Source organism: Esox lucius, chromosome 11, assembly GCF_011004845.1.
Source record: "Esox lucius isolate fEsoLuc1 chromosome 11, fEsoLuc1.pri, whole genome shotgun sequence".
NCBI classification, from domain to species: domain Eukaryota; kingdom Metazoa; phylum Chordata; class Actinopteri; order Esociformes; family Esocidae; genus Esox; species Esox lucius.
In genome coordinates, this window is record NC_047579.1 from 27,059,098 (window position 1) to 27,178,064 (window position 118,967).

The 118,967-nt window shown below is 42.6% G+C and overlaps 1 protein-coding gene across 1 annotated transcript; it reads left to right on the top strand.

Moving 5' to 3' along the window:
• The first annotated feature begins 30,685 nt into the window (after positions 1 to 30,685).
• Positions 30,686 to 107,326, top strand: cacng2a (calcium channel, voltage-dependent, gamma subunit 2a). Its single transcript, XM_013135879.3, has 4 exons — positions 30,686 to 32,679; positions 84,084 to 84,167; positions 104,239 to 104,379; positions 106,186 to 107,326. The coding sequence occupies exons 1-4, from the start codon at positions 32,454 to 32,456 to the stop codon at positions 106,716 to 106,718; spliced, it is 984 nt and encodes a 327-aa protein (XP_012991333.2). The 5' UTR covers positions 30,686 to 32,453; the 3' UTR covers positions 106,719 to 107,326.
• The last annotated feature ends 11,641 nt before the right edge of the window (positions 107,327 to 118,967 follow it).

A 118,967-nucleotide genomic window follows, 5' to 3' on the forward strand; every position in this document is an offset into this window, starting at 1 on the left:
GGAAGCAGTTTTGAATGAGAAAGTACAGAAAGGGAGGAAAATGTGTCTTGTGAAGTGGCTTGGTTGGCCAATTCAACAGCTGGATACCATCGGAACAAGTGGTTGACCTAGAAACTGGATAAAACTCCAGGGTTTACAGGATCACGTCATTTACATTGACTGCGATCAGCATGGGTGACGGTGGCTTCTACATAACGCTGCCCAGTAACTCATCGAGACATGTCTATCCAAGCAACACAAGTTTGTGCTATACCACTAAATTTGCCAAAGGTATAGATTTGAAAGGCGATTGGGAAGTATCTTTGATAGAGTTCCAATACCCGCATACGTGGAATACTTTTACACGGGGCGAAAACGCATTTGAACTACATGACTTGAAAAACGACAAAACTTGGAAATATGCACTCGACACCGGTTATTACAGGTTTAACACCCTATACATCTACACAGATATAATTGATTATCAATGTGTTGGTGACAGTCTTGTCCCACTGCTGCGAACTGTACATATTACAGGGAGAAAGAATGAAGTTGTCACAGTGACGTACGACAAGCCACACTACGTACCTCTTAGTAAGAGACAATTTGATGAGATCTGTATTGAAGTAAAATCTGATTGTAAAAAAAACCCAGCTGGTTTCATTTGTAGTGGGGAAGGTGATTGCAAAATTACACTTCAGACCCGTCAAACAATCTTTTAGAGTTTAAGATGCAGCCGCAGAAGCTCTATGATGATCCTCAAAGGTATGTTGAATACTACACAACACAGGCCGGTAACGGTTTACCAGGGTATCATGGTAGCTCAGCAATGTGTGGGGCCGGTCTAGGGGGCCTTTTCCGAGGGCTTTTCCGGATGGCAATACCTTTGTTGAAGCGCGGGTTCTCCATAGCAAAACCACATCTGAAGAGTGCGGCTAGGAATATAGTCGGTGATGTTGTCAAAAGTGTTATGTCACGACAAACAAAACAGCAGGACGGTTCTGGATTAATGGTTATGTCTCGAGGTGTTAGAAAGAGACCACCTGGTAGGCGGAGCCTACCCAAGAGTAAAAAACGCAAGAATGAGACAAAAACAAGAGCCAAGGTTAAAAGAGGACATACACCCCGGAGGACACTCAAAGGGAACACGACAAATCTGATTAAGAATATATTTTAGAGAGATGGCACTCCTACACCGTATGTCTGGCGAATGTATGAAGACAGAGTTGGATTTATTCACAGTTCCATTCACACAGACATCTATCGAGAAAAATACATACATTGAAATACCGACCCTATCAGCAATATCTGACGCAGCCCCTCTGGAGTTCTTTATTGCCAGGAATGGCGAAGACTACGTTGATCTAAACAATACTTTGCTGTACCTATGTGTAAAAGTCACTAAACCGGACGGAACCAATATTGATGCCGGAGCCCGTGTTGGGGTTATCAACTATCCGATAGCCACCCTATTTTCACAAGTGGATGTCTCCTTGGGTGATCGTTTAATTAGCCAGAGTAGCAACACATACCCCTACAGAGCCGTTATAGAGAGCATTCTGAATTATGGATGTGATACATTAAAGACACAGTTTTCAGCTGGGTTGTTTTACAAGGATGCCGCAGGTCACATGGATGTTACGGACCCTGCAGGCGAGAACGATGGACTTACGAAAAGGGCAGCCTATTCGGCGGATAGCACAACATTTGAAATGATCGGCCCTGTTCATAGCGATATCTTCTTTCAAGAGAAACTTATGTTAAACGGCATTGACATAAAGGTTAGGATGGTGCGCGGTAAAGATGAGTTCTTCCTTATGGGGGTCGGGGATGTGCGTTATCGTTTGCATATACTATCAGCATCACTATTTGTCAAGAAAGTGTCTGTTTCGCCAGCCGTGAAACTTGGACACGCTCAAGCGCTACTCTCAACCAATGCCAAGTACCCAATTGAAAGAGTGTGTATGAAGACATTTAGTTTACCGGCTGGGGGTCATGTTTGTAACCAGGAAAACCTATTTTTAGGACCTCTGCCAAAATGTATTGTAATCGGATTGGTGGACAATGACAGTTTTACCGGAAGTTACACAAAGAATCCATTTAATTTCAAACATAATAATTTGGAGTTTATGGCTATGTATGTAGATGGTCAGCAATTTCCTAGCAAACCATTCCAACCAAATTACACAACAGGGTCAGCAGTGCGTGAATTTTACCAATTGGCCTTAGCTTCAGGAAAACACCTAAAGCAGTGGTTCCCAACCTTTTTTCTTGGGGCCCCCCCTATGTACATATTCAACAATCCTTGGACCCCCCCCCCCCACAGCTATATATATATATATATATATAATTTTTTATTTTATTTTTAATGCTATGCACATAAAACACACACACACACTGTATATTTTATAAGTTTGTTTTAATGACATTTTACATGAATACAGAGGAAATGTTTCTTCAATTTCAAATGTTTCCCTTTAGCCTAATATTTTAATTTTTACACAAAGTAAAACACAGTTGTTTCTTTTTTTTCCAATATTTTGTGTATAAACATGGAATACTGAATGTTATGAACGTAATGTTAAATATGAACGGTAGAATGCTGTACTTACATTCATGCATGCACAGATCCTTTTTTTACAAGGCTAATCATAACGTCAGCTCAAATACATAACGCTAATATCCACCTTGTGCTTGCATGCCTTTGACTAGTGATGGAATGTCAGATGTAATGCCAGTGATGGCCAGTCTAAAATCGCTGTGGACTTCCAGTCTGTTGCGTGACTTTGTTTTTATAGCCACAAGGGCTTTTTGACAGAGCCATCTCTTTTTTTCTCACTAGGAATTCCTTATCTTTGCCGATTGTCTCTGGATGCTTCGTTTCCTGATGTCTTTTCATTTTGCTTGGTTTCATGCTGTCGTTTGCGAGTTTTTCACCACAGAAGACACATTCTGGTCGTGACTTGTCTTGGCCTTCAATAAAACCAAAATTTATATAGGTTTCGTCATAGTGTCTAAACTTTTTCTTTGCCTCTGATGAAGAATCACCGCATTTACGTTTCTCTGCCATTTTTCTTCAGTTTTTGCCGTTACGATGACAAGCACATTGAGCAAGTGACGGTGTGTGTGTAAAATTTTAATAATTATTTTTTATTTGAGATACTTTTTTAACTGCCTTTTCTTGGCAATGTAAACATATGATTTTTTAAAAACTTTGAAAAATATTTTTTATATAAAATTATTAGTGGGACATTTTATGCATATTTATTCACCTCAAAGCAGATACGCTCCCGCGCACCCCTGTGAACTCTGGCGCCCCCCCGAGGGGGGCGCGGACCCCAGGTTGGGAACCAGTGACCTAAAGGACCAAGCCTTGGCTATTGACAGGTCGGACTTCTTACACGGCTATGCCCTTTATGCATTCAACTGCGCGCCAGACGAGGAATGTGGTCAGCACATATCCTTGATCAAGTCAGGGAATGTACGACTTGAGATGAGGTTCAGACAACCACTACCCCACACAATTAATTTAGTTGTTTATTCAATCTTTGACTCCATTATCGAAGTGTCAAACCGGCGACAAGTCATGGTTGACTACTATTAGGAGAACTGTGTGGAAATGAATACCGCAGAGTTGACCAGTGTGGTGAACCAATTTTCATCTAGGACCCATTTCTATGGTGTGCTGGCAAGTGACCAACTACCTAGGGTGCCTGTCTGAGATGTTGCATCAATGATGATTGTTAATACACACCCAAACAATCAACCTGGGGAGCACTGGCTGGCTATTTACATAACGGATGATGGCATTGGAAGGTTTTATGACAGTTTTGGAAACCCCCCGGATTTTACATATTTTCCCAAGTCAATCAAGGCCTTTCTGAAAACCTGTGAGAATGTGGAATACAGTTCAAAACAAGTACAGGACCTGGTTTCAACCACGTGTGGACAGCATTGTTTTTTCTTTCTCTTTCTAATGACAAAAGGTCTGAGTTATAAAGATTTTATGTCTTTTTATGCTGATGATTTACGAGAAAATGATGCCCTAGTCTCAAAGTTTGTAGCTAAGATGTACCAGAGTAAGCGTGATAAGCAAATGTTTAATTGCATACAACATGCTCAATCTTGTGAAACGTTTAATTTGTGCCATGGTTGTTGAAGAAATAGAAAAGCCAATCACGTGTATGTCAAATTTATTATAAAAAAATAAAAAACAAAAATAAAAACCACATCAATGTTTACATATTATTTTTCATACAACATTTATTCAAGATAAAACAAACATACAATGTATCACAAATAAAATGAAAACACATTAAAATGGAAGCCATTTTGCGGGGTCCGTGGTATGAGGTTCAAAGAAAGCTTCGGTTGTTTGAAAACCAGTTGCTGGTGGTGTGGCTAAATCATCCATTGTGTCACCAGACTTTTGTTTATACAAATTGATTTTACGTCTTACATGCACATTTGGAATAGTTGTAAAAGGCATGTTGAGACATGCCATGGCCTCTAAAAACACACCCCACCCCAACGGTCTTCTATCGTCAGCAATTTTATTGGTAGCTGTCACACTTTTAACAAGATCCAATAGGTGCGAGCCCTTGATTATCTCTCCTTTGAAAACAAATTCACCATTTGAATTCCATGAAGTCAAATCTTTAGACCTGTGCATTCTATTAAGAATATATTCAACATTCTTTCTACGCTTCACAGGAACATTATCCAAAATTTCATCAACAAGGTCAACATTTCGGTCAACAGTTTGCTTATTCTCAGTCACGTTTACTACAGCAGACCCGGTCTCAGACCCGGGTAGACTTAAAGTCAGGGTGTTTGTATCAAGCTCACCCTGGCGCACAACAGTCAAAAATCTTTGTAAAATGGCAGAGTATCTTTTAGCTTTCTCATGTAAATCCATATCAGGCTTCAACAGTATATTGCGAATCGATGAGTCCAAATCATTCTCAACAGATTGTCTTACATCGGTGCTAGTCGTTTTGGATTCTCGCAGTTTTTCCAACTGATGTTGTGGCACCAGAAAAATTTTCTGAGCATGCTCCATGTTGTTTAACCCTGTCTCGATGCAATTAGACTGGTTAAGAATGGAACTGCAACGCTTAGTAACGGCAGTAGAAAACCTCCAGATTGGTTGATGGTTTTTCTTTTCCGTGCAACTGAAGTGTTCTTTCTAGACATGTATATAATTTTGGCTTTTTGTCTCTTTACTTTTCGGAGCTGCGACTCGGTTAAGGGTATATTACCGCGCCTTAGATTAAGCGCTATTTCACAGAGTGATAGAATGAGGTCGGTGGATGCTGATTCTAAAATAACTTTTCGTTGACTTGCCGGTGCCTTAAATATCATTTTCAAAAGTGGTAAATTTCTACGAATGCGTTTAGACATGATCAAACTTTCTTAGGAACGTACACGACAGGCCAATCCCCTGAAAATAACCCTGTTCTCAGACGGTAGTCTTCTGGTGTTGTAGCTTTAAAGTCAATAAGTAAATAACCAAAAGGCGGATGTGTTGCATCTTTAAAACTCTCCATGAAGAATCGAGAAAGACCGGGGTATATCTGTCTGCCTAAAATACTAATCTGCTGATTGTCGCGGGGGTTTTTAAACAAGATGAGGTAGTTTGTGTTCAAGTTAATAGTTCTACTAGATTTGCCTTTAACAAACATGTTTTGGACGAGGTAAATTGCACTCAGGTTACGGTGGTGTGAATATTGTGTGAAAACTCGCTCCATCTCCAAACTCTCTGATGCACTTTTCATTAAATCGTCAATAATTAAAAGGTTGTTTTTCTGAATCGGTAGCAGATTGTCATCACACAGCGATGTTGGTAGACCTTCTATAAAAGTAATCTCCCTTACTTTCAACAGTTCGTCATACAGCGGTTGCCAACATGAATAAACCCAGACGATATTTTGAATTTCTTTGGAGAATACAACCTCTGCATTATCCAACAACATCTTCACAAAATATGTTTTACCAGAGTTACTGGGGCCACTAATGACACAGCTGAACGGGTGTTGTAGTCGCGGGTCAAAACCGCTATCCATCCTAGACTGTGGTTTAGTACCCATAAGGCCTTGTGCTGTAATCAGGGAGCAGTACACGCTTGTTGTACACAACTCTGAAACGCTTAGACACTACTCGATTTTTCAACGTGAATGTTCTTTTATCTCTAGCAATTGTGTCTGCATTAGCAAGGACATGATCATCATCACCGCCCTCACCCCGTACAAAGTTGTCAACCAGTCGTGTCAGCGTCTCCAAATTAACAATGGTTGTGTTGTAGCTGTTGAGCGTAATGCCTTTTGCTTTGAGACAGGTCAGACCTTTAACGGTTTTGTAACCATATGTCTTTGGCCCACCACTAACAAATTGAGCTATGCTGTCACCATCCGGTAACTCATCGGTCAAGTCACCCAAGAACGGGCCCAGTGGGGGGACCCAATCCCCATGGCGTGTGACAAAGATCACGGAATCAGTGTCTGTGTAGAGTACACGTCTATCCAACTTTTCCAAGAGTGAATACAACTCGAGTATAGCATAAGCTGTTGTGAACGCGGCAATAAATATGTTGCCGTTACGTGGTTTGATTGGTGTCTGTTTTGTGTAACGCCACTGTACCATCGCAACAGTGTCTGAGATGAACGAGAAATAACCAACATCTATTTCACTGGAAAAAAGGTATTGGCTAAACTCCTCCGGATCTGTAATTAACATTGTGTTCATAAGGTTAGTCCGCTCACCCATCTTACCCCAAAGACTATTCATTGTCAATTTAGCTAAAGATCGCCTAGCACTGTTTACAACAATGTTTTCCTTGTCAAGCTGCACACCCTCCTTTTCATGATATTCACGGATATACCGGTCTTTAGCCTCATCGTCAACCACAGATGGTGGGAAGCCACTAGCTTCCTGCTTGTGCTTCAGGAATGTTCTCATGTAATCAGCAAAAAGATCATCTGATGTCCTGGTGAAATCCCAGATTTCAAATATTTCCACAATGCGATAACCTTTCTCAACAGCTTTAACCAGCTCAATAGAAACCCAGGTACCGGTTAAAGATCTTTCTGAATCAGTATGTGAACAATCAGTTACCTGGTTTTCAGACTCTGCACATAATCTACACAATGGAAAGAACAGCTTACCGCCAACCCTGTGTGGTAAAACGGGGTGATAAAGGCCTTTCGGTGGACATACTGTAGCCTTAACAATACCAAAGTGTCTAGGGGTTTGAAATCTCGAAAGATTATGTCTGGATGCCCAATCGGATAAGTCTTTGTCTTGTTGCAGAATGGGTAAAGACTACAGACATCGTTATACTGAATAGTCTCCCCTTCTCGAGCCGTAAACTTCAGATGAATCGCATTAGTACGACCACCAAAAAGAGCATCCCGAGGGTCAAGGCGCTCTGGAGAACCAAAGGTCTTCAAGAAAGCTTTGACATCTGCGGATGTGTTTTTAAGCCGGTTCCACTCACACTCCCATATGTATTGAACATGTACGTTGTGTTGTTCTTTCAAAGCCTCTAGCTTTGTCAACCATTGCTGGTGCATCAACCCATACTGAATCTTTGTCATTGGATTGATGCTGGTTGAACAATGACACTTTGGGTGACCGTGCCAGAAACAACCTAGAAATTCATAGACCGTGCTAAAACCATCACATTCAGCATAACCATCAACGTAGTAGGGACCGATTTTCACTTCACCCCTGTTCAGGGCGTGCTGTATTGATATATTCTTATCGGAGGCCACATATTCAAGCCACTGTATTGAGCTGTTTGAGAATGTCTTCTGACAACGGTTGTAGTTGTCTGAGGGGACCAATGCAATGGTGTCCTTGGTGAGGAATCTGTTGCAAAAGACTTTCATGCAAGCCGAAGCAATCGTAATTGACCGGAATGGGTCAACACCACCACACTCCAGGAACTCGAGTCTGTAGCGCATACAACCCTCTCTCAAGATGACCACATCATTCACGCAGTAAGCCTTTATTTCATCCTGCATGACAAAGGGGTCTGCGGAAACAGTTGCATACCAATGCAAAAACTCATCTTTTTCTTTAGCCATCATGGTATTCACGCCATAGTAATGCGGTTCCGGATGGGGGCCGACATAGTTCTCATTCTCCTTGATGTTAAATTTGTAAGGAAAGTAGCCTTTTTTCGAATCCTTAAAACCCATAGCACGTGGCAAGGCTGACAGCTTCATAGGTAGAAAGCAATGACTATCAATGTATCTCTGATTGAATGTGCTGTCTGTAAAAATCATGAGCTTGCTACCATTTGCAATAAGTGTTGTGCCAATACCATTGTTAGCAAGGTACTGCATCAAGATGTAACCATCGAAACCTTTAGAGTTGTGTGCTATAAATGTGTAGTCATTATATTTCGGTTGCCTAAACTTTTGAAAAAAAGCAGTGACACAACCATCTCCGGCTGAACACCACGTCTTGTTATCAAAGCTTATTGCACACACAAAATTTGCAGTGTGTACACCATTCATCGGATTGGCAATAGTCTCAAAATCATAAAATATGTAGCGCTCACTGGGGTCCTCAGGCTTGGAGGGTTTTATAAAACACTGATGATTCATTTCAAAAGCCAGATCCACATTACAATTGGGGCACATGTTAGCAATGCACCGGTGTGCTTTATAGTTGGTAATACTGACATTGTAATAGCGACCACAATCGACACAGTATTTCTTCTGGTCACACCTGCTAACCCAACGATCCACACTTTTATGGTGCTTCAAACGTTTATGCTGGCTATAACAAAAATCTGAATAACATATCCTTTTACAGTCAGGGCACTGCTTTGTGTTACGGGGTTGGGTATGACAATCTTCATGAAGACAGACACTACAGCTATGTTTACAACCATGATCACCACGTGTGTAGAAACCGGTATAGCACCAGTCACAAACATAAGACACACCCAGAAAACCCTTCAGATTCATGATACCGTAGAAATGGTTATCGTGTAAGTACATAAAGACAGTTCTAGGGTGGGTTTCCTTGCTGTTTTGAAACTTGGTAAAGTGACCATCCCGTGTTCGGTGAAAGACAACAATTTTACACCCTGTCATTTCTTCAAACCGAACAATATCTGTGAATGACACACATTCATCTAACGCTAAACCAGCCCCCTTATGTAGCTCACGACCACTAACCAGGGCCTCGGGATATGTGTACTGCGGGTTCAACATACCCATCAAACAAACAGAAAAACACGTAGAATCATTATTCACAGCCACATATAAATGCCTTCTTTTTTTATTGATAACCTGATCTATCAACAATGTTTGAGCTTTACGTCGTGGGGCACCACCCTCACGTTTTTGACAATTTGTACCACCAGTTCTAGTGATTCATCAATCATAAGCTCCGTATTACTCTGCATAACACTTTCAAGTAAATTACCAAACGTGCGTTCATTATATTCATCCGCTCTCATGGTCACATGTACGGGATCTATCAGAGATTCACCAATCAACTCAATCTGCAGACGATCCCCGGGCCCTTGTACAAAGTCTGAGGCTCTAACAATCAAAGTATCCAAGCCTGCCATAATACTTGTGTAGAATGTGCCAAAATCACCAACTTCACCAGTATTTTGTAAATTTATAAACTGTCGTAATTCAACATTGTCAAACGCATTACGCTGTATAACTCTAACATCGCCATCACTGCACTGAGTTTGCATCAGAGAGCTCGAAGGAGTGTCAACTAGATCGTGTGAAAAATGGGGGCTACTAAGCTCGGTTAACAAGCCTTGTATCTGAGGATTATTGTGCGCATCGCTGTGTAACAAAGTAACGGTTGGTTCATTTGTATTTTGGGGTATGGACGATTGATTATTTGTAAAGGTTGTTGGCTGTTCCGTGTCTGGACTGTCGTTAGCATTATCTTTCGCCATTTCTCTGGTTTAACGTGTAAATAACAATCCACTTTTCAGATTTAAATATTCTAACTCAAACATACATTTACATACAGCGCAGTTTTGAAGAGTTGGCTGTATTACCTTCAGCTTTCAAGCCTGAAAGAAGCCTGAAAAATCCCCTCACGCTGTGCAGCCACAAGGAAGGGTGTCCGTAACTGACCCCATTGTGGTAATGTACTTTGTATCATCACCCGGCTGTCCTCAATCTGTTGGAATATAGAATGTTGTACCAAGGGTCAGTATGCATAGTCATAATTGTTAACACTTTAGAACAAGACTAAAAATGTCTGTAAATAATTAAACTTACACAAAGTATCTGCTCAGGTTGTGTAAGATCACAGTCTGACCACCCAGTCCAACTGACGCAGATACCGGTCACTTGAACTAAATACAAATAGGATTAACAAGCGTATACAGGTAATTAAAGCTGATTAACAATAATGTCAAAAGTCTACTTACCAAGATTTGGAGGTCCAAAAATGTGTTTACCAAACACGGTCGGTGTTCAAATCCGCTCAACCTAAACCGGAGATTTAAACAGGCAATATGAAAGACAGCTAAAATGAATGGATTGCGCAATCGTAAAATTGATTTACAAATTCTTAAAAAGTTGCATCACAATTCAAATAAATTACTTCAAATTAAATAACTTGTACTTACAACAGAAACGATATACTCCACGCTTGAAACACCAGCTGTCTTTTGCGGATGCTGCGGGGTTTAATTACTGTCTTCACATCGCAGCCGGGGCTCCTCCAGCAAGTCACGCCTCTTAAATTTGTCATTGGTTACATGTCATCGTTCTTCACGTTAGATTCAAATTGTGTTAGAACTATACATGATGCAATGATACAAATTCAGGATAAAACTTAACTATTTAGTTCTGATTTTTGTAGCTTCTTGGCAACCAAATATATTGCTATATCACGTCTGGTAGAACAGCCGTTCTCGTTAATTTTCGCGGCTCAGCCGTGACACACGTCATATAATTGTATATATTAACGATAAACTCATCTGCTTACATATAAACGCTTGCTATTGTCACCATATCGATATTATTCAGTTCAACATTTAACAAACACAGGACCATAATGCAGCAATACAAAATCAGATTTCACGAGTTGTTCATTAAGAGAATGCAGCACATCTTCACCCGGAAGTGACAGCATAACCCCATACTAACACAAATACTATAGTATTTATTTTTAACCAACGTTTGCCTATTATTAAACATTTCTACCAATGTGTAGAAAACAATCTTGCGTTGATCTCTGTTGTACAATTTCAAAAGACGCCTTTACGAATGTTTAAATTACCTGAAATAACCTATCCTTACCTGTCAACGATTCCCCGTTGTTCATGCAAATTTATATGCGACCTTGCTGGTAACTTTGTAACGTTTTGCCATATAATGCAACTTAGAAGTTAATGCTGACTTAACAATTTTTATTACAAAACTCAACATTGCTCATACATACATTTGTTTTTATTTATAACAATATTTTAAAACCCCCAACCGCGACACAATCCACCTTTGCGAAATGTGTGGTTAGCCCTGGGCCATGGAAGCTCCTTCTAAATAATAGCATTGCTCATGCGATGTTAGTTTGCTGTAATGCTGTGTTGGACTACAAACCGTGAGACACGGGATGGTGTCTAACCTGCATATATTACAGTTTGTATTAGTGGTTGTTTAAGGACCATTACTACTGGGCAGATATAACCTTGAAGCCCATCTCTTGTTAAAATGAATGTTGGGCTGAAAACTATCCAAACTTAGAAGTCCCGTCCCATCCCCTTCTTCATATCTTACAGAAAAACATGTCTCTCACGTGTAACTCCGTGTTTGTGGATAAACACCATGTTACAACCACATTGCAAAAACATGGAAGTTTACATCTGTACCACAAGGCATTGGAACCCTGGCCCCCTTTTGTTTAACACCAAACACCATACCGCTGACACAACACTTATTTACTGCCTGGGAATTTAACATTCCGGAACCCTAAACCCCATTTGTTAATCATCAAACATAGCCCACCTGTTATAACACTAGTCTGGTTTGCTCATCAGGCGTTGTAAAACATCAAACACTGACACATCAATGTAATCATAAATCACAAAGTCACCGGACATGCATACGTCACTCCTGAAGTCCCACCCTAACATACGTCATACCGGAAGTCCCACCCTAACCTACGTCATACAGGAAGTCCCACCCTAACATACGTCATACCGAAAGTCCCACCCATGCAAACCGGATGTCCCGCCCACCTGTCACATCAATATGGAAGTCCCGCCCCCTGGGGCCATAAATCACCATTCTGACACAATATACCCTGCACTAACTACTGAAATATAAAAATACAATAGAATAAAAACAAATACTAAGATAAAAACAATAAATAACTATAAAACATAATAATAATAACATAGAATAAGTAAATAGGAGTTGATACATACCTTAGCAGATTCCCTGAGAAAGCTATAAAAGCTGTAAGGATCACAGTGTGGTTAAGTTTAAGCGCTCAGTCATAAGCATGTGAAAAGAAAAGTGTTTTAACCTGGATTTAAAAATGTATATGTTTGGGGCATGTCTAAGATATTCTGGTAGTTTATTCCAGTTGTGTGCAGAATTACTGCTAACCGCAGGTTTGCCATGTTTAGTTTGGACTCTGGGCTCTACTAGCTGTCCTGAGTTCATGGATCTAAGGGCCCTGCTCGGTTTATACTTTTCAAACATATCAGAAATGTATTTGGGGCCTAAACCATTCAGTGATTTATAGACTAAAAGCACCACTTTAAAATCTATTCTGTAACTGACTGGAGGGACAGAGGGACACCAACCGACCAGAACCACCCTGAAAGACGGCAGAGTTTCGCCCACAGCGCTCACTCCCATTTCATGAGGACAGCAACAGACAACATCATATAAGAAAATAAAATACGTACATACCTACAGTGGGGAGAAAAAGTACTTGATACACTGCCGATTTTGCAGGTTTACCCACTTACTTAATTTTTATCATAGGTACTCTTCAACTGTGAGTGACGGAATCTAAAACAAAAATCCAGAAAATGACTTTGTATGTGTTTTAAGTACTTAATTGGCATTTTATTGCATGACATAAGTATTTGATGCATCCGAAAAGCAGAACTTAATATTTGGTACAGAAACATTTATTTGCAATTACAGAGATTATACGTTTCCTGTAGTTCTTGACCAGGTTTGCACACACTGCAGCAGGGATTATGGCCCACTCCTCCATACAGACCTTCTCCAGATCCTTCAGGTTTCGGGGCTGTCGCTGGGCAATACGGACTTTCAGCTCCCTCCAAAGATTTTCTATTGGGTTCAGGTCTGGAGACTGGCTAGGCCACTCCAGGACCTTGAGATGCTTCTTACAGAGCCACTCCTTAGTTGCCCTGTCTGTGTGTTTCGGGTCGTTGTCATGCTGGAAGACCCAGCCACGACCCATCTTCAATGCTCTTACTGAGGGAAGGAGGTTGTTGGCCAAGATCTCACGATACATGGCCCTATCCATCCGTCCTGTCCCCTTTGCAGAAAAGCATCCCCAAAGAATGATGTTTCCACCTCCATGCTTCACGGTTGGGATGGTGTTCATGGGGTTGTACTCATCCTTCTTCTTCCGAGTGGAGTGGAGTTTAGACCAAAAAGCTAAATTTTTGTCTCATCAGACCACATGACTTTCTCCCATTCCTTCTCTAGATTATCCAGATGGTTATTGACAAACTTCAGACAGGCCTGGACATGCGCTGGCTTGAGCAGGGGGACCTTGCGTGCACTGCAGGATTTTAATCCATGACGGCGTAGTGTGTTACTAATGGTTTTCTTAGAGACTGTGGTCCCAGCTCTCTTCAGCTCATTGACCAGGTCCTGCTGTGTAGTTCTGGTCTGATCCCTCACCTTCCTCATGATCGTTGATGCCCCACGAGGTGAGATCTTGCATGGAGCACCAGACCGAGGGAGATTGACCTTCATATTGATCTTCTTGCATTTTCTAATAATTGCGCCAACAGTTGTTGCCTTATCACCAAGCTGCTTGCCTATTGTCATGTAGCCCATCCCAGCCTTATGCAGGTCTACAATTTTATCCCTTGTGCATGTCTACAATTTTATCCCTGATGTCCTTACACAGCTCTATGGTCTTGGCCATTGTGGAGAAGTTGTAGTCTTTTTATTTGAGTTTTTGGACAGGTGTCTTTTATACAGGTAACGAGTGCAAACAGGTGCAGTTTATACAGGTAATGAGTGGAGAACAGGAGGGCTTCTTAAAGAAAAACAAACAGGTCTGTGAGAGCCGGAATTCTTATTGGTTGGTAGGTGATCAAATACTTATGTCATACAAGAAAATGATACAATTTGATTTTCTAGATTTTTGTTTTAGATTCCGTCTCTCACAGTTGAAGAGTACCTATGATAAAAATGACAGACCTCTACATGCTTTGTAATTAGGAAAACCTGCAATATCAGCAGTGTATCAAATACTTGTTCTCCCCACTGTATGTTTTTAGTCTTGTGTATGTCAGTACCTACAGTATGCACCCCTGTTTTAAAAAGGACTGTAATTCATACAGGGTTCTGGGTTTATAGATGTAAATACCCTGAAATCAAAGCTGACAGATTGCACTTTAATCATGTTTTTGTTCTTCACTGAAGTCCCTAATAGACCTTGGCCCCAGCAGATATCCACACAACAAGCCATTAAAGAACCCACCAGACACACTAGGGAGAGATTGGGAGGGTGTGTACATCATCGGAGGCCTCCATCCACAGCTTTTACCTGTAAGTGAACATTTACTATTAAATATAAGAAAACATTAAGTAAATATTTTACTGTTTAGAATGTAATGGTATATCCAATGTGGGGCTCAAATTCTTATTTCAATAATATAAAAATGTATAAACATTTTGCTAATAACAATTCTTTTCTCAGATGAACAGATATTAGGTGAGCTGTATAGAGCTTTAACACTCAGGAAATGATTTATTTTGTTTGCCCTGTCTGCCATTGTTCATGGGCTTGATGGTGGACAGGAAGGGTGCAGCTTTTCCATTTGACAAAAGAAGCCAATGCATAAGCATTCTGTAGACAAATAGTCTGATTTTTAGGGTGTACTTATGTGCTCAGCTAATCATTTCTGTTGAATACATTATATAAACTTAACGTGTTCATGTCTTGGTACGAGCTGGTGGGGAGTTGGGGAGGATCTGTTAGACTGAAAATTCGTAATATATGTACTATTCGTAAAGAAAGCATGAGTAAGCAGGCAAAACACGTCTTATACACTCACCTAAAGGATTATTAGGAACACCATACTAATACTGTGTTTGACCCCCTTTCGCCTTCAGAACTGCCTTAATTCTACGTGGCATTGATTCAACAAGGTGCTGAAAGCATTTTTAGAAATGTTGCCCCATATTGATAGGATAGCATCTTGCAGTTGATGGAGATTTGTGGGATGCACATCCAGGGCACGAAGCTCCCGTTCCACCACATCCCAAAGATGCTCTATTGGGTTGAGATCTGGTGACTGAGGGGCCCATTTCACTACAAAGAACTCATTGTCATGTTCAAGAAACCAATTTGAAATGATTCGAGCTTTGTGACATTGTGCATTATCCTGCTGGAAGTAGCCATCAGAAGATGGGTACAATGGTGGTCATAAAGGGATGGAAATGGTCAGAAACAATGCTCAGGTAGGCCGTGGCATTTAAACGATGCCCAATTGGCACTAAGGGGCCTAAAGTGTGCCAAGAAAACATCCCCCACACCATTACACCACCACCACCAGCCTGCACAGTGGTAACAAGGCATGATGGATCCATGTTCTCATTCTGTTTACGCCAAATACTGACTCTACCATCTGAATGTCTCAACAGAAATCGAGACTCATCAGACCAGGCAACATTCTTCCAGTCTTCTATTGTCCAATTTTGGTGAGCTTGTGTAAATTGTAGCCTCTTTTTCCTATTTGTAGTGGAGATGAGTGGTACCCGGTGGGGTTTTCTGCTGTTGTAACCCATCCGCCTCAAGGTTGTGCGTGTTGTGGCTTCACAAATGCTTTGCTGCATACTTCGGTTGTAACGAGTGGTTATTTCAGTCAAAGTTGCTCTTTTATCAGCTTGAATCAGTCGGCCCATTCTCCTCTGACCTCTAGCATCAACAAGGCATTTTCGCCCACAGGACTGCCGCATACTGGATGTTTTTCCCTTTTCACAAAATTCTTTGTAAACCCTAGAATTGGTTGTGCGTGAAAATCCCAGTAACTGAGCAGATTGTGAAATACTCAGACCAACAACTTAAAACTGGCATCAAAATTGCTTAAATCACCTTTCTTTCCCATTCTGACATTCAGTTTGGAGTTCAGGAGATTGTCTTGACCAGGACCACACCCCTAAATGTATTGAAGCAACTTCCATGTGATTGGTTGATTAGATAATTGCATTAATGAGAAATTGAACAGGTGTTCCTAATAATCCTTTAGGTGATTGTATATTAAGATAACGGAAAAATATCTGAAATGACAGATACAAATGATATGTTGGAAAGAAATGTTCAAGGTCTTATCATTTGTCAGATTCTGTTTTACTTATTGACTTTATCTGCAACAGCTCATGTCTTGTGTATTAATACCGCTGTAACAATAGTATTTTAATTAGGTTGCTAGTTTATTTTAGCCCCAATTAAGGTTGGTGTGGCAGTCTGCATATGGCCCACTTCTGGACTGGGGACCTAGATGGGAACTCAGCCATACCTTTGTCCAGTATGTGGGCCAGACCGGGGCCAGGACCTTAACAGTGCAGTATGTGCTCCAGAATTGGGCCGGTGACCTAGGCGTATAGTGGGCCAGCAAAACAGGAAGTATGTGGCCCACTTACAGGCCAGAATATGTTTGCTACCTGGGGTTAGGTCTTCAAACAATTACAATGAGGACATGAAGTTATAAACACTGATTGAGCTAAATGTGATTAAATAAAAGCGCGGTCTGACCAGTTAGTGTTACGTCACTCGTACCTAGACATTCTAATGGTGCGTTCTAAACAATACGTTCTAATCACACCAGTGTGACCGTACGCTTCAGGGACCACTCTAGCCTGATCACACCAGTGTGACCGTACGCTTCAGGGACCACTCTAGCCTGATCACACCAGTGTAATCATACGCTTCAGGGACCACTCTAGTCTGATCACACCAGTGTGACTGTACGCTTCAGGGACCGCTCTAGTCTGATCACACCAGTGTGACCGTACGCTTCAGGGACCACTCTAGTCTGATCACACCAGTGTGACCGTACGCTTCAGGGACCACTCTAGCCTGATCACACCTGTGTAATCATACGCTTCAGGGACCACTCTAGCCTGATCACACCAGTGTAATCATACGCTTCAGGGACCACTCTAGCCTGATCACACCAGTGTAATCATACGCTTCAGGGACCACTCTAGCCTGATCACACCAGTGTAATCATACGCTTCAGGGACCACTCTAGCCTGATCACACCAGTGTAATCATACGCTTCAGGGACCACTCTAGTCTGATCACACCAGTGTAATCATACGCTTCAGGGACCACTCTAGTCTGATCACACCAGTGTGACCGTACGCTTCAGGGACCACTCTAGCCTGATCACACCAGTGTAATCGTACGCTTCAGGGACCACTCTAGTCTGATCACACTGGTGTCTGTGTTTTGGTTTTCACAAGTTAATCCATCCCAAATGGAGATAAAAATCCCAATGTCTTAAAACAAAGTAAAGTTTGTGACACCTTTTAGGCTCCGTTACATATTCCACTGACCCAGGTATCGATTGAACCGTTTGATTGCAGAAACATTTGTTGCATACATTGGTTTTATTTTGCCATAAAGACGCAAATCCACATTTTAAATATGCTGCTGTCTTTGTTTTGTTGCTCTCAGGGGCCCATATAACAAAATAGGGCTCCCAGGGATGTATGCCGGCAGGCCCGTCTGAGTGAATACAGCGTATTACGCAGATAGACAATGGGCAAAAAGGGCAGTTGAGTCTGAAGGGCAAGCACCCCCTGGGCTCTATATGTGTGTCTGATCTTAATACAGTTGTTTTTAGACACTTTAGTTCTATTCAGACAAGTAGGTGGCAATATTTCAACACTCTCAGTACCAAAACACAACAGATCGTCAAAAAATTCCTATTTTAATAACTGTTAGTACATCTGACATTGACTGAGTACAGAAAAGCATCGGAAAAGGCAAATTTCACATTGAAATACGTTGTTCATACAAAGAACAGGTATCAGTTTTGATAATATATTCATCACTATTATTATAACACCTTTGACTATCACCATGCTCATTGTTACTAATTGATCATCGCTCAACTATTTGGTGAATATGCTGTATGTATTTTACATTGTATATCTTACTAAGTAAAGATTTAAAAGTACAGAATCCCCACCCTAAGGCCATAGATGTATATGTGGCCTCTGTGGGATTCAAACCCATAACCGTAGTGCTGGTAGTGTGAGCCACAAAAGACCACTACATTGCCTATTTACAATACAGTACTGTCATAAACAGGACATGAATACCATCATTAGTAGTAACCACAACTGGTAAGCGTACAACCATATTAACCATGTGAACACTGGCAATGTCTTTCAACATGGAGCAGGATAGAGAGCAAGGCAGAAGAATAAATAAACTACATACTCAACTGATGTGAACCATCACCCATATGGAAAAGTAATATATGGCAATATATGTATGGAACTTATGTCTTATATGGCCATATTTGTTGTAAACATATACAGCTCCGGAATAATTAAGAAACCACTGCACTCTTTTCTTTCCTTTCCAAAAAAGTTGAAAAGGAAGGTTTTGAGTGAGGAACAGAAGGGTTAAAATTAAGAGACCACTATATGTATATATGTATATGTATTTATGTCAATATATATGCATGTTTTTTTAAATATACATTGTCTTTTAATGTATATGGCCATATAATAGATTTCCGTATGGGCACAAGTACATCTCTGTTCATAAAGCAGGCTTCTACAGGGCCAAAACTTGACAGTGTCAGTGCAATATCACTGGCTAATGAGCAACTGTCCATGTGCCCGGACAACTTGGGGGAAACGTTCCACCATATCCGAAGATGGGGTGGTAGGACATAAGCCACTTCTTGGGTCTTACCATGCTGTGTCTGCACACCTCAGTGAGGTCCTCTGTGAGGTTGTGTGTGTGATAATGTTGGGTTCCACCATTCAGATTCAGGACTGGTTTTGCGCCAATCCCTGTTTCCTGACCCTAGACCTGCCCCATAATGTCCTTTTCATTATGGAGGTGGAAGGTCTATGAACGCCATCCCCATGAGCATGTCACTCTCCTTTTGCCAATGGATAAACCGTGTCATGAAATCACTGGTGACCAATGTGCGGTTTGAATTCTTCATGCAAAAGTTTCCCACAATACATGAAAAATGAAGATTTCCATTGTGATGTGGACAAGATATTATGGCCAAATGCCAAAGACCGAATTGATGCACATTAGTGTAGTGTGACCTGAACATTGACATATTTATAATTTCTTTGTTATAATAGTTCTTTCAATAAATTGGACAACAAACCCACATGTTGCAGAAAATTTGACTTTTTTGCATCGATGATTGTAGAAGATCTCTTCATTGATCAAACGTGATTATGTGATAGAAATTATGGAAATTGTCTTCAGCTGGTTCTTAGGGTAAGTCTACATTAAGAGTTGTTCCTAATGTGAAAACAGTGAAATTCACTGTAACAGATCACCTTTAGCACTTCAAAGAGACATTTTGAAACATGCCTTACATTGTTTGGAATTAATGGTTACCGCAGTTTCTTCTTCCTGCCACATGAGGGGGCATGACACCGACTCACCTACATAAACAGCTGATCTATTCATTTACATTAATTATTTTATATGTGTGTGAATACGTAAGCGGTATGTTTTGGGCATTTTTATACCTTCAACCGTATTGCCAAGCAGTGTTGACGATTTTCTCTAAATATTACATATGTAAGTATGTTTATACTTGCTGGGTTTCTTCATCTTACCTTAACCTAAATTGTCCAGCAGTTGGTCAAAGATTTTCAGATTTCATTGTTTCTGTGCGTTGAGCCCACCACTATCATAATGGCATTATTGGCCCTGTTTCTGTCCTTCAGTTAGTCAAGGTTAGGGCTGAAGTGAGGAGGCAGGCGGTGCACTTCTAGCATACAGAGTAGTGCCGAGAAAGAGAGAGAGAGAGAGAAAGAGAGAGAATGAGATGAGGTGATTTAGCACTATAGCTCACAAGGAGCTCAGGTGTGCTAGGCTAGACAGAATGACTTAAGCAGAAAAGAGCATACATCGTTCCCACAATGTCTGATTGTAAAATAAAGGGCATGATGAGAGCATATTGGGGACAAGTGTTGGTTAACTCAGGTGTGTGAGCATTGTAGTGGAAGATAGAGGTTCACTAATACCATGTTAATTCACCACATTTCCTTAAATTAAGCATGTCTCTGTTCTTTTTTTTTCCTCCAGAAGGCACTGGGTTCAGGGAGATGAAATATGGACAGTGCTCTCACATTGGGATTCCCCAGCATGTTCGCACCACGCTGCTTTGGTGGTGACACATTGCTAAGCTAATTGGATTGGATTGAAAAAGTGCTGTGGATGGGAAGGTCAAGTCTTCCAATACCACTGAAGCAAGCACAATCTGATTCAGCTCGCATGCTTTAACCTGAGGCTAGGATCTGCTGGCTGGCAGACCCCTCCCCACAACCTAGCACAAGACTACCCACAGTACAGTAAAACCTCGGGGCTCCAATGTGCCCAAATCAAGATATACAGTGCCCCACAGAATTACTGCCCCCCCCCCTTTTTTAGAGATGAGCAAAAAAGGATATAAAAAATAAAATGTTTAGCTGTTTATCTGCTTGATCTTGCTCTCAAATATATGTAACAAAACTCATCTTTAATTAAAGGAAACATTTTTGAGTAATAAACACATTCTTAATCAAGAATCATTTTTCTTTAAAACGTGTAATGACTATTGGCACACCTAGAAATTATTGTGAAATTCTAATGAACCAAATGTGTTCCAAAGAATCAACTTGTCCACTAACTATGAATCCCCTGACTAGTTGATTTAGGTGAGCATGTTGGGGTCCCAAGGAGAGAAATGAAATCTAAGCTGAATGTAGTCTTCAGAACTACAATTAGACATCACATCTAACCCAAAAATGATTTGGACATTTTGCCAGAAAAAAACCTTTGCTCTTATCAAGACACAAACATTAGTTTGCTAAAAATCGTTAAAACTTTGATTCTAACCAAATTCTATGGTCAGATGAGACGAAAAGCTGGACTATGATCCAAAGCATTCCTCCAGAGCCACACTATAATGACTAACCAACCACCGAATCAAACCAAAACCCCATTGAAAACCTGTGGGCTGAAGGGAGTCCACAAGCAAGGATGAAGGACTAAAGGATTGTAGGGATTCTGCATGTATGAATGATCTTGATTACAGCTGGGATGATAAACCTCAAATTATCCACACAAAAGTACATTAATGGAAGCCAATAATTGAAAATTTGACCTCAATTAAAGATTTGTTCTATCTCATGCTTGAGTTTAATGTAAAGCTGATAGACAACAAAGACATTTTTTCATAGCCTTTTTTGCTCATTTTTGCTCTGAGAAAGGTAGTGGGAGAGAGTCTATGTTTGATGTGTGCATGTGTACCCATTCAGACGCAGTCATGTACAGAATTGTACACACACCCTCACCCATGTGCGCTGATCTCTGTTCAGACGGACACAACACACACAATATACACCCACTGCACACGAATACGTTGAAACTGGGGGCACTGCTGTAACTATTACCCTTTATGGGTTCCATTTGCTGAGTCTATCAGTGTGTCCTTGTGTTTTTCTTTTCCTGCAGGGTTGCTCATCTGCCGTGGCGCTCTCCAAAGCAATCTGTCAGTCTGTCACATGCATAAACCAGCTGAAACATACATAAAACATAAAAAGCCTATGGAATCTGCTACATGTACACACCCAGGAATTCCCAGACATGCTTTATGACATCAGTGGACAAATCTTAGCCAGACTGTAACCTAGTGTGTGCCAACTGACGAAGGGGCTAAGGGTAGAGGGCAGGCTCTGTGGTGTTTCCATGGAAACAGAGCAGTCAGCACATCTGTATTTTTGCTTCTGTCACAGCTGGGCCTGCCGGGGTCTCCTGCTGCTTCCTCACCACTGTTCTCGGAACACTCTGGGCTGACATCACAACACGCACACGTGGTCTGGCTCTGGTACAAACAGGTCTCAGATCAGATTATGGGACTTTAATAAGCAATGGTGGCAGAGCCTCATTGATTTTAATGAGTAGAGGCGGTTGCCACGTAATGGTTTAACATGAGAAGTGCCAGAACACTCACAGATTTATAATTTTGAACCAAAATCCAACTAAGAACTTTAAAACCCTCTCTGTGGTCTGCCTGTCTTTCTGTCCGCCAGTCTTTGTCCCCTCTTTCACTGTCTGTGCCTGGGAGTTAGGGAGGCCATATTCTCTAATTAGAATGCAAGGGAGCGAGTCGCTGCTGTAAATTGAAAACATATTGATTCCCTGTGCTCTGCTCTCCGCTGCCTGTGTACCTAGCATAGGGAGAGAGTGAGGTAGAGAGACAGTGGTGGACCACAGGTGCATGGGGATATTAAGGTAACTTATATAGTGGTGTCATGAGTCTTCCGATGTGTTTGCATTAGGTCCCGTCACTCCATTGAAAAGGATCGAGGAATTTATAAAATAGGAGCCGAATAATGTTAAATAGAGCAGTGGAGTGGGAAGCCGATGGAACGGAGACACAAAGAGGATGGTCACACATTCACTTCAGCCACATCCCCATTCAAGAGAGACAAACCACGCCCCTTTACCTGTATCACACACTTCTAATAGATTATGGGAGCAGGGTGAGAGGTGGAGGAATGAAAAGAGTAGTGTCTGTGTGTGTGTGCACGTGTGTGTGTGTGTGTGTGTGCGTGCATGCGTGCGTGCATGTTTTGTGAGGATACGATCAGCCCCTTGCTGATCCTGCATGTGAGTCTGTTAGAAGCAGAACATGAGCAGAAATTAAATGGGAAAAGACAGATGGTAAGTTAGAAGTGAGTAGCTGTCAGTTTGAGTCACACCCATACCTGTGTGTCAGCCCCGGGCCCTACAATAGCATCCTCACTCAGTACAATGTCTCACCACAGCACAGCTGTAACAATAAGAGCCGTAAACAGAACCAGCCACTGAACGCACAGAGCTCCCCTGCTGAGCAATTGAGTGGCATGTAAACAGTTCAAACCACAAAACCCTAGACAGCCCATAACCACGTAACCATGTTTACGCAAATGTGCATGCATGTGCACAATATGCAAGGCTCAAGCACATTGAGAGTTCAGGGGGTTGGGTGGGGGTGTCCAGTTCATTTAGAGAACATTGGGTGAACATTACAAGACGATCACTCCATGTGGATCCTGGGTGCAGAACACCAGGCATGTGGGCCGAGCTAGAGTCTGGGTGAGTTAGATGCTGGGTGAATTAGAGTCTGAGTGAGCTAGATGCTGGGTGAGTTAGAGTCTGGGTGAGCTTGAAGCTGGGTGAGTTAGAGTCTGGGTGAGCTAGATGCTGGGTGTGTTAGAGTAGGGGTGAGCTAGATGCTGGGTGAGTTAGAGTCTGGGTGAGCTAGATGCTGGGTGAGTTAGAGTCTGGGTGAGCTCGAGGCTGGTTGAGTTAGAGTCTGGGTGAGTTAGAGTCTGGGTGAGTTAGAGGCTGGGTGAGCTAGAGGCTGGGTTCTGGTACTCTGCTGCAGAGCAAGAGAGCCGTGTCAGAACGCTCACTCAGCTCCATTCAGCTCAGAGTAGTCACCCGGGGATCAGAGAGGATACACTGCTGACAGGGCAGTGTTCTCAACACGCAACATAGCCGCAGAACACTGGAGATCAAAGCAGAATACTGCCACAAAACACTGAAGACACACCAGAACAAAGCCACAGAACAATGGCGAACACAGAAAATACCCAGCCACAGAGCACTGGAGAACCCAGCAGAACCTGGCCACAGAACACTGGAGAACACTGCCACAGAACACTGAAGAGCACGCAGAACACAGCCACAGAAACCTTGAAAACAGCAGAGAACAGTCCTAGAACACTGGAGTGTACAGAAGACCACAGCGACAGACACATGGAGATCAAGTCAGAACACATCCATTGAACCATGGAGAGCTGTGTTCTTCAAACAATCAAGAATAACACCGACCAAAGCTGCAGAACACAACAGAACACAACAGACATGAATACAGAGGGAGGGGCAGGGTAAATGGACAGGGCACGGAGGATTGTTTCTCCCTGGTTCAAATCACAGATCACCCAGGGGAGAAAGGGAAGGAAGGCTGGTGTGGTGGGTGGAGAGGGTCTGTGGTACGTTGTCATTTGACTCTGAATGTAGTTGGGCGGAACTGGAATGTAATCAGTATAGTGGCACAGGGACATATTCGCAACAGCCGACTAGTTTATTGGCTATTGTCAAGCTGAGAATGGGACTGCTGTTGAAACTGTAGCCTGTCAGCTGATAACAATGACAATCGATGAGTAGCTCCATGCCCCACCTCCACCGGTGAAGAGAAGGCTAGCACCACCTGGTGAGTGAGCTGGTTTGGCAGGGCAACCAGCTGCTAGTTTCTCAAGCAAGAGTATTTCAATACTGAGCTGTTCAAGGTCTGGCTACGCAATACTAGCTAGCTGACAGGCTTCTCAGCTTCCTGGGAAGTAAATGTCATTGGTCCGAATTGAAGCATTGTGTTTTTTTTGTTTTTTTTTACATTGTCCAGGGAAATGGACTGGAAAAGGAAATGAAGGGATGGCATTTGAATGGGGTCAGCAATGGAATACGTTTTTGTACATCCATGCAGTTTGTCATACACTGACTGTCACGGTGGTGGTGAGGCAGGACACGTGGAGCACAGCTAAGAACATTAAAGGGATCAAGGGCATCCCTTTAATGTTCTTCCTTTCAAACTCACAGGAACAATAAAAGAAAGAGAGACACCAACCAAGAATGTATGTTAAAACTCTAGGATCCCCAGTTAGAGGCAACGCAATGCAGCTGCCTCTAATTGGGGACAAACAAAACCAAAACATAGAGATGCCTAGAAGCATCCCTGCCATCAGGCCCTGACTATCCCCCCTAAACCAACATAGAGATGGATAGGGACATCCCTATAGATAGGACCTGACACTGACCATAACCATTGTATATATTCTTATCCAGAGTGGAGAGTCATAGAATGCACAGTACTGTAATTTCAAAAGGTCTCTGGGATCCCTCTGTCCCTGCTTTAAAGCCCTACACAGACAAGAGTTGAAACTAGAGTGATCCGCCCCAGAGACCTAAAGACTCCTGGGCCCAATTCCACCCTGAGACATGCACTAATCAACTTTAATTAACGGGTACTGAGACGACTGTTCAAAGGGCTACTGCTTCCCTTTAAGTGGGCAAAGACTTTTCATCCTTCTCTCCTTCTCTCTTTTACTCCAGAGTATAATTTACTTAAAGCATTCCTTAAGCCAATGCTCCAGGGGTGTTTTAACAAGTCTCAGATTAGGGCGGATCTGCAGCGCGCCGTGCTAATGTCAGTTTGATGCAAAGAGACCGTTTGTGATTCATGTGGGTGTGGACCCGCTCTCATACTCTCTCCCTCTGACTGCTACAGGCTCGCCCGTCAGGGGTAATTGTTTAATGAAGGCGAGGGTGTCCCAAATCCTGGCGGAGATAGCGTATAATAGAGGTCTTCCATCAGAGCTCAATGCCCTGCTCCCAGAGGACTCTGGGTGGTAGTAGCGAGTAGGGAAGCTGATTCACTGGAAATGAAAGACCAAATGTAATGAAGACCACAGAAGTGGACACAACCGATACGCACAGGAAAATAGTCTGAAAGACAAAGAGAGGAGGAGAGAAAGCAAAAAGTAGAGAGTGTTCACTGTAACGGAAAACATCTAATATCCTTGAATACGCTGTAATGTCTGAATTCTATGCAGCTAACCACCAAACATACGTAATAAAATCTACTTAACTTCATTAACTTTATTAATTTATCCATAATTATTTCTAATTACAGTTACATTATCTTACTTTATGGTAAAATACTCTTCACATCATTATACATTATATATTCTTTGATACTGTATAAATATTACAACAGGTAAACAACTATAATAATACTTGAGTGGTATAAGTTGGGCCTAAGACAATCTAAGACAATGCCTTCATTACACATGTACCTCTGCATCATGAGTTTGAATCCAGCCCTTTGCTCTATCAGTAAAACAACGTACACTGCCGTTCAAAAGTCTGAGGTCACTTAGACATGTCCTTGTTTTCGAAAAGAGAAGCACATGTTTTGTCTAATAAATTAAACATAATTCATCAGAAATGCAGTGTAGACATTGTTAATGTTGGAAATGACTTATTGTGGATGGAAACGGCTGATTTTTAATGGAATATCTTAATAGGCATACTGAGGCCCATTATCACCACTGTGTTCCAATGGCCCGTTGTGTTTGTTAATCCAGGTTTATCATTTTAAAAGGCCGATTGATCATTAGAAAACCCTTTTGCAATTATGGTAGCACAGTTGAAAAGTTTTTGCGCTGATTAAAGAAGCAATAAAACTGGCCATCTTTAGGCTATTTGAGTGTCTGGAGCATCAGCAATTGTGGGTTTGATTACAGGCTCAAAATTGCCAGAAACTTTCTTCTGAAACTCATCAGTCTATTCTTGTTCTGAGACAATAAGGCTATTCCATGCTAGAAATTGACAAGAAAATGAAGATCTCGTACAATGCTGTGTGCTACTCCCATGACAGAACATTGCAAACTGTCTCTAACCAGAATAGAAAGAGGAGTGGGTGGCCCTGGTGAAAACCTTAGCAAGAGAACAAAATTCATTAGAGTCTCTAGTTGAAGAAACAGACGCCTCACAAGTCCTTAGCTGGCAGCTTCATTAAATAGTACCTGTAAAACACCAGTCTCAACATCAACAGTGAAGAGGTGACTCTGGGATGCTGGCCTTCTAAGCAGAGTTGTCAATAATACAAAAGATTAAGATGTGCTAAAGGACACAGACACTGGAAAAATAAGTTTGGATAAAAGTGTTATGGACAGACAAATCTAAGTTTGAGGTGTTCAAATCACAAAGAAGAACATTTGCTAGACACATACCAAATGAAAAGATCCCGGAGGAGTGCTTGACGCCATCTGTCAAGCATGGTGGAAGCAATATGATGGTCTGGGGGTGCTTTGGTAGTGGTAAAGTGGAAGATTTGTACAGAGTCAAAGGAATCTTGAAGAAGGAAGGCATTCACTCCATTTTACAATGCCATGAAATACCCTGCGGACGGCACTTGATTGGAGCCAATGTACTCCTACAACAGGACAATGACCTAAACTACAGCTCCAAACTATGCAAGAAATATTTAGGGAAGAAGCATTCAGCTTGTATTCTGTCTATAATGGAGTGGACAGCACAATCACCAGATCTCTATTGAACTGTTGTGGGAGCATCTTAAACGTATGGTATGTAAGAAGTGCCCATCAAACCAATTCAACTGGTGGGAGGTGCTTCAGGAAGCTTGGGGCAAACGGAAGATTCTTTGACGAAAACAAAGTTTGAAGGACACAATTTATATTTCAATTAAAAATTATTATTTCTAACCCTTTCAATTACTATATTTCCTATTAATTTTGCTATATTTCCTATTCAAACTAATTTAATGGAAAACAAGGACATTTCTAAGCAACCTCATTCTTTTGAACAGTAGTGTATACCTCCTCTATCTTTCCCCACTTGTGGCCTAGATGAGTTTATGATTCGTTCAAATTCAGTTTTGCAGAAGTATAGGGAGTAGATTAAATAACAGATACACCTAACATTATAAGAACTTCATGGACATAATAAACAGTAGGGCCACCCTCTGCCTTCAGAACAGCTCCAATACATCTTGAATTGCTTTCATGCAAGTCCTGAACTGTGTGTAGTGGGATATTGCACAATTCTTTCAAGAAGAAAAGCCTCCAGTTCTTTGAGGGATGAAGAAGAAAGAAATCTACTTCGCACTCTGTGCTCCAGAACTTCCCATAAAGTTTCAATGGTATTCAGATCTGGTGATTGGGGAGGCCGTGGAAGGCATTTGACGTGTTGGAAGGCGTCTGAATGTACGGCCATGGGAGGCGTTTGAAGGTACTCCTGGTATTCATAATCCACAGTTGAATTCATTTAGCAGTGTGTAGTGGGACATTATCATCTTGAACTAGTGGAACATCATGAAAGAACAATGTTTGCTGCATAGAGTATCCCTGGTGCAGTAAAATGGCCTTATATTCCCTGGCCGTTATATGACCATGCAGAGCAATCATCCAACCCAATGACTCTTAAAAGATGGCTGTTCTTTACATCAAGTTATACGTTTTTGGGCTTTGACCTTGGATACAAGCGGTTTCTGAATGGCAGCCCTGCCATAAATTATAGGTTTGCAAAGCTCACAGCGGTTTTTGTTGAGACTGGGTCAAAGAGGTGCTCATTCAATTTTGTAGTAATTTTCTAGGTCATGCTTTTGGGACATTGAGGAACTATCCTGTTAGGTGTCCTTCTATCCCTGTCAGTCTGCTTCAACTTGTCACAACTATTCCCTCTTTGACGATGCAATTAGTCCATGTTCGGCATATGCTGTCATCATTTTTGAGACTGGTCCCCTTTACACATTCATTTTTCTGTTTTTTGTGGCAGATGTACCTGCAATTTGGGCATCAACTATTTGGCCTCTTTGTACCTTTGTTAGTTGTCTCATCATTTTGGAAAAACTCCAATATCAAACTGTTAATTGTCAGACAACTATGTACTTCTAATTGGCAAGTAGCCTAATGTGACCTCTATTAATGCGTTTGTAATTGTGTTTCAATTACTTCAAATTACCTGTCCTTTGTAAATGTGTTTCCATTATTTTTCCCACCCCATATAACATTTGAGGTTCCCATTTACGGGATATGTAAATGGTTACATGTAGAAGAGAGCTATGATTATTTTCCTTTAAAAAAACTCACAGACAGATTCAACCGGCACAGGTCAGATGAGAGAGCCAGAGAGTGATGTTTGTGCATGGGCAACGTATCTGTTCTGCTTATTATCTCAAGTGTTTAATTTACTTCCAAAAGATGGGCTGTGCAGACCAAAGCCTGGCCCCAGGGGTGTTGTACAGTACATCAGACTTAGAGGCCAGTGGACATTAACAATTGCCACTACAGTTACTAGCCCCGTTCAAATGGCCAATAAAACATTGTAACTATGACTGATGTCTATTACCGGGAAGACTCGCTGATCATGTCCTATAATGAAAAAAATCCTAGCACTATAAGTTGTACCAAAAGCTTGTCCCAGAGTATTCGCACATCATGTCGATGTTGTATTGAAATGTCATTTTGCCTTTTGTAACGGAGGCGCACTGCTCCCCCTCCCAATTCATTGTCCGTGCATTGGGTTTATTTTCACCACTGGTTTGTTGAGACAACAATGTCCCTGGCCAAAAGCTGCTTGTTTGCTAATTACTCTGTAAAGCCACTGTGACAAGTGCTAATGGGCACCAGATCTGTGTACATGGCTGGGTTGAGTAAACAGTAGAAATGAGTGATGAAAACGAAAGTGGTTGATGAACTAAAGAATCATGAATGTCAAATAATTGACATTTCGAGGAGGAAGAGTCAATGGGACGAATGGAATGTCAGATATTCATAGCCAAACTATAAAGTTCCACCGAATTAGTCATCTGCATAGATAGATATGGTTGGCTTAGCTTTCCACCGCCGCCGGGACCTAATACTCAGTTGCAGGTGCGGTGTATTAAAGCAAGGGGGAGACAAGCTCCGGACTGCCGCTTACAGAGCGCGGAGGGAGCTGTCCTTTCAGCACCACAAGAGCAGTCCATACGTTCAAGAGCGGTGGCGGATGGACAAGCCCTGCGCGTTTCTCTGGCTTCCTACAGCTTATTCTGTATGCATTAAGTCATTACATTTATAGGACCCTGAAAATATGTCAGTAGCAGTGGCAGGAGCTATGAATTAGATGTATTTGCAATAATTATATTGTGATTGTTTGGATCAAATCCGCCAAGTCCAAAACCAGACAAAAAGTCATTACTGGGCTTTCCTTCGTCAAAATATATAAAAGTAATATTCCAGTCTCACAAATTATAATGAAGGTAGAAAAACTACAACTTCACTAAAAATGTAGAGTGGGAAATTAGAGAAAGTGGAAACAAAAGTTAAAACCGAGCAAGCACAAAAAGGAATCTCGCAAAATAGATTCAATCCATTTAGGCCGACATCATCTTGAGGAATTATTTTAGAAACGTTAGGGGCGCCACAAATAGACTACCATAAAAACATATTGTGTCTATAAACACGCCAGTGGTTATCATGCTAATGCATAAATATATAAAATTAATGTCTCTCTAATCCTTCAGCCAGTTCTAACTAAAACCCACCCCCTCTGTTCACACACATACACTGGCTACACGCACAGAACCGCGCTCACACACAAAAACCACCCCCACACCATCTCTTCACCCCTCCCTTCACTTCAGAAATTGAATTAAAATATGTAATATCTTTTCAGCAACGAACATTCGGTGTACGAGCACTGTAGGCTACTAAAACCTGAGCACAGCATCAGCCAGTGAGGGAAGAAATTATACTCATCATAATCTATAGTATTACAATCGGCATCTAAACACTGGCATAAACCATCGTTCGGGAGAAAGAAACCGAAATTAATTGCACAGCGCTGACATCCAGATATACGGACTCCAATCTGCGCCCCAGTCAACCGCTCTGTGGATCTGTGCTTTTGGGTTGGCGTGGCGTGGCGTGCCGTCCGTCTTATCCTCGGGTTGTGTAATATTTTTCTCAACCAGCTACACACTCCTATCCACCCTCAGAAAAACATACAAAGGAAGAAACAAGAATCTAAACAGTTTTTGCTTTTATTAGCCATTGAGTTTTCTATTAGAATATTTTCCATTTACATGGCGCAGGGGCTTTGCAAGTGGGACGGTTCATGTTCCGGTTCTGGGTGTGATAAAACCGTGAATTTGGATACCCAAGTAGCATCAACTGTGGTTCTAGAAGGGATCAGTTCCGGCGGCATCCCCACCTCCTCTTATTCCTCTCCCTGCCTGTATGTCGAGTAATGGTCGGCTTGCCTTGTTGGATGCACACCGCTCTCTCTGGATCGTCGACGGCACCTCTTCCAACAGCAGATCCCCATTTTCGGCGGAAACCTTCAAAGCGCTAAGGGCTACATATGGAAACTGGGGATCAGAATTTTAAGAAAAAGAAAATCTAGCGGTTGTTTGTTTTCTACTTGATTCATCTGTTTCTTTGCCAATTCATTAATTTATTAATTTGGCTTGATTTCTTCATTCCATTGTTGGTTTATTTACTAAATTACAATAGCATTTTACTTTATTCTATTAAATAGGCCTAGACCTCAACGATTGTTTTTCATTAGTTTTTACTGGACCTTTATTTACACGTTTGACTTATTATGATAGATTTTCCCTGTCCTTCATTTCCCGTCCCCGTTCCTCTCCCTGCTTTTCCCTCTTGACTAGAATAGCCCTTGCGTAGGGTTATTCAAACATAATAATACCTAGAAATTCAGTATATGTCTACAATAACTGTAATTCAGTTTCCATCTAACAGAGATAGGCTATTGACTTGACAGGCAGAATTGTTGTAAGCCTACCATTACTCTTAACACCACCCCCAACCTACTCGCTCCGTCAATTTGAGCTCATAGTAATTTACTGATATCCATAGAATAGTGCTCATCTAACATTACACATCAAGAAACAGGTTGCTAGTAATCTTCATGTTAAATGGTACATTCTATGTACAATAGAAGGCAAAAGAAAGTCTAAAATCCAAACAGGATACTGGATTTTGATTTAAACTGTTCCTTTCTCCATTTAAATAAAATCCTTTCGGTATCTCACTTATTGTGATTGTATAGTATAAATATTATTGGTAGATAAATGCTTTAACTCCAGTGTAAGCCAGTTGGTATAGTGTAAGCAGCTCAAACTATAATCCGTATTTGCAATTAGGCTACCTTCATCATTATTCTTATATTTGGGGGTAACATTTATTAATCTATCTGGAGGAAAGCGACATCGCGTCCTCCTCCAGAAACGACCTTAAAAGGAACCCCAATTTCTCTTAGTCAGTCCTCACCCAAACGCAACCATAAGGTTCCTACCGCATCCACCTCCTTCCCCCTCCTTTCGCTCAAATATATCCCATTTTTTTAGTTTGGTTTGGTCCCGTAAATTTTCAAATATTTATTTCCTATATATCAAGAGGAAAGGGGGTCCCCCTTTCATGGAATGCGGAAATATGGGTCTGTTTGACCGCGGAGTTCAGATGCTATTGACCACGGTGGGCGCATTTGCCGCCTTTAGTCTCATGACCATCGCGGTTGGCACGGACTACTGGCTATACTCGCGCGGCACGTGCAAGTCCAAGTCGGTCAGCGATAACGAGACCAGCAAGAAGAACGAAGAAGTAATGACCCATTCGGGCTTATGGAGGACGTGTTGCTTAGAAGGTATGTGAGCCTTATACATGTTTATTTTTTCCCATACTGGTATCCCATAGTGATGACATTTCACTATACTTGCACCTGCCTACTTGCAGGCTACAGCATGACTTATTCAACAAATTGATGTTTTCAACATTATTTACTTTTTTACTGCCATCTACTATGTGGTAAAAGGTTAAGCTTGTGTTCGACAAGGTAACTCCCTGTCATGTCCCACCTCTTGAATACACTTCTAGGCTACTGTTCAGAAAATGTTTCTGAATGATATGCCAAGAGACCAGTTTGTCACCCCATGTTCAAAACAAAACCATCCTTTAAACCTTTTCTCATGGAAAAATAAGTTCTTCATTTCTGTAAAAGGTCTATTTCTACACCAGTATGATGGGGTGCCTTAACAGTGCTTGTAATGTACCCCTTGACCTGGCTGCGCACAGTATTTTCCAACATGTCAAACACAGTCACCTTTCAAGAGCAGGATCAAGACCACCTCCCACGTCTTGACACACAGAGAGTCGTCTTGTTTCCCTGTCATGCTCTGGCAGAGGCTTTGGTAGCTGACATTTAGCCCAGTGGTGTAACCTTGTGAGGTCACAGAGTGTTACAAATCTGCTCATCTTCTTAGCAGAGACATTCACATATAGGCCTCCTTTCTCCCCAAACCTTCCTGTCTTGTGATAAGCAGTTACCAGCCGGTCCAAGGTCAGACATATGCTATAGCAGCTTGAAGTGAACTCAGGACCTGGAAGTTGTTTCTGTAAAATGTAGGGAAAACATCCATGGAAAATGAAGTCAACTGTAAAAATCTGATGATTTACAGTTTTCAAAAAAGTTAAGGTCTATGATTTTGGTATGGATTTTGTACACATCCAAAATAGGCAAAAATAATACAGAAAAGGGAAATGACAATGATGAGGCTTCAGTCTGAGTGTGTACTAGACAACGAAAGAACACTGTCCTATGTACATTCCTTCCTCACCATTAACCAGGGATTTTGACCGAGGTAGGATGGCTGACTTTGGCCACATCTGTGAGTTCAACTTTGGCATTGGCATAAGGTTTTTTCAAGGTCTGTCTGACACCCTGCTGCTATGCCTTCCAGGGGCTCTCTGCATCTGTTCTCTGTGCTCGGCAGAACATACACGGGCCAATTAAGGTGACCTGTCACAAGTTAACTACAGATGTGGAGACATCAAATACTTTTATTTGAAGCTAACTTCTAAACCTTTGTTGAAAATGTACCCCTTTTCTGTGAAGGTGGACAAAATCAGGGGAGTGATGATATGACTGGCCTGGGTCATGTTCAGAGTCCATCAGAGTCCATCCAGATCTTATCAACATCTCCTATCCTTGGGCCAAGGTTAATGGAAATTACAAAGCTATTATTGTACAGCTTCTCTATTGTTGCAAGATAAAAGACGTCCTCATTTGAATAAGTGATCAAAATGGCAGGAAATCAAGTCTGATTTGTAATTTGCAATTCATGCACAGTCCCTGGCCTTGATAAGGTGGGACTGTGGGAATGGTACCACCGCATTTACACGTCGTGGCCAAATGAAAATGAATCCAAATTCAAACAACTTCCTGCTGTGGAAATTGGACTTTAAAAAACTGCTAATGGGTACATTTATTTATGGCCAATTAGCACAATGTATATCTAAATGTAGGATACTGAAACAGGAAGTATACTGCGGAGCCAGAAACAGTTTTAGTGAAAATAGATGATCAGCTCTGCAACAAAAAACTCTTGCCATCCCATGTGTACTGGATGGGTACTGCAGCTAACGCATGTAGAGGCTCCTGTATTCCACCCCTTTCTCAGGGACCACCATCCTTTCCATGTATTTGACCTATTCCAGAGATAGCACACCTGATTAGACTTGTCAGCCAATCATCATGCCTTTCATTGGTGAATCAGTCGTACCTGTTCAGGGCTACAACAAAATTGTGAGACACCTAAAGGGTTCCTGGGTGAGAAGATTGAATACCTCTGCTTGTAGGTGTACTGTAGCCTCACAGCATGTAGACTTAATATGGATTTTAAATATACAGTAGCTGTAGCTACAGTTTACTGGCTGATGTTGTACTGTGGATGAACTGTTCGTCCTAAACAGTGTGCCATGCACAGGTAGCTACCGGATTACAATTGATAATGCATCCTGTATATATCACAAGTGACACTGAAGACAGAGTTTGCTTTTAGCCCGGTTCTGGCCCGTTCATTTAGTGGGCCCTGGTGGGCGTGGGGTTGTGTTTGTTCAATCAGCTCCTGGAGATGAGAATCCCTGTCATACAACTGCTTACTCAAAGAGAAGGTAACCATTTCATTTTTATTTTTGTTTGTGTATAAGTAGAGACACTCCTCTCAGATCTCTCACTTCTTGTGAACATTCAGGTACTTTTCCAGCACTCAAATGAGAGGGGAGCTGTTTGATGGTTCCGTAAAATATGTCTGCTATTGATTTGGTAGATTTACACTTGTCTACACTAGATGCTGTGTTATAAGTCATACTGAAAATGCAAAAGCATATGCTATCGCCAAAGCATGGGATCATTTTGTCAAATGTTTTACTTGCCCTTGGAGTTGGTTCATATCTATGAATACTAATTCCCTTGGTGTTTTATTTAATTAAATGTTCCTGATATGAGTGAAAACATAACATTTATGTTAACAGGCCCAGCCAGAAGAGGACTGGTCACCCCTCTGAGCCTCGTTCCTCTTTAGGTTTCTTCCTAAATTTCAGACACTTTTAGGAAGTTTTTCATAGCCACTGTGCTTCAACACTGTTGTTGCTTGCTCCGTGGGGTTTCAGGCTGGGCGTTTTGTAAAAGCACTTTGTGACCACTGCTGATGTAAAAAGGGATTTATAAATTAATTGGATTGATTGAACAGTAAAGAACCCACCACAAGATTTGTTAACAATGGGCACACAATTTGGACAAAGTCCCTTGTGAAAGTTATGATATTAAGGAGGTGAAGGGGAGATAAAAGTTTAGCACCCAACAAAGTGAATTATATGCTCTCTTGAGAAACCATGGTTTGCTCATTCACATGAACGCTGTTTCCTACAATTGAGAAATACATATTGAAGACAACATTTGAACCCCACATAGGGCTCTTTCAGTTTAACCGATCACTGTTTGGGAAGCCTACGGACTAGTCTGTGTGTTACTACCATACAGAAGAGGAGGCCAGTCTTGGGGCATGTGGAGTGTGTGTACGTGTGTGTGTTGAACAGTGATTGCTCAGGCCATGGAGGAAGTAGGGGAGGGCAGGCTGCTCCACCCTGTCTGGTCTGGATGTCTGCCTGCCCATCGGGGCAGCCTCTCACCTTTCCTCACAGCTAGGTGTAGTATGCTGTGCTCCACGCTAACCCGGCCCATTCATCTTCATTACAGCGCCCCCCTCAGCTTCTGCCTAGGCTGTAAGAGAAGAGATGGAGGAGGCAGGAGGCAGTAGGTGCAAAAGAGGCCATACCTATTGTATGGATTGTGTTCAACACCAAGACCCATAATTCCATGTTCTGCCTCAGTGTTCTTCAGCTATTTCCCAGACCATGTAGGACTATCAATAGCCTAATGGATGTACATGTGCCAGGGTTCATTTCGTCAACAAATAGTGACGAAAATAGGTGTTAAATAACTATTTTTCAAAATGCAGTCGATGAGATGATGACTAAAAAGATCCAGAAAAAACAGTAACTAAATGAAAAATATTTTTCATTTTGGTAGACAAAAACAAGACGTGACTAAATTATCTTTGTCAGGAAAGTCTTCTATATAACTGGCATAATTAGATAGGAGGATTTTGGAAAGAGTACTTTTAAGTGTTTTTATTTTGTTTTGTCCAATCAAAGGCATGCATGGGCATTAGCAGAATGGTTTGCCTTTCTCGTTCCAATGTTGCAAAGCAATTATTGGTGGAAAAGAAATGTCATGCCCAGGTCATTCCAGAATCGCCTAAGATTCTTCTCTAATTTGGCGGAAACGGATTGACTGGGTTCATTAAGGCTATTCCCCCGGTACAAATTACTGGTAGAAAAAAGGTCAGACATTTGGAGGCACTTTAAATATCACGTACTGTAGACTCAAACAAGACGGAATGCAACGTTTCCACTGGCGAACACAGCGTTTGCAACCACAAATTGACGAAAACATCAAAACAAATCTGAAAGTGCATCAACCCAATATACATACTACTCATGGGTAAAATTAGTGGTGTGTTGCCTGGAGAAGTGGGTATAGCCTAACTTGTCAACTATCAAACGTTTTAGAATCTTCTGTACCCTTTGTTCTTACATTTTCCAACTGATATTTCCTTCTATGCCAATTAAACTACTCGAACGATAACGCGTGTACAGTATATGCTACGCATTTCGTACGGGCTAATTAGCTACATTTAGCAAATTCCCCGTGTATCCATACTGTGCTTAACGCTGCGCTTAAAATGTTAATAATATAAGGCTATATCAACATTGTAAACCAAACATTCTGATATGTTCCATCACCTTTATTTGACATTGTGTATAGCAGCTATAAACTATTTTGACAGGTATCAGTATCAGGTATCAGGTATAATTTTTTCCCCTTCTGATTACCAGTCAACGCTGTTGCAGTTGGACAGATTACTGCTGATTTCATTGGACAAATAAATGTTCGTGTTTTAGAGTTACTTGTTTGTGTTTTAAAATGTCACTTAACACAAATCAGTGATTGTGTTTGCATTAATTCTTGCCTTTTATCTGCTGCAGATTAATGTGTTGTTCCACCAATTTGAGAATAGAATCATCCAATAATGTTTATGCAGAAACATTTGTTTGGTAGAACAAGACTACAGGTTTGTATGCTTGTGTACATGGAAGTCTGTGATATGTTTACTATAGGTTAATGAGGCAATACTTTTGATTTGACTAAATTGTGACTAAAACATATGTCTCACTGTTTTTGTCTTTTTGTGCCAAAATTAACACTGACATGTGCTTTGTTTGGCGCCTCCATTAGTCGGACACTTTGTGATGCCATATGAATGAAAAATGAGGGCCTGCTTTCCCCACTAAACACAATGAACACCACCGACTTGGTGCCCATTCATGGTTTGTCAGCTCTGGAATCGTGTTGAAGACAATGCATGTGGGAAACCTTGTGTTTTTATGCATGAGTATGTGAACATTGCAATCAGTGGGTACATGACTGCATGTATTTGGGATCACATAATGTGGAGTAAACTTGTACTGGTGTAATTTTCATGCATATGTTTTTATGGCTGTGTGAGTTTGAGCCTATGCCCTTGGTGTGTGTGTGTGTGTGTGTGTGTGTGTGTGTGTGTGTGTGTGTGTGTGTGTGTGTGTGTGTGTGAGTGAGGGAGAGTGAGAGAGAGAGATTGCTCCAGAGATTGTGGGCCAGGTCAGTAGGATTAGTCTCATCGTCCAGTAGGATTACCCCGGGTGGCCCACCCAGGCTAATGACCCGACCCTAAAGTGGCATTAGGCTGTTATGCCCTCATCTGCATGGGTGGGATTACATGCTGCGTTATCGCAATCGACAAGCCCAGGCAAACTTGGTACGGTTGACCTGGAGAAGGAGTGGTACGGCTGTGGTCCTCCGGAGCGCTCCGTTCTTCACCGCACGCTGAGATCTGGAGCCACAGGGGTTCATGTCCGCTCCTGCCCGTGGCATTTCAGTCAACTTGCAACCCATGCTCAGGGGGTTGCAGGATCACATCTGTCCCAGTCATGTCCCTCTCAGCTGGGCAAAAGTGACTGATTCGCATTGCCTTGCACTGTCACCTCTCCCGAGGCCCGGCAACGTATGAGCGATATGAATCGCTCTGTCCTGTCAGCCAGTTGGGAGGGCTGGGCTGTTGTGTGCTCCGCCCAGCTGGGACTGTAGACCGACACTCCTGGTCGGGGCTGTTTCAATTGGTCTGTAGCTCTATTGCCCATTAAGGCCTTATTATTACAGTACAGGCAATACTAGGTGAGTCTGTGAGAGACTCAATCACCTTCATCACTCCAGTACAGTGTCTGTCGTCTTAGTCCGTCTGTCGTTCTCGCAGTGTGAAGATGAGCATGTGCTGTAATTCCATGGCTCCAGTTGTATTGTCTGTTGTCTTTTCCTCTTACTAGACCAAGTAAAAAGACAGGTCTAATACAGACATGTATGGTCTAGAGTGTAGATGCGGCAGTGCTGCATTTTTTCATCTGTAGGTCTGTCACTGAAACTATATATTCAGTCATTATAACATGCAGTGTAGGTTAACCTTTTCTATTTGATTTGCACTTGTTTTTCTAGGCAGCTCAAAATTGGAGGCATGCTGTTCCTTGACACACACACACACCAGCCAGAGAGGGCCCCTCCTGGCTTGGCACCATAATATGGAACTATAGATTATATGAGGTATAAGTTTTGTTTTGGTGGAATTTGCAAAAAAGTCAATAGTTGGAAGTGTTGCTGCTAAATGAAATACATGATTTAAATTAACAGAATGAAATCTGTTTACCATTATTTAAAATGTTTCTATATAAATAGTAAAACCTTTAAAATGATATATTTATACCTTTAAAAGCACCTGTACAGAATTGTAAATGTTATTTAAATCATAGATTGCAATTACATAGGATGTTGAAAATGCTACAGTCCAGCATATAAACACTTTTCACTTCTCCTTTCATTGTGTACCAGACCAGATTTCACCATTGGCCTGGATGTTGTGTGGTTGATGTACATTTAAAACTTGCATTAGCTCCACCAGAGGTGTGTTTAGTTTGCTTAAAGGGGTTCAGATGTTTTGGAATCACTTACACTAAACATTATTTCCAGAAAACATTCCTGATGGGTGTGTGTGGAGAGGTGTAGCTACAAACCGTGAGTGATGTGTTGTATTAAAAGGACGTTTTTCCCCCAACCTCAACCCAACAACTACCTGAACTGAATGCACACCGTTATGTTCTTCCCGAATCTGGCACCCCACCAAAATGTTCCAGTGCCTCATCTCAGGTGTACTTACTCCCGTTTGCTGGGTGTGGTGAGGTGTGCCAGTGACTGACCTATGTATGGAAGCGGCCATGCTGACAGCATTTTTAACTGGTCGTTCAGTACAAAACTGACTCTTTTCTAAGAAACATTTCAGGACATCAAAACAAACTGGATGCATTTCATTTCTGCAAATACATACACAGCCTTTAAATACACTCCACAATATTGCCAGCCCCAATGACAACGGATATTGAATCACTGCTGCCTTCACTCTCTTGAGGATTTCAACAATTCTGTGTTGAACTCAAAACATAATAATATACAATAATAAACTTCCTCGTCATCTGTGTGTGTGGCCCTAGGCTTTATTTAAACATTATTTGTAGCTGCCGTTGGTTGTGTTAACCTACACGACCAGGTCAATAGCACACATGAGTTGGGCAGCTCGGCCCGTCATACCATGGGCCAGTCAAACTGGCCAGTCTGTGTGACCCTTCTGATTGGATATTGGGGAGTGGGAGGGCTGGAGGCAGCATGAGACACTGAACTCTGTTTAGGAATAGATGCTGGTGTACCAACTACAGTATGGAGCTTTTTCAGCACACAAACTAGTGATGCACTGACACCACAGACGATTGGATGACACTGATATACTGTATATCATAGCAGCTATTACATGGTTACAGTCAACATGGAAAAGGTGTAATTGCAATGAAAGTGCAAACTTTAAGCTGCTCTTAACTCACAACACAGCGTTATTACCTCAGTTCCACATTGCTGTCTGTCTCAGAGGCCCCATAGTAAATAATAATTAACTACAGATACAATCCATTCATTTTGAAGAGATGTGATCCACTCCTTGTTTCTGCGATAGTGTGGAGAAACTACAGCAATCTGCCTTCTAATTCATTGGTGGTGTCCACGGTGCAGTTCATTGGCAATATATTACAATGTATTTACTTTGTGTCGGCACAGAGCCTGAACACCCTGCATCATCCCAGCGGGAGCGTTTGGGGGTGGGGGGGTTCCTCTGTCCCCACCTCAACACCTGGATGGGCTTGGGTCCTTAGCCCAGCCTGCGGCTGCACCTGGATCGAGTATGGCCCGAGGCCCCAGTCCTTCACGAGGTTACAAGTCGGCCCCAGCCCAGCTGGCTCACAGCATTGCTGGGGCGCGGGGACTGAGATGTTCCCACCTATGCAGAGCCCTCTTAGCACCTAGTGGGAAAGGTGCTGACAGCTCCGCTCCCTGCCAGGTCCAGAAGGCTGAGGAAGGGAGCCCAGACCATGGCAGAGCCAGAGCTGAACACTGACCTGGGCAGAGAGGGGCGGGAACGGGGGTGGCCAGGTCGGCCTCGGCAGTGGCAGAGAAGGGGCGCAAGAACCATGCTGGAAACCACGTCACATCAAGCGAGGATGACATGAGGATATACTTGCTGCGCAGATTTCCATGGTGGAGCTGGGATGTCCAGCTGAATGATGTCACAAAGCTGAATTGATGATGGCACACCCATGACCGTTTATCTGGGTACGGTGGTGGGCTATAGACCATGCCATCAGCCAGTCAGATCTGGGTATATAAATATCTTCAAATTAGTTTTCTTAAAGCAGATACAATCAGACTGAACATTTCGAGGGCTGAAAGGAACAGCATATAAATAATATAGAAGTTACATAAAAAAACTAAACACACACAGGGATTTGTTATACATGTGACTACTTAAAAGAGAAATTAAAATGCATGGGGACTTCAGTGTGAAATATGAGAGTGGCTGTTGGATTTCCTGCTCTGCTCCGCTAAAGTCCTGACTGACAATCATACAAGGGATAAAGTATTGGTTTTGTTATACTCACCTGTGCCTCGCTCTTTTCTTTCCATAGTCATTTGACCCCGGACAGAGAGAGCCTCAGCAGAACCCTGTGCAATGTTATACGATTACTCTGAGGCATAAGATGAGGTTGCAAACGAAAAAGATTTGTCTTGGCACATTGATGGAAGGCATGCAGTCTTCAGTGGCCTAATGGCTTACCTGCTTGTATGGGATCTGTGTGGCCATGTTTGTATGGGAGCCTGCAGGGGCCAAATGGTGCCCTGGCTTTCTGTCAGTCTCCAGAGACCAAAGTGCTCACTGTCTGTGCATGCATGCATATGTGTGTGCATTCGTGCATGCTCATGTGTGTGCGTGGCGCCGCTCAGATGGCCATGTTTACTACACTCCAGAGTGAGTATTTACTGCAGTCGGCAGAGCTGGCAGACCCCACTGTCACAGCAAATGGTGCTGTTGGGAAAACAAACACTTGTAATGAGACTATCTGTCAAATGAGACCATTGGAAACTGCTGCAAGCCCCTAAACACCCCCCCCCCCACCAGAAGTTGCTGATGTCACTGGGCTGGGGTAATGATGTTGACAGGGTCAAAGGTTGATTGGTGAACATTTGATAACATGAAGAATTGCCGTATTTATGTATATATTCTTTATTGCAAATAAATCTTCTGTGAAAAACATTAATAAAGTCACACATTTTGACATAAATTTTACCTACACAGACGCAACAAATTACACTGTGTTGATTCAGCATGAATCTGTCACCTTTTATCTTACCTGTGAATAATAGCTTTAGCAGTGATGGAGTGGCTCATGGGATTCATCCGAAGGCTGATGATGTAATACGTTCTCTACAGGAAATGATGTAAACCTGGTGTCCAGGTATGGCGGACATTCAATTATTCATGTCTTTGGAGGGATAATGTATTCATGTCTTTGAAGTGATAATGTATTAATGTCTTTAGAGATATAATGTATTCATGTCTTTGGAGGGATAATGTATGTGCTCTGACTCAGCCACAACCTTAGCGAAAAATTTTGACAACACAGCAGATTTTTCAGAAGATAAAAAGACAATGCTATGGTAATCTGTAAATCAAGGGGAATCAAGGAATTTGTTTTAAAATGAAGGCACAACTGTTATCATCAGCATAAATTTATGTAGCAAGGTCTAAGGCCCAGTTAATATCATCTCTATATATATTGATGTAGCAGGAGAGAAAGCCGCATTAATATTATCTCTATATATTTATGTAGCGAGGTCTAAGGCCCTGGTAATATCCTCTCTATATATTGATGTAGCAGGAGAGAAAGTCCCGTTAATATTATCTCTATATATTTATGTAGCGAGGTCTAAGGCCCTGGTAATATCCTCTCTATATATTGATGTAGCAGGAGAGAAAGCCCCATTAATATTATCTCTATATATTTATGTAGCGAGGTCTAAGGCCCTGGTAATATCCTCTCTATATATTGATGTAGCAGGAGAGAAAGTCCCGTTAATATTATCTCTATATATTTATGTAGCGAGGTCTAAGGCCCTGGTAATATCCTCTCTATATATTGATGTAGCAGGAGAGAAAGCCCCGTTAATATTATCTCTATATATTTCCGTTGCGAGGTCTAAGGCCCCTGTAAATATCATCTCTAGATATTGATGTAGCAGGGGATTAGTAGGAGTGCATATTTGAATGGGATAACCTATTTAGACTACACCAATGATTGTGTCAACAAATTCATTTAAAGAACATTTTCAAAATGTGTAAATATTGCAGGAACGGAATGTTTCTACTCGTTCTGTTTATACATGAAGAAGAATGTCTTCAGAACCCAACTTTTTATGTCACTGCTCATTCCACTCCAATACACAATGAGGGAGACATTGTCTTTAGACCTTATTAAAGCCAGGAAGTATCTGGGGGGAAAGTGTCTCACCATTGCCTCAGAAGGCGATTGAGATTTTTGACCCGTTTACACCCTAAATAATTTATATTGAAAGCAAATCTGACAGCAAGTCTTATTTATCTAAACAAAACTATTGTTGTAGAATTTTTGAGGGGACGGTGTGGGATTTCTTTAGTTGCATCACATCAATATCTCTGACACAAATCTGGCCACCAGTCTTGTTCATACAGATAAAACTTATGTTGTGCAAAAGTTCAGGGAATAAGAAATGTATGATACATTTAAGGTGGTTTCTTAGCGCACATCCTCCCAAGTCAGTCCCTGTTTGTGTCCTGATTTTGGTGATTGTTCATGGTCCCAGAAGAGTATGTTCCAACACGGGAGATCATTCATGTTAATATCATTTCTATATATTAACATAGCAGGGGATATGTCCCTGTTAATATCATTTCTATATATTAACATAGCAGGGGATATGTCCCTGTTAATATCATTCTGCTCAGCATCATATCCAGAGGTTGTCTTTGGGAAATAGACGTATGAGTGCTGCCAGAATTGCTGCAGAGGTTGAAGGGGTGGGGGGTCAGCCTGTCAGTGCTCAGACCATATGCCGCACACTGCCTCAAATTGGTCTGCATGGTTGTCCTCCCAGAAGGAAGCTTCTTCTAAAGATGATGCACAAGAAGGCCCGCAAACAGTTTGCTGAAGACAAGAAGACTAAGGACATGGAATACTGGAACCATGTCCTGTGGTCTGATGAGACCAAGATAAACCTATTTGGTTCAGAGGGTGTCAAGCGTGTGGCGGCAACCAGGTGAGGAGTACAAAGACAAGTGTGTCTTGCCTACAGTCAAGCATGGTGGTGGGAGTGTCATGGTCTGGGGCTGCATGAGTGCCGCCAGCACTGGGGAGCTACAGTTAATTGAGAGAACCATGAATGCCAACATGTACTGTGACATACTGAAGCAGATCCCCTTCCATCGGAGACTGGGCCACAGGGCAGTATTCCAACATGATAACGACCCCAAACACACCTCCAAGACGACCACTGCCTTGCTAAAGTAGCTGAGGGTAAAGCTGATGGACTGGCAAAGCATGTCTCTAGATCTAAACCCTATTGAGCATCTGTGGGGCATCCTCAAACGGAAGGTGGAGGAGCACAAGGTCTCTAACATCCACCAGCTCCGTGATGTCGTCATGGAGTAGTGGAAGAGGACTCCAGTGGCAACCTGTAAAGCTCTGGTGAACTCCATGACCAAGAGGATTAAGGCAGTGCTGGAAAATAATGGTGGCCACACAAAATATTGAAACTTTGGGCCCAATATGGACATTTTCACTTAGGGGTGTATGCTCTTTTGTTGCCAGCGGTTTAGACATTAATGGCTGTGTGTTGAATTGAATGAGCAAATTTACACTGTTATACAAGCTGTACACTCACTACTTTGCATTGTAGCAAAGTGTCATTGCTTCAGTGTTGTCACATGAAAAGATATAATCAAATATTTGCAAAAATGTGAGGGTTGTACTCACTTTTGTGAGATACAGTATATATATATAAGAAGAATCTCACTATATTAATGTAGTGGGGGGAAAGGCCCTGGTAAAATTATCTCTATATATTAATGTAGCAGGGTATAAAGCCCTTTTAAAATTATCTCTATATGTCGATGTAGCGGGAGATAAGGCCCTGTTAAAATTATCTCTATATATTTATGTAGTGGGGGGAAAGGCCCTGTTAAAATTATCTCTATATATTAATGTAGCGGGGGATAAGGCCCTTTGAAGAATAATCTCTCTAAATTAAGGTAGTGGGAGATAAGGCCCTGTTAAAATTATCTCTATATATTATTGTGGCAGGGGATATGGCCCTGTTAAAATAAACTCTCTATATTAATGTAGCGGGGGGAAAGTCCCTGTTAAAATTATCTCTATATATTATTGTGGCAGGGGATATGGCCATGTTAAAATAAACTCTCTATATTAATGTAGCGGGGGGAAAGTCCTTGTTAAAATTATCTCTATATATTGATGTTGCAGAGAACAAGGCCTTGCTAATATCATGTCTATACATCGATCAGCCATAACATTATGACCACTGACAGGTGAAGTGAAGAACACTGATAATCTTGTTATCCTCAAATTTGATGTGTTATAAGCAGGAAAAATGGGCAAGTGTAAGGATCTGAGCGACATTGACAAGGGCCAAATTCTGATGGCTAGACAACTGGGTCAGAACATCTTCCAAACTGCAGCCCTTGTGGGGTGTTCCCGGTCAGTCCCTATCAAAAGTGGTCCATTGGCTTCTTTCAGCAGGATAATGTGCCCTGCCACAAAGCAAAAATGGTTCCGGCATGGGGAACACAACAACGAGTTCCAAGTGTTGGCTTGACAAAATTCTCCAGATCTCAATCCAATCAAGCATCTGTGGGATGTGCTGGACAAACAGGACCGATCCATGGAGGCCTCACCTTGCACCTTACAGGATTTAAAGGATCTGCTGCTAACGTCTTGGTGCCAGATACCACAACACACCTTCACAGGTCCAGTGGAGTCCATGCCTTGACAGGTCAAGTCTGTTTTTGCGGCAAAAGGAGGACCCCCACAATATTAGTCAGGTGGTCATAATGTTATGGCTGATCGGTGAATATCGATGTAGCGAGGGATAAGCCCCTGTTAAAATAATCTCTCTTTATAAAAGAAGCATGGAATAAGGTCTTGTTAATATCATCTCTACATATTAATGTAACGGGGTATACGGCCCTGTTACGTCACAAAGGAAGATGTTGCTGCTACATTTTCTGTCCATTGCAGTTCTGTCCTCTTCTTTTCTCCACTACTTTTGTATGTACAGTGGGGAGAACAAGTATATATACACTGCCGATTTTGCAAGTTTTCCCACTTACAAAGCATGTAGAAGTCTGTCATTTTTATCATAGGTACTCTTCAACTGTGAGTGACGGAATCTAAAACAAAAATTCAGAAAATCACATTGTATGATTTTTAAGTAATTAATCTGCATTTTATTGCATGACATAAGTATTTGATACATCAGAAAAGCAGAACTTAATATTTGGTACAGAAACCTTTGTTTGCAATTACAGAGATCATGTTTCCTGTAGTTCTTGACCAGGTTTGCACACACTGCAGCAGGGATTTTGGCCCACTCCTCCATACAGACCTTCTCCAGATCCTTCAGCTTTCGGGGCTGTTGCTGGGCAATACAGATTTTCAGCTCCCTCCAAAGATTTTCTATTGGGTTCAGGTCTGGAAATGCTTCTTACGGAGCCACTCCTTAGTTGCCCTGGCTGTGTGTTTCGGGTCGTTGTCATGCTGGAAGACCCAGCCACGACCCATCTTCAATACTCTTACTGAGGGAAGGAGGTTGTTAGCCAAGATCTCGCAATACATGGCCCCATCCATCCTCCCCTCAAAATGGTGCAGTCGTCCTGACCCCTTTGCAGAAAAGCAACCCCAAAGAATGATGTTTCCACCTTCATGCTTCACGGTTGGGATGGTGTTCTTTGGGTTATACTCATCCTTCTTCTTCCTCCAAACACAGCGAGTGGATTTTAGAACAAAAAGCTCTATTTTTGTCTCATCAGACCACATGACCTTCTCCCATTCCTCCTCTTGATCATCCAGATGGTCATTGGCAAACTTCAGATGGGCCTGGACATGCGCTTGCTTGAGCAGGGGGACCTTGCATGCGCTGCAGGATTTTAATCCATGAAGACAGTGTGTTACTAATGGTTTTCTTTGAGACTGTTGTCCCAGCTCTTTTCAAGTCATTGACCAGGTCCTGCCATGTAGTTCTGGGCTGATCCCTCACCTTCCTCATGATCATTGATGCCCCACAAGGTGAGATCTTGCATGGAGCCCCAGACAGAGGAAGATTGACCATCATCTTGAACTTCATTTTCTGATAATTGCGCCAACAGTTGTTGCCTTCTCACCAAGCTGCTTGCCTACTGTCCTGCAGCCCATCCCAGCCTTGTGCAGGTCTACAATTTTATCCCTGATGTCCTTACACGGCTCTCTGGTCTTGGCCATTGTGGAGAGGTTGGAGTCTGTTTGATTGAATGTGTGGACAGGTGTCTTTTATACTGGTAACGAGTTCAAACAGGTGCAGTTGATACAGGTAATGAGTGGAGAACAGGAGGGCTTCTTAAAGAAAACTAACAGGTGTGTGAGAGCTGTAATTCTTACTGGTTGGTAGGTGATCAAATACTTATGTCATGCAATAAAATGCAAATTAATTATTTAAAAATCATACAATGTGATCTTCTAGATTTTTGTTTGAGATTCCGTCTCTCACTGTTGAAGTGTACCTATAATAAAAATGACAACCTCTACATGCTTTGTAAGTGGGAAAACCTGCAAAATCGGCAGTGTATCAAATACTTGTTCTCCCCACTGTATGTGTGATTATGGCCCATGTAGGCCCATGTAGCACAGTCGGTAAAGCATGGTGCTTGCAATGCCAGAAGTTGTGGGTCGATTCCCACCAGGGACTAGGTCAGGGATGTATGCAGTCACTACCGTAAGTTGCTCTGGATAAGGGCGCCAGCTAAATGACTAAAATGTAAATGTAAAGATGTGTGCGCGTGTGTGCCTGCTTACTGGCAGTGTGTTTCTGAGTGCAGTTAGGAACTGTATGAATTTTTAATGGGGAGCAGTGTGGCTTCCCTTTGCTCTCTCAGATCGCTTTCCAGGACAGGGAGTCTCTCATGATCACAACAGCTCGCACAGGGACTGCTCCTGTGCCACAACACACACACATTCACAACTAGGCTAAAGAAGGAATTTCTCACTATCAGAGCCAGTGTATGGCCCTACTCTTACTGACAAATATACCTGGCACAGACATGGGAGGATTAAAACAGACTACTGAAACCAGCCTGTCGGCAGTGTACCCCAGACGTACATGTCACTAATCAAAAACTAACAGATTGTAGCACAATGACGCTAAGATCCCATAATGCCACGGTCTTTTTGAAGACAGCAACACAACTTGTGAAGATTTATGTGTTTTTTTACATCTCACACCACCTGGTAGATGGCACAGCAGCTGGCAAACAAAGGGTCAGAATGCAACACAGCTATGGAGCTCTCTGTCACTGCTGTGTGGATCAGCTGACTGACTAACTCTCTATGGAGGAGCCCATCTTATGGCAGTCCTAGCAGAGGTAAGCATTGTCATGTCTCTCAAGAGGGAGTTTGTCTGCACCAGGTCTAGTGCAGTGCTACCTTAGCTCTCATTGGTTTTATTAATAAACATCCATTTGAGAGAGCATCTCAACAGCCTTAGGCGACACCAGCATGATAGGACCATGGAGTGTTGATAACCGCAGAGAGACAGACTACCTACCAGGTTTATGCCAATTATGTCAAGTGCCAGCCACTGTCACGTTGAAGAAAAAGCTATAGTTCACGTAGATGTACACTTATAGATGCACCGCCAGGTCCAAAAAGATTGATACCCTTGACGGTAATGAGCTATAAATGGCATGTTCAAAAAAACTGGGAGCTCTGATATTTTCTTAATGTTTTTATTTAACCTTTATTTAACCAGGTTAGAAACATTGTGATCACCAATCTCTTTTTCAAGAGGGACCTGGCCAAGAATAACAGCACACAGAAGTTACAGTACATAAAATCACAACGTAAAACATAAATTACCATCATTCCAATTAAGATCAAGATTCAAAACATTTACAGCAACCCATTTCAATATCTAACATTTGATTTTAGACATAAAGTCAATCATATTGAAAGTCTCTAACCTCTGATTTCAGCGTTTTTAAGCAAGGCTTGCTTTAAGCTTGTTTCTGTGTCTGTTTTGGACTGTTTTGTTTCTGAACCTATTTGCCAGGAACCTGTACATTCTATTCATGAAAAGAGAAATGTTTATTAGAACAGCATTCTCATAAAAGTCTACCAGTTTTCTCATTGTTTTTCCTATCCCCCTACAAATGTAATGATAACATTTTGAGTATTTCCCCTGGGGCCAGCCCTGGTTGATGGTTTTGTAACATGGTAGACTTGAGTCCAACGAGTGGCTGATGCTGAGAGTGAGATGCAGGCATCTATCACTCACAGAATATCTGTTTATTCCCTTATAGAAACATAACCACTGAAGGGGGTTGGAGGTTCTAATGTATTAAATGCATTTACCTAAGTTACTGTATTAGACCTATAACAGAATGACACAATGCTCCATTTGGAAGTATTCAGGCAATAACATCAGAGATGACTTGGCCTCTATTTTTTACTCACATGACCAATAGCTTTATTTACATAGTCTGGATGTGAATTGTTTGAAGCCCTAACTCATGGGATTGCTTAGTACTGTTGGCAAGGCGCTGTAAATCTGTCAGTTAACAAAATTCACTGGGTAATTTGAAATGTTTCAATAATTATTGCAGGAAAACAGTTTAGAAATCAAATTCCTCCTGCTTAGGAGAAGACTCTAATTTTTATATAGGCAACCAAAATATTTCATAGGCCCATCCAAATATGTACACTACCGTTCAAAGGTTTGGGGTCACATAGAAATGTCTGTTTTTGAAAGAAAGACACATTTTTGTCCATTAAGATAAAAGGAAATCAATCAGAAATACAGACATTGTAAATGTTGGAAATGACTATTGTAGACAGAAAGGGCAGATTTTTCATGGAATATCTACTTAGGAGCAGAGGTGTAAAAAGTACAAAGTAAAAGTACTCAACTGGGTTCGGCTATGTTCACCACTTTTGGGAAGTATCTAATTAAGATCTAAATAACCAGATAAAGGGAGTTCAAAACTAACTAGTGATCAATTAAATAAAAAGGAAGAGTGTAAATTATCAATTAAGGACACTGATGAGTTATGAACTCTGTTTACATGGTCATTTAACCCTTCTTTAGGAACTTCCCAAAAGTGGTGAACACAGCCGAACCCAGTTGAGTACTTTTACTTTGTACTTTTCACACCTCTGCTTAGGAGTACCAAGGCCCATTATCAGCAACCATCAGTCCTGTCTTCCAATGGTACCTTGTTTGCTGATCCAGGTTTATAATTTTAAAAGGCTAATTGATCATTAGAAACCCCTTTTGCAATTATGTTAGAACAGCTGAAACTGTTATGCTGATTAAAGAAGCAATAAAACTGGTCTTCTTTAGAGTAGTTGAGTATCTGGAGCATTAGCAATTGTGGGTTTGATTACAGGCACAAAATAGCCAAAAACAAAGAACTTTCTTCTGAAACTCATCAACCTATTCTTGTTCTGAAAATTAAGGCTATTCCATGCGAGTAATTGCCAAGAAACTGAAGATCTTGTCCAAATGAAAGATATCGTCCAAAGCTGTGTACTACACCCTTCACAGAACTGTCTATAGAATAGAAAGAGGTGTGGGAGGCCCCGGTGCACAACTGAGCAAGAGGACAACATTTATTTAAGTGTCTAGTTTGAGAAACAGACGCCTCACAGGTGTCTGTTTCTGGGGTTTTGCTGGCCTTCTAGGCAGAGTTGCAAAGAAAAAGATACATCCAAAACTGGCAATGAAATGAAAAGATTAAGACGGGCAAAAGAACACAGACGTGTTATGGGCAGACAAATCTAAGTTTGAGGTGTTCGGATCACAAAAAACATTCATGAGACGCAGACCAAATGAAAATATGCTGCAGGAGTGCTTGACGCCATCAGTCAAGCATGGTAAAGACAATGTGAAGGTCTGTGGGGTGCTTTGGTGGTGGTAAAGTGGAAGAGTTGTACAGGGTAAAAGGGATCTTGAAGAAGGATGACTATCACACCATTTTGTGGTGCCATGTCATACCCTGTGGACAGTGCATGCTTGGAACCAATATTCTCTTAAAACAGGAAAACTATGCAAGAACTATTTAGGGAAGAAGCAGTCTGGATGGTATTCTGTCTATAATTGAATGAACAGCACAGTCACCGGATCTCAACCCTGTTGAGCTTTTGTGGGAGAAGCTTGACCATATGGTGTGTAAGAATCCAGTCCACCTTGTGGGATTTACTTCAGGAAGAATGGGGTAATATCTCAACAGATCAACAAATTGACAGCTAGAATGCCAAAGGCCTTCAAAAGCTCTAACTGCTGCAAAGTTTGGGACACAATTGTTTTTCTATTAAATATTTAAATTTTTTAGCTTGTCAATGACTGTATTTCCTATTTATTCTGGTATATTTCCTATTCAAACTCATTTCATGTTTTCATGGAAAACAAGGAAACCAGGAGACAAAGGAAAAATGAGTGACCCCGGTAGTGTATATTGAGTCTTCAACAGTCCCTAACCAGTAGTTTAGTGCCTATTTATTCAAACAGGAGTTATCTTGACAACAATTACATTTGAATATTTAAAAAACTTGGCGATTTACCATTCAATTCACATTTGCAAAGGAAATGTATGACAGTAACAGAGCTTGGACATATACGGTATACATGGGTGTTCAGTGCTTCACCTTGTCAAAACATGATTTGACGATAGCTTGGCTTGGTTTCGCCCAGTAATGGGCTAGCCATCTTTCCCTATGTCTGTTGGTCAATGTTGGTACTACTGTTTGATCTCGGTTAAAATGTAATGTGGAGAGACGCTAGAGACGCTAGAGCTGGAGTCAGAAGTTGAGCCCATCATGCTATAAGTCCGGCTTCATTGTAGCCATCTTTGTTCAAAATACAGTACATTTTGTTGGATGTCAGTGCTGCACTGCTCCACTATCTGGACAGCTACAGGCTAACAAGCGCATACAGTATAATCTCTCCTATCAGTTTTTCTTTCCTTTGCATTTTGAGGGGAATTTTGTCATAGCAAAGAATACAGCCTGGGCAGGTCGTAAGACGTATGTGTCCCTCATTTGGATGAGAAGGCCATGTCATAGGTTCACTGCAACACTGTCAGGACAAAAAGAGGAACACCGGTACCAACAGGACCACTGAATCTCTATTGATAATTGCGATGTAAAAGATTCATAGAGACTTTTAGGGGATCTGTGAAAGGGCGAGAAACAGCAAGAAAGAAAGAGACAGAGGTCAATACAGTTTTTAACTATGTCTAAGAAGCTGCTTCTCTTCAATATGTTTTGGGGACTCAAACACAGAGAGATGCTGAGTGCAAACACAGATCCAGCGACATTTACATAGATGTAATAAAACAGGGAAATGGATGAATACTCTCCTCCACCCACCCAGCCATCTTGCCCCCCTTTCCCCTCCCTCCCCCTTTCACCTCCCCCCTCTTCCCCTCCCTCCCCCTCTTCCCCTCCCTCCCCCTCTTCCCCTCCCTCCCCTCTTCCCGTCCCTCCCCTCTTCCCGTCCCTCGCTTTCCCCTCCGCTGCAGCAGGCCAGAAGATGACATGTGGACACTCAGTGAATTGCCAATCGCCAGAGAGAGGGGAAATGAGCGAGAGAGAGAGTGGGAGAGAGAGAGTGGGAGAGAGAGAGTGGGAGAGAGAGAGGCAGAGAGGAGGTGGTTTGACGCATCCAGACTGCAACCATTGGCTTTTTTTTTTTCCTACATTAAGGATCAGAAAAAAAAGAACTGCAGAGAAGCACTACACTGAATACTGGATGTATTCCTCCCTCTCTCTCTCCCTCTCTCTCCCTCTCTCGCTTTCTCTCCCTCTCTTTTTATCTCAAACACACACCTCCTTCTCTCCCTCGCTCTCTTATACACACTCACATGGATGCTTTTCTCTCACTCTCTCACACACTCTAACACTTGCTCTCACTCTCCCCTCTCTCACTCCATCTCACTCTCTCTCTCACATACTTTCAGCTCAGGAAGAGAAATCAATAGCCACAAATTAATCATTCTGCCTTAGGCGGTCTGGGAGAGAGGGGGGAGGGGATGTGCCAGGGAGAGAGTGTGTTTCGTTTAGAGAGATAGAGACAGGCATTAGGAGCTACATCTTTAGACATTCAGAATTCAGGGATTTTTGGACCACACTCATGCTACGTGCACGCGTTCTCACGCGTTCTCACGCATACTTACATATTTGATCATCAAGGACCAGACTTGTCAGGGATCTGCTTGACACTTCAGCATGAGGCTTAAAATGAAAGTATCTCAATTAAACATTAGAGGTAGCGCAAAGTATGTGTATGTGAATTCAAATGAGCTATTGCACTGAATATAGTCTTGCTTATTATTGAAACCTGGTTAATATCATCCTTCATATAGAGAGACCAAAATAATGCCGCTGCAAAGACTTTGTTGTCTAAGCTGAGCAAAGGTATCTTTTAAATTGTGTAAGTGTTGCTGAGGTTTGGAATTATGCAACAAATTATTGAAATTCTATGAGACTTTGATTTAAATCTTTCTTTTGTGATGCAATAGCATTGTGTAAATCAATACAAAAAGGTTTTGCCTGCATGCTCTAAGCAGTTTTAAACATATGAACATGTAAACATTTACACACAAACAAACAAACACACACACACACACACACACACACACACACACTTATCAACATAGATGACTAGGAAAGATCTAAACAGTGATTAATTTCACTTTGTGCAATACCTTGTGCTACATACAATCTTCAGTGCTTGGATGGGAGTAACCTAAAACTAGTATTCAAAATCATTTATTTTTCTATCTTCTTCTCAGTTTTCATTAAAAAAAGTACACCTTGATGTGGCTGTTCTGGGAAATTTCGGAACAATAACTGCCTCACAGTTACAATAGTTTCAGTGATGACACATACTGAGCCCTTAAATGCCCCAGAATCCAGAAGATGCTGTTATCTAACCTGGATATAGTTAACTCTGTGTGCAGGATTATATGAAGTGTACGATTCATTGTCTGTTCATCTGCAGTTGGAATTCCTCTACATGGTATACTCTAGTAAGTTATCTGATACTAGTTGGTTTACAGCGCTCATTTGTTGGCCTGTGGAGCTGATACTGCCTTTACCAGCATGGTGTGATGAAGAGACGGGGGGTCTCATTCACAGAGAATGCCTCTCAAGACTTAAGCCTCAAGAAATCGTCACCAAATTTCCCAAGCTAGACCTTAAGCCTGCGCTCAAAACACCAGTGTGTTCCCCATCTGCCAGTTCCCACTCCACTCAAAACGACAAGTACTTCTATTGCCTGGGGAAACGCTTCGCTTCTCTTCTCCTTCTCTGGTGGTGGGAGTGATCTTTTACCAGACACTCCTGAGAGCGGAGAGAGATGGGAGAAGTAGTGAGGTTCTGTGAGAGAGGGGGGAAAGGATTTAAGATTCAAAAGGGGAAAGATTTCCATCATATCATTGCAGTGAATGAGAGAAAGCAAGGAAGACAGAAAGAGGGAGAGAGGAGATGAGTAAGGAAGACCAACATATGTATAATGCCTGAGGCTTGTAACAAGTATCTATGTGAATATGTGTTTTATTGAGGTTTATATCTGACGTATGATTTAGACGAGGTAGTATGAGTATACCAGATCATTCATTAAGCTCTGTGCTGTACTGAAAACAATAGCATACAGGCATGCATTTGTGGTAAGGAAGTCATTGCTCATGTTGAAAGTATGGCATAGAGGCCTTTATCATACTCCTAACAGTTCGCTTTCACACTCAGAAGCTGTTGGCAGCCATTCATGTTGTTATGAGATCTCTTTTATAGGATGTGATGTAATTGAACCGTTCTCAGTTGATGATTACTTATTTCTTCTTAGGACTGAATACCCAACTTCACATCACTTCGCACATACAGTACATGAGGGATTCACTTTCTAGTTGGCCTACAACATCAATTATGTTACATAACACCTGCACATATCGGCATATGGTTCTGCTTTACAGAAAACATGTATAATAGGAACAGATTTAGATTGAAATGCTCTGCATTACTTTCCTCCTCATTCCCAATGAAATAACAAGGCATACGCTCTCATTTCTAAAGCGCATCACTCTAAATGTGAGTTCAGACCTATTTTTAATACAGTACTGTACAATGGCCTACATAGCACATGAAGTGCTCCCCCAGCTGTGTGGGTCTTCAAGTGTAGCCCAATGAGATTTCTGGCACCTGACCCAAAGAGGTCTACACTAACAACATCAACAGCTACAACAAATCAACAAAGTGTTCAGCACCAATAGCTACATCAGCTGAATGGTTTGGCTCTGTGTGCAGTGTGGGGATAACCGGATGTGTCACCGGTGCTGTTTCTGGCAAATGCCTGACAGAGGAGACGAGGCAAGTGGGAGAATGAAGGCTTCCTGGAGTATTCTGGCAGACAAGACTAGTAGGCTCTGTGACTTTGATGAGGGAGCGTGATCTCAGATCTCCACCACATTCAGCTGCCGGGACGTTTTGTGTGAACAGTGAAAAGAGTTGTGTTATTTTGTTTAGGTGTGTATGTCGATTATGTTTTTTTGATGATGTGTGTAGAGGAAAACAAGGATGTTCACTCTTTCTACTAATTACTTTCTACTGCATTGGTCAGCTACTTTATTGTACTATATTGTCCTAAACTCTATTGTACTGTACTGTTCTAAACTGTATTCTATGGTACTAAACTCTACTGTACTCAACTATACTAAACTCTTCTATGCTGTACTATACTAAACTCTAATGTACTGTACGCTATGGTACTAAATGCTGCTGTACTATACTTAACTCCACTGTACTGTACTAAACTCTACTCATTAGTCCTATACTGTACTTTGCTGTACACTTCTATACTGTTGTTTTCTGTAGTCTACTGTATTATACTCTACTGTGCTGTACTATTTGTGGGTCTCAAGTAATGCCACACAGCTTTGTGGAGCCATCATTAGAATCATTAAGTCCATTGCGTAACACTGAAAATTTACAACTAGCGAAGGTATTCAGCACAAGTGATAAATATTTAAGATGCTAATCATTTCACTAAATCTAGCATGGTTTGCTAAGCATGCTAACGTTAGCTAAGCTAGCAATAACTAGTAATAACTCAGCCAGTCATAACTACTTCATATAAAATTGTAGTTTGTGATTGTGCAACCTATAAAAAGTGATATACATTCGACCAAAGCTACATTACTGGCTAACATTATTATTAATTTGCAAGAAGCCAGTCTTCTGCCTGTGTTGTTGCCATAACATGTTGATATAATGATTTCTGAAGTTAAGTTAAGTTAGCTTACTAGTCCAGCCTTGTACCTAGCCTAGCTCACTAATTAGTTGTCTATAATTACATTAATAGTTAGAACAAGCTTCCTAGAGAGGGACTGTTTGCTGATTTGTGTTGCATTAAAAGTTGGCTAGGAGGAAAAACGTTCAAGGTCAAATATTTCAATCTTGTCAGTATTTAATTGTTTATCACAAGCAGATCTTGGCATTGTTGGGTGACCATTGTTAAGCCCTTTAGCTAAATCGCTGGGCAAGAACACTAAGTCCTGAAGATGGAAGATGCAACAATTTTAAACAAAACTGAAGACAAATGTGCTGTAGCTGTTCCCTTTGAATACTTTGTTGTTCTCTACTCTACTTAACTGTGCTGTTCTCTATTGTACACTGCTGAAACTTCAAATACTTCACTGTGTTTTACTCTCCTGTCCAAACACTTGAATCCTACATGTCAGTCTAGGATTTGGTCCAGATAGGACAAACAGAATTCGGACTTGACCTTTAGTACTGTATTGTAATAAGCATCCCCAAAATACAGATAAAACATCTTCCCACAGCCCATGGCCATATTATGTCCCCCTCTTAGTGGTGGTAGTCAGTGTGATTCTAATGATGTCATCCTTAATTCAGTAATTAGGCGAATTCAGGGGGCTCGGAGTCTGTTTGGAGGACAGCAGAAAACAGACAGTTGTATCACACCTGACAGCACACTTCCTGCTTGCCTTCCTTTGTGCCTGTCTGCCTCCTCCATCTCCCTCTTATCTCTCTCCTCCATCTCTCTATATCTCCCTCTTATCTCTCTCCTCCATCTCTCTATATCTCCCTCTTATCTCTCTCCTCCATCTCTCTATATCTCCCTCTTATCTCTCTCCTCCATCTCTCTATATCTCCCCCCAATCTCTCTCTTCCATCTCTCTATATCTCCCTCTCATCTCTCTCCTCCATCTCTCTATATCTCCCCCCAATCTCTCTCTTCCATCTCTCTATATCTCCCCCCACTCTCTCTCCTATCTTTCTATCCATCTTTCTATCTATTTATCTCTCTCACACACACACACTCTCTCTCTCTCTCTCTCTCTCTGGGTCACTGCTCATACAGTAATCTTTATAATCTAGTGAAACAGCTGCATCGACCACCTTTGATTTGTGATCTTTATAGTCTCTAGTAAAAGTAACCCCCAGATCTATCCTGAAGTGTTCACACTCTTATTAATGGTGGTTGGAAATCCAATTGATTTAAATAAGGGTAGGACATGTCCTGAGATCAACGGCCAGCTGTTTTAAGGGAGAATTTATGATGCTCAGCCGCTGTCTGACTGTGCTCACTGTGCAGATTTTGCGCTGATAGCATGGGCTTACTTCCACAGCCATAATGTAAATCATAGCAAAGGGTGGCAGAGGGGTCAAATCGCTTAGGTTTTCATCAGAGTATATAATCCCTGGCCAGAAGTTTATCACCGCTGTAGCACAGTGAACAATCTGACTTATAGATTGTGTTCTCCTAGTGGCTATTTATTAAATTAAGTGTCTTTGTATGTAAATGTTACTTAGCAACTGTATGTGTTAACATAACTTAGCTGTTTTTCTCAATTGTTAAGACACTTTTAATGAAACTGGAGTCCAGTTTCTGTCGGGCACATCTCTATGTGCCCAACGGTATTTTTTTACCCCAAGAGTTTTTACAGTATGTTTTTATCACAACGATGATGCACATTTTCCCAAAACAGTAAACACAACTCTATACAAAATTTACAAAACTCAGTTAAATAAATGATGTCAAACAATAGTAAAACATTTGGTTTTAAAACTGATATAAACTACTCCCTTGAATGTGAACCTCTTCTGCAAGTGTAACAAACTTATTTGCACAATCAGTCCTTAATCATGCATAAAAGTGGTCATCTCTGCGTTGTTATTTGCATGAATGGACCAAGCAAGGGAAAGAAAGTAGCTCAGATGAAATGTTTGCCCCAATTATAAACCAAGTTGTCAGTCATGGCCTTTTAATAAGAGAGGCTGGGCAGCCGTTCCAGTCCAATGTCAGTAAATCAATAGTAGGAATATTCAAGAAGTTAAGTTAAGTTAATACCACAATGTATGGAGTACCATATAAAAGTAATATACATTCTTGAAATTGTTTTGTTTTTGCAGTAATTTGTTTTAGGTATTTTATTTTTATTATGTGTATATATAGCTTTGATAAAGGAAAAAATTTAAGAAAGTGAAATGCTGTAAAGCTTTTGCTTTCTGGGTATTCATTGATATTCTGCATTGGTCATCTATAGTAAAATTATATTGGGAAAATCATTATATGTTACATCATGTGTTTTTTTTGCCCTTTAAGGTACATACAGTACTAAAACTATAATATCAACAAATGGCACTTAAGAGGGTTAAGCATGCTAGGTGGTTGAGTTTGTGAGATGTGATGACTGAATGCATGTTTTGTAAAAGCAATTAAAAATGATTCACACTTTAGTCCAAACTGACTGGGCTAACTGTGGTCACACACAGTTCTGAAACTTGAACTTGGAATGGAGAAATGTGTGTAACAGATTATTAAAAAAACTGTGATATACCACTTACAATCAGTAAAATTAGAACATTTGTGAGGGATGTGAAGGCACTGTATGTGTAAAAAAAAAACGTGATTGCTGTGTTTTCCACTGAGGTATGTTTGCTATGTTAAATTTTTTATTTCTGTATATAGAGCATCATTTTACTTATAACGGATGAAATAGAAAAAGTTAAATAAACTTACTTGTTTCAGGATATTGATGCTCTTCAGCGACATTCTTTCTGCATTCATTGGATATAAAAAGTCTGCACACCCCTGTTAAAATTCCAGGTTCTTGTGCTATAAAAGAATGAGACAAAGATTAGTCAAGTCAGGACTTTTTCCACCTTTAATGTATAATATTCCACATTTAACCTATAGCGTTAACGATTCAATTGAACAATTGGGTAGAATGTTTGTTTTTGCAAACTTCAGCCGGGCTTGGATGTTTTTCTTTGTAAGAAAAGGTTTCTGTCTTGCCACCCTACCCCAAAGTCCATTCATATGAAGAATACGGGAGATTGTTGTCACATGTAGCACACAGCCAGTACCTGCCAGAAATACCTACAGTTCCTTTAATGTTGCTGTTGGCCTCTTGGAAGCCTCCCTGACCAGTTTTCTTTTCGTCAATTTTGGAGGGACGTCCAGTTCTTGGTAATGTCTCTGTTGTGCCATATTTTCTCCACTTGATGATGACGGTCTTCACTGTGTTCCATGGTATATCTAATGCTTTGGAAATTCTGTTGTATCCTTCTCCTGACTGATATGTTTCAACAATGAAATCCCTCTGATGCTTTGGAAGCTCTCTGCGGACCATGGCTTTTGCTCTGAGATGCAACTAAGAAAATGTAAGGAAAATCCTGCTAGAACAGCTGAACTTTATTTGTGATTAATCAGAGTCACTTTAAATGATGTTCACGTGTACAGGTAAATGATGACTTCTATTTAACATGAGTTTGAATGTGGTTGGTGTGCACACTTATGCAACCAGGTTATTGCAAGGTTTTTATTTGTCATTTTTCCCACTCGAAGATTTCAGCTTGTTTTTCAATTGAATTGTTCACATTATAGGTCACATTAAAAGTGGAAAAAGTTCTGAGATGATTTATCTTTTACATCACAAGAACCTGGCATTTTAACAGGGGTGTGTCCACTGTAGTTTATGATTCTCCTTAATTTTATTCAGTGACATGTGAATGTTGTATGACCCAAGTAGAAGTCTATGTTCTACCACCTCATTTTCAGATGTATTTTTGAAAGTATTTGGACAGTGACAAATATTTTTGTCACACAGAACGTGTTAACATGACTTAATTATTGGTTGCCGTTACATAATCTGTGTAAACATGACTGTGTAAAGATGTGTGTTATTATAACATAGCTGCGCATTAACATGACTTAATTGTGTGTTAACATGACTTAGCATTTTTTTTAACATAAGTCAGCTATGTCTTACAGCTTTTTTAGTCACTTTGGTGCAATTATCTATAGTATGTTGTGTTTTTTTTAAACTCTTACTACAAAACTCTGAACTGATCACACTTGTAACCCATTAAATTTTGCATTAAAAAAAAAGATTTTGCATTCATTTTAAATGGCTGAAAATCATTTCCATGATTTAAATATCAATAGTGTAAACAATTAAGATTTATCTTCAACAATTCTTAATGCCATAAAAATGTACTGTCACTGCAACATGGGTTTTTGTCTAATCAACTGTAAAAACGACTATACAAAAGAAATGAAAGAAATGTCAATGTTCCTTCACACCAAACCAATTTGCATTAATTCTGTCTTCAACATTTGACCATGATATCTAGTCCACATAACAATGAGTATCCAACATTTCCATGCACTGCGGGAAAAATCATTTTGGCAAGGTGAATCCAAAACTAACATTGGTTGCCAGTGATGTCATGGCATATTTGGTTTTAAGCCAAATGAAAGACTTGTCAGATTTGCAAAAAAAAAGCAGGAACACCACAAATCTGAAGAACCATCTCTGGATAGACCTTGTGTATTTTACTGTATTCAAGCTCACACTATAATATATTATGGCATAAAATGTACAGTATAGAGTAGACAATGGAATCATGAATTGCAATTATTTGAGTGACAATCATCAACTAAAAGTCCTATCCATGGACTGAAGGAAATTATTGGAAATTAATGGAAATATTTTCTGTCAGTTATGATGGGTAGTGTACAGAAATAGTTTTGCCTAATGTAAAAAGATTTAAATAAACTGTAAGACATCACCTTTAGCTCATTAAAGACCCATTTTGAAACAGATGTCTTACGTTGTTTGGTCTTACACTGTCACAAAAATACATGACTAGTCTACCTTAGCATCCTGTTGAGGAGCCCAGATAGGCTATATTTTCTGTCTCTGTAAATTGAAAAGTGCCATTGTCTTGAATTATTGTTCTAAAATCTTTTTTGGACAAAAATGTTAAATTCTACAACCCCCATCTCCAAAGAAGTTGGGACGCTGAGTAAAATGCAAATAAAACAGAATGCAATTATGTGGAAATTATTTATCCATGTGTTTAACTGAAAATAGTACAAAGACTACATACCAAGTGTTTAAACTGAGACATTTTTAATTTGATGCCATCAAAAAAATAAAAAATGTTGGGGCGGTGGCATATTTACCACTGCGTTGCATCACCTTTTTTGACAATACTCCGTAAGAGTTTGGGAACTGAGGTGACCAATTGCTGTAGTTTTGAAAATGGAAGGTAGTCCCATTCTTGCTTGATATAGGATTGCAGCTGCTCAACAGTTCGGGGTCTCCATTGCTGGGGTCACATTTGTCATTTCATAATGTGCCAAATGTTTTCAATAGGGTTCACAGACATGCAAGTCACCCATGCCATGTGAACTAATGCACTCCCATACCATCACGGATGCTGGCTTTTGCACTGAGTGCAGATAACAAACAGGAAAGGCCCTCTCCTTTTTAACGCGGGAGGATGTGGCATCATGATTCCTGAAAATAATCTCAAATTTGGATTTGTCAGACCACTGGACAGTTTTCTACTTCGCCTCAGTCCATCTAAAATGAGCTCAAGCCCAGAGAATGCACCAGCTTTTCTGGATGTTGATTATGTATGGTTTCTTCTTTGCATGGTAGAGTTTTAGTTTTAACTTGCATTTGTGGATGCTGCGACATACAGTGCTTTGTTCACAGACAATGGTTTTCGGAAGTGTTCCTGAGCCCATGCAGTGATGTCCACTACAGAATCGTGTCTGTTCTTAATGCAGTGCCGCCTGAGGGTCCGAAGACCACAGCCATCCAATATTGGTTTTCACCCTTGTCCCTTACGTACAGAGGTTACTCCAGATTCTCTGAATTTGTTTATGATATTGTGTACCGTAGACGAGATCCTCCAACTCTTTGCAATTTTAAATTGTGATAGGTTATTCTTGAATTGTGGCCGTGCAATCTTTCATAGAGTGGTGAACACCTACCCATCCTAACCTCTGACAGGCCCATCCTTTCTGGAATTATCCTTTAATACCCAATCATGTTACTGACCTCTTGCAAATTGACATAATTAGCAGTGTGATATTTCACAAGGTTTAGTTTTTTTTTTTGCCTTACACAATGTTTCCATTCTTTTGGTGTTTTCTGTCCTTTTTCTGAAATATGATGCTGGCATCAAATTCAAAGTGAGCATGTATTTTCCAAGAAACAATAACTTTTCTTAGTTTCAACATTTGTTATGTTGTCTTGGTAGGCTACAGCAATGGCAACTACTGTAGCTAGCAAGCTCCATTTGAACATAATTTGATAAATAAACCTTGACAATATAAGGGGTAAATTGTAGATAAGATTATCACATTTATTATAAAACGTTTGGTTAGGTGGACAGTACACAGTAAACAAAAATTGTGAGTTGTTGCATGCACTCTGCCTTTCACATTCCTTGTCTCACGCATTTCACATCGAGGTTTACTACTTACCTGCAATGATTGGGACTGGCTGCAAGAAAACTAAGCAAAAAATGGGCGGTCAAATTCTTTATTTTATGGGTTGTCTTTTCCCCTCCTCCAACTTAGTGCCGGAACGCCGTTCCAGTCCATTTCGCCCCAATTTAACCCCTGGTCTTGGTACTATTTTCTATTGAATATAGATTTGCACATCATTGCATTCTGTTTTCCTTTATATTTTACACAGTGTGACAGCTTTTTTGGAAACAGGGTTGTATAAAATGAATAGAAAGTGTATGTCTACCATATATACTTAGATACATTTTACAGAATATGAACCAAATATCTGGTTCATGTATTTTTTTTGTGCTGTCATGTTTGTGCTAATGCATACTGGTTCTGAGTACAGAAACCAGGTTAATCAGCACAGTAGTCAGACACGTTTACAGTAAGTTACCTAGTTTAATTTCTGAGTCCAAACAACTGATTCAACAGTGAAACACCTCAGGTTTTGGCTGTACTCTCAGCCCAGCTTTCCTCGTTGTCACATCATGTACAAATACATGGTCAAGTACTGTGTCACAAATCTCATTAGAGGTCATTGTTCTTCTTCCTCTCCCTTTTCCACTTCCTCTCATTCTTCCTCTACCTCACTGATGTTGTCATCTGCTGTTCCAAAACACAGATGAGCTTACCTATGGACCCTGTTATTCATGCCAACATCCAGATTTTTTTTCCAAGACTATGTTGTGGATACCTGAGTTCCCAGATTATGCTCAAAACGGTCCAGATGTTCACTTTGATAATATGAGATAAGATACAGTGACAACATTTTCATAATTTTGTCTCTGTACACCACCACAATGGATTTGAAATGAAACGCCCGAGAAGCAATTTAAATGCAGACTTTAATTCAAGAGGTTGAACAAAAATATCATATGAAACCTTAAGGAATTGCAACCATTTTCATACACAGTCCCCTTATTTCAGGGGCTCAAATATAATTGGATAAATTAACATCATACTTTGTCGAGAGTCCTTGCTTGAAGTCTGGAACGCATGGACATCACCAAAAGCTATGTCTCTTTTGTGATGCTTTGCCAGGCCTTTACTGCAGCTGTCTTCAGTTGTTGTTTGTTTGTGGGTCTTTCTGCCTTAAGTTTTGTCTTAAGGCAGAAGTGAAATTCATGCTTGATCGGGTTGAGATCAGGTGATTGACTCAGCCATTGCAGAATATTCCACATCTTTGTCTTAAAAAACTCCTGGGTTGCTTTTGCAGTATGTTTTGGGTCATTGTCCATCTGTAAAGTGAAGCGCCGTACAATCAACTTCGCTAAATGTGGCTGAATCTGAGCAGACAAAATATCCCTATATACTTCAGAGTTCATCCGGCGACTTCTGTCTTCTTTTACATCATCAATAAACACTAGTGACCCAGTGCCATTGGAAACCATGCATGCCCATGCCATCACACTGCCTCCACCGTGTTTTACAGATGATGTGGTATGCTTCAGATCATGAGCCGTCCCAAGCCTTCTCCATACTTTTTTCTTCCCATCATTCTGGTACAGGTTGATCTTAGTTTCATCTGTCTAAAAATGCTGTTCCAGAACTGAGCAGTGTTTTTTAGGCTGTTTTTTGGCAAAGTCTAATCTGTCCTTTCTATTCTTGAGGCTTATGAGTGGTTTGCACCTTGTGGTGAATTCTCTTCAAATGCACTTCTCAGGTCTGTATTGTGAATGTTTTATTCTAATATTTTGAGAGATTGGATTTTTTATTTCCATAAGTCTTAATAATCAAAATTAAAACAAAAAAGGTTTGAAATATTACACTTTATGTGTAATGAATCTAGAATACAAATGGGTGTCACTTTTTGATTTGAATTACAAGATTTATTTTCCGAAAAACAATTGTTTGAGATGCACCTGTAGGTGTTTATCTTTGCATTCTGTGTATATCAGATGAGGGAGCTGAGTGAATCCCTGGTGCCCCACTCACTTCCGCACCATTAACTAAGGGATTAGTCTATGTGAGTATGGTTTAGCTTGGCTCCTTGCTCCAGGCTTAGGCTCACTCATGCAAAGGAGAGTGTTTGGGTCCTGCTGTGGAGCAAGGAGGAAGGCCTTACCGCGTAGCCCAAACCAGACTCAGAAATCCATCGTCTGCCTGCTGAGACAGATAGAGCAGGGCTTGAGCCTGGGTAAGGACCTGAGACAGAGGGGGAACTGGAAACCATGGCCCCATGCTTCTCCTTCTCCTTTCTCTAACAAATGTTTTTTTCTTAAAGTTCCTCTTGCCTGTGTGCTCCTTTTCCTCTCCTACTTGGAGTGTCCTTTCTCCTTCCCTCCACCCCTCCCTCTAACTCTCTCTCTCTCCCTCCCTTCCTTCTTCCCTTCCTTTCTCTCTCTCTTCCACTTTGTCTCTCTATAACTCCACTTCCCTCTCAACTGTGTGCTCTTGTGTTGAAGGTGAAAAATGAATCTGGGGTGACCCAAAAAAGTTTCCTTTCTAACTGGGATACGAGTAGTTGTTGGATTTAAAATGTGTCTGTCTACAGAACACTGTGAACAAGGAGTCTGCCTTAAAACTAAGCTAGTTAAAACCAAAGAAAAAAATGATATTACTTGACCCATTTCGTCTGCACATTAGTCTCTCTGCCTAATAGCACAGCAGATCTCGACTGGCAGTCTCTGATCGCATTCATTGAGTTGGCACTGAGATAGGAAACAGACACAATTATCCCTGGCAGACTAAATGAAATGGTTGTGACTGGCATGGGCGAGGTATTGCTGTGTTCTCTGATCATAGTCCTGAGTACGTCTCTCGGTTTTCTAGCCAATGCTCAGGAGCACTTCTTCTGAGAAGGGGATGTGTCTCTGGCTCTGGCTTTGTCTGACCAGAAGGCAGTGACGCTCCCCACTTAGACACCCGCCATGTGACTCGCTGTTCCTGGATCAGGGAAATTTCATCCCTCACTCTTTCAGCTCCCTTCATGACCTCACTTCCCCCCAAGTGTCCAGACCCTCAGCCGAGCTCAGTAACTATGAAGTCTCACTCCACTCTCCCCTTTCTTCTCTCTCTCCTTGCACTCCTTTCTTCTTTTCTTTCATGTCTCTGTATTCCTTGTGATTTCTGTCTTTTGTTACATTGTCTCTGAGGGTAAAGTGTGACTCTAAAACCTGGCTCGTGCTTCTCGTCAGTTGGCACTCTACTGTGTGGTTAAACAGTATGTGGAAATACATGCTGTCATGTTTCATGTTTATGTTAAAATACTTGAGTAGTAGTGGGTGTATGAGTGACTCGACAGGAGAGGAAGTAAAGCTTCACTCGTTTACTTATTAGTTTGCTTGTATAGTTTATTTTAACCCCATGTAGGCCAGGGTATATTCCATCACCCTTTCTCCAGAAAGAAAACTGTGACTAATGTTCTGGATCCACTGGATTATCAGGGTTTGCACAACATTTGACATCGGCCCAAAACAAGTCTTGACGTCTGGGCGGAGGTTTAACAATTCTACCCATCCTAGTTGGGTGCATTAGAGCCTGTTCCGGTAATCTCACGATGGATGATTCTCCAGCTCCGCCCTCCAGCTGTTGTTGAGTGTTAGCCTCCCCTGGTGGATCTGGGTCGTGACCATGATGTTGGTTAGCATGGATGTATTATACACTGATCAGCCATGACATTATGACCAGCTGCCTAATATTGTGTAGGTCCCCTTTTGCCACCAAAACAGCCCTGAACTGTCGAGGCATGGGCTCCACTAGACCTCTGAAGGTGTGCTGTGGTATCTGGCACCAAAGATGTTAGCAGCAGATCCTTTAAGTCCTGTAAGTTGCGAGGTGAGGTCTCCATGGATTGGACCTGTTTGTCTAGTACATCCCACAGATGCTTGATTGGTTTGAAATCTGGGGAATTTGGAGGCCAAGTCAACACTTTGAACTTGTTGTTGTGTTCCTCAAATCATTCCTGAACCATTTTTGCTTTGTGGCATGGTGCATTATCCTACTGAAAGAGGCCAATGTCATCAGGGAATACCGTTGCCATGAAATGGTCCACATGGTCTGCAACATTGATCAGGTAGGTGGGACGTGTCAAAGTAACATCCACATGAATGGCAGGACCAAAGGTTTCCCAGCAGAACATTGCCCAAAGCATCACACTGCCTCCGTTGGTTTGCCTCCTTCCCATAGTGCATCCTGGTGCCATGTGTTCTCCAGATATGTGATGCACACCATCCACGTGATGTAAAAGGAAACGTTCTTCCATTGCTCCGTGGTCCAGTTCTGATGCTCACATGTAGGCACTTTCGGTAGTGGACTGGGGTCAGCATGGGCACCCTGACTGGCCTGCGGCAACGCAGCCCCATACGTAACAAACTATGATGCGCTGTGTGTTCTGACACCTTTCTATAAGTACCAGCATTAACTTTTTCAGCAATTTGAGCTACAGTAGCTTGTCTGTTGGATCGGACCACACGGGCCAGCATTCACTCCCCACCGGCATCAGTGAGACTTGGTCGCCCATGACCCTGTCGCCGGTTTACTGCTTTTCCTTCCTTGGACCACTTTTGATAGGCACTGACCACTGCAGACCGGGAACACCCCACAAGGGCTGCAGTTTTCGAGATGCTCTGACCCAATCGTCTAGCCATCACAATCTGGCCCTTGTCAAAGTCGCTCGGATCCTTACCCGTGCCCATTTTTCCTGCTTCTAACACATCAACTTTGAGGACAGAATGTTCATTTGCTGCCTAATATATATATATATATATATATATATATATATATATATATATCCCACCCACTGACAGGTGCCATGATAACGAGATTATCAGTGTCATTCACTTCACCTGTCAGTGGTCATAATGTTATGGATGATCAGTGTATCAGTGTCATTCACTTCACCTGTCAGTGGTCATAATGTTATGGCTGATCAGTGTATCAGTGTCATTCACTTCACCTGTCAGTGGTCATAATGTTATGGATGATCGGTGTATCAGTGTCATTCACTCCTGTTTGGATTGGAAGAATGCTCCTCAATACTCTCCCCATCAACATCTGGGATGGTGGCTTGTCTGTTCCTGTCGCTGGTGTGTTCCTGAGTGACAGCAGCTCTAAATGTAGATCTGTTTCTGTCTCTGCTGCTTTCCCAAGGACACGTTATACACTTTGGACAGTCCTTTCCGTAAGACCATTTTATTAAGTGTAACTGAGACTAGAGTTGGTGAGCCCCATGCTGCTGTAAAGGCTCCTATCTTCAATTGCGGGATTTCAGGTACCTTGTCTGACCACTGCAGTTCTTTCTGTTTGGCCGGCACTTCTGTCATAGCACGGGTCTCTACTATTTGTTCAGTGTCTTTTGTCATGCCAGTAGCCCCTTTTGGATCAGAGCATAGTTTTTCTCAGTATCAGTCAATGATTGGGATATACAGGAGAGGGGGCATCCATCTTGCATTAGTCATGCTCAGAAGCTCTTTTGACGCATCTGCCTGCATTATGAGTTGCGTTTTTTTTTATCAAACAAACTTAAGCGCTGTCTTCAAGTTCAATAATTTCATGCTCATGGCTGCACTGCCAGACTGTATCCTTCGGAGAAGCTGTCTCAATGGTGTTGTTAACATAGCGTCATCAGATATGTGCCGTGTTAGGCACCTGAAGGGCGTTTTTTTCCTCAGGTGCTGGCATTTTGACAATGGTGCGCAGCTTGGCTTTGTCAGTCTTCACACCATCAGCAGTTGATTGACTGGTAAGCCAGCTTGCATTGTACATGTTCAGCAGGTTGGGATCAAGAAGTGATGTCGTCACATTCCTTTGTTTAGATCACAAGGGTCCAAGTACTCCCACGGTGCTCCCTTTCTCTTCTTAATAATCACCAAGTTGTTCACCCACTCTGTAGGCTCCCTCACAGACCTGATTACACCATCTTCCTCCAACTGCTTTAATGTGGACTTAAGTCTGTCCATAACCAATAGCAGACTCTTCCTGCCGTCGTGAATAACAGACCGAACCGTTGGCTGGGTACAAAAAAAATACCGTAACTGAAATCCCTTACTTTCCCAGCTATAATATGTCTGTTTGATTTCTTTATTTACTATTTTGGAAAGAAAAATATTTGAACCCAGATATCAGTTGGACTAGTTTAATTTTCTCCAGTTTTGGTAAATAGGGCAATTGCAGGAATCCTGGGCCCCGTGACTAAATACATGCCCGGGCCCCCTCTATTTCTGTCAGGACCAGTGCAGTGTCAGTTGAATACTATTGTGTTATAGAGCTCTCTCTGACTGTTATTTAAAACCTGTGCCAAGCTATTTAATCCAGAACTATACTGAACAAAAATATAAACAGCATTTCCGGTTACTAAGTTAGAGTACATTTATGGAAATCACTCAAATGAATATACTGAATAAAAATATAAACGCAACATGTACAGTTTAGGCCCTTTCTTTTATAACATATATCTGTATACCCAGTCATAAGAAATGTATAGATTAGGGTTAAGAATGTATTTCATAATGTGAATGTCCTTATTTGAATGGTAACTCAGGAAGTCATTATAATGATTGCATCTTGCATCTTGCATTTTGTTCAGTGGAAATGTCTGTCAGATAACATGCATATCTGTCAAATGTCTGTCAAATAACAAGCATATAAGTTTGTTAAACTGCATTAAAAAGGTGAAAAATAGACTGAATGTTAGTTTAAACCCAACTTCTAAGTTATTCCCTAAATTCTGATACATAAAAATATTTACCATCTCCAAAGTGTGCTCATGGTAAGTAACTCCACACTAAGAGCCCAGCGCCAAGCCTTCTTGTTAACAAAGACATTGATAAAGTCTCTAACGTCTGTTTTTTTTTACTAACTGGCTCTCAACCGAAAACAGGGCAAGACTGTTTAATCTGTCTTTGCACACTGTTGAGCAAAGATAGTTTTTCACAAGTTTTAGCTTTCTGAATGCATTTTCTCCACCTTCAGCTGTCATAGGTAGAGGGGAGAAGAGCACAGTAAAAAACTCTTTAAAAAAGCTGTCAAGCTGCATCTTATAGACGTCATTCAGGAGGTCAAGGGGTTATATGCCTTTTTAAATGTGATAGGTTTTGGCAAACCTACCACATTTTAACCTACTCCACAATATTTGGATAACTAGGCTCACCTCCAATATCATCATATTCAGCAAGTGGAGCTTCACTGGCATTTTTGTTTCTGGAAGAATCTAGTCTGGGTCTGAAGACCCTGGCTCTCCATGCAAAGAAAACCAAGGAGCTCATTGTGGATTACAGGAACTCTAAAGGCTGCAGTCACGCCCCAGATCTCATCAATGGCACTGAGGTGGAGCATGTGTCCAGCTTCAAATTCCTGGGTGTTCACATTTCCGAGGACCTTTCCTGGTCCTTTAACACCTCAGCCCTGGTCAAAAAGGCGCGGCAGCGCCTGTACTTCTTGAGGATGCTGAAGAAGGCCTGTCTGTCTTCCAAGACCCTTATGAACTTTAACCGCTGCACAATCAAGATTATTCTGACCAACTGCTGTGATCAAAATGCTCTCTAGGTGGTTGCTCCATAGCCGACTGGAAGGCCCTGCAATGGATGGTGAAAACCCCCAAGCACATCACGGGTACCCAGCTCCCAGCCACTGAAGACCTCCAGCACAAGCGGTGTCTGCGTAGGGCGCGCGGCATCACCAGGGACCCCTCGCATCAATGCCACAATCTGTTTGCCCTCCTACCATCAGGCAGGCGGTACCAGCAGGCTCAAGAGCAGTTTCTTTCCATCTGCTGTAAACCTGCTGAACTCTGTGACTTCCAATCACTAACTATGCTCACCCTCTGCACTACTGGACTAGTCTGATAAGATTTTTCAGTTCACGTGTCATTGCTTCTAATCCTGTATTTCATTTAAACAAGCCGACTTGCACCTTAACCCAGCACATTGCACATTTAGACAGTGGGGAGAACAAGTATTTGATACACTGCCGATTTTGCAGGTTTTCCTACTTATAAAGCATGTAGAGGTCTGTAATTTTTATCATGGAGAGATGGAATCAAAAATCCAGAAAATCACATTGTATGATTTTTAAATAATTTATCAAAATTTTCTTGCATGACAAAAGAATTTGATCACCTACCAACCAGTAAGAATTCCGGCTCTCACAGACCCATTAGTTTTTCTTTAAGAAGCCCTCCTGTTCTCCACACATTACCTGTATTAACTGCACCTGTTTGAACTCGTTACCAGTATAAAAGACACCTGTCCACCTACTCAATTAAACATACTCCAACCTCTCCACAATGGCCAAGACCAGAGAGCTGTGTAAGGACATCAGGGATAAAATTTGAGACTTTTCTGCAAAGGGGACAGGACGACTGCACCGTATTGAGGGGAGGATGGATGGGGCCATGTATCACGAGATCTTTGCCAACAACCTCCTTCCCTCAGTAAGATCATTGAAGATGGGTCGTGGCTGGGTCATCCAGCATGACAACGACCCGAAACACACAGCCAGGGCAACTAAGGAGTGGCTCCGTAAGAAGCATCTCAAGGTCCCGGAGTGGCCTAGCCAGTCTCCAAACCTGAACCCAATAGAAAATCTTTGGAGGGAGCTGAAAGTCTGTATAGCCCAGCGACAGCCCCGAAACCTGAAGGATCAGGAGAAGGTCTGTAAGGAGGAGTGAGCCAAAATCCCTGCTGCAGTGTGTGCAAACCTGGTCAAGAACTACAGGAAACGTATGATCTCTGTAATTGCAAACAAAGATTTCTGTACCAAATATTAAGTTCTGCTTTTCTGATGTATCAAATACTTATGTCATGCAATAAAATGCAAATTAATTACTTAAAAATTATACAATGTGATATTCTGGATTTTTTTACCTATGACAAAAATTACAGACTTCTACATGCTTTGTAAGTGGGAAAACCTGCAAAATCGGCAGTGTATCAAACACTTGTTCTCCCCACTGTACTTTCCATTGTTACACACACTACCTAGGGAACCTCATTGCTGCAATCCCTGCATTTCAGTTGCACAAGCTACACTATTCCTTCAATTTGCCTCCACTGCAAATTCAAAATGCCATTGAGACATGCCACAGCTATTTGTCTCACTTTTACATACATTATACAGTACTTAATACCTGTCAATGTTCAGTAAATTTGTGAATTTTCCACTACACATTAAGAATTGCCATATGTAATTAATTTGCATTAATTGCACACCTATACATTCCATTTGTATGTACATATACTTCTTGTAAATTTGTGTGCACTCCTCTATTTGCACTTCTGGTTAGACAAAAACTGCATTTCGTTGTACTGTACTTGTACTGTACTGGTGAATCTAATCAAATTTTTAAAAGAAGCCAAGGATTCGGACATGTTAGCTAATAGTTAGCTAGCTATCATATCTGACTTCACTTGCTCTATCATAATTGATCACATTAATTCCAAAACATTTTGAGTGGTATAAACCTCTGTCAGAGGTGGTTATAAGCTCCAGAACAATGTAGAAATTGTGTATTAACTCCAAACTGAGCTAACAAGAATGAATTATAATCGAGGTATCACCCTATAGTTTGTTGTTGGTTTTCAGCGGGGGCAACGTTCTGTAACCAGCTGTGAGTTACAGCTAACTTTAGTAGTGCAAGCTAATGTGCGTGCCTTCCGCAACATCATGTGTACTGTAGCTGCTCACCTCTCAAATCCTTGGTTTTAGTGGTGAATAAATGGGTTAACAGTAGTTTCCCAACATTTTGTTAGTTTTCTCTAGCATATTCTAGCATATTTTTCTTCTGTGCACCAGATTTTTACTGAGACTGGAACATTATGCCCGCAAACCATTGATACAATCCACCTGTCCTGTCTATGGAAGCGTATAGTTAAATTAATTCAAATAATAATGCAATCCCACAGTGCATTTTCATTTTCCGCTTTTGCCTGCATTATTTCATTCAGTCAGAAAATGAAAATGCAATCATGTGATTTGCATTTGAATTTTCATGTACTGGTATGCACATTCGCTGTTAATATAAAATTGTGTATGAAAAGCCATGCCCCGCTTTGTAATTAACTTAATTCAAATGTTAACGCAAATGTGAAAAGTGAGAAACAGCTCCACCCTTTGCAATAAAATGTTCATGCTCTAACGCCGTTTTTCTAACTTAATGAAAATGACAATACAATGTCCGATGGAGTGCCAACTCCGGGTAGGGGATGAGGCATTACCCCAAGTAAAGGAGTTCAAGTATCTCTGGGTCTTGTTCGCGAGTGAGGGGACAATGGAGCGGGAGATTGGCCGGAGAATCAGAGCAGTGGGGGCGGTATTGCATTCACTTTACCACACCGTTGTGATGAAAAGAGAGCTGAGCCGGAAGGCAAATTTTCCTTCCTACCCTCACCTATGGTCATGAAGGCTGGGTCATGACCGAAAGAACAAGATCGCGAGTACAAGCGGCTGAAATGGGTTTTCTCAGAAGGGTGGCTGGCTTCTCCCTTAGAGACAGGGTGAGAAGCTCAGTCAACCGTGAGGAACTCAGAGTAGAGTCGCTGCTCCTTTGCATCGAAAGGAGCCAGTTGAGGTGGTTCGGGTATCTGGTAAGGATGCCCCCAGGACGTCTCCCTAGGGAGGTGTTCCAGGCACGTCCAGCTGGGAGGAGACCTCGGGGTAGGCCCAGGACTAGGTGGAGAGATTATATTTTGACACTGGCCTGGGAACGCCTCGGGATCCCCCAGTCAGAGCTGGCAAATGTGGCTGGGGAAAGGGAAGTTTAGGGTCCCCTACTGGAGCTGCTGCCCCCGTGACCCGATACCGGATAAGTGGATGAAGATGAGATGAGACAATACAATGTGCTTGCATTTTCATATTCTACTGCCCTGTCAGTCATTCTCTGAAGGCGGGACACTTTACCATGCCAACCGGGAGTAGGTAGACAACAATCATAGATGTATGGGTACAATGGAAACAGCAGGGCTTGTGTAAGTAATCTTGGATTTCACAGATCATATTGAAAGCAGTTTGAGTTCCTGGTCAGATGCTCATGATAGAATATAAATAATGACTGTGATTACAAATAATTATAATGACATTTAACATGACAGTAATCAGATTACGTTACTGAGTTTCAGTAATCCAAAGGTTACGTTACTGATACCAAATGCGGGTGGAATTCGGCTGTGGCGGGTAACACAGTCACTCTTACTAGCCACTTTGGCGGGTGCCATTCTATGTCTGTACACAGGGTTTTTCCTGCTTTCAAAACTCAAACCAAAATCTCGCACCACCTCTGTGTGTTGGCATGGTAAAACATGATTTTGTTCTGGAGAATAGCCGTACCCTCAATGAAATCTGGCAACCTTGCGTACAGGACTACATGGGCCCTGACATCACTGAGATGAGTAACATACAAGTGGATCTTTTCTTTTACACCCAATCATGTCAAAATATTTCATAAATATGTTATAACCTAAAACTACATCCAAGCCGCATACATTAAAAAAACTTTTCATGTGACTTCTAGTATAGCCTACAATTACAGATTTATTGAAAGAGAGATGGCGAGACAAATGAAGATGACTGGTGAAAAGATAATCAGATTAGGGTGTGTACTGTCACCAAAAACATTGGGCTATATATGCAAAATACAGTGAAATAAATATATACAATTAACATATTTAAGTCACTAAGAATATTCATATATGAACGTGAAGAAGATTTTGGATCAGGGACAGCAGCAGAGCCTAGTACAGATGAAGGAGGTCGAGAGAGGGAGTTTAACGATATGGCGTCAAGGAAAAGATGGAGGAAAAAATAACGTGACAAGGCTGGAATATATACAGGTGCTGGTCATAACATTTGAATATCATCAAAAAGTTGATTTATTTCAGTAATCCCATTCAAAAAGTGAAATTTGTATAATTTATACATTCATTCCACACAGACTGATATATTTCAAGTGTTTATATCTTTTAATTTTGATGATTATAACTGACTACTAATGAAAACCCCAAATTCAATATCTCAGAAAATTAGAATATTGTGAAATGGTCCAATATTGAAGACACCTAGTGCCACACTCTAATCAGCTAATTAACTCAAACACCTGCAAAGGCCTTTAAATGGTCTCTCAGTCTAGTTCTGTAGGCAACACAATCATGGGGAAGACTGCTGACTTGACAGCTGTCCAAAAGACGACCATTGACACCTTGCACAAGGAGGGCAAGACACAAAAGGTCATAGCTAAAGAGGCTGGCTGTTCACAGAGCTCTGTGTCCAAGCGCATTAATAGAGAGGCGAAGGGAAGGAAAAGATGTGGTAGAAAAAAGTGTACAAGCAATAGGGATAACCGCACCCTGGAGAGGATTGTGAAACAAAACCCATTCAAAAATGTGGGGGAGATTCACAAAGAGTGGACTGCAGCTGGAGTCAGTGCTTCAAGAACCACCGCGCACAGACATATGCAAGACTTGGGTTTCAGCTGTCGCATTCCTTGTGTCAAGCCACTCTTGAACAATACACAGCGTCAGAAGCGTCTCGCCTGGACTAAAAACAAAAAGGACTGGACTGCTGCTGAGTTATGTTCTCTGATGAAAGTACATTTTGCATTTCCTTTGGAAATCAAGGTCCCAGAGTCTGGAGGAAGAGAGGAGAGGCACAGAATCCACGTTGCTTGAAGTCCAGTGTAAAGTTTCCACAGTCAGTGATGGTTTGGGGTGCCATGTCATCTGCTGGTGTTGGTCCACTGTGTTTTCTGAGGTCGAAGGTCAACACAGCCGTCTGCCAGGAAGTTTTAGAGCACTTGCTGCTGACCAACTTTATGGAGATGCAGATTTCATTTTCCAACAGGACTTGGCACCTGCACACATTGCCAAAGCTACCAGTACCTGGTTTAAGGACCATGGTATCCCTGTTCTTAATTGGCCAGCAAACTCGCCTGACCTTAACCCTATAGAAAATCTATGGGGTAATGTGAAGAGGAAGATGCGATATGCCAGACCCAACAATGCAGAAGAGCTGAAGGCCACTATCAGAGCAACTTGGGCTCTCATAACACCTGAGCAGTGCCACAGACTGATCGACTTCATGCCACGCCGCATTGCTGCAGTAATTCAGGCAAAAGGAGCCCCAACTAAGTATTGAGTGCTGTACATGCTCATACTTTTCATGTTCATACTTTTCAGTTGGCCAACATTTCTAAAAATCATTTTTTGTATTGGTCTTAAGTAATATTCTAATTTTAGGGAAAAACTGAATTTGGGATTTTCATTAGTTGTCAGTTATAATCATCACAATTAAAAGAAATAAACATTTGAAATATATCAGTCTGTGTGTTATGGATGAATATAATATACAAGTTTCACTTTTTGAATGGAACTACTGAAATAAATAATTAGATGATATTCAAATTTTATGACCAGCACCTGTACAGCTCAGTTTCGTTTTTATGCAAGTCTATATTAACAAGAATACAGCATAACAACGAAAATAGACAACAATAATATTGGCTGCTATATAGCTGATGAGTGATTTCATATTTCTTTTTAAATAACATGCTAATAGGTCTATGTTAAGAATAAATATATTGCTTATATATTTTGGTTGATATTAGGGAGGACATTGCAGCCTACATTAGCTGCTCACGTGGACATGGGCAACATGGCTGATTTAACACAAGGCAGATTTAATAGTTGTCTTTTTCAAGTGTGTAGCCACATCTTATATAGAGTATGTGGTTTATAGTGTATAGAGTGCGAGGTTTGGGGTACCACCTTGCCTAATTTTGTGCCAGGAAAACCCCTGTGTGTGTGCATATATTCCAACTCTGGGTGGGTGTACATGTGATGCTCATCTGGGAACTCTCACAGTCTATCAAACATGTCAGGGTATTTCTTCTCTAGCTCGTCTTTTGTATAGCTGGGGACTGCATTTTGACGGGGTCAAACCAACAGAGGGCTGACAATGGCAACACATTAGATTATTTGCCGACAACATATACCATGCATTGTCTGAGTTTTGAGTTGGCTTGTTGACCGCATGTATGACAGCCTCCTGTTGCAATCATCCCATGGCCTATGTTTGACATTTTGCTGGTTTGATTATCTCCAGTGCTCTGTCCACTTTTAAGTCTGTGTCTCTCAAAACTCTGTCCTTCATATGTGGATCTGGTATACTATGAACGGCTTCATCACTGATGTCATTTTCATTTGGGCCAAACTCACGGTTTCTTACATTTCATTTGCAATTCTGTGACAAACATGTCCCCTCTGATAGCTTCTGAAATATAATTTTACTCAGAATTGATGGCTCTCAAAAAAAGAAAAATATATTTGGACTGCAATATTATCTGAAAGCATCCAAGATCCTTTAGAATTTTGTCTCATCACCATCTGCATCATTTATGTTCAGAGTATTATATACCTCTAATGAGGCCTACGGCAAGGCTTCCTCTCCAGTGGCATGTGACATGATGTGCATATTTTTTGGTTTTGTGCCTGCACTAGATGCTTCCACACACAACTCAAATCGCTTCTCCCACCTGACGAATGACGTGGTTTAAATTGTTCCACTGTAGCACTCACATTTCGTTTAGCTCGATGACTGCCTTCAGCTCTTGTTAGCTACCCTGCTCACTTGGCTAGCTCCAGAGCTGATCAGCTGTGTTCCGCGTCCCTACTGTCCTCTTCAATGAAAATGAAGAACTCACATATTCTGACACCATGTAATGTTTTACGTTTATGCTAAAACACTCAAGTGCTGTAGTAGAGGGTGCGTGAGTGACTCGACAGGAGAGGATTAAAACTTTGCTCGTTTACTTATGACTAACTTAGTAGTGTTTTTACATCCAGCACCTGGTAAACAACCACCGGCTCTTTCTTTTAACTCCATGTATGCTGAGGTATATCACATACACTCTCAAAAAACAGGAGATAGAGAAGCGAGGGAATAACCTCACAGGTTGAGGAGACTTGAAATACATTGAGTATTGGGTGGAAGGATACTGAGAATGGTGGAGAGGTTGAGAGGGAGAGAGAGAGGAGAAAGCAAAAAGAAAAAGTGATGGAAAGAGCATGAGGGAGAAGAGACAGAAAATAAAGAGTGTGGGAAAGACAGTGTGAAGAGTGGGTCTGGACTCCCTTCAGTGTCCGGTCTGACATGGCATCTGAACACAATAAAGCTGTGCCTCATCTAGTACACCAGTATTGCCCTCCATCAAAACATGAGCACAAATGTAAACATTAAGACACCGCCTCAGGTCACCATGTCGCTCCATTTTCTTCTACTGGACTGAATATAACACTGACCGTATAATGAGCCTGTTAAACATCAGAATGGGCATGATTATCTGATTCTGAAACCAAGGGCTTGATTCAATCAAGCCTGAATTATTTATGCAGTAGATCTTTTTACCATGGTCAAACTAAATCACAGAATTGTCTTGTATGGCTGTGGATCTCTTAAGAGGGACCTGGGCGACAGGGGGACTTAGAGAGCTGCCAGGGGGCATGATATGAAAGAAACAATTATGATAAAAATAACAATTTGGCATAATTAGTTTACTAAATATATATATATATATATATATATATATATATAGAGAGAGAGAGAGAGAGAGAGAGAGAGAGAGGGAGAGAGAGAGAGAGAGAGAGAGAGCACTTCAAATACAGTGCCATGAAAACATTTTAAAACACCTGACCATATATGATTTTACTGGATTACAACTCGGTAATATTTGGTTGAGCCCTCTTTCCCTGCAGTTACAGCTTTAAGTCATTTGGAGTAGATATGTACCAACCTTTCCTTGTTTTTAAGTGCTTTTTACCCATTTGCTCCAGGTTTGTCAGATCTGGTGAACAACACTTGTGAACCAGCATTTTTTAAATAGTGCTCATTGGGATTGAAATCAAGACTTTGACTGGGCATGTTGCTGCCACCACCTTTTTGAGGAATGGGCAGTTTTAGGTTTGTGCTACATATATAGAGAGTATAGAGGATGCAGTATGATTTCCATCTTAAGGTCCAAAATACAAAAGCTGCCCCTTGATTTAGCTTGTGGGGACAAGTGAAGAGCTTTGCTCACTTAAGGGTTGATGACAGCCACAACTCATCACAGGTGGCCAAGAAGTGTAAAAGTTAATCAACACGACTGCATTTTGGTGTCAGACTTTAATTTTGGTCAGGCTAATTGGTCAGGCTCCTTGTGAGGTGTGTAGCCAGTTAGGGAACTCCGTAGCGAGTTCCGATCTCAACTCTCCGTGGTTGGGGAGGTGCACTCACAAGAACACTGAGAGGTGACAATATAAAACCTAGTTCAAGAGCTGAGGGCCGAATGGCTGTCTAATATGCATTTGGAGTGCAGCTCCAATTTCTCTCCCAACCTTGTGTGACACACACACACACACATACATCCACTTTAAAAACATGTTGTCCCTGGATCGTCTCCTTACTACACCTGCCATGGGAGGTTGTGAACCATGCTGCGTGTGTGTGTGTGTGTGTGATCTATGTGTACAATTCTACACTAGGGTGCTCCTATCTTAGCAGGGTCATTATGAAGATGAATAAGGTGTGATTATGAAGATGTATAAGGCGATTAGGCCTGTTGTACCCTGCTGTTAGGTGCTGGGGCTGCCTAGCGCTCATTAAGGAGGGGATGTTAGCATGCCTGCTGTAGCATAACTCATACAGTACACATTAACCCCTCACACTTTAAAGAGAGTAAGAGAAATCAAAGGGGTTGGTAACCCATTTGTCACTCTGTGCTTGTAAGCACCTTCACTTCTCCACAAATGGTCCCCTAAACCACTTTTGGATGTATATGTATTTGTTTTCGGAGAGTTTGGTTTAGTCCAATGGACATTATATATATATATATATAATATCAAATGTGTCAACCACTACTTGGTAAAACATTTTTATAATGTTGTAATCCAAAAACAGTCCGGGGAATCAAGTACAAGCACAGAAAGCATTCGAAAACAGCTTCGTAAAAATGGGGGAACCTCCCCTTGAGTTCAGGTAATGAGATCTAGCCATGTTCATGCAATGTTGAATGCTTCGCTGCTCAATAACACTTCTGCTGAACAGTGTAATATATTGAACGCTGCCGGCCATTGCATGTAGAGGTGGATGTGCAGGGGTAGCCGAATGCTGGGTTACACTAATCTTGGTCCACGGAGTGCAGGTGTAGTGCAGCCTGGTGAATATGATCACCGTGCAAAGCCGAGTAAGGAGTGAGTCAGTCCGTGTTAAAACCCATCCCCTGATCGGCCTAAACATCAGCTCCACCCATGTGATCATCTTCTAGTAGGCCCCAGATAACCGTCTCCATGGCAACCCCCACACCAGGAATCTCTTCTTTTTTTTTTTAGAGTGACTGGTTTAGATGTCCACATGGCAACGGCTGCCGTGGGGACAGAGAAAGGAGGGGGAGGGAGCGGGGGGGGGGGGGGGTTGCGGGGGTGGCTGCTGCTGACGCATTAGGTGGCTGCCTGCAAACTTTTCGAGAATTCCGCCCACCGACACGTCAGAAGTAGGCACTCGGCCGTAATACGGGCCCAGCAACGCCGAGTTTCCTCTTGTTCAGTCTCTGCGTCGCTCCCTTGACCTCAAACAACAACGCCTCCTACTTGAACCGGGCCTGTTAACCTTCAGTTCTCCACCAGCCGCAGAGCCTCATAGCACCTCCTCCATGTTTACGTCCCAGAACTTTTCAACAGAAGTTTCCGGAGCGGCGGTGGTGACCCCGCTGGCAGGAGGTCGGGGAGTGTGGGCGGACCCTCCTGTGTCTGTCTGTGACTAGGGTTCTGGGGAAATGGACGATCCTCTGTTCTGTTGTGTTCTAGACAGTGCCAATAACCTGGAGGAATCTCTGGAGTTTTATATCACTGATGGATATTAGTAACAGTAGCAGGGGCTGGTAAACGAAGAGGAGGAACATATAAATATATATATATATACACACACCAACATATTGTGAAGAATCAGACATACTCACACAAATTGCTTGGCAGCAGTGGTGCTGTAATAGGGACTGTAATTGCAGATTTGAAATTAGTTGGAGAAAAGTCTAAAGGGGGTGGGGGTTAGTTGGTAATTGAACGCTCCAAATTATCTTGAATAATCCCTCAGTAATCTCTCCCTGTGAATGGAAATTGTGTGGAAGGAAAATGTGTTGGGAGTCAACGATTACAATTAAAATAAAAATCACAATTTCAGTGCCGTAATCTGGCCCATTGTAAGCATCGGCTCCCAGGGTCTTATGGGCCTGGCCAGTGCTAATTTCTATCGGCTGGATGATGGAAGAGAGGGCGAGAGAAAGAAAGAGAGTAAAAGAGAAGAGAATGAGAAGGATGGCTGCTGGGAGAGCCACAGCCGACTTCAACCATCAGACAATCCATGCCAGCAGGGTGAAGAATCCTCAGCTTCCTCACTGAGAAAGGCGAAAAGGAAAATGTACTTCCCCCTTTTCTAGTTTGAGGAGGAGATGAGGAGATAAGCAGGTGTGTTTCTGGCTCCAGTAGCATCTGAATAAAACCTCAGGGTTTTTCTTGAACAGTTCAAAGCAAAGAGCTTTTCCTCAAATAAAATACTACTGATTTCAGTATGAGCAGTATTCTTTCCAGAATGTTAACCCCAACATGAAGGTCATCTGAAATGAGTGAAACCCCACGTAGAAAAATCCAGTTTGCGAAGGGAGTGAACAGTGCAATTGCTCTGCTCACTGGAATCTCCCCATGACAGCACAGACTCACTACAGCGCCGTCTCTAGGAAACACAAAACATGGGGATCACAGTGTCACCCAGATCTCCTCTAGTAATGAAGTGCTTTACAGCAGTATGCGACTAAGGCATCCATCGAGGACCCAGGGGTTAGACCATAGCTCATCACAACGGCATGGGTCGTTGTGGCCAATGGTCATTAAGGTGATTGAGGAAGTCCAATGCCACCCCCCCCCCCCCCCAACCTTATCGTACTGCTACTTCCAACACAGCTTGATAGAGTGAGTGAAAACCAGAGACCATAGCCCATGCTATAGCTTCTCCGTTAAGACTAAATGAAGATGTCGTTACCAGACGCCTGAGTCTCCTCTGTAAGACCCTGACATCCATGTGTCCCCTGCCACCGCCCCCCCCCCACCCCACCCCCGGTCCCACGCTTTTGTGGGTAAGGTCTCTGCAAAATGAAAGTGCCATTATAAAACATTTACCAGCCTGCTGAGTTTACATGTCTTACAATAAAAGGACAGTTTGGAGCGGTTAAGTGTCCCATAAATCTTTCAGTGCACTAATTGAAGTGGTTCCCCCAATAGGCCACTCCACAGCTGCTTTTACAAATGGCACAACTGTGTAGACTGTGGGAGAAAGCTGTAGGCCCGGTCCACGCTGCCACTCTGTGATTTGGTGTTATTGTTCAGACGGAGACACACGTAGTGAGCTGCGGACGGATGCTGTGTGTTGCAGTGGCGCGCCTTTCCGATCCGACAGATCCACCGGGAGTGTTCCGTGTGACTACAAACAGTCGTATTCTCATTGAAATGGATTTGAAATGAAAGACTTCGGGGGTGCTCGTCTTTTCTTTGTCATCGTATTTTACCCTGTTATTATGGAGCCCCAGGCCGCACTGTGGGTTCGTTGCTGGTTCAATCGGTGTGTTTAGAAGGCCTGCGTATTTATTGCAAGGTTCGACTCTTGATCCAACAGTGATGGAAGCATGACAATCAAGTTGGATCCGTCCCCTTGTCCTCTGGACTGAACTTTAACCTTTAACTCCTTGCTATTCCTCTCTCTCTTCCTTGTTCCCATGTGTTCCTTCCTCTCTTGTTAATGGCCACAGAGCTTGTTGATAGAAATCGATGAGGTCTTTTTTGTTCACGGGCCAGACCCGGACAAGGTGAGAGAGAGAAGTGGGCGCACACACCGTCAGCAGTTTGGACTCTGTCCACCCACGAAGGATTAGTGTGTTTCACACTCAGGTTCCCACACTCGCCCACCTCCTCTGCTGCAGCCCAACTGCGGGCCAGCCGGACCTTGTCCAACCGCTAGTGCTCGGTCAGAACTCAATGACAAAGTATCACAACAAACTCAGCTGCCATTAAACCAAAACCCCTGTTAGATGGTGAACAGACGGTAACTGTGGCTGTGTGGTGTGGGACACGGTCCTTTTCTGTGTCTGGGAGCCTTTCTGATAACACTGAACATGAGCAGTGGTCTGTTCGACAGGGCTAAACTCGGAACACCCATTCTTTGGCAGTCCTCACCGGGTGTCCATCCGTCCGCGTGTGGGGTCTACTCACAGGACCAGCTCCTCAACCGGCCTCACCCGCTGTGCGCCTCCTGCCTCCCCGGCAACACCTGGCGCCCGGCTACCAAACACCTGTTCACCTAATTAGAAGGACACTGGAGGGAGAAGGAGATAAATAAGTTAATGAGACAGTAATCTGGCTCAATCACACGCCCCCGTCGTCTGGCTACCCCTCATACCAGCAGCGGGGGGACGCAGTAATGGCCGCCGAACAGGGTTCTTCCTCCGCAGGGTGACCTCGAATGACCCCCATTCACCGACGGATCTTCTGTGGTTCCATGGGATGGAGGTGTGGGGAGGTTGGCGTGCAGCAATGACGAGAGAGGGAGGAAGCGGGAAGGAGGACGAGGCCAGGCGGGGGCTGCTTCCTGGATGAGCCAAGCGAGTGGCTGGGCTGCCCGAGCTCTGAGGCGTCAGCCAAATGAATGAGCATTAGGAGATGAGGTTCCCATTGCACAGCGGTTGGAGATGCTCCAGGTCTCACCAGCTGCGCCGTTCTTGTTTACAAGCCGCCACCTGCTGCCGGAGAGGCCTCCATCTCGACTAGCAACCTCAGGCTTGCATGAGCGCCAAAGCCAGACCAGGATGTGTGCTGCCTGGGTCGGGGAGATCCATCAGAGCCCCCCCCCCCCAGTGTTTTTGAGAAGGGCAGAGTGCCCACTGAGTGCAGTTTCATCATAGTGTTCCCTGACATCACTGTGTGTTATATTCAAATCTGCATCCGTTTGTGTTTCACCACCATGTCCCACTTAATTCTATTACTAGTGGTCCTCTGTAAGTGCTTGTCTGACCCTGTGGTTTTTCCTTCTTGTTTCTCTTCCAGGGAACTTTAAAGGGATGTGTAAACAGATAGATCATTTCCCCGAGGACACTGACTACGAAGCGGACCCCTCCGAATACTTCTTACGTGAGTCTCCCTCTTTGGCTTTCTCCTTCACAGAGCAGAGAACCAGTAAACATCAAGGGATATTGTGGTCTGGGCTTACCCATTCTGTCAAATGACCGGGCTTCATTATGGTCATTTGATACTTTACTCTAGTGAACAGTGTAAATACCACTCTACAGAAATACTACACAGATGATAAACTGGCATTTCTAATCTTAAGGGTTAATAATAACAGTCAGGTGACCGAGAGAGGGAAATCTACCAACATCCCCTAATTGCTGATATTTAACCACCCCGAGCTAGGTGAGAACACCATGACTTTTTTCCATATCGTTGTTGAGAGCGGAAACAGTGGTTGTAGTTCTGGTGGGACTGTGAGTTACTTCACCAGCCATGAACGATGTCTTGCTGTCTGGTCATGAGTGCTTGTCGGTCTGGTCTGAACTCTGTTGAGCACCTCTCCTTCACTCCTCTTCTCCTCCTCTCTTCCTCTCTCGGGCAATTGCTAATGCCTGCCTTGTGTAATGTAACACGCAGTTTTACAGTCAATTCGGTATCGTGTAAACAACCCACATTCATTCCGGCTCTCCTTTTCTCACTGCTAGTAAGACATGGAAATGAGTGTTATACAAGCTGCTCGAACTACGACTGACTGCTGTGACTGAGATTTTAAAATGTACAAAGCTCAAACAAAAGTTGTATTTCTTTTTCATATAAAAATAACACAGTACTGGCACTACTCTGGCATATTGATGAAACTAGTGCTACATTCAGAATGTGCAGGTCTCCAGGTTTATCCTCTGAACAATAACAGTAATCCTTTAAAATTTTCCCATAAACAGCCTATGCGATGAATCCAATGGATGTATGTCATCAACGTACTGTATGTACAGCACCTCATGAGCAGTGCTCCAGCACACTTCAGCACACTTCAGCACACTTCAGCACACTTCAGACCCTTGACCCCTCCAGTGACCACTTCCCTCTCCAACGACGCCCAAGTGAACTGCCAGACAGGCTTCATTTCCTGGTCGCCATCGGGACAGACAGCCAATGAAGCCCACTCTGACAGAAGGAGTGCACTCCGGTGCCTGTGATTAAGCTGAGCCAATTAGACTGTGTTTTACTTAGCGCTCTGAGCGATGATGCTAGTCAGTGTGTGCCAGGAGGACGGTTATGATAACAGCTCTGGTAATGATTCTAATGACGCCGGAACCTTAACGAAGACAAATCAAACCTGACTGAGCTGGGCCAGGCCCTAACGACGTGGCCCTAACGACATGGCCCGACTAACTGGCCGTGAGACAGTGAGGGCCACTGTGGGCAGTATGTTAAGACTGATAGTACAGGCCAGGTACTAAGGCATGCGTGCTTGTGTGTGTATTAACCACTTCCTGCTCTGTGATTGGACGAGAGGGCCGCAGCGCTCCCAGTGGCTTGCCAATTAGGACACTCACATCCATAAATATTTCAGCCTCCTTCCTATATAGGTCAGGCCTCTATCACTCTCTCTCTCCTTTATCTGTCCCTCTCTCCCTGTGAACGGCGTGTGTTTTTAGTCTGGACTTGTACCTCTGTACTACTTTAGTGACAATGTTACCCAACGTTTGGCGCTCTCGGCTGTGTCAACATTTGTGGACATTAATACTTTTGTGTTTGTGTATGCACATGCATGCGTGTGTGTGTGTGTGTGTTCTGATCTTCGGAGGTAGGGTGTGCTCATCAGGGTACAGCGGGCCACTCTGGGACAGGTTCACCGTGAGGTTTACGCCAGACTCCAGATGTAATCTCTCCCCTGCCTGTTTTATCCCAGCCAGGCTGAGGAGGTCTCCAAAGGCACTCATTTATATTACCCTATTCTACTTTAGTGGAGGACACACACCTGGTGTTTTCATAATGAGGCGTTCCACAGAGCCTCTTGAGGGTGACTAAAGTGAAAGAATGCCAGCCGCTCTGCCCGGCGTGGTAGAAGAAGAAGGGGAGTGTTATAGATACTGTCACTTTCGGAAGTGGCATCAGAGGGTAGACAGCCAGATTGGGGGGGATTGATGGGTGATTTATGTAATGCTGTGATTAAACACTTAGCTGACAGATCCCCCCCCCCCCCCCACACACACACACACACACACACACACAAACTCCAAACACAGATACATGCTATCAAAATTATTAACAGTATCTACACACACGCAGACACACATGTGTATCAGTAGCAAGCAGATTTGCAGTAGTGACTGTGAATCCTCAGCTCTCCCCATAGCCGGGCGCTTCACACATCCACACGTTATATAACACAGCTGAGGCACACTAAAGTGCCAGTGGGTTTTTAGATCATGCCGTGTCTGAGCTCCCATCATTCACTGCTATGCTGGGCACTAAGCAGCTGAGAGAAGAGGAGAGACGGAGAAGAGAGGAAAGAAAACGAAAAAACGCCCAGTTACTCAAGCAACGGTTAATCCAGGAGGTACCGGAATACCAGGATACGTCTCTGGATGCCACAGTGTGACAGATAGACAGGGCATACAGTTTGTTGTTGCTATGTGTCGTGTCAGTAGTGACAGCAGCCTGTGGTTTAAAGGCATGTCTCTGTTCGTGGATCTTAGCCAGAGGTCCTTAGGGGTCAGGAACTGGTGGAACAAGCTACATAGAGAGTGGGGCTGGACTCTGGCCTAATCTGGCTTGGGCCGGATACCCCAGATACACACAATGTACATCGCCCTCTCTGCTGCGTCGGCCAATAAAATCAATGTGTCTGGGGCAGGACACACAGGAGGCTTGCACGTAGGGCGACATGGGTGCGACAGTGGGTGGGACAGTGGTGCTCCGGGGCCCATCATTGGTTGAGGCCCAGCATGGGCTCCAGGGGGGGGGTGGGCGGCCACTCGGTCAACACTGAGCCCAGGGTTGGTCATGCTGGGTTTGCCTAGGGCTAAGACCATGGACCGTGGACCAGAGAGAGGGTCACATCACCTCCAGGCCTGTATCTACCATTGAGGACACCAAGGTTGTCCTCTGTATTTTATCTTGTTTTATTCTTTTTTTTACACCCTGAATAAAAGTGGTAGAGTCATAAAAACAAAAAAAACTAAAGCAAAGATTTTGTCGATTTCAAGATCACCGCCTGGTTGCCCGATGTGGGTTGTGGTGTGAAGTGAAGCCAGACAGGCAGGAGGGGATCTTGTTTCTGTCAAATCTTTGCTTAGCAAAGATGTTTGAGGAGAACAGGCTCTTTTTTGACAGTGAAGCATCATAGACACATTTTGGGAAGAGTGTTCTAACTTTTGTCTGACTACAGATAGATTAGCCAAGTAGGATAGGTAGCTAGAGAAATTGCAATAGGTATTGTGTAACCAGCTCAATGTTACAAATCTCTAGAGATAATCTAAACTCCCTGGTGATACTTTTTTGTACTGCATAAACTTGCTGGCTTGGCTGGCTGGCTGGCTGGCATTTCTTAACATCAAAGTGATGAATTTGGAGCCTGGTTAATTTCCAAGCTACACACACCTTAGCTACAGTTGACAGAAGTGATAATTTGCTACATTTAAGTGCTACATTTACACACTGAGTCTCCATCATGGAAGTTGACTGTCTGCCATTGAATTACAAGGGTAGAATGATATACTTGCCGGGGACTCATGACCTCAGTATTTCTGGAGTCCTAGCTATAGCCTTGATAACCTCCATTTCCCTGGGTAGAGGATGTCGTCAGGATAATGTGTTAATCGGGAGTGACAGCCTTAAAGACAGCCTATTAGAGAGGATTCTGTCTTTCCACTAGGGCACACTGTGTTAAGTATCCAGAGACTGTGGAACAGCAGTGGCCTAGGCAACAAATGTGGAGTCCATCGACGGATATATAAACATGCGCAGGCCAATAAATTAAAAGGCAATCATTTTAGTGGCCTGGTGGAGCGCTAAAATAGCGCATCTTGTTAAGGCTGGAAATATGGAAGCATCTCCACTTCGAACTCAGCGGTAAGAGAATGGATTCCATACACAAAGGGACGATATGAGAAACACAGAGATTACACAACTATTCTGTTTTACTGCATATGGACATATGTTTGCCCCTTCTCACACACACACATACATACACAGTGGTGTAGTGACGTTCAAAGACGGGTTTCTCTGTTATGACCAATGTTAGAATTCTGCTAACAATGGCCTAGCTTGTCATAAGCATCAGAGATATCATCTCTCTCTAGTGCTGTGCATATGCTGTTGTCCCAGGCCCATTTCATTATTTAGCTTCCTCGCCCCTGAGCTATGGGCCACTCATTGCGCGGTTCAGTTAGCACAAACTGATAGGGCGTCCTGGGCCCAGTGCAAGTCAATGGGCTACTAAGCTGTTTGGGTAAACGCAAGGGCTAAAATAAGCTAACACAGACAGCAGTGATTATGTTTGTGTCAATGCTAAGCTAACAGAGTGAGTTTTGATTTTCTTGGTGCTATGCTAACCCCTAGCAGCTCGCTCTGGCACAGTGCTGTCAGGCAGGCCAGCAGACGGGCAAGTCTGGTCTATGGGGACATAAGCAGCGGAGCGGAGGGTAATTACAGTAATTGGAAGGTGGTTTACGGGGGGAGCTTTAAATGAGCAGACCTGTCATGTGAAGGAACTTCAATGTGCCGGGTGGCCCAGATTATTTTCCACCCTGCTCCAGTGACCCATCTGTGTGTGGATGAGTGGATGAGCGGATGAGGCATGTGTAAGTGTACTGTGGGAATGATCTTATGAGGTATGTTTGTGTGTGTGTGTGTGTATGTGTGTGTGTGAAAATGGATATTGCTTTTTGACTGAGAAAAACCTCTGTGTTGGAGAGTATGGAGCGAGTCCACTGAGGGCCTCTGTTAAAACGTACTTAGATTCCCATGTTAGATACATCTCATCTGTGCAGGTCCATGTGCGAACAGTGTACTGGAGTGCACTCCGCTTGCATCGAGTGTAGATCTGTGCGTGCGATTACGCCCGTGTGAACCTGAGTGTGTGCATGTGTGCATTAGGGGGCTGGTGGGCAGGGGGACTCTTGGCTGAGTGTTGAGGAGGTGGAGAAGGCTGGATTAATAAGCGTTTGTAGTATTAAATCAATGCGCTTGGGAGCTAAGGCACCTGATTAGCATGACCCTGTCCTGCACATCAGCACATTGGGGGCTGGGGGAGGCTGATTAAGAGCCAATGCTAATTTCCTCTCACAACGCTGTCAATGAGAGAGGGAGGAGACGAGAGAAGACAGAGAAAGTTCAAAGAGATGCCTTTGTCAAGAGAACTCTTTGCATATTTTTTTTTGTGAGTGTGTGTGTGTATGCGTGCGTTTCTGTTTGTGTGTAACATAATATGTTGGGTCTTTTTATGGTGAAGCCATAAACTGGCGGCGTTCACTGGTAAGTGGTTGAGTGTTCACCTGTGTATTGCATCAATGCTCTGTTCCCTGGTTTGCGAGTCACTGTCAGTCAGTGACAAGCTGTGTGTGGTAGTTTTGGTCCAGCACTATGAAGAGACAAGGGTGAGGTAGAAGTGGCTAGATACTGTAAACACTGTGTTCAGTGCTCAGGCCGAAGTAGCGTTCAGGAGTGCCACTGCCTGCCGCCCGGGCACCAGCCTAAACTGTAGTTGTGCCAATCAATACGGCACACAGCAGCCTCGTGTCTCCGCGGGCAGCCTGGCACGCACACTGGCATTTACATACGGGCCGGTAGGGCAGCTGTAGCTATCAGTCATCACTACACCTCTCCCATTCTAACAGGAGCCGTGACAGGCTGGAACCGTGACACAGCCGTCCCAGGCAGGTCTGCATTTTGTCTGGCCGGGGAGGCGGGGTGGGGGTGGTGTTGTTATGGAGCTCCTAAAGGACATGGTGTTATTACTACTCCAGCCCTCTGACTGCTAAAGGCTGGGCTTGTTTTCCAGACACCTAAAGTGAAAAGAGGGAAAGAAGTGAACCCAGGGGAAGGCGAGATGAAAACACTGCTCCCGAAATGGGTCGCAAGCAATCCATGCGGATAGAAAGGGGGCCTGGCAAGGGTTCGTTGTGACGGTGACCTCGACCCGAATCCAAACTGTGACCTGGCTGCTAATCACAGGGCTCCAGAGCGCATCCCCGATTAGCGCGCTGCCTTTCATGTGCCGCATTGTCAAGAGGGACTTCAGAGACACAAGACTTGCCGAGGTCACCACCGTATCCGGCTATTTGCAAAGAGGTCAAAGCGTTCATTTGGACAGGGTCATCATTCTCAAACCTTAAGTAGGAGATTGACAGCTTTCAGGGGCACGAGAGACCTTACAACCACCTTGCAGGGTTTATACTCCACCTCCCAGGACATTGTGTATAGTCCACCCTCCAGGGTGTAGTCCGTACTCCACCTCTCAGAACAGGGTCTATACTCCACCTCTCAGAACAGGGTCTATACTCCACCTCTCAGAACAGGGTCTATACTCCACCTCTCAGAACAGGGTCTATACTCCACCTCTCAGAACAGGGTCTATACTCCACCTCTCAGAACAGGGTCTATACTCCACCTCTCAGAACAGGGTCTATACTCCACCTCTCAGAACAGGGTCTATACTCCACCTCTCAGAACAGGGTCTATACTCCACCTCTCAGAACAGGGTCTATACTCCACCTCTCAGAACAGGGTCTATACTCCACCTCTCAGAACAGGGTCTATACTCCACCTCCCAACAGCCCAAAGTCCAAAAAATGTCCTCCTCAGATAATGGAATATTACTGTGCCGCAGTAGAGTAACTATCTGCAGAGAGCTCCGTGTGGGCACTCTGTATGAGGGCTGATGCCTTGTTGGCTGCTCCAGTGACTGTACTGTGTTTCATTACACCTGGAACGTGCATTGATAACTCATCAGACATTATGCTCTGAGCCAAGTCTTTCAGCACTGCCGTTTTCTCAGTCCGAACATCAATTGACTCTCGCACTTGAATTGCTGCCCCTTAAAGGTCCCTGTTAGGCACACATTGCAATGACATCAATACGGACAGGAACCTTTGCTTCTTTGTTCTGCACCTAAAAATGGTATCCTGTGTTCAGTTGCAAAAACGGTCTTTCTGTCTACCTGTCCAGTCCTGCAAGTTATCTACCATGTTAAAACAGACCCTCGAGGCAGCAGCCCAAATCCCTAAAAGAACCGTAAAAGAGCCAAGTGAAGATGTGAAACGTCCTATATTTGGCAGCGCTGGGGTCTTTTTCCCTTGTAGGAGGGAGCTCAGAATGAGCAGCACTCACTGCCTTGGGGCATAGTTATCCCTCCGTCTCTCTCCAAGAATTTCCGTCTCCAGCTCTCACTCATGCCCTCCCTGGAACCAAGGAACAGGAGACCTCATAAAACCGCCTGTCTGAATTTCATACATCCACTAAGCGAACACTTGACTGACATATTCAGTATTAGAGTAAAATAACCTGCGTTCTGGCATAAGAAATCTGCACGGACCCCAGCTTTTCTTTGCTTCTGAGGTAGAGTGTGGCTAGCCAAACCCAGGGGCACTTGGCGAAGCAAGCGGCAGCCTGAAACAAGCAAAGGTACACTGCATGCTGGGAGGTTACTGTGAAGGTCAGTGCACTTTGGAGTGCGCTGCTAAGCATGGTGGGTAATACAAAGGGAATGCATAAGCACTCTGGGCTGATTGCTACCGTTCTTGCGGCATGGCTAACTACTCTAGTAGGAACTTCTGTCCCTCCCATTGAAAATATATAGTTGCTTTCTATATTTCCACATTTGGTTTGTGAAGATGACATTTTGTGGAATTGAATGCACATTGAAAGCACCTTCAAAATATTGACAGTACTTGGGTTTCATTTGGGCCTTATCTTTTTAATTATTCAAACCCCTCCGTATGTTAATGATGGGCCACTCGGCACTCACGCTCCGTACTGTCCTGAACGTTTTAAGTCTTGCTGCATCGGAAACATAGTTCTGAGACATGTTCCAAAAAGATTCTGTTGACATGACACCAGGTTTCAAAAATCTTTATCACATGATATTGAACGAAACCTATTTTGTTATGTGTTACAAATGGCTGGCGGTCTCAGGGTTTGAAGCCGTGGTGGCTAAACCAAGAACTTTGAATGCATTGTGGCACTTTAGGCCTTTTCACACTGCATTGTTCTTAGCCCCGGGTTATCTTAGCCCCAGGCTAAGACTGGCTCTCTCTTTACTTAGTCTTTGTTCACACAAGAGTTTGTTAATCCTGGTCTAAGGTTAAACCCTAGGCTAAGGATTCACGCTTGTATTCCTAAGCCCTGTCCTAACAGACAAATATGACACAAGGCTATATTACATTCTATTTATCACAAGCTACAAATGTGATGTTATCTCTGGCATGTGAATAATGTTACAGGTACATTACCGACATGCGATCAGTGTTGATTAAATTAAGGACTTTTTGACATTGGTTGATCAAGTTGCCCACCCTGTCGATTTTAGCTTTGACCAATTTGTTTAAAATACGCAAAGAAAAAGAAAAATGGCAATGTGAAAATATGGACATGAGACAGAGATTGTGAACTTTAGTCTTTCGACATATTTGCTAAATTGACGTCAAAAGCAAGCTGTAACTATCTCGCTAAGAAAAAGCTGGTATACTGAAACAACAAAAATGTGTCCATGAGCATATCCTTATTCAAAATATTAATATAGTAATTAACAATATCAATATTAATAAACTAAAACCTAGATTTGACATTATGACATCCTGATTATAGGTCCACCGGCTTGGTCTGCTTGGTCACAGAGATCTCGTAAAGTCTAGATACGTAAAATATTTATTTGGATGTTTATAGAACATGCAGGCATCCGCAACACCTGGGCGAGGGAACCAAAACTGAAACCATTAATGCAACACGTCGTCTTTTCACAACGTGGGGCCGATTACGACTCGATTCAAGAAGCGCAATAGTCACCTAAAATCGTGATGGACCATAGGTCAATGTAACCCGGCCAGGTTAAACAGAAACTGTACTGCAAAGGAAATGTATGCTTTAAAACAGTGTATGTGGCTTCGATTGCCGTCAAAAATATGGATATTTGAAATATTTGATTATTGTCATTATTTTGGATTGTTCATCCAAAATTCTTAGTTTTCTCAAAGTCCCAAAGAGGTATATTCTAGAAGGCACATAGAGTAATTATTTCAAACCATACATTATTCAGCTCAGTCCCAGTCTGTAGTTAGCATTATTAGCATCGTCCTAATTCATGAATTGGAACGGTTCGTAACACTATCGCAAAGCTGAATTGCAAGCGTAAAACTACTCCAAAACACTTCAAACTATGTTCAGTAATCTGTTGTGGTAGCATGGATTTTTTAAACTGAGCTGACGAAACAGCTGGCGGAATTGGCTGAATTCAAAATGCCACTAGCAAACTATTTCCAATAGCGACCATACACAGTTGCTGTACTTCAGCTGTGATGTCATCGAGGTGATTGTGAACATTAACCTCAACAAGTTATGTGAAGTTTAGTTGCTTCGCCTAGCTTTTTAAAATTGCTGCTAATTTAAATGTATGTATATTATTGCTATATTTTTTGCTTTATATATTCCTTAATTCTTACTATGGAGATGTAATGCGCATTGTCACAATAATTTCATTATGCAGGGATGATGCTGTGTTATTTAGTGCATTGGATAAATGAACTTAGAACATCTGGATTTCCTTTGTTTGCATCAACTTCTGCCTGTTTACCTCTGACCACGCTGTTTGACTGCTCCTGGAGTTGTTTGAAAATAAATTGTACTGCAACCCGTGGAGACAAGACAGATTGTAAGTAATACTTTCAATTGCTATGTTATAATACACAAAGTACACATTGCCTCTGTATTTTCTGGGCAAGGGTTGGGGATTAAAGTGTGCACCATCGCCCCTCTTTAGCTTCTGTTCAAGCTTCTATTCGGTAAATTCATCATTATATTAAGAATTATATTGAGGATTATTTTATTTAGAGGAATACAACATCATCATGTTCTTTGAGGTAAACAACACCACTTGTCTTAGTTTCGAGTGTTTTAGAGTAGTTTTCCGCTTGCAATGCAGATTTGCGATAGCAGTACATACACTTTCCATTCATGGAAATAACACTAATTATTGACTGAGACATAGCTGAATAATGTATTTTTTTTTTTTATGACTACGTGCCTGAAGGACCAATTCAGGGTAACGGGAATATATGTCACCGAAATATTTTTGGACAAAATCTCCCTTTAAGTAGTTGGGTGTGATTAATCTCCAAAATCGCTCTACACCTGTTTAGCGCTTTCTCTCCCTTCCTAAATTTTTTGAATGCTGATTAAATATTACATTTTATCTCTGGCCCTTTCCCATAAACAACTCTAAGCAGATACAGACAAGGCCAGCAGGCAGCCTTTCTCATAGTCATCCACACCAAGCATTTATTTCACACCGTATTGTCCACCAGGTTGGCAGGTCACGTGTCAATGCGTGCACAGTCAAGATTTGACTCTACTGGTTGACTTGGTGCTACAAAAGAGCGCCTTGGACTGCTGATGCAAAATCAATGTAATTCCTTGGTCTACTTCTTTCTTCAGCCTATTTCAAAATAAATGTCATTCATCAGTCATTTTCTTTCTTCCGCCTTTTTCTGAAACACACTTCTAGAGCCAATTTGTAAAATTGTAAAATATGCTCAAAAAATAAAGCATTAGTGCTTTGTTTGCTTTATTTTAATTGACAGATTTCCTTATTGCTACCTGTTGGTTATTTTGTTATCTAGCCTACTTTTCCACACGGACAACCATTAGAAATACTGTTCAATGTAAATTTGTTGCGTGTCCAATTTCCTAGTCCAATCCAGGTGGAATATGACACCTGGGTGTCAGTTGCCTATTCAATGATGCGCTCCAACTTAACTCTGGACCTCGAAGTCAGTTCCACTTTAGGTTTTTAATTTCAACCCTCGAAACAGGAACTGATTCAGACCAGGGACAACAGGTGGGTACAGTTAGTGATGAGGTAGAATAGAAAACCTGCAGGTTTCCGGACCTTGAAGGGTAAGAGTTGAATAGCATCATGCACAAATATTGGTTCACATCTACATAGACAATGGGGTTCAAATCAAACCAAGTAGTTCATCTCCCTGTGATAGTCCAGTATACATTTACAAAGGGTGGCAATACTGTTTAAAATACCTGATTGAGGTTGGTACATTATTTTGCTAACTTATTCTACTAGGTTAGCATATGTGACCTATGGTATTGAACCCAGGGTTTTAGCAAACATTCACTAAGCCAGAGAGTTCTGCCTCAGGGCCAGCTGCTTCTCAGTCCACTAAGTAATTATTAAATCCATGGCTAATAGCAAACTATATTTAACTAGTCATTTGATAACAAATACGGAAATCGAATATACTGTATGGCCATATATGGCCATATACATTAAAAGAAGTAACATAATGAATACATGAACTACTTTGATGAAAAGATCGTCACCATTAGAAAACAAATAACTGAATCCCTAAATAGTTATGGTCCTAAAAATCTCGGTTGTCCGGAAAATTTCCGGAGCCTCCCTGATCAGGTGTCAATGGGGACACTTGAGTTTTTTGATACCGTATCGCTCGACACATTTACAAAATTTGTAATGAGTTCTAAACCCACAAACTCTCAGCTAGACCCGATTCCTACAAAATTACTTAAGGAGTTATTTCCTGTGCTAGGTCAGCCAATGCTGAACATAATAAATTGCTCCCTTTCCTCCGGATGCGTACCAAACTCACTAAAAATTGCGGAAATTAAGCCTCTTCTAAAAAAATCTAATCTAGATCCCGACATATTAAACAATTATAGGCCAATATCGAACCTCCCGTTCCTCTCAAAAATCTTAGAAAAATGTGTTTCCCAACAACTGAATGCCTTCCTAAAGACAAAAAACATTTATGAAATATTCCAGTCTGGTTTTAGATCCCATCATAGTACTGAGACTGCACTCGTGAAGGTAACAAATGACCTTCTAATGGCCTCAGACAAAGGTTCCGCATCCGTCCTGTTGCTTCTTGATCTTAGTGCTGCTTTTGACACTATTGATCACTCCCTTCTCTTAGAGAGACTGGAAACCAATATTGGGCTACGTGGACATGTTCTAGCCTGGTTTAAATCTTATTTATCTGAAAGATATCAGTTCGTTAGTGTGGATGGCATATCCTCTGACAAGTCAAAGGTATGCTTTGGAGTTCCTCAAGGCTCGGTTCTGGGCCCATTACTTTTCTCACTATACATGCTCCCTCTGGGCGATGTAATCCGAAATCACAATATTAACTTTCACTGTTATGCTGATGACACACAGTTATATATTTCAATGAAGCATGGAGAAGCCCCTAAATTAGCTATTTTGGAAGCATGCGTTTCAGATATTAGGAAGTGGATGACAGAGAATTTCTTGCTCTTAAACTCAAATAAAACAGAAATGCTCCTTTTAGGACCCAAAAAACAAATAGCGTTGTTAGCAGATCTCACTGTGAACCTCGACGGCTGCATGGTCGTATCCCAAAAAACTGTAAAAAACCTTGGCGTTACCCTTGACCCTGACCTCTCCTTTGAAGAACATATAAAATATGTCTCAAGAGTTGCTTATTTTCATCTTCGAAACATCGCAAAAATTAGAAACTTCCTATCAAAAACTGATGCAGAAAAATTAATCCATGCTTTCGTTACTTCTAGATTAGATTACTGCAATGCTCTTATCTCTGGTTATCCAGACAAATTAATAAATAAACTTCAATTAGTGCTGCACACAGCTGCTAGAATCCTAACTAGAACAAAAAAATTTGAACACATTACTCCTGTCCTGGCATGCTTACATTGGCTGCCTGTTAGGGTTAGGGCTGATTTTAAGGTTTTACTCTTAACCTATAAATCAATACATGGACTTGCTCCTACTTACCTTGCTGAAATGATCCAGCCATATATACCTACACGTAACCTTAGATCGCAAGACGCAGGCCTTTTAATTGTACCTAGAATTTCTAAACAAACAATTGGCGGCAGGGCCTTTTCTCATAGAGCTCCACTCCTGTGGAATGATCTGCCAATTAAGGTTAGAAATGCAAACTCAGTGCAAACTTTCAAGTGTCTACTAAAAACTCATCTCTACAGCACGGTTTATAATTAGGTGTAGCCTGGCCCGGGGGCGTGAAGGTGACCAGTAGGCTTGATACTGTCCACCCTTGCTGTCTTGCCAGGTGGGCTCTCGTCGCCACTGGGATGCCCTCCCTCCAATGCCCTTCGGGGGAAGAGTCACTGGCTTGTTGTTGATTCTCTATTGCGCACTTGTGCAGTTGGGCTGTACGCTACTAGCAATACTCGGCCCTCATTCAGGGGGGTTGCGGTTGGTGGGTGTCCCTTTGGTTGATGCCTGGCAATGTGGTTGGATTGATTTCCTGCCTGTTGGGCCCTGTCCGGGGCCTCCCCCGGGTAGGGCCACAGTGTCACCGGACCCCCCCGTCTCAGTTTCCAAGGTGTTACGCTGCTATATTATTGTGCTGGGGGACATGAGGGATGTACTACTAACTTTCTCAGTTTCCTCCAATTTTAAATTTTAGAAGGAGATGAGGTCCTGGTCCACACCTGCGGATTACCTGGTTTGGGGGGACCGTTGCTGTTCCTGTCCTTGTCCACCTGGTCATACTTCTGACCTAGTCTAAAATCAAATATACTCTGGATTTAGCCAAGAGAAATTTATTTATTATTCCAATTGGACTCTTAATATCTCACCCGGCACAGCCAGAAGAGGACTGGTCACCCCTCTGAGCCTGGGTCCTCTCTAGGTTTCTTCCTAAAATTCGACCTTCTTAGGGAGTTTTTCCTAGCCACTGAAATTCAACACTACTGTTGTTTGCTCCTTGGGGTTTAAGGCCGGGTGTCTCTGTAAAGCACTTTGTGACAACTGCTGTTGTAAAAAGCGCTTTATAAATAAATTTTGATTGATTGATTGATTGATAATTTAAAATCCATGATCATATATGTTAATAACATATTTCAATCTATATTGCTTATATGTATATTTTGACATATATGTACAAATGTGTTGATAAAACCAAATACAGCTCTGGAAAAAATGAAGAGACCGCTGCACCTTTTTCTTTCCTTTCCAAAAAAGTTGAAAAGGAAAGTTTTGAGTGAGGAACAGAAGTGTTCAATTTGTAGTGGTCTCTTAATTTTAACCCTTCTGTTCCTCACTCAAAACCTTCCTTTTCGATTTTTTTGGAAAGGAAAGAAAAATGTGCAGTGGTCTCTTAATTTTTTCCGTAGCTGTATATGTTTACATATATGCTCATATTAGACATATAAGTTACATACATATTGATATAATAATTGTATGAATCCTTTTCGTATTGCATTGTAAAATGCTTTTGCAACAGTGTCGAAAATTGCAACATTCATGCCAATAAAGCCCATTGAACTGAGTATTTATTGCCATATGTTACTTTTCCATATGGGAAACAAGGATATTTGTTTTTCAACAAGGCCATAATTATAGCTGAACTAAATACAGAACCTTTATTATTCAACCCAGCAACCCCTCAGCTGGCCCCTCTCTCTCTCTACCTCTACCTCTCTATACCTCTCTCTCTACCTCTACCTCTCTATACCTCTCTCTCTCTCTACCTTTACCTCTACCTCTCTATACCTCTCTCTCTCTCTCTACCTCTACCTCTACCTCTCTATACCTCTCTCTCTCTCTCTACCTCTACCTCTACATCTCTATACCTCTCTCTCTCTCTCTCTACCTCTACCTCTACCTCTCTATACCTCTCTCTCTCTCTATACCTCTACCTCTACCTCTCTATACCTCTCTCTCTCTCTGTACCTCTACCTCTACCTCTCTATACCTCTCTCTCTCTCTCTCTACCTCTACCTCTCTATACCTCTCTCTGTCTCTACCTCTACCTTTCTATACCTCTCTCTCTCTACCTCTACCTCTCTATACCTTTCTCTCTACCTCTACCTCTACCTCTCTATACCTCTCTCTGTCTCTACCTCTACCTCTACCTTTCTATACCTCTCTCTCTCTACCTCTGAACCTCTCTCTGTCTCTCTACCTCTCTTTGTCTCTCTGTCTCAATCTCTCTCTCTTTGTCTCTCTCTCTTTGTCTCTCTCTCTTTGTCTCTCTTTGTCTCTTTGTCTCTCTCTGTCTCTGTCTCTCTTTGTCTCTCTTTGTCTCTTTGTCTCTTTGTCTCTCTCTGTCTCTCTTTGTCTCTTTGTCTCTCTCTCTTTGTCTCTCTTTGTCTCTTTGTCTCTCTCTCTCTGTCTCTCTCTTTATTCCTCTTTCTCTCTTGCTCTCTCCTCCACATTGGCGTCCCCTTGAGAGCTGAGGTATTAAACATTCACTGTCAACAATCAATACAATTTGGCTGGCCTTTTATCTCTCTTTTGTCTGTGTAAATTAAACTGATGGATGAGAAAGAGCCCCTTTGCCCTCTCCCAGGTTATGTAGTGTGACTGGCCATGTCAATATCCCCAGGGTTAACGTGAGCTAGGGGGGGTGTGTGTGGGGGGGGGGGGGGTCTAGGAATAGGTGGAATCAGGAAGCTGCAGGGTCAACTTCCAGGACAACTTAATATTTAATTAGCCCACCACCTAAACCCCACTATTCCATGTGGAAGAGGAGAAAGAGAGGAGGAGAGCGATTTAACGAGTTACCTCACAAATAGAAGAGACCAGGGAAATACAAGACGCGTGATGCTTGGAGGACGACGGAGAGAGAGGGGGCAGACAGAAAGACAGATGAGAGAAATGGAGGACAGAGGATGAGGAAATTAAAACAGTGTTAATCATGTTGTGTGGCGTCCTGTCTCCATGCCTTTGTTGGGGAGGTGTGCAGGGCCTGGTGTTAGTCATACAGACACATTCTATTCCTTATTTAACCAGGTACTGTAAGTCAGTTGACAACAAATCCTCATTTTCAGTGTGGCTAAATGCATACAAATGGAAGACAGGGCACAGAAGCAAAAAAAAAGTATGTACAAAATAAAAAAGGTAAACACTGACATAAACATCAAATGTCATTATACAACAAAATACATCACAATAGGTTTGACGAATTGACGAAAGCAGGTGTTAAGGAGCTGAGACAGAGGGAGGATTTATCTAAAATGGGCCAGTGAATATGTTTGTACCAATGATGGGATTGGTTGAGGTTCTGTAGAAATCAAAGATCTAAGATAAAGCACTGTACTGGTACAAAAACAATGGCACAAAACATTGAACATGTACTGCTAGTGACAGTGCATAACCCCATAACCACATGTACTGCCAATGGCAGTGCATAACTCCATAACCACATGTACTGCCAGTGACAGTGCATAACTCCATAACCACATGTACTGCCAGTGACAGTACATTACTCCATAACCACATGTACTGCCAATGACAGTACATAACTCCATAACCACATGTACTGCCAATGACAGTACATAACTCCATAACCACATGTACTGCCAGTGACAGTACATAACTCCATAACCACATGTACTGCCAGTGACAGTACATAACTCCATAACCACATGTACTGCCAGTGACAGTGCATAACTCCATAACCACATGTACTGCCAGTGACAGTGCATAACTCCATAACCACATGTACTGCCAGTGACAGTGCATAACTTCATAACCACATGTACTGCCAGTGACAGTACATTACTCCATAACCACATGTACTGCCAGTGACAGTACATTACTCCATAACCACATGTACTGCCAGTGACAGTACATTACTCCATAACCACATGTACTGCCAGTGTCAGTGCATAACTCCATAACCACATGCAGGATCAGTGCAGTGTTAATCCATCCTGAGGGGCCGCCAAAGACTCCTACTGTGACCCCTGTACCAGGCCCAGGGGAGGCGGGAGATTGATGGTGGGCCGGACAGCCAAGTCCTCCTTCCTCCGCAGCTGTCGGCCCGCTGCCTTCTCCCAGAGTTCCCGTGTGATGTGGCGCGTTACGCCTTGAGGGGGACAGGAGCGGAGGGGGGTGGCGGCAGGCGGGCAGATGGGCCGCCAGGAGCGGAGGGTCCCCGCAGGTTCAGCGTGCTGCCACCGGCCCCGGCGACAGCGTCAGCACTTTGGGGAGAAGAAGGAGAAAGTGCTGAGGAGGCAGCTGCGCTCAGGGATGAGGTGAAGTGGGGAGATTTTAACCAACCTGATGAAAGTTTAAGTGTGCATGTTAAACAGGAGCTAGAGAGAAAAGAGGAGCAGAGGGAGGTCAGGGGGAGAAGTGAAGCGTAATGATGAAGGGGAAAGGGACAAGATGGCGCAGCGGCTGATAGGTGCCGATTTACAGGCCCTTTTTTTTCTCACCGTTTCATATGGAAAGAACTCAATCAGGACAGTGATCGCTCACTATAGATCTGGATTAAAACTATTAATCTGATGAAGCCACGGCCCTCAGTGTACTGTTAACTTCAGTCCAGGACTTCAGCCAGGAAATCAGAAAAGGAAGAGGATGAAAAGACGTGAGGGTATTAATATATTTTAAATTGTTGCCGATATCCCAGCATTAAAGCAATGCTGGTACAAAGGCCACACACACCAGCCAGTAAACTGGAAAAGGAGACCACCTGCTTAACACAATGGTTCCTGTGCCACAGAACGCCAAGGCCATCATCCAGCAGCACTTAAACCTGCACTTCCACACCGCCCCAACCGGTCCACAGATGACTCACCCCACCGCTCTCTACTACGGCCTCTCCCACCTGGACCACAAGGCCTGTGTTAGAATGCTGTTCCCCTTAACACCTGCTCAGCTCATGAGAAAGCTCAAGATCCTGAGACTGAACACTTCCTCCGGCAACAGGAGCCGGGACCTCCCGACGGGCCGCCCCCCCCCCCCCCTGGCGGTGAGGGTTGGCAAAAACACATCACCCACACTGAGCACCAACACCGGGACTCCTCAGTCTACCCACACCCACGTGTCCGTGCGCAACTCCCAACACCGTCATCACGTTTCGTTGGCGACACGTTTATGGCAGGCCTGATCACAGAAAACGACTACCCACGGAGAGGTCAGGGACCCAGCCATGTGGTACCAGGACAACAAACTGTCCTTTGAATTCGGCAAGACTAAGGAGCGGATGTGTACTACAGGAAAGGGAGAACGCCCCGGAGGGGAGATGAACGTGGTCCCCAGGAGGCTGACGAGATTTGACATCAGCCTGGAAGGTTCTACAGCTGCAGTGTTGAGAGGATCTTCACTGGATGGAATTGCATTGATTTGATTGATGCACGTGGGGAACGAAAGCCGGCCTGTGTGGGCCAATCCAACAGACCAGCTTCTGTAGCTCAAATTGCTGCAAAAGTTAATGCTGGTACTGATAGAAAGGTGCCAGAACACACAGTGCATTGCAGGTTGTTGCGTATGGGGCTGAAAGTGCCTACAATTGTGAGCATCAGAACTGGACCACGGAGCAATGGAAGAAGGTGGCCTGGTCTGATGAATCACATTTTCTTTTACATCACTTGGATGGCCGGGTGTGTGTAAGTCACTTACCTGGAGAACACATGGCACCAGGATGCACTATGGGAAGTGGAGGCAGTGTGATGCTTTGGGAAATGTTCTGCTGGGAAACCTTGGGTTTGCCATTCATGTGGATGTTACTTTGACACGTACCACCAACCTGAACATTGTTGCAGATCATGTGCACCCTTTCATGGCAACGGTATTCCCTGATGGCATTGGCCTCTTTCAGTAGGATAATGCACCCCGCCACAAAGCAAAAATGGTTCAGGAATGGTTTGAGGACAACAAGGAGTTCAGGGTGTTGACTTTGAATTCCCCAGATCTCAATCACAAGTCTGATCCATGGAGGCCCCACCTCACAACATACAGGACTTAAAGGATCTGCTTGCTGCTAATGTCTTGGTGCCACATACCATGCACACCTTCAGAGGTCTAGTGGAGTTTTGGCAGCAAAAGTCGGACCTACACATTAGGGTCATAATGTTATGGCTGATCAGTGCATGTGTGACAGTGGAAGTGTTGCATTTTGCTCATATCAATATCCACAGAGGATGCTATGTAGTTACATTTGTCTTGATTTGAAGAAGGAAGGAAGGATCGGCAAGATGACTGGAGTATTGGTGCTTATAAAAGAGTTCCTAACCATGCCCACAAAAGGGATCACCTGTAAACCCTGATGGGGCCCTTGGCTATACCTGATTTGGAGAAATATAAATATATTATACTGTATATTATGATATGTGTTTGTCCCTGTCATTTAACCTAGAACCCTGTTATCATTATGTTATCTTGTAGATATTGATTCAGCAGTTACACGAGATAGCTTTATTCTGTAGACTAAAGACAGTTATTTCATCATATTATTGAGCGGAAATAATGTATTTAATTGCTTTTAAACTACAGTTTAAATACCCTAAGATTTGGTTTTTTTTCCTGTTTACATTTTAATAAAGGTTTTTCCGTTGTTTTTCCTTTGGATATAAAGCTGGGGAAAGTAGGTTGCCTTTTGAAAAGGGGTGGTGACATTCTATACCCACTGTGTCTTTGCAACTTAAAATGTACTGCCGGTTTATTAAAATGATGGTAATCATAAAATAAAACCTGCTTTCCTTTTGTAGCCTCAAATAGTCACTTTTGTACACTTTAACTTTAGCACTGTCTTGTAGCTAAAGATATGGGCTTAGTTTGAGATGCATCGCCCTACAGTGCCCTGTAACACACAGGCCAGGCCCAAGAGCTCTGAGAGAGATACTGTTGTTTGCGCTACATGAAACTGCATAATATAATCCTCCAATGCTGTATGTACTGCCGGCGCTGTGCGTAGTCAGATGGCGTGGTTACATAAGGCTTTATAACAGAGGCTCACTGAGGGGACACACTGGGGTGTGGATGGAGACGTTCACAGTGCTGACGAAGTGTTGATGATGATGTGGCTCGCAGTGAGACAGAGCAGCTGCTGTTATGGACCCGGGCTTCTCCCGCCATCTCCTCTCTCTTCGCGTCTTTCCTCTTCCGTGGATCTTTTTGTCCTTGCGCTCTTTTTTCTCCTTCAATCTCGTCACTGTCTTTCTGCTGACTGTTTGCCCCTCTCGTCCCTTTGATGGTTCCCAGGTGCGGTGAGAGCCTCCAGCATCTTCCCCATCCTCAGCGTCATTCTCCTCTTCATGGGAGGCCTGTGCATAGCCGCCAGTGAGTTCTACAAGTCACGCCACAACATCATCCTCAGCGCCGGGATCTTCTTTGTGTCTGCAGGTGAGTCCCGGGAGGAAGGAAGGTATCTAGGACAGGTCGGAGGATGAAAGAGGCAGTATGGGAGATATTAAACAGTGTTAGGATGGGCTTACTTGAGGGAGAGTAGATTCGAGTGGTATGGGGTACTCAGTGGTGTCGTTAGGCCTGGGTGTCCAGGGCTATAGGCCCGGCTCTTTTATGAATAGCCCCGGATCTCAAACGGACCAAAAACAAAATATATATGTATAAAAAAATAACAGCCCCTGATCTATTCATCTATAATTCCTATCGCGCATTATGACAATGTAGACGTGTAGGCTGCTAGCATGAACGTCGACATTTTCCTCATGGCTAAGCCTTGAATGTATTGTGATCCCAGCAACGCCTCTGGAGGTACTGTATAACAAGGTACTGTATACTCAAATGAAAACGGTTTTAGTTGTTTGTTTTTGTCAGTAACGTCCAGTATCTTGGTACCCGGAGAGGAACCCAGCTAAGATGCCCTAGAACTCCCTCTCTGCTGCTGGTCATCTTCAGCTCAGGAGGATTTAGGGGTCTGTGCTGACCCCTCACAGCAGCCACAAGGAACACGTAACATTCTTCTTTCTTCATGCACTTCTTTTCTTCTCATGCGGTTGTTAGGCTAAGAGCTACCCACTGGGATTCAACTCTAAAAATATGGCGTCCCTGACATACTTTTCAATGATCTATCCTCCCAGCCCCACGGTCACACACTTCCCAGTCTGAGTGACTAAACGTAAAAAGAAAAGCAGAAGATGTGCAGTAGATGAGTAGTCCTGTATGTTTATCACCATCATCAGTTATGACCACTGTATGAATCAGAGGTATAATCAAGTTATGTGCTGACCCGTCTACAGGCTCTGATTCCATACTCTTTGACACTGAGGACAAAAGCTGTAACTCCGGGTTGTAATCAGATATATTTTAACAGTTAAATCTACGAGAGGTACAATATGTATGTACTTCATCCTTTCGATCAATCAGTGTCATTTTTATCTCAAAATGTCTTGCTAATGGCACTTTCGCTGTGACAGATTCATTCAAAGAAAAGCTTCATGGAGGACAGATACATGGAGGCCTACAGCTCTTTTATCATCACATTCCACCCAGAAGGTTTAGTTTTATCATATCTTGACTATTGACCAGTTAAACAGTCTGGTGTAAAAAAGAAAGAAAGAACCTAGAAAAGCTGCAGCTGGACCAGAACAAAGCAGCACGTCTGGCCTTTAAATACACACGGAGGATTAATCAACCACAGGCAAATCAATCTCTCCTGGCTCTTAGCAGAAGAAAGATTGACTGCGTTACTCCTGGTCCTCGCGAGAGGCGTGGACGTGTTCAAAGGGCCCAACTGTCTGTTTAATCAGCTAACATACAGCTCAGACTGCATACACATCCCGTAAGACATGCCACCTGGGGTCTCTTCAAAAGGCTGGGTAAAGGACTGCAGCATTCAGTGCGGTGACCCCACGGAACTCTGTTCCACCTCAGCTAAATCACATCACAGCACGGACTATGAAGACACTGTACACTGTTAATGAATGTCGTCCTCGGCTGTCCGCAATGCCAACACGATAATGTGTGTGTAATGTATGTAACTGTATGCAATGTCTTCTTGTCTGGAATGTATTTTCCATTCTGCCGGACCTCAGTCAGACTGGCAGTTGTCATTCTATCAGTTTATGAAAATCCCCACAGAAGTAAAACTGTAAATGTGGAATGTTTACATAAGGTCCGTTCCCTCTCCTGTTTAGTCATTGTTTTCTCATCTCTCCCCTCCAACTCCCCGACCCTCCACTCTCTCAGGGTTGAGCAACATCATCGGAATCATCGTGTACATATCTGCCAACGCGGGGGACCCCTCTAAAAGTGATTCCAAGAAGAATAGCTACTCCTACGGCTGGTCGTTCTACTTCGGCGCCCTGTCCTTCATCATGGCCGAGATGGTGGGTGTCCTGGCTGTCCACATGTTCATTGACCGCCATCGGCAGCTCCGAGCCGGGGCCAGGGCTGCCGACTACTTCCAGGCCTCGGCCATAACGCGCATACCGTCCTACCGCTATCGCTACCGGCGGCGTTCGCGCTCCTCCTCCCGCTCCACAGACCCCTCGCACTCCCGCGATGCCTCGCCCGTGGGCCTAAAGGGATTCAGCGCGCTCCCCTCCACGGAGATCTCCATGTACACATTGCCCCGGGACACGCTGAAGCCCGGGGGCACGCCCACCGCCACCTACAACTCGGAGAGAGACCACAACTTCCTGCAGGTCCACAACTGCATCCAGAAGGAGAAAGACTCGGCCAACACCAACACAGCCAACCGCCGAACCACACCCGTATGAGGGAGCCCTCCAGAGCAGAGCCCGAGGGAGGGGAGACAGGGAGGACCCCCCTGCCCTAGGTGTCCAATATACCGTAGGCCAGGATGAGTTTCTGTGTTTATAGGGATTGATGATTTTTTTATTTCATTCAACTGCATGACCTTTCCCATCTACCATTGCTGAGAGAGTCCAAACGGGTTTATAGAGTTCCGTTAGAGTGAATGGTAGTACTGGGAGAATGAGGCAGAGTGTCCTGAGAGACTGAGTAATTTTTATGGGGGGGTTAGGGTGGGGCACTAGAGGGAAGGGCTATGATTTAAACTCGTGATTTCGTAAGCGTTTGGTATTGACAGTTTGGTTCCACCGTTGGGGTGGTGCAACCAGCTACAGTACCTTCCCACCACACCGCCCGTCATATGCCTCTTTGATTGGTTGTTATTCTTATTCATTTATTTATTTTCTGCATTAAAACTGTGAATTGTTGCAGCTTGGGATTCAGTAAGAATTAGCCCAATCTGTGAACTTTAAACAAAGGTACTATATATGTGTATTAATTGTATTAATACATTATTACATTAATAATCAAGAGGTACAGACTTTACTGAAGCAAAAAAAAAAAAAAACAACAACAACAAGTTAACTAAACCAAGTGCTGTTGGTAACATGAGAAAAGACTCTTTTAGGATCTGCTGGAAGGATGATATAGAGCCAGAGAGTATGTCCCGTGGGGAATTCAGAGTGCAGAGCTGCTGAAACAGGACAAAAGACAGACGCAGATAGTCAACAGTAGAAAAATATCTATTATTTTAATAGAACCTTCTCGCCTTTTTCTGAGTCCCTGTTCGCTTTCTTTTTGGGGCGGGTCGTCATGGGAGCATTGAACCCCTCATTAGAAACCAACGACAACAACAGTGGGGTTATAGTTAACAGGAAAAAGAGACTCCTAACACGACTTCTCAAAGGAAAAGGAAGGAGGAAAGGGGGAAGAAAAGAAGAGGACGCCAAACTCAAAAATAACAACTTGCGTAAAAGGCAAGCAACAAGTAAAATATGACATAGTACAAGAGAAGCTAAGTGACTCACAATTTCAGAAATTAAATGCATGCTATAAAATTACAGCAAATCTGCTCAAGAGAAACTTAAGTTTTAAAGGATAATTATAATTATAAGGGGAACAAAGCGATGACACTAACTATTAATGTTTCATGTGTATTCTTTTTCTGTTATGTATTTTTTTATTTACTTAATTTTATCTTATGCTTTTGTGGAACAACCCATATGATCTACATTGAACAAAAACTGCTTTTTTAATGGTTTGGTTTATTTATTTATATAAATATATGTATTTCATTTTTCAAATTCACACAGCCTTAGTCATTTCTTTGTTTCTTTTAATTTTCAATGTTGTTCAAATTGAAAATGAAATCTTTAAAGGTGCCAAAACCGAATGATCCTTTACTTGGATGCATCAAGTCCCAATGAATAAAATGCCAACCCTAGGGGGAACAAATCAGCCTGTTTCTCTGTCTCTAACCAACTGAATCTAACCCTTCACTCTGTCTCTAAACTACTGAATCTAACCCTTCACTCTGTCTCTAACCTGCTGAATCTAACCCTTCACTCTGTCTCTAACCTGCTGAATCTAACCCTTCACTCTGTCTCTCAACTATTGAATATAACCCTTCACTCGGTCTCTAACCAACTGAATCTAACCCTTCACTCTGTCTCTAAACTACTGAATCTAACCCTTCACTCTGTCTCTAACCTGCTGAATCTAACCCTTCACTCTGTCTCTAACCTGCTGAATCTAACCCTTCACTCTGTCTCTAACCTATTGAATATAACCCTTCACTCTGTCTCTAACCTACTGAATATAACCTTTCACTCTGTCTCTTACCTACTGAACACAAACCTTCACTCTGTCTCTAACCTACTGAACACAAAGCGTATCTCTGTCACTAACCTACTGAACCCAAACCTTCCATCTGTTTTTGACCTACTGAATCCCAAACCTCACTCTGTCTATATCCTACTGAACACAAACCTTCACTCTGTCACCAGCCAGCTGAGCTCAAATATTCCCTCTGTGTTTAATTTACTGAACCCAAACCTCAACGAAGTCTCTAAACTACTGAACCCAAACCATCACTCTGTCACTAGCCTACTGAATCCAAACTTTCACTCTATCCCTAACCTAATAAACCCAAACATTCAAGCAGTGTCTAATTCACTGAACCCAAACTTTGAATAGGTCTCTAACCTACTGATCCGAAGCCTTCACACTCTCAATAAACTTCTGAACCCAACTCTTCATTAACATACTGAACCCAAACCTTTACTGTCTCTAACATACTGAACCCAAACCTTTACTGTCTTTAACATACTGAACCCAAACCTTTACTGTCTCTAACATACTGAACCCAAACCTTTACTGTCTTTAACATACTGAACCCAAACCTTTACTGTCTCTAACATACTGAACCCAAACCTTTACTGTCTTTAACATACTGAACCCAAACTCTGTTTCTAACCTAATGAACCCAAAACATAATTCTTTGTCTTACCTACTCAATTTTGCCTTTAAACTAACACATATCAACTTCCCATTGACACTAATGTCTCCTCTTTCACAGACACACTTTTCACCCTCTCTTCCTCTCTCATTCTTTCTCTGTATCCCATTCTTTCTCTCTTGCTTGTGTCTCTGTATATGTCTATTTTATTTTTGTATGTGTCTTTTTTTATTGATTGAATTTTTTGACAATGAAGGCCTTTCTAAACGACCGCCTTTCTGAATGACTGCCTTTCTGAATGATTGCCTTTCTGAATGACTGCCTTTGCAAGGTTTCTATTCACAGTAGGAGTCAGAGGAGGAGTGTTAGGGTGGAGACAGAATTAAAGGGTGGAGACAGGTATTGAAGGGTGGAGACAAGATAATGAAGAATGGAGTCAAGAACTGAAAGGTGGAGACAGGTATTGAAGGGAGGAGACGGGTACTGAAGGGTGAAGACAGGTAATGATGGGTGGAGACGGGTACTGAAGGGTGAATACAGGTAATGATGGGTGGAGACGGGTACTGAAGGGTGAATACAGGTAATGATGGGTGGAGACGGGTACTGAAGGGTGAAGACAGGTAATGATGGGTGGAGACGGGTACTGAAGGGTGAAGACAGGTAATGATGGGTGGAGACGGGTACTGAAGGGTGAAGACAGGTAATGATGGGTGGAGACGGGTACTGAAGGGTGAAGACAGGTAATGATGGGTGGAGACGGGTACTGAAGGGTGAAGACAGGTAATGATGGGTGGAGATGGGTACTGAAGGGTGAAGACAGGTAATGATGGGTGGAGGCGGGTACTGAAGGGTGAAGACAGGTAATGATGGGTGGAGACGGGTACTGAAGGGTGAAGACAGGTAATGATGGGTGGAGACGGGTACTGAAGGGTGAAGACAGGTAATGATGGATAGAGACAGGTTCTGAATCCTGGTTTCCAGCGCGAAGCCTTACAGCGCATGTGAACGGAGTCAGGAGAGTCTCCTCTCCACCAAGGCTCTGTACAATTTCATGCTTATACTAAATAATAATAACAACAGAACACGAGATCAATAACGTACAGTATTTACATGCATTTTCACACGGTTTGGGCATGTGCAGACGTGGGCTTCCTAAGGTCAGTGATCATCTATTTCATTTTGCAGATGTTGAGGGAGATGTTGTTCTCCTTGCACTAGGATGCCGGTTCCCTTACCACCTCCCTGTAGGCAGACTACCAGCTGTTGGTAATCAAGTCTGCTGCTGCAGTGTTCATAAACCTGATGATGAACTCGACATTGAGGAGAGCCATGAAATCACTGATGAACAGGGATTATCAAAGAGCACTGAGGACACGCTGCTGGGGGTGGGGGGGGTCCCGTTGTTAAGTCAGTGATGAGGTGGTGCTGCTGTTGCCAAATCCTCACAGGCTGGGGTATGCTGGTCAGAAAGTCCGCTGTCAGGTTGCACAGGGTGGGTGTCCAGATCAGCGAATGCTTAACGATTAACAGCATTTTCCAAAAAAAGTGTTCTCCCCGTTGTGGCTGTCTGAATGGTTAAGGCAGTAGGCAAACCGGAGTGGGTTTGCCAAATGGTGGTGTTTGACTCAAGCCATTAAAAGGGTCTTGAAGGAAGGTAATAGTCATTAGGACATGTTACCTTGGATATTAAGACAGTGATGAACTCCTTGAAGAAAGTAGGAAGTACAAGTTTGAAGACACCTGCCAGCTGGTTGGCACGCTTTAAAGAGCCAATCAGGGATACCATCTGTACCAACGGCTTTGTGAGTGTTCACTCTTTCCTTAGTCCTTTATGAATTAGAGGACAATTTATTTACTAACAGGGACTTCAGAAAGCAGTCAGACTCTTCACTTTCTCCCCGTTTTCAAGTGATGTATATTTAATTTAGAATTGTTTATATTTTCATGAAACTACACACTTAATAACAAAATGAAAACGTTTTTTAGAAATGTATGGCAATTTATTGAAAATAATAAAAATGAAATATCTCACGTTCATTAATATTCAGGCCCTTATTCATTAATTCATAGCAGCACCTTTGGCAGTAGTAACAACTTTGAGTCTTGGGTATGTCTCTACCAGCTTTTCATTCCTGACTTTGGGCAGTCTGTCCCATGCTTCCTCACAAATCATCTCAAGCTCTGTCAGATTGGATGGCGAGCGTTGGTGAACCGCAATCTTCAGGCCTCTCTGCAGAAGTTAAATCGGGGTCAAGTCCGTGATTTGGCAGGCCCGCCCAAGGACATTCACAGACTTGTCCCGAAGCCACTCCAGTACTGTTGTGACTGTGTGCTTTGGGTAATTTTCAGCTGAAAGATGAATCTTTGCCCCAGTCTGAGGTCCTGTGCACACACGATAACGTTTTCTTCAAGGACCTCTCTGTATTTTGCTCCCTTTATCCTTACCTCAATCCTGACCAGTCGCCCAGTCCCTGCAGCGGAAGACCACTCCCATAGCACGATTCTCCCACCACCATGCTTCACTTTAGAGATGGTATTAGCCAGGTGATGAGCGGTACCTTGTTTTCCCCAGACTGTGTGCTTGGTATTTAGGCTAAATAGTTGGATTTTGATCTCATCAGACCAGAAAGGGTTTTTCGTTATGCTCTTAATGTACTTTTACTCAGAAGTGGCTTCTGTCTAGCCACTCTACCATAAAGGCCTGATTGATGGAGTGCTGTTGAAATGGTTGCGCTTCTGGCAAGTTCTCCCGTTCCCACAGAGAAACTGTAAACCTCTGTTAGAAAGGCCATTCTTTATCACCTCCTTAGCCAAGGCCCTTCTTGTCTAGTTAGTTTGGCCAGACGGTCAGCCGTAGGAACTGTCATGGTGATTCCAAACTTTTTCCATTACACAATAATGGAGCCCACAGTACCCCAGGGAACTGTCAATGCTTTAAAAAGATTTTAAACATTCACAGATCTACAATCACGTTAAAAAGTGGGTAAAGCCTTTGTTGTCTTTATTTATATATTTACACACATGGATATTTGAATTAAAGTTACACAATAAAACGTTTTTATATGAATTGATGATATGAATACAAATACAAAGAACAGCGATTAGAATCAGGTGCAGCAGAAGTGATGCCAATGGTTAGAGAATCCTCATAGAGTAACTTGGAAGTGTCCAGCCATCCATAAAGATTGGCCCGAAGAAAGGAAACATCTTGTGATTTGTTAAATTAAATTATCTATGTCAATGAATGCGGTTGGAATGTAGCTCAAATATCTGTGTCCAAATACGTTCCAGGACAGTGGTATTTAAATAAGTCAAATCCAGGTTCACTCCATTCATTCATTGAAATGCGTTAATCACTGACTTATTGAAACCTGGGAGACCAGGTTGGTACAATTAATGAAAACCTGTAGGTCCTGGATCTCGTAGGGTAAAATTTGAATGCCCCCATTCTAGGGTATGTACTTTATCACATGAATGTATGTCTTGACTTCATGGTTCGTTTTTTTGTCTGACCTTGTATAGACAGGTGTGTACCTTCCTTAATCATGGCCAGTCAACTGAATTTGGTGGTATCCAATCAAGTTCTAGAGAAATCTCAGCAATGATTAAATCTGATCTCAATTTGGTGTGCCATGACAAAGGGTCTGAATACTTATATTTCAGTTTCAATTTCAGTCATTTGGCAGTCATTTAAAAAAAACGTGTTTTCGTTTAGTCATTATCGGGCATTCTGTGTTTGCTTGTAATTGTTCAATAATAAATGTCTTATAACACGACAGGATGTGGAGAAAGTGAAGGGGTTGGAGGACTTTCCCGATGCGCTTGTATTTAAACAGAGCGCGCTACTGAGACTATGAGGGTCTTCACTCTGACACTGAATGCTACAGTGCAGGCTTTCAGCAGGATCAAGGTGTCTCCGTTCACCAGTAGGATTTTGCTTAGGATGTATCCAAATTCATTTTGTGGGAACAACATCAACACTGTCCCTAATGAAACCTGTGACTGCTGATGTGTGTTCCACAATTTTGGTGTAGATCTGGGTAGTTGAATGTAAGCGGTCCGTCTCCTCAAAGCGATCTCGCAGCGGCTGCTTTGTCTGTCCGCCGTCACACTGTACTCCGTGTGGGTGGCTCCCTCTTGAGCTGCTTGTAGGCAGGAACACGGAACAGGGAGATGTGATCAGATTGGTGGAAGAGTGGGTAGGTTATGGCTTTATGTGCAATACCGATGTTTGTGTACACATGGTCTAGACTATTCATCCCTCTTGTGGGCCACAAGTTGGTGATATTTTGGTTCAGTTTGCTGGATTTAAAATCCTCCTATAATGATAAAGGCTCCACCTGGGTGAGAGGATGTTTTGCCGGTTAATATGCACTTGGCTGGGTGGTGCCTTAACTTTAGCTTGTGGGGGGATGCATACGCCTTGAGCCAACGGTTCAACCAGGCCACCCAAAAGCTCACACCAGGAAGGAAATAAGACTTAATAATCTTGGCAAGTAATGGGAAACGGCATTTTAGTACTTAAAGTCATATGAGCTGTACCATAAGACATTCTGAACCTCGGCGCACTGGGGAATACCCAACCACCCCTGCTCTTACTAGATGCTGCCATTGTCTTTTTAACCAAAGTTGGGGGCCACCTTGCCTTTCTTTTCTGCATTGCTAGAAAGGCCTTTATCCATCTCAGTCAACAGCACACCACCTCCAGGAAGATGCACAAAATTCAACATTACTGAGTTTGCCCCAAGGTTTTTTCTCCAATGTAATCAAATGACCCCCCCCCCCCCCCCCCCCCCCTCCAAAAAAAAAACATATCTAACTCAACTAGACTGAGTCTGTTATTTTATTGTGGGCAACCCAGAGCACATCAGAATAGAATTCTATTGACAGTAGCCCACCTGCAGACTTTCCTACCCACGGGTGGATGTGTTTTCCAGGGCTCGGATCAGGATGTAGAGCCAAGCATGCAGCACATTTGTTGGTATTCCTCGGTAGCCCAGTTATAGGTTAAATATTAGTCATTTGTGTGGGAGTTACTGTTTCCTACAACAATACTAAATGCGTAGAATAGGCCTACGACATTTCAAGCTGTCTTTGAAATGCTCTTCAGGTTAAAAAAAGACGATGAATGAATAAGGAGTCAGTGTTGCATTTTGCAAGCTTGAATATGTTAATGATAGGTTGATAATTATAAGCAGAGGGTTTCATTGTCTGGTTTTCTGTAGGTGCTGTGGTCGGGTGGGCGAACTACGTCTGATTTAATCAAGTAGGTCTCTGTGAGTAAAAAAATAAGTGGGTCTAAAACTAAATCAAAGAAAAAAATATATATAATGGACCTATATACATTTGTTAATAATTGCCCTTGACTGTTGATTTTAACAGACAATTCTAATAAGACTTTTTTTCAATTTCAAAAGAGACAAAACATTTCCCCACCCTATTAATAATATTTATTTCTAAATTATTACAATGAAATGTATCAGCTATTTGCCCCATTGGGTTCTAACCCAAGTATGTCATTTTAATTGTCAATTGAACACCAGATATAGGCTTCTGTAGGCTATCATAGAAAATCAAAGGCTTTATTTGAGAGCCACACAGAAAAGCCAACATAATGCTAAACTAGCTACAATAGGTTCTTTGTTACTACCTAAAACTGTCTCAGAGTAACTATCAATTTGCACTAGATATTGCACAGAACTCACACAACTTTCAAGATTTGCTCAAAAGATCAGAAATGTGTTTCTACGTTATGTTTTTTGGCTAGGTAAGTTTAGAGTAAAAGTTACATTTAGGGAAAAAGTTAGATTTCTGTTAAGATTGCAGTTGATAGGTCCCCAGAATTTACAGAATCTCACCAGTAACACAAACGTTGCATGATTAAATCCAGACAGAAATGTAAAAGAACAGTCTGCCTTTCTGTCCTTGAGCAGGACAGTCAACCATAATTGTGTTTGATAAATAACTAAAATATGAACAGGTAATACTATTAATAATGAACTAATCCATAAATAAGTTAAACATTTGAGAAAATTGGATTTTGAATGGGAATGATGTTTAAGGTTCTCGAAAGGATTTTGAAATGTGTGTTGTTTGTGTATTTATGTGAGATACGGGACCTCGATGTACTACTTCTGAAATTGAATCAAATTGACCTAAAGCTTCCTCCCAGTGTGTTAACAACTACATTCTCCTTAAGTCTACTGGAGCTACAGTACAGAAGAAACCACCCAGGAGCACAAAAACAGAATATAAGATGCATCAACACCGTTGTGACTGTATAGGACATGACAATCATGAGGAGTAACACGGGTTTGCAATAAAACCAGGACTCTGTAGCAGAAGCTATCTGTGTAAGAATAATATACAACACCTTTCTACACGACCGCTCTAAAAGCTTCCCTTTCAGGGACATAACCCATCCGTTTTTCTTTGCAATGAGCTGAACGTGTCACGTGTATGCGTGTGCGCGTGCGTGTGCGCGTGCGTGTGCGCGTGCGTGTGCGCGTGCGTGTGCGCGTGCGTGTGCGCGTGCGTGTGCGCGTGCGTGAGGCAGACACATACGAGCCGTGTGAGTCAGACCAAAGGGTTTCATGCTGTGCTACTGTGTGTTAGTAAAGATGAGTGGGTGGAAAGTGGTTTCTATCTAGCATTGCTCATGAAATCTCACCCGCTGTAAAGCCAGTGAAGAGAATGGGACCCTAATGTGGTGTTTGTACAGTGTAGGAGAATAGAGCCACCTTAAATCTCTTCGGGGCCTTCAACCCATTCTAAGTAGGAGGGCCAACAGGTTTGTGGCGAATGGAAAAACATGCCAAACTGTTTCCGTTAGACGGAGAGTGTTGAGATCTTGATCCATTCTGTTATCTGACTTGACTGACAAAGGCTTCCCTCCGTATATCTGTGTTAGAGCATAAGCGATCGGAATATATTGGGTTATTAAAAATGTGAAGTAAATGCATTTATATTCTAGAATGTATAAGCAGAGGCCATTTCACAAGGCTGGATTGCATTGAAGTCCAAGAATGGAAGAGGGTGAGGAGGAGTGCAAAGATTCTGACTTCACCATAAAGCCAGGTCTAGCCCTACCCACCATACATACACAGATGTCAGTTTTTAATATGTTTTGGGAATGGATGTTCCCCCTCGCTCTTTCATCTCCGTCTCCATCCCTCCCGCTCTCACTTCCTCCATCTTGTCTGGCTGACATGCTTGTCCTTAATTTGCCTCTCCTGCACAATCCCTCATTCTCTATCCCTCTGTGACTCACACACTCACATACGATCTCCTCCCATCCCCCACACCTCTTCCCTTCATCCTCTTCCTCTGGTGTCTCTGATATCACCGTAAAGTTTCCTCTGTTGACTGGTGTCTCTGATATCACCATTACTCTTCCTCTGTTGACTGGTGTCTCTGATATCACCATAACTCTTCCTCTGTTGACTGGTGTCTCTGATATCACCATAACTCTTCCTCTGTTGACTGGTGTCTCTGATATCACCATAACTCTTCCTCTGTTGACTGGTGTCTCTGATATCACCATAACTCTTCCTCTGTTGACTGGTGTCTCTGATATCACCATAACTCTTCCTCTGTTGACTGGTGTCTCTGATATCACCATTACTCTACCTCGGTTGACTGGTGTCTCTGTATTATCACCATAACTCTTCCTCTGTTGACTGGTGTCTCTGATATCACCGTAAAGTTTCCTCTGTTGACTGGTGTCTCTGATATCACCATAACTCTTCCTCGGTTGACTGGTGTCTCTGATATCACCATAAAGTTTCCTCTGTTGACTGGTGTCTCTGATATCACCATAACTCTTCCTCGGTTGACTGGTGTCTCTGATATCACCGTAAAGTTTCCTCTGTTGACTGGTGTCTCTGATATCACCATAACTCTTCCTCTGTTGACTGGTGTCTCTGATATCACCGTAAAGTTTCCTCTGTTGACTGGTGTCTCTGATATCACCATAACTCTTCCTCTGTTGACTGGTGTCTCTGATATCACCATAACTCTTCCTCTGTTGACTGGTGTCTCTGATATCACCATAACTCTTCCTCGGTTGACTGGTGTCTCTGATATCACCGTAAAGTTTCCTCTGTTGACTGGTGTCTCTGATATCACCATAACTCTTCCTCTGTTGACTGGTGTCTCTGATATCACCATAACTCTTCCTCTGTTGACTGGTGTCTCTGATATCACCATAACTCTTCCTCTGTTGACTGGTGTCTCTGATATCACCATAACTCTTCCTCTGTTGACTGGTGTCTCTGATATCACCATAACTCTTCCTCTGTTGACTGGTGTCTCTGATATCACCATAACTCTTCCTCTGTTGACTGGTGTCTCTGATATCACCATAACTCTTCCTCTGTTGACTGGTGTCTCTGATATCGCCATAACTCTTCCTCTGTTGACTGGTGTCTCTGATATCACCATAACTCTTCCTCTGTTAAATAGGGTTTCAGACATCACCATAACTCTTCTTCGGTTGACTCCAGTGTTTCTGAAATCACCATAGCTCTTCCCAGTTGACTCTGGTGTAGCTGATATCACAGTAGCCCTTACCACTCATGCCCTCTCTCCTCAACTTTCTCATCTCTTTCCTCTTCCTCTCTCCACTTTCTGTTCTTTTTGCTTTCTCTAACAAATCCAGACAGCCCCCTGCCTCCCTGTCTCTATGTCTCTCTTCTTTCTCTCTGATGAAAGGAGGGTTAGAGCGGTTGACATCTCTGATGTCTAATTGACAGTGTTACAGGGACATCCGTCCATATGAGTCCAGGCTCGCTGTGAGGGAAGACACTAAGATCCTAATGAGCTCCGTACCACTGGATGGTGTGTGGCTCCTGCAACCCTCCTCTCTGCATGCCTCTGTCCCATTCCTCCCATCCTCACAGCGGAGAGTTGAGCTCTGGAGGGGCTAGACATGCCCTGGTAAAGTCAAGCCTTTTCTTGGCCGCCTAACAAACTTGGACACTTCGTGGTGACGTCACACGGGGTTAGTGAGAGCTAATGCTAATGCTTATGCTACTTCTCTAAACAGCAACTGGCCACGCAGCGTGCTGAAAGAAGACCAAGGGGTCCGGCAGGGGAGCCAGGAACAATGTGTCAGATCGTACAAGAAGCAAGAGGAGTGAGGGCTTTCTTTCTACCCTTCCTTTGTCAGCTACCCTACACACGCACACGCACACGCACACGCACACACACACACACACACACACTGTGTTAATATCAGAATTTTAGTGTGTTGGGAATAATCCTCTCTCTGTGTCTCAGTGTCCACTTCTTTCTGTAGCCCACTGTCTCCCCTCCCTGTCTCACCCCCTCCCTCTCCCTGTCTCGCTCCCTCTTTCCCGGTGTAGTGATCAAAGTGCCTGGCGTGTCTCTCTGCAGTACTGTGTGATCGGGGGGGGGGGGGGGGGGGGGGGTAAGGATGGGTGAAGGGAGGGGTGAGTAGACGAGGCCAGAGGAACATACTGTCCCCTTCTGGTTGGAATACTAAGAGCCCATTCTCTTCTCTGGGCTGTCTCCAAGGTTACATCACCCCACATCAAACCAACAGTGACCTTTCTCTGACTTTAGCAGCCAGTGTTCTGGGACAGAGCGCCATGTGGGAGCGTCAGGCAGGTCACCTGAAGCTCTCGTCAGTCTGGCCCAAACCACAAGGCCACCGCGAAATAGGGGCTAGATGGAGCACGGCTGCTAATTGGCCAGCTGAAGTGTTAGGGTTAGGTTACATTTCAGGGAAAAGGGG

Excerpts from the sequence above, each read along its gene's own strand:
- cacng2a (XM_013135879.3), top strand. The coding sequence starts at position 32,454 with ATGGAATGCGGAAATATGGGTCTGTTTGACCGCGGAGTTCAGATGCTA. Across the intron at positions 32,680-84,083 it reads GAGGACGTGTTGCTTAGAAG|GGAACTTTAAAGGGATGTGT; the intron begins GTATGTGAGCCT and ends TTTCTCTTCCAG. Across the intron at positions 104,380-106,185 it reads GATCTTCTTTGTGTCTGCAG|GGTTGAGCAACATCATCGGA; the intron begins GTGAGTCCCGGG and ends CCACTCTCTCAG.